Source organism: Alnus glutinosa, chromosome 7 (genome assembly GCF_958979055.1).
Source record: "Alnus glutinosa chromosome 7, dhAlnGlut1.1, whole genome shotgun sequence".
NCBI classification, from domain to species: Eukaryota; Viridiplantae; Streptophyta; class Magnoliopsida; order Fagales; family Betulaceae; genus Alnus; species Alnus glutinosa.
The window spans coordinates 3,378,525-3,520,815 of record NC_084892.1 but is presented as its reverse complement, the minus strand read 5'-3'; the positions used below and the strand labels follow the sequence as shown (position 1 = coordinate 3,520,815).

The 142,291-nt window shown below is 35.4% G+C and overlaps 13 protein-coding genes and 1 long non-coding RNA gene across 24 annotated transcripts in view; 7 read left to right on the top strand and 7 right to left on the bottom strand.

The window, feature by feature from the left end:
- LOC133874123 (uncharacterized) overlaps positions 1-4,360 on the top strand; it is a 7,236-nt gene extending 2,876 nt beyond the window's left edge. Inside the window, exons 6-10 of one of the 2 annotated variants that reach the window (XR_009901214.1) lie at positions 147-302; positions 2,999-3,158; positions 3,253-3,332; positions 3,582-3,631; positions 4,083-4,172. Coding sequence is in view for 1 of the 2 variants with exons in the window: in XM_062311956.1 (XP_062167940.1) it covers positions 147-302; positions 2,999-3,154; positions 3,253-3,332; positions 3,582-3,631; positions 4,083-4,219 (579 nt within the window). In the remaining variant the exon portion in view is untranslated. Of the gene's footprint in view, positions 1-146; positions 303-2,998; positions 3,159-3,252; positions 3,333-3,581; positions 3,632-4,082 lie in introns of both variants that reach the window. The other variant, XM_062311956.1, reaches the window with a different exon arrangement.
- A 9,337-nt stretch (positions 4,361-13,697) lies between these two features.
- LOC133874324 (B3 domain-containing protein At2g36080-like) lies at positions 13,698-17,280 on the top strand. Its single transcript, XM_062312218.1, has 3 exons — positions 13,698-14,584; positions 14,972-15,177; positions 16,510-17,280. The coding sequence occupies exons 1-3, from the start codon at positions 13,831-13,833 to the stop codon at positions 16,561-16,563; spliced, it is 1,014 nt and encodes a 337-aa protein (XP_062168202.1). The 5' UTR covers positions 13,698-13,830; the 3' UTR covers positions 16,564-17,280.
- On the bottom strand, positions 17,175-20,424 carry LOC133874325 (uncharacterized). Of its 3 annotated transcripts, XR_009901243.1 has the most exons (6): positions 20,374-20,424; positions 20,213-20,267; positions 19,757-19,797; positions 19,165-19,638; positions 18,557-18,931; positions 17,175-17,456 (listed from the first exon to the last, which is right to left on the bottom strand). It is a non-coding gene; the product is annotated as an uncharacterized LOC133874325 (long non-coding RNA). The 3 variants fall into 3 exon arrangements; XR_009901241.1 differs by lacking the exon at positions 17,175-17,456 and having other exon boundaries at positions 17,760-18,931; XR_009901242.1 differs by lacking the exon at positions 17,175-17,456 and having other exon boundaries at positions 17,760-18,856.
- Positions 20,425-23,135: 2,711 nt separating this feature from the next.
- On the top strand, positions 23,136-27,391 carry LOC133874323 (protein trichome birefringence-like 9). The gene is made up of 4 exons (XM_062312217.1): positions 23,136-23,626; positions 25,156-25,545; positions 25,686-25,844; positions 26,909-27,391. Exons 1-4 carry the CDS (start codon positions 23,241-23,243, stop codon positions 27,234-27,236), a joined length of 1,263 nt encoding a protein of 420 aa, XP_062168201.1. The 5' UTR covers positions 23,136-23,240; the 3' UTR covers positions 27,237-27,391.
- On the bottom strand, positions 27,007-42,488 carry LOC133874321 (uncharacterized). Of its 2 annotated transcripts, none has more exons than XM_062312215.1 (18): positions 42,240-42,488; positions 40,636-41,128; positions 40,246-40,337; positions 39,442-39,606; positions 38,954-39,347; positions 37,441-37,559; positions 37,266-37,338; positions 36,962-37,182; positions 36,830-36,874; positions 36,487-36,583; positions 34,962-35,153; positions 34,162-34,265; positions 33,937-34,024; positions 29,640-29,804; positions 28,591-28,716; positions 28,091-28,261; positions 27,550-27,609; positions 27,007-27,465 (listed from the first exon to the last, which is right to left on the bottom strand). In XM_062312215.1, the coding sequence occupies exons 1-18, from the start codon at positions 42,278-42,280 to the stop codon at positions 27,352-27,354; spliced, it is 2,760 nt and encodes a 919-aa protein (XP_062168199.1). In that variant the 5' UTR covers positions 42,281-42,488; the 3' UTR covers positions 27,007-27,351. The 2 variants fall into 2 exon arrangements, with proteins under 2 accessions (XP_062168199.1, XP_062168200.1); XM_062312216.1 differs by lacking the exon at positions 42,240-42,488 and adding an exon at positions 42,065-42,155.
- Positions 42,489-59,793: 17,305 nt separating this feature from the next.
- Positions 59,794-60,943, top strand: LOC133874335 (probable F-box protein At2g36090). The gene has a single exon (XM_062312231.1). The coding sequence runs from the start codon at positions 59,864-59,866 to the stop codon at positions 60,905-60,907; it is 1,044 nt and encodes a 347-aa protein (XP_062168215.1). The 5' UTR covers positions 59,794-59,863; the 3' UTR covers positions 60,908-60,943.
- A 1,647-nt stretch (positions 60,944-62,590) lies between these two features.
- On the bottom strand, positions 62,591-64,858 carry LOC133873704 (small RNA-binding protein 11, chloroplastic-like). Of its 2 annotated transcripts, XM_062311448.1 has the most exons (4): positions 64,726-64,858; positions 63,411-63,479; positions 63,200-63,306; positions 62,591-63,121 (listed from the first exon to the last, which is right to left on the bottom strand). In XM_062311448.1, exons 1-4 carry the CDS (start codon positions 64,838-64,840, stop codon positions 63,014-63,016), a joined length of 399 nt encoding a protein of 132 aa, XP_062167432.1. In that variant the 5' UTR covers positions 64,841-64,858; the 3' UTR covers positions 62,591-63,013. The 2 variants fall into 2 exon arrangements, with proteins under 2 accessions (XP_062167432.1, XP_062167433.1); XM_062311449.1 differs by lacking the exon at positions 63,411-63,479.
- A 2,296-nt stretch (positions 64,859-67,154) lies between these two features.
- On the bottom strand, positions 67,155-72,259 carry LOC133874028 (mRNA-decapping enzyme-like protein). The gene is made up of 8 exons (XM_062311856.1): positions 71,955-72,259; positions 71,662-71,702; positions 71,423-71,472; positions 70,718-70,862; positions 69,355-69,411; positions 68,952-69,066; positions 68,006-68,491; positions 67,155-67,655 (listed from the first exon to the last, which is right to left on the bottom strand). The coding sequence occupies exons 1-8, from the start codon at positions 72,111-72,113 to the stop codon at positions 67,596-67,598; spliced, it is 1,113 nt and encodes a 370-aa protein (XP_062167840.1). The 5' UTR covers positions 72,114-72,259; the 3' UTR covers positions 67,155-67,595.
- Positions 72,260-73,377: 1,118 nt separating this feature from the next.
- LOC133873577 (casparian strip membrane protein 1-like) lies at positions 73,378-74,584 on the bottom strand. Its single transcript, XM_062311307.1, has 3 exons — positions 74,214-74,584; positions 73,841-73,964; positions 73,378-73,760 (listed from the first exon to the last, which is right to left on the bottom strand). Exons 1-3 carry the CDS (start codon positions 74,474-74,476, stop codon positions 73,545-73,547), a joined length of 603 nt encoding a protein of 200 aa, XP_062167291.1. The 5' UTR covers positions 74,477-74,584; the 3' UTR covers positions 73,378-73,544.
- A 1,686-nt stretch (positions 74,585-76,270) lies between these two features.
- On the bottom strand, positions 76,271-80,379 carry LOC133873102 (mitochondrial fission protein ELM1-like). 2 transcript variants are annotated; one of them, XR_009901106.1, is made up of 11 exons: positions 80,103-80,373; positions 79,663-79,825; positions 79,461-79,527; positions 78,875-78,971; positions 78,356-78,505; positions 78,102-78,228; positions 77,704-77,816; positions 77,564-77,627; positions 77,399-77,460; positions 77,150-77,258; positions 76,271-76,756 (listed from the first exon to the last, which is right to left on the bottom strand). XR_009901106.1 is itself a non-coding variant. In XM_062310825.1 (11 exons), the coding sequence occupies exons 1-11, from the start codon at positions 80,283-80,285 to the stop codon at positions 76,655-76,657; spliced, it is 1,269 nt and encodes a 422-aa protein (XP_062166809.1). In that variant the 5' UTR covers positions 80,286-80,379; the 3' UTR covers positions 76,271-76,654. The 2 variants fall into 2 exon arrangements, 1 of the variants encoding a protein (XP_062166809.1); XM_062310825.1 differs by having other exon boundaries at positions 77,367-77,460; positions 80,103-80,379.
- Positions 80,380-81,441: 1,062 nt separating this feature from the next.
- Positions 81,442-85,617, top strand: LOC133873615 (peptidyl-prolyl cis-trans isomerase CYP18-2). The gene is made up of 6 exons (XM_062311345.1): positions 81,442-81,600; positions 81,799-81,894; positions 82,034-82,095; positions 82,555-82,688; positions 83,939-84,023; positions 85,238-85,617. The coding sequence occupies exons 1-6, from the start codon at positions 81,529-81,531 to the stop codon at positions 85,281-85,283; spliced, it is 495 nt and encodes a 164-aa protein (XP_062167329.1). The 5' UTR covers positions 81,442-81,528; the 3' UTR covers positions 85,284-85,617.
- Positions 85,618-87,119: 1,502 nt separating this feature from the next.
- Positions 87,120-104,515, bottom strand: LOC133872542 (probable UDP-N-acetylglucosamine--peptide N-acetylglucosaminyltransferase SPINDLY). Of its 5 annotated transcripts, none has more exons than XM_062310087.1 (18): positions 104,272-104,515; positions 103,367-103,886; positions 100,190-100,351; positions 99,923-100,098; positions 99,695-99,770; positions 98,002-98,130; positions 97,753-97,872; positions 97,557-97,625; positions 97,391-97,472; positions 96,450-96,544; positions 94,973-95,037; positions 93,236-93,434; positions 91,416-91,610; positions 90,778-90,872; positions 90,532-90,667; positions 90,185-90,402; positions 88,558-88,685; positions 87,120-87,945 (listed from the first exon to the last, which is right to left on the bottom strand). In XM_062310087.1, exons 2-18 carry the CDS (start codon positions 103,775-103,777, stop codon positions 87,515-87,517), a joined length of 2,787 nt encoding a protein of 928 aa, XP_062166071.1. In that variant the 5' UTR covers positions 103,778-103,886; positions 104,272-104,515; the 3' UTR covers positions 87,120-87,514. The 5 variants fall into 5 exon arrangements, with proteins under 5 accessions (XP_062166071.1, XP_062166073.1, XP_062166072.1 ...); XM_062310089.1 differs by having other exon boundaries at positions 103,367-103,803; XM_062310088.1 differs by having other exon boundaries at positions 104,297-104,515.
- Positions 104,516-121,546: 17,031 nt separating this feature from the next.
- On the top strand, positions 121,547-124,614 carry LOC133872225 (WD repeat-containing protein LWD1-like). Its single transcript, XM_062309672.1, has 2 exons — positions 121,547-121,698; positions 123,494-124,614. The coding sequence occupies exon 2, from the start codon at positions 123,531-123,533 to the stop codon at positions 124,539-124,541; it is 1,011 nt and encodes a 336-aa protein (XP_062165656.1). The 5' UTR covers positions 121,547-121,698; positions 123,494-123,530; the 3' UTR covers positions 124,542-124,614.
- A 2,479-nt stretch (positions 124,615-127,093) lies between these two features.
- On the top strand, positions 127,094-138,736 carry LOC133873152 (vacuolar protein sorting-associated protein 55 homolog). The gene is made up of 4 exons (XM_062310883.1): positions 127,094-127,192; positions 137,485-137,524; positions 137,610-137,694; positions 138,343-138,736. Exons 1-4 carry the CDS (start codon positions 127,160-127,162, stop codon positions 138,524-138,526), a joined length of 342 nt encoding a protein of 113 aa, XP_062166867.1. The 5' UTR covers positions 127,094-127,159; the 3' UTR covers positions 138,527-138,736.
- Positions 138,737-142,291: the final 3,555 nt, after the last annotated feature.

Below are 142,291 nucleotides of genomic sequence, written 5' to 3'. Positions count from 1 at the left end.
TATTAGATTATAAATTCTTTGAAACCAATATAGAAGAATTTTTTTTTTCATAAAAAAAAAAATAATAATAATTTCTTTAGTTTCTTGGAGGAGTATAATAGTCGTTAAGACACTTTTGACCTTATTGTGTTGTGTGGGCGGTCCAGATGTGCAAGGCGATTGATAATCCAACGACTGGAAATGACACATTCGCAAAGTTGTACGGTGCAGCTAACGTCTATTATAACCACAGTGGAACTGCCACATGCTTCAATCTGGCCGATGATTCCGATCCTCATGACCTCAGTGGATGGAGTTGGCAGGTACAGCATATACATTCCTCTTTCTTTTTTCTTTTTTTGCTGTGAATTCCGTTGCACGAGCATCCACGTCAATCTTAACCGTTCGATGCGTTTAGCGGTTTAGGAACAAAAATTAGGTGACAACGAAATCGTAGAGAATCCGGATCCGCTAATTTATGCCTTCAAATCTGTCCTGCAGACCCACACTCCATTCTTATATGGGAAAAATGTAAAATCATTGCCCGTAGATTACCTAATTTACGATTAGTTCTTCGTGTATTAAAATAAATTCAAAGATTATTAAGGTACGTCAAAAAAATAAATTTACTTTCTATAGTCATATTTTGTCCATTGAAATAACAGATTCCCGATAGTATAACATGTCATAACCAATAAAATTATGACATGTGTGATATTTAAATCGGAGTGACACTAATGAATCTATTAAATTAGTGGACGAAATATAACTGTAGGGAGTAAATTGTTTCCCTAGTATACCTCAGAGACCTTTGAGCTCGTTTTGATATCATAATGAACTATTTCTAAATCAGATAAACCACACTTACTTATTTTGCATTTTTTTCCTTCTATTATTATTTTTTTATTATTTTTTGTTTTCCAGACTAGGACTAATCACCTAACCAACGATTCCACGGGGGAAAAAAATTAGAAGATAAAATTTTGACTTTCTTTATAATAATGGAAAATAGGAGTGGGTTACTCTTCATTTAGATATCTCAAGAGTCAACACCTAATTGAAAACAAATAATAATAATAAAATAATAAATATTTTGGGATTATCCTGCCTAAAATACGTCGTTGATATTGGATAAATTCATATAAAATCAGCATAAGATCTAATAAATGAGCTCTTCACAAGGTCCAAATGAAATTTCATATGTTAAATAATTCCGAATTTTTTTTTTCTTTCTAAAGTTTAAAAAGGTGTCTAAATATTCCGTAATTGTGTTATAGCCCAATGATGTAAATAATTAATAATACCCATCTGTTTTGTTTTTTAAAAAAATTATAAAAACTTTTCAAAGATTCAGACATGAGTATTTTTACAAATTCTTTTAAATTCTAATAAACACTTAAATCCTCGCAATTTTTTTTTTTTTTTTATTCCTAAAAAAACGGAGGAGTATTTTGAAAATTTTGGCAGGATTTAACGAAAAATTCTAACGGATGGTTAAAATTAGAAAAAATGAAAAGTTGGATACTCTAAATTGACACTTTTTAAAGTTTTGGTACCTTATTTTAAAAGTGAAGAAAGATCAGGGTTATAGCAAAGTTTTTCCTAAAATAAATAAAATTTTAACCTTTTTTTTTTTTTTTTGGGGGGGGGGGGGGGGGGGGGGGGGGCTTTTGAATAGAGAGGCATCACTTAAATTATAAAGAATAAACAATGTATTTTCTCGTTCTTAATAAGTATAATTACAAAGCTAACTACATGAATAGATCCACGAGCCTGGCCTCTGAAAAGGAAGATGTTTGATCCACAACCCACTAAAGGGGAAGCACTTTCGTAAGTTTGAATCAAAAGATCTTCACACTCCTAATAAAGAGATCATGTAAGAGTATCCAAGAAAACCATGTGCCTCACATGCAAAAGTTTAGCTTTACATTAATCATTAATAATTAATCATCACCATTATTATCTCTTTGGAGCCTATAATTGCTTGCATACAAATCCCTTTTCCCACAACCATTCTTATCCTCACCCATCTCTTCTCTTATCCCACTTTAAGAAATCACGTTTTTCTCAAGCATTTCATAATTCTTTTTTATTTTTATTTTTTTAAAAAAAATTGAATATATTTGATTTAATCAAAACTAGAATTTTAGGAGTGAGGGGAGCAAAACTAAGAAGAAAATTTCTAAAGGGTAAAAATTTGAGTTTAAAAAGATTATATAATATTTTTTTTTAATAAATATGGAGCCCCAAACCTCAACATAGTTCTGGTTAAAAGAGTATGAGTTTCGTTTGAGTGGAGGAAGCATGCATCTATGCTGGGTTAGGAGGTGAGACGCAGAAGCCTTCTTTCCCGAAATGGGCCGGGTCCAAATGATTTAAAAAAATCACGGAATAAAAAAATAGCCCAGGAAGAGCCCAACACTAAAGTAAGACTAAGAAAAAAAAATAAAAGGGGTCAGTTTAAATGACAAAATTAAAAGGATAAAGTTTTGCTTTAAACTTGGTTGGAATAAATTTATCTAATTCAATCTATTAAATTAACATTTTTTTTTTAGAATATGTGATTCTTATATGCATTTTTAATAAGATTAACATAGCATATGATATCTTTCTTTAAAGCACGTGATTCTCACCTATATTTTTAGAATGCACGTGAGAATTACATGCATGTTCTAAGAACAAATGTCAATTTTTTCAACCTAGTTTAGATGAAAATTTTGTACAAATCAAAATGTGACATATTTTTTAGAAAGAGTAATCATAGAAACCGCACTTTTATTCCTCTACAATCTCGATCATATTGTTGATGTAGCAGTGTCAATCAGCTCTTAGATTTCCTTTTATATTTTTTTTAATAAGGACTAATCCAAAGGTGGATTGACATTGCCATGTCCGTAGGGTGAGGCAATAGTAAAATAAAAATGTGATTTGTAACTTTAGAAAAATTAAATAAGTTGGTCCAATTTGAAGTACCCCACTAATTACCTAGGGATATATATATATATATATATTTGGGCAGGCGTGTACAGAGATGATAATGCCAACAGATGGAAACAATAAGGAGAGCATATTCCCAGCTTCAGAGTGGCACTATGAAGATCGGGTCGCTTACTGCAAATTTCACTTTGACATTGAGCCCCGACCCAATTGGATCACTACCGAGTTTGGTGGGCATGTGGGTAAAATATCATTCACCATGTAACATGTTGTGCCAGTGCCATCATTCATCATCTTCCATGCATGCCTGAAACATTGTCTCTCTATTTCGAACAGGATATCCACATGGTTTTGAAAAGCTTCGGGAGCAACATTATCTTCTTTAATGGCTTAAGGGACCCTTGGAGTGGTGGAGGGTATCATATCTCTCTCTCTCTCTCTCTCAATTCCTACCTCCCTCTATCATTCTGACCTCGATTCACTATAATTTTTGCTATAATCTTTTTATAAATTCACGTGATAGTTCACATTTTATAGAAATTACGTATCACGTGAGCTGTTAATAGCAGTCAACATTTTAATTGTTAGGCTGATGCGATAAGTGTTATATAAACTGTCACGTCAATTTATAAGAATTTCTTTGAATTTCTTTGGTGTTTTGTTAGGGTGCTGAAGAATATATCCAAAAGCATAGTTGCTATTGTCGCAAAAGAAGGTTAGTTGAAAGTTTGATTGTAAAGCAACATTAATATTAAAATTGATATAAATTGAAATTGAATAAATAAATTATATTTTCAAATTAATATGACCTTGTTACGATATTAATTTTTTTTTTTTATCTGCTTAAACTTTTAAGATATGAGGTAATTTAACATGAAATTATAACTGAAATCTTAAATTCGAATATTGCTTCTAAAATTTACCTTTCATTTCAATTAAATATTGTACGTGTTGTTAAAATATTTGTTAAATGATTAAATTTATCATTTTAATTTAAACTTTGAATGATTACTTTTTGTTTGATTGAAAAGAAAAAGGCCATCAAGTTTGGTCTCAATTTCAAAAGAGTTTCTATCACACTTATGAGCATCCCTCTCTCTCTCTCTCTCTCTCACTCACTCATATGTTCTCCATTGCTGGCTTTTTATTGGATTTTCTGTTAACAGGGGCTCACCACGTGGATTTAAGGTTCTCAAGTAAGGAAGATCCACAATGGCTTAAAGATGTGAGGAAGCAAGAAGTGAAAATCATCGCAAAGTGGATCTCACAATATTACTACGACTTGGCCCATTTCTCTGCCTAGAGAGAGCTCAAGACTCAAGACCACTGCACTTTCCTACAATTTGAAGATCAACCATTTGTAACCACCATTTATTTGGCGTTACTAAGTTATTCTAATACTATTTATAACGACAAAAAAAAAGAGATAGTTGCATCTGCGTTATTACTTGAAAATGACCAATCAAATTACAATAAAAACGATCTCTAAAAATTATTCATACCGCCTTGGGAAGTATTCGTTGGGCTTGTCCAAGCCTTTGCTACTATCGACTATTGTTATGAAATAGGTTTGTTGCAACGGTGTTTGAGTTGTAGCGTCGATCTTTTATTTATTTAAAAAAAGAGAAAAATATATTTTACACGCCCGACGCATTACCATTTTGGCGGACCTTTACAAACTACCTTACCGTGACATTTAATACTATCGATTAGTTTTTTCCGTCTTTTGAACGAAATTTACGTCGCATGAGCTGCACGTGACATTTGTGTCCTTAATTGCCCGAAAATGCCCCGAGATAAAGTGTATTTTTTTCTTTAAAAAAAAAAGGAAAAAAGAAAACCAAAAAGTCACACAGTCAAGTTGACTAGTGTCATATCAGAGTTTACTTTGGCATTTTGAGAAAAGCAGCTTTATATTGGTGATGACTCGTAATGTTACTATTTACACTTATTTTATATTGGCCGCATAAATGGCACCCTTTCAGACTCAGCCTCATGCCGGTAAGGGCTCAACATCAAGCTGTTGAGGCCTATCATGATCCTCCCTCCTGATCTTAAAGTCCATCATCTCCCAATAACCCAGAATGGCTAATCTCATTTCACAAATGGGCCATTTATCCATTCAAATGGCCCACATAGTCCAGATGACCCAGTCCATGGCCCAAACCATGACTCAATCAATGGCCCAGACTATAACCCAAGCAATTGCCTAGGTGTTAGCCCCTTGGTCAATGGGTCTGCTATTATCATGCACTTCAAATACATCTTGTCAATCGGAATTGGTGTAAAGAATAACATTACTCAATATTGCTGATTAATTTTCTTTCGCTATATATTAAAATCTTCACTAGCTGCCTAAAAGGACTTTGGAATTTTTTTTTTTTTAGATGAATAAAAGCCCTTTATTTTTTTTTTAATATAGATAGATGAATAAAAGCTTTTATATATCAACAAACACTACACTCTCCAGTGTACACTGGAAAAGGACTTTGGAAATTAAAAGGAAAAGAAATTGTAAAGCAAAGTGTTGGAACAATAGGAGGCATGTCTTGATCTCTGATCCATAGTTAGGATGAGACCAGATTTGGGACACACGGACTAGTCCTTCAGTTTGCTTTCCAGTTCAAAGTTAGGCCTCGATTAAGACAGGTCGGTCCATTTTTTTCAAACTTCGGCAAAGTGGGTTTCCTATTTGATCACCCAAGTCAATTTTAAAGCACAACTTTGTGACCAAAAAAAAAAAAAAAAAAAATCAAAAAACAAAACAAAGGTTGTCCTTAAGGAAAAGAAAAACCCCTCTACAAATCAGAAAGTACTTATCTCAATCCGTCTTATTGAAGGTGATGCTTCCATTTGAAGTCACTTCCTCAATATCCATCACCGTAATTGTTCATAGTCAGCAAAATTTTCAATTATACTTATAATTTTGAGTGTCGTTATAAAAAGAGGATTACCATTTTTACTATAAATTTTTTATAAACTGACATAATAGTTTATAGAGCGCTTACCTTATCACCGATTAGACTCATAGTATTAACGATGCAATGAGCTTAAATGTATCTAGGTTTTAGATTACTTTTATGTAGTAATTTGCTTGAAAATTATACTGAGAATGGAGATTCTTTGTTATTAAGCTGCCTAAATTTCATAACGGAAATTCCAAGTTCTAGCCCTTCTTGTAGGGTTGGTGGTTGTCTTTAGACAAACAACACACAAGGTCGGACTAGGGGGCCAAGAGAATTCTCATTGGGCTAGCCTTGTAGTAAAAATGGGCAAAAAAGCAACCCCATTCGTCTAGTCATTTTAGCTAAAATAAAATGGCTAGCTACGGTCCTTAGCTTAAGATAGAACAGTAAAAGTAGACAGATAAAATATCAAGTGAGATGTAAATATTTTGAAAAAAAATAAGTAGTTAAATAGAAAAAAATATGGGTCCCGTTTGGCAAACCTCTCATCTCCTCCCCTCCCTCCCTCTTTTTTTTTTTTTTTTTTTTTTTCTTTTTTATTTATCACTTCTCTAAAAAAAAAATTAACTTCAAAACATTTTAATTTTTTTCACTTAAATTTTTTTTTTTATATCACATCAATCATTTTTATTACTATTCAAATAAAAAAACCCACTTCATAACAAATCCTTTTCGCTTTCTCATAAAAAATTTCGAACTTCTTTCTACTTTATATATTTATATCACATCAATCACATTTTATTATTATTAAAAAAAAAAAAAAAAAAAAAAAACTCCCACAATGTTTACCTCCCCCCATGATTCTCTAACTAAAATTTACTGGGTCGGATATGTATGCCCTAAAGAAATAGAGAATCGTTACACATCTATCTCTTTTATAAATTTATCATTAAATTATGTGGGTCTTACAGATTTAGTGTTAAATTTGTCCATCACTTATATAGACATAGACAAGAAAATAAGCTAGTACAGGATGAGAGAAAAGCATGCCTAGCTAAAGATTTGGGTTAAAGTTGTTGAACGCATGGCTTTAGACACCCCACAAAAAGAAATGTCCTTTGAAGGGGAAGTCAATATGGTTCCTTTATACAACAAAGTCCATCTTCATCCACCCTTTAGCAGATGGGGGGTGATTGGCTCAACGGGACCATACCCACGAGGGCCACGACCCTCAATGTTGATGGTCCAGCACCTAAGGGCTAAGAGCCCTAAGCCAACCACCTCCTCCCCTAGACCACAATTCCTCTACACCCATCACATGCCACGTGCCAATAACCCAATTGCACCACCAATTGCACCATCTCTCATGCTTCTTTCTTTGTTAATATTAGGGGAAGCAGATATGCTGATATGCACCAAGTGAGCAACACCAAAGATGGACAAAAAGATGGGGGGTTTTTTGGGTCATTTGCTCTTGTGGACCCACTTCCCTAAAGCAAAAATATTGATATCGTGGGCCCCAAAAGTGGTAAGAGCCCTCGCATGCCTTCCGATGATGGGATTTGATTTCATGTGCCATTTACGGCCAGGCCAGACAGCCAGAAAAAAGAGGAGACGTGGCCTCTTCTATATATATATATATATATATATATATATATATATATATATATATATATATATATATATTTATTTATTTATTTTTTCTATTGATTAATGGTTTAAAGTCCATGAAAGTTAGCCAGTTGGCAGTTGCTGTGAATGAGATGGTTGCTTCTGATGGACATGTCTTGGGAAACTGTTACTTTTGTTTGCTTTTTTAATGAATTAATTAATAGTTTTTTTCTTTTCTTTGTTTCTTATTCTGGAGTTAGCCAGTGCCACAAAGGGAGAAAGAGCTGTAGGGAAACTTTGGTGTTTGGATTCCTGGAATATTAAATTATGTGACTTGCACTTCCAGACCAATTAATAATTTCTTGGGCAAATTCATTCTGTCTTATATGCAAGATATTTTGCTGAGTTTTGGTATATCATGATTGCTAAGTGATTAATATGGAATTTTTTATTTCTTTTTTTTTTTAAAAAAAAAAAAAGTGTTTTTGATGTGACATAATAGTTTTTTTTAAAACAAAATGTTATTGTTTTTATTTTAAGACGAGAAAACAAAAATCAAACAGGCTAATATTTCAGTAAATATATATATATATATATATATATATATATATATATAAGAAGAGCTCAACATTTAAAAAAAAAAAAAAAAACTATTTTAGTTATTGAAATAACATCCCAACTGCAAAATATTAAAGCACTAGTGACTCCTTTTCTTTTATCAAATTATTCAAAATATTATTTAAATGTTATTTTTATGATTAGTCCCATGCCTCTGATGCTGCATGAGGTAGTTCACCATCTCCCCCGATGGCAGTCAAGTTTAACATGTTTCTCAGGGACCACATTTTCAGATTTAATCAGACTGTTGGATGAACTCCAGTTTGGTGAAAATAATATACCCTGCAATTTCAAATTCAATTATAAACTACTTAAACTACGCCTAGGATTCTTTTTCTCCTTCTTTCTTTCTTCTCTTCCTAAATTTTCAGTGTGCAAGCTGGTTTTGGTTGCTTTAAGCCAGAACGGGAATTTTCGGCAATTTTTTTGATGTGAGAAAGTTTTTATAGGGCCTAATACTTGTCCGAACAAGTCTCAGTCAGCCCATCCACCTACTTAGAGAGGTGGGTCGCAAAAAGACATTCTCACATCTAGATCGACAACAAATTATTGAAAATTGATGCGGATCTTTATAAGGATCTTGAGTTGTTTTCACAGCCATCAAAGCCAACATTCCATGATTATTAACGAAAATCCTTAATGTAACACATACTCGATTAGTATTATGATGAGTTTGCATGCGTAGGCTATGCGGTTCGGTCTTGGGTCCAGTTTCAGTTGGAGTTGGATATGTTAAAATTGAGACACGTGTTTCATAACAAGATATAAAGAAACATGTGTCAAAATGCTTATCTAATACCCATGTATTGCAATCTTTTTTCTTTTCTTTTTTATGTAGGTCATGTATTGCAATCTAATTTAGTCTAGATCTCCTTATCATGCTAATCAATTAATCATGAAAAGTTAGGCTTAGGAGGTGTCATTGGAGTGCAAAGGAAATGAAAAAGGGTGCTGCAAATCAGCTCCACCAAGTAAGAAGTCCAAGATAGCGGCTCCATAAATTTGTATGCCTGACTTTATCACATTGTATGGTCCAATATTTCAAGACATCCGACCTCTATGAAAGGCCTCAAGGTCATCACTTTATATATAGCGTTGAAAACAAATGTGTCTAAAGACAGTTTTGCTTGATTTTAGCAAATCTTGTTGATTGAAACGGCATTTTGCACCCTCTTGTACATTGAAGGGAGGGCAGGCACCAAAATGATGCACCGACCTTTTGATGCATTTTGGTTAATGCTGCTGAGATTGCATCATTGAATTGTGATTTTATTACTTTAACACTGAATCTGGCCCATAAGCGCCCCCCCCCCCCCCCCCCCCCTTTTTTTTTTGTCTTTTGAAAATAAGCATTAAATGCCTTCCATTGTATAGTCAAGAAACCTGACTAAATTGCTCAAGCAAAATAACATTCCGAATATAAATAGGAATTTCTTCCAACCAAACATGATTAATGATGGACTTAACGGCAGCCTTAGCTAATCCATATGCTGCAGTGTTTGGAACTTATTTTGCTAATATAATTGATCTTCCAACTAGTAAACGAATTAAAGATCGTGCGAATGTCCTCCACCAGTTAATCAAATCTATTCTAGTTTTGCTCTATATCATTCACCGCTTTAACCACCTAAAGCACATCACCTTCCAAAATAGCATTGTGAAAGCCTATTTCTTTGCAAAAGACAAGTGCTTGAAATTAATGCTGCTAACACCTTTGCTGCAACCGGTTCTTAGGCCATCTCCAGCAGAGTGGCTAGTTTAGCTGAAATAGGTGAATTTAACTTTTTTTTGCTCTTTTCTCATCTCCAGCAGAATGGCCAAAATAAACATTTTCATCTAACATTGAACAGTGACTATTCAGAGTTGCCTATTAACTGTTCACCCAAGTTACAATTTTTTATTACTATTTTTTCTCTCCCCCCTCTTCCTCTTCGTCCCATTGTCCCTCGACTCCCTCTCCAGCGATCTCTCTCCGTCATCCCCATCTCCCGGCAATCAGAGATCTAGATAGACTTCTTGCCGAGGTAGGAGCTTCTTGCGGAAGCAGCGGAAAACGGCGGCGTCAAGGACGTCGATGTTGTCAGGGGGAGGCGAGCGGCGCATCTGGGCGTTGGCCAGGTGGAGCACCAGGTGCTCCCGCTGGTTCCGCACGGCTCCGATTCCGATGGGTATGATCTTGTACGGCTCCGATTCCGCCAGTGCGGTCCGCGGCTGGGCCGGAGAAGGCCGCTGCCGGTGGCTCATGGCATAGGGGAGATCTGAAATACAATGGGGTTGGCCGGTTGAGGGGGTTGGCCGGTTGATGGGGTTGGCCAGGTGGAGCACCAGGTGCTCCCGCTGGTTCCGCACGGCTCCGATTCCGCCAGTGCGGTCCGCGGCTGGGTCGGAGAAGGCTGCTGCCGGTGGCTCATGGCATAGGGGAGATCTGAAAAATGATGGGGTTGGCCGGTTGATGGGCATGGGGACGGATTCGACGGAAGAGAGAGAAAGAAAATAAAACAATTAAAAAATATGACAAAATAATATTTTAAGGAAATGAAGAGTAGAATAAAGTGTATTGTTGAAGTGTTTTTAACTGTTGGAGTAGCTAAAATAAATATTTGTAGTTTTTGAATAGCTACTTTAACTCTTCTTGCTGGAGATGGCCTTATAAGTTAATAAGAAACGATAAATTTAATTATTTAATTAATATTTTAATGCCCCGATAAAGAAGATACATGGATTAATTGAAACAGTGAAAAACTGTACATTAAACTACGTACGAAGTGAACCAAGAAAAGAGAGTCGTGGACTTTAGTGAGGAAGTATGAGGGATTGGTCTTACAAGCCAGGTAGGCAGGGTTTTACTGGGAAATTGAGGAATTCCAAAAGTGGAAATATTAAACTCCTTTTCTGCGACAATATCGTCCTTCAATTCATCGGTCACTAGACTTTCCTTAGATATCTCACGGACCTGTCTAGCTCCTGCCCAGTCTCTGAATAATCTACAAGATTTTCCAGATTTCGGATTTCGAATTGCATGACAGATTCCTCACCCAACTTGCAGATTTCTTAATGGCCAAGGATTCCTGCACTTGGCCAGGCAACATGCATCTTTGAGAGAGAGTTGCAGAAAAATTTCAGGTTTCCCCCCACTAAAAACATATAATAATACTCTCATCATTTGCAACTTTTTCTTCAAAACTTTATATATATCAAATAGTTTCCAAAAGTTTAAATTTTACTGTTACCAAATAGATCAGTCCACTCACCTTTAATTTGGTTAAAATTTTAACGGTATTATTACGTCATATCCGATCAAAAAGTGATACGAGTTTCTTGGATGAAAATATATATATATAAAAAAAAATATATATATATATATATAACATAAGAGATAGTCGAACCACTTTCAATTGACATGAACACCAATAAAAATTTAGAGATAAGGGGGTGGAACGATGCATTTGACGTTCAACTTTGAGGGAGTAAATTGATAAAATTCAAACCTTAATTAAGGGGCGATTTGGCAGAATAAAATACCCCTTAAGGCGGACAGCTAAAACATAATTTCCTTGTATTTTACTACGTACATATTGTTTTGATTTTCCACAAACGATAATGTTTGGTAGGGGATTGGGACCATCCCATTGAAGACCGCGACTTGTCATTACTGAGACCATTTGCACGATGCAGATTGTATAATAGGATGACAAAGATGACACAAACATGTTGTTTGTATTAGAGAATGAAAGTAACACAGCCACAGCCCCCACAACAAACCTCTATAAAATTAATTATATTTATATATACGTGTTTCCAACATGTACTTAATATTACAACAATCAGTCCTCCCACCTTTTGTAGGGTTGAAAAGGGTGTCTGAATCTACCTGGAAATTGAGGTGGGTTTTGTCTGAAACTCATAGAAAAGACATAATCTAACTAGAAAAGTAATCATGCATACAATACAAATATTAGCATTTGAGAGAGAGAGAGAGAGAGAGAGAGAGAGATTGTGATTTATATTATATGTGTGTGAGAGAGAGATGGCCAGGAGTGTGAGGAAAGGATTCAAACACGACTGCCAAAAGAAAGGGGGCCTTCTCTCCAACTGGACAAATCTTATCTCATCTCTCTGCTTATTGGAAAGCTAGGGAAGGGATCTGTAGATTTATTTCAGGCTCTTTTTTAAGAGTAGGAATGGCCAAACACCAATAATGCTGTCATGCACGTGACAAATATACTCTTATCTCATTCATGGGTGACCAAAAATCACTCAAATATCCTTCAACAATTAATACCCAGCATTTTGTTCACAAATTACCATGTTTTAGACAAAATTTGGCTCTGTCTTCGGCCAAAAAAAAATGTTATATATATACAACACCAACATTTTACTCTTATCTTACAATACTGACGTGATAGGGTGTAGCAGTTTTTGAATCAGTCATTATTAAAAATACATATATTCAATAACTATACTCTAAAATGAGATAAATGTGTGGAGTATAACATAACAAGTTAAAAAAAAATATAAAAATTACTGTAGATCAAACAGTGGAGATTGTATCTAGTAAAAAAATAAGTACAATTACTTTATAATCTTAAAATTTTCACTTTTTGTTTTTGACCCGAGATGTTTATGGTAAATTTTTTATTGGAAGCATGCTAAACTATTGAATTCAGGAAATGAAAGAGGATATATTATAAAAATGGGTTCAACTTTGCGACAAAAATAGAGTCTATATACAGTTGTATTTAATTCAAGAGATTTTGTTACTTTGGAGTAGAAACATGGAACCATTTGAGATCCAGCCCCCAAGGACCATCCTTAATTCAATAGGGAGATCCCACGAGCCCCCCATGGATAAGGGTCTGGAAAAACCAAGTGCTAGCTAGACGGGCCGATTGATGGAACCAGATGACTGCCTACGTCAGGATGGTCCCACCATTTGATTTGTTTGCCAATGTAGTAACATGGGCTGTTTCTATTTACACAAATATTATTCACCGGCCTCTATAATTTTTATTTTATTTTATTTTCTTCTTTTTCTCAAGACTCATGCCGATGCATGCATGTTCTGCCCGATTCAGTAATTTTTGTTAGAGTAATATATACTATATTTATTTTAACTTTTTTATAATTTTCAGCACGTAATTGGGTTAAAAAAGGAAAAAGATAAATACTCTTTAATCATGTTCTAACACGTGTCAATAAGTTATACTTTTTCTCTACCTATTATATATGATATTCTTGCATCATTCTTCACAAAAAAAAAAAAAAAAAAAAAAGAAGTAATTATTAGTCATTAGGGTTAATTTGCTTGATAATATTTTATTTTTCTTTCTTTTATTTTTCCTTTTTAAAATAAAAATATTAATAAAATAACTTAAATCACAAAACATTCAAAATTATATTTATCTTCTTACCAGGTCAGAACATTGTTTCAAATAAAAAACAAAAAGCACGTCCTAAGAGCATTAACAAATATTTCTGAATACAAATTCCTAAGGTGTAAAAAAAAAAAACACCAAAATTAAAGAAGAAGAAGAAAAAAAATATCAAAATTACACTGAAAAATAATGATTGAGTTTTTTTCATCACGCAAAACCTTAAAGTACTCTCGTACTTACATTTTCCCTTCTTCTCTCTCTCTCACTCTCTCTCTCATTGTCATATCTTTGCTGCTACATCAAATAGTTCCCACAGTTTCCACATCAAACCCATAATCATCACGCCTCTCCAGGACCCCTTGTCTCTCTCTCTCTCTCTCTCTCTCTCTCTCTCTCTCTCAAAAATGTCCATAAACCACCTCTCTTCGGAGCTTCCAGAAACACTCTGGTGGACTCAACTACAACAAAAACAACAACACCACCCGATCATGGAGCCAATCGCAAATCTCCCTTCTTCTTCTTCTTCCTCTTCAAGACCCGACCTTTCTTGGACCCCGCAACTCTACTACCAACACCAAGCCTGGCTCAACTCCCAGAATTTCCAAGAACTCGACGATCAAACCCCCGAAAACCCGACCCACCAGGAAGAACATCAAGACCAACAACAAGAAGAAGCCGATGAAACCGAAAAAGAACCCATGTTCGAGAAGCCATTGACCCCCAGCGACGTCGGCAAGCTCAACCGCCTCGTCATCCCCAAACAACACGCCGAGAAGTACTTCCCGCTCGGCGGCGACTCCGGCCTCTTGCTCAACTTCGAGGACGAGTCCGGCAAGTGCTGGCGCTTCCGCTACTCCTATTGGAACAGTAGCCAGAGCTACGTCCTCACCAAAGGCTGGAGCCGCTACGTCAAGGAGAAGCGCCTCGACGCCGGCGACGTCGTTTTGTTCGAGCGCCACCGGACCGACGCCGAGCGCTTGTTCATTGGGTGGAGGCGCCGTGGGGCCGCGGCGCACGATAGCGGTTCTGGTGGGCACATCGTGGTGGCACCGCATGGTAATAGCAATAGTGGCCCCGGGTGGACCAGAGTGTTCTATTCTGCGCAACCTTATCCTACGCATCATCCCCTGCCATACCAACCTGACTGTCTTCATGCAGGTGCTATGTCTTTCAGACTTTATTCTAACCCTATCTCTTGCTCTCACAAATAACCCGGAAATCCATTTTTTTTTTCTTTTTTTAAAATAAATTGCTGTATATATACATATATATAAGAAAAAAGATAATTATACGAGCACATGAAAGTGCGTGAAGGACACCTTCCAATTACTTGGGAGGAATGTGGTCGTGTGGGTTTGGTTTCAGGTTACATTGGAGGATGTGTTCATTCATCGAGTAGCAATCTGGTCTACTTCTTACCAAGCGTGTTATTCACGCGTTACAATTACAGGGAAATTATTTTTCTGATAAAAAAAAAACGCTAATTGAGTCTGTTTGAGAGAGAAATTGAGGCATTACATGCACGTGTGGTTTATACTTCCACAGGGTCCCCTAATCAGAGCCAAACGACGACGCCGGTGGGGAGCTCAAAGATACTGAGGTTGTTCGGGGTGAACTTGGAGTGCCAGCCTGCAGAAGAGTCGTCGTCCGAGCCATTCACACCCGATGGCTCGTCTTTGTCGAGCCAGGGACCAGCCGACCAGCACTATTATCATCAACCTACTTATTCTTCGGATCATCACAATCACATGGTACGCTAAACTCTACATTTTTTAGTGAAAAGCTTTCTAAAAAATAATGTGGTTGTTTCCTCCAATCAGACAGATTAATGCCGGCCAGTTGGAATATGAGACCTCCCAATTAACTCGTTTGGTTCGAATAATACATTAGCTTTTGCTGCAAGTCAATAATTAATAGATTGATTAAGCATTTTCATTTTTTTACTCCTCTCACATCGGCTCAAGCATTTTCCTAATAAACAATATGCTTTGGTTCAAACCCCGGCCCTTTGGGTGTTTGACACTTGTTCTTCAGCACATGTGAGCTTCAAATTACCAGTTTGCATGAAATTAATTAATTTAGTTGATGAATTTGTTAACTTTTTGAGAAGCATTATCTGATGGCTAGCTAGGTCATATATATAGAACAAGGTCTCTCATCTTTCCGACAATATTGTCATTGATCTTTAGTTTATTTATAAATCTGTACGTTTTGGTGCTGGGTGTGGATCTATATATAAATCTGTACGTTTAAGGGCCATGTAAAATAATGAGACTTTGTGACTGCTTGAATAGTGATTAATCTAGGATCACAATATATAATATTAGTCCTAATGGGCTTCATTTGTTGTGGGCCATAACCCAAAAAATACAACAACTTTTATTATAACTTTCTTACAAACTCACGTGACACTATACCTGAGTGGTACGACATATATTGTCTTGTTAGTTTATAACGAACTTGTAGTAAAAAATTGTAATATTCCTAATAATACTCAGCATAATAAAAGAACATTCTTTCTATCATAAAGTTGAAAGCATAGAGATCGGTGTTTGGTTAATTTGGTTTGCGGCTGGTTCCCATTTGGAAAGTTGAAAGTGCTAATTCAGGCTTCTAATCATAGGCTTTTTTATCTAGAAAAAAAAGCAAAAAAAAATCTAGAAAAATCATAGGCTTTTTTAATTGGAGAAGGAAAAACCTCTAGTGTTTCCTTTCTAACCAAATAATTGTTGGCCAATTAGAAGGGCATTTGGATCCTAAATGAACCGAAGAGCAAGAGCATCCCGATAGTTTTATTTGAAGGGTAAAATTATTTACAAAAATGTAAAAAGACAATTTTACACTTTCAAATGAAACTATTTGGATAATCTCCCATTCAAATGGATCCTTGTCCAAGAGGCCAGTCATGATAGCTTGGCATATTATATATGCCAATCTATGCACTACACTTTTTAATCCGTCCAAACTGTTTGGTAATAACGAGATAAAAATAGAATAAAAGTGTGATTTATAGTGTTTCTCTTCTTCTTCTTCTTCTTTTTCTGTTAAGTGTAATAATTGGAATATGTGTGGGATTGTAACAGGATATCACTCTCTCCGGAGATGTGAACAAGATGATGAGAAATCGCCGAGGATGAAGATCTGTGGATGTGATGTTGCCCGCAATGAGATATATCTAACCTACTCGAAAGGGCCCCGAAAAAATGGCAAAAAAAAAATATATATATATATATATATATATAATAAAAAAAAAAAAATCCCAGATTTTCAGGCCGGCCTAGCTAGTTCCAAAGCCGAAGGGTAAGGGAACCAAAGGAAGGAAGATTGGTGGGGAAAAGAAACTGCAGATAGGGAAGGAGGGGGATGGGGGAGTTTGGGACCCACAGAAAAAAGCTGGGGGGCTGACGTCACCCATGCCAAATGGGAAATTTGGGTCGTTGAAAATCAGGAATGAGGAATCTATTTGCTACTGTTGAGATTCTCCCTGAAGATTTTTCCCAAGGCTTCATCATAATAATGGAAGGGGTATGGTGCAGATAATGGTGGGTTTTGGTGGGTGGGTGAGTGGGTGGACTTGAATAGATTGGTGACAGTCCAGTAGTACTAGCCCACTCCCCCCCCCCCCCTCTCTCTCTCTCTCTCTCTCTCTCTCTCTCTCTCTCTCTCTCTCTCTCTACCTATATATTAAATGTAGCTAAGCTGTCTTGGGTGCTCTCCTGGAATTCCCATATAGTGACTAGTGAGAAGCTGAAAAGGAGAGCACATTTTTTCTTATTGAAAATTTTTGTAGCTACTTGCAAGTCAGAAGGCTAAAAATCTTTCTAAATACTACACGGGGCATGATGTTGATGGGAGTTTGGTATTCTTCATTGTCATGATCATTCAAATATGTGGATGAAAAAGGGATGAGATGGAAATGATAAGAAACAAATCATGTAATGCATATCAAAGTGCATGAAAATTTGAGTAGGCACATGCCAATTGCCCGTGGTCCCCCTGGAAATTGCATTGGCTTCTGCTGATTGTTTCACTGTAAAACATCATGAAGAAATCAACTAATCCATCTTGATGCTAATAAGGACAAACAAGCACCAGAAAACTACCATATCCACCATGTGACAACATATATAGCATTACCAAGAGGGCAAAGATTATATGAATCAAAATTGGAAAGCAGAACCAACATAAATACGGGAAAGAGTAATGATACTCTTCACACCCATTTCGTATCGGCTAATATGATGTGTTTGTTTTAAGTGGCTTTTCATGAAAAATTTGATGTTAAAACAGGCTGGAAACTATGTCAAAAAGTATAATGAGAACAACCCAATAATAAAGAAAGACCACTAATGTTATTGGATTTGTACCTCACTATTCTGGAAACAACAAGAGAAAAAGTATCGTTAGCCAATAAGGTCACATTCCTGACATGCAAATGAAGGAACCCGATAGTTTTGACAATTGGTCATCAAGGAAGCACAGATATCTGCTTGATAAGTACAAATATATCTTATTAGATTAGGATATTTAGAAGGCCAATTGGAGAATGAGGATTCTGAAAAATACTATCGAAGTTGGATTCCAGTATAACGGATAATAATAACAGGTGGGAATTTGCATGCTCGGGCCTGTCCATATTTCTTTCATCTACTTGGTGTGTAATTCGACAGGGCATACTGATCCTCCAAAAATCCATTGGATATGATTCTTCTCATGAAAACACCTCTTCATCCCAGATTTCTTAGTTACCTTGAATTTGGCTGAACTAAACTGGTTCAGGGACTGTTTAGGCATATGCTGTTTAAACACCACTGGCTCCAGGATGGTAAATGTTACAGATAGCAAATAACGAACTAGAGATGATTGAATATGATAGCCGCAAATGACAACTTGGGTATCTGGCCAATCAAAGATGCAACACATCTTGGTTTGATCAATTACGCAGGGTGCTAATTAGGTAGTTTTCAGCAGTTAAAGTACCAATAAACAGATTGTGTATATGTGCTCTGATTCATCAAGCGAACATGTCAGGCATATGATTAAGCAACAAAGTGCAGGATACTTGTTTGAATAATCAATAACTGTGTCTTGTGATGATCAGGGCCCATAAGATTCGGACAAGAGAGATACCAATTGACCTCGGCCGGTGAAGGTGTCCAATCTTTAGTGGCTCTAAGGCTCTGCAAGTGGGAGGGTCCCCAGATATGTGTTGTTATCATTGGCCTACAGGCAATGGCCAATCAAAGGAATGAAGGGATTCTTCCTGTATGGGTTTGTCCAGCCGGAATAATTCAATCATGCATGACTCAGTACAGTACAAGTATGGAAACACCATGTGAGTAATTCTTCATTCCACTTAGCTTTTTCCTCTTCTCATGCTTTATTGCTTTTGGACTCTTGGGTCAACATCGCTTCCACCTCCCTTTGTAACTACAATAGGAAAAGGGAGCATCCTTTTGTGACTTAAACCCCCAAGGAAATAAAAACAAGCAATGGTGTTGATATCTGCATTGAAACCATTAATAATCTCAAGAAAGCACAAACTGTGCAAAAGAAGCTTAAATTTCTTAGAAGGAACTAAATTAACCATTGAAGAAACCAAAGAACCTTTATAATTTTGGAAAACTCCGTACCTATGGTTTAATTACAGAAGAACTACTCAGATATTTGCATATTTTCGGAAAAGGGATCCGTCTAACAGTAGGAGAAATATTTGTAAACAAAATAAGTCTTTGTACCTGCTGCCCAAGGCTCCATCACTGATTTGCAAAAGATATAGGCTATTGCTCATGGATTACGAATATCCATATCATGTTCGTGAGAAGACTTAAAGCAAGAGCCATGTGCTTGAAAAGACTTGAAGCATAACCTAGTCAGGAGGCAGGAAGGAGCTGATAAGTGGCCACCCCACCAACCACATCACTTAACAGAGAAGCCCACAAAACAGTCCCTCAGTGACGACTCTTCCCTGACAGAAAAATAAATTGCTACCCAAAAATAATCTCTAGGGTTCATTGATGGGTTAAGAAGGGCTACCATGCACTGCAGAGCAAGCAGCTTAATAGCCAAAAGCAGGAGGAAATTTCTAATTGTGGGCCTTGATCTTCATTTCAATCATTCCATATCATGCGAAGTCATTTTCAGTCTTCTCTACCTCCACAATGCAGCATGCATAAAAGTATTCACCCTCGCATCTCATGGCCCCGATTTGTCTGCCACATACATTCTTCCTAAAGTCAAAATGGGTGTCCCACTGCATTGTTCAATCCTAAACAGAGTTTTACCATTCATACAAAATAAAAATAAAAAATAAAATAAACAGAGTTTTACCGAGAATTCAGCCCACCAATTCTAAAGGATCCCATGTAAGGCTGAAAATGATCCCCACAGAAGCAGCAGCAACCAAAAAAAAAAAAAAAAGGGTTAGAAATCATCCTCACTGAAGCAAGATTTCTACCCTCAATCCAACGAAAACATGCATACAACACAGAAGCACAAATTATTTCATCTGATGCATGCTAATGTCATGCATTTCTCAAATAATATGCATATACTAAATAAGCATGAATAATCTTATTGAATCATTTGATTGAGGGTTTCTGTTGTTTATTATAATTAATATTTTACTTTGGTGGGGGATGTAGAGAACGACCATCTCTTCATTCACAATAATAACAATAAAAAAAAAAAAATCCCTTCCACTCTTCCATTAGTTAGCAAAAGTAGCAATCAATAATTAGAATAATAAGAAGAAGATGAGAAGAAGGGTAAAAAATTTGTTCTCACACAAGTAGCGCTTGAATCTGGAAGACAACTGAGAGTTTTGAACGAGCAGATCATTCTGCACCCAACATGTGACCAAGGAACTTTAGCCAGCAGCATTTATCAGACATTACTTTGCTTGCACTTCATATAAGTATCAAATAATGCAGTTTCATACTAGATACCTTTGCGGTGCATAATACTTGTATAAGCAGATAAGGCCACAAACATTCGGCTGGCGAAAAAAAAAAACTTAACAAGTATGAGGCATAAAGAAATCATAAAACCAATTAACGTGGAAATCAAGTGGCAAAATTACTTTCAGCTACCAATGGATAAGTATTTCAAAGAAATTAGCAATACAAAAGATTGTCCAGTATTTATAGCTCTCAAGTTTTGCTTTACATTAACGGGATGAATTGTGCTAGTAGTCTCCTACGATCTGAGCTGTAGAAAGCCCTACAAGTTGTATGAATACTCCAAGTGCGGGAGAACAGTAAATATATATTGCCTCCTACAAAAGGTCAATGTGAATTTTTGGGTGCATTAGCTTCTTGTTGAGAATTAGAATCCTGATTCTTCTCCGTGACCTGTTGGATGCCTTCTTGATACCGTTCTATAAAACTTTTGAGAGCATCTATAGGCAGAAGCTCCTGTCATGTACACCCGTTGCAAAGCAGGCCTTAGTGCCTCCATTCCCCCTCTGGCATCCATTGAAATTAATTATTCCCAAGTGAAAGATAGGGGCACAATCAGAATTTAACTCACTAAACTACAAATGGAAGAAAAGCTATTACAAGAAAAGTGTCCAAAAACTTTATATTCAACTAATAAAAGGAATATTGATAAAGAGAAAAGGGGTTCTTCTTGCATTATGCTAGTCAAAGCAGAGCAAGCTGAACCCACAATTTGGTGGCAATATAGCAGCAAGGTTAGAGGCGCAACTAGAAGAGTTGGCCCATATTTATATTATTTCTTTTTCCCAGGAAAAAAATAAGCATCAACCCAAACTCTTCGTTCTCTATTGCTATCATATAAAACCCCACATTTCCAACCTCTTCGACACAAAACTCAGAAATAGAGACAACCTCAATCCTTGGAACCGTAATGAATCCATGATAACCATAGGGGCTTCCTTCTGTACTCTAAACTCGCAAATCCCGGTATGGCCAAAAAAATCATAACATTGATCTGAAAACCGAGCCATGAGAAAGAAATTAATGAAATTCTTGCCATAGTCCTGCTTTTTGCTCCAGTACTGGGCTTTCCCTCACCCTCTTCATCCTTCTTATAATCATTTGGCCGAAGCTCCGGATCGATATCACGTACCCAACTCGCAGCATAAAGCCTAGAAGCTTCCTTCAACACCTGCACAACAAAATAGGCAGAAATAAATATTTAGCAAGCAACTTTATAGCAATACAGTGAAGAGTCCTAATAAATGCTAGCCAAAGAAAATGCATGTTTACAGAATTCTAAACATGCCCAGTTAATTAGCGTAAGACCAAATCAAATTACTCGTGGTGAGCTTCAAATTATCACAATTGACCAATATCCGAATCCATGTGCTGAGAAAACCATTAAGAATGAGGCGACGCCCACCATCAAGAACCAGTCAAAATCACATCAAACAAAACCCAACCAAAAGAACATCAAAGAACCCGCCAAATTCAAGCCACGACCCACGATGCCAAAAAAATGAAAGACAAATGTAAGCATAGTTGACACGCACCACTGTTGCAAGCGCCGTTCAATCCTTCCACATTTTCGGGTTTAGCCAACAACCCACAGATCAGCACCCCGGGCCTGGCCCCATGCAGAGATTTCGACCTTTATGGGCTCATTCCCGGCAGAGGGATGTAGGGGAAAGAGAAGGGCGTAGTGAGCCTAGACTCGTGGGTCCTTATTTCTCCTCATTATCGTTTTATTTTATTTTTTATTTTTTGGTAGATTACCTCATTATCAGTTAATTTTGTCATTTTTGTTGCCAATTTTAACAGAGAGAGTTTATTACAATAATTAATAAGTATTAAGACTGTAAAGCAAAATAAAAATAAAAATTAAGATAATCTTTTGACAAATGCCTTACAAATCACATGTGGCTTATTTTAGCTTGCAAAAATCTTGTTTTAACAACCACCCGTATTTTTCCTCCTGGTACACGTTTATTTATTGTACATAAATGTTTTAGAAATGATTGTTGTACAAATCTTAACATAAATTTTGTACAATTTTAATAATTTTTTTTCTTCAAACTAACCATTAGATCTGTTTTCCTACACGTGAGTTGTACAGAAGTTATAAACCTATCGTATCTCTATATTTTTTTTGTACATATTTAGAAGAAAAAGGATAGATGGTTAGGATTGAAAAAAACAAGTTTTGCTACGACATTTAATAATAAACTGATTGTAGAATATTAAAATATTAATTAAATAATTAAATTTGTATTTTTTTTATTAACAACTTTTCAAAATAATTGATTATTTTATATAGTATTAAACGATTCGATGGACTTTTGGTACAAAAATGGCGTGTCAAGTGGAAGCAGAACTATAACTCTAATCTGTTTGTTAAAACTTTTACTTTCTGCCTTTTTGCTTTATCTTCTCTAAACAAAAACATTAATAAACAAACCACATAATACAAAATAGTCTTTAAAACACAACAACATTTTTCACATTTATATCACGTGATAATACTTTAAAAAAGAAAGACCCCTAAAATACATTAACAAATTAACATGTATACTCATGAATGATTGGCATGTTAATTACAGAAAACAATTCAAAGCATGCAGCGCACGTCTCATAATATATAGCGAGAGGCCTACGTGCTTGACGTTTCCAAACAAAAAGCTGTCCAGTCTAATTTTTCTTTACAATATAATAGTGGGTTCATATATATCATAATCAGCTATAAATCACGTCTAACGTCGGTGTACGCACCATAATTAGGGAGAAAATTAAACCTACATCGATCTCTTTCTCTCTCTCTCTCTCTCTCTCTCTCTCTCTCTAATGACCTCTTCAACCCCCTTCTTCCTCTTATTATGGATCTTCAACCCTCTCAAGAACCCATAGCGGAAAGGCTCCAACTTCTTCCCCTCCCCATCCTAATCAAAAGAGAATTGAAACATGCACTATTTTTCCTCCTCCTCCTGATTTCTTCCATTGTCGTTTTCATTCTTGTCATCCCTTTTGACTCTCGGCCAATCTTTCATACTGGCTTCTTATCGCAAATCATATCCGATCAAGAACTAGGAGTTTGTGATTACTCTAAAGGCAGATGGGTTCGGGACGAAAGCGGTCGCTCGCCTCAATCGTACACGGAGAACTGCCCGTTTCTTGATCCCGGCTTTCGGTGCAGTCAGAATGGACGTACAGATGAGGGTTACCGTAAATGGCGATGGCAACCGGAGGGCTGTGATCTTCCAAGGTATGTATATATGGTATGAATATGAAGATTCAGATTTCGGAATATAATTCACACCTGTTCATGCATGCCACATGCAAGGACGGACAACGTCGGTTAATTAAACTTCTTTCTTTTGTACGACTTCGAAGTACTATTTCTTAGCTCAAATTCGACTATAAACTTAGAACTAGCTAGCATGAAAGAAGCAAGATTTGGAGAACCCTTTTGTATAAGGTTTGAATTAAGGAGCAAGAATTCAAGAACCATATAAATTTAGTGTGTTGGAGTCTTGGAGAGATGTTCTGTCTGGCTGTCTCGTCTTGTATTCAAGAAGAAGCAAAGAATCAGATCCATGGCAACAAAAACCCTAGCCTTATACTTTCTTATGACCTAATTTAATTCTCTTGATAAAAACCTGAAGGGCTTATGGTGGAGCTTTTAATTGAGGATGGAAAGAAATGAAACTATGGATTGGATTGAACCGAAAACCAATTGGATTTGAAGTTGACTCACTCCAATTGGGGTGGCCGGCGGGATTCATGTGATTGGCTGTAGGGTTTCTAAATATATGGCCATAATACCATAATAGAGAATTGACTATTGATCCGGCCACCATTACGTTTGCATTACATGCTGTTTGGAAATTTCCTTGGTTCCTCTATGTTGACCTATATGTATTTCCCTACACCTTAATTAAAATTGCCGGCCTAATTAAGATATATATATATATATATATATATATATATATCGATTATAATATTATATATGTAATTGTGACTGCTTAATAGTTGACGAGCTCTTTTTTTTTTTTTTTGATATTGATATTGCTAGGTTATACAAGAAAACTTTGACTATGTGATAATCGTGTTATGATTATTTTTTTAATGCTACTTTTTGGGTTTGATTATGACCAATTGTAAAATTTGGATACAAAATATTCCTCCAAAGAAAAAGAGGAAATGAATAGGTTTTATTTGGTTATTGATGACAAATAAAGAAAATAAATCAAATAGTATAAACTTTATTGGGAAATGAATGAAGAAAACATGATTTATATGTAGTTTGCCTCTTCCCTCTCATTTTTGTTTAATTTTTAAACAATTTTATATCAAATAGCCTTAGGCACTTCAAAAGGAAAATATATGATATTTTGGGAAGAATAAAAATAAATTTTAGAGGATACTTAGGAGTAAACCAAACACGAGAATTTCGTATTTTCGAAAATCCTACCAGATTCTAATAACTCTCAAACGTGAGTTTAGTCACATTTTTTAGAATTTAAATTCTTAGGCGTCACATTCTCAGGAATGTAAATGTTGAAAAAACGTTATATTTTTCGAACCAAACGTCACGTTATAGTTTTGTTAAAATACAAGACAACCATTAACATATATGGATCATGCATATTAAGAAAATAGTAATCACCCGTTTTTAATTATTATTATTATTATTTTATTTTTGGCCTATATATGGCTCCTACCACGGTACCAAAGTTCATTTAGGTAAAAATGAAAGAGTTTAATTAATTTGCTTCCATTTTCTAATGTCAGATTCAATGCAAGCGAGCTCTTGGAAAGAAGCCGAAATGGACGTATAGTGTTTGCCGGCGATTCTATTGGGAGAAACCAGTGGGAGTCTCTGCTATGCATGCTTGCACAAGGTGTCTCCAATCAGTCCAGAATATATGAAGTAAATGGAAACCCCATAACCAAACACAAGGGCTTCCTCTCCATGCGGTTCCATGATTACAACCTCACAGTTGAGTATTACAGGGCACCTTTTTTAGTTATCATCGGCCGGCCACCCCGGAACTCATCAAATCAAGTCCGAACCACCATTAGGGTCGATGAGTTGCACTGGTACTCCAAACACTGGTTAGGAGCAGATGTTCTGGTCTTCAATGCCGGGCATTGGTGGAACGAAGACAAAACAGTTAAGATGTACGTAAGAGCTTCCATTATCTGCTCATCCCTATCATGATCATGAACTATTGACATTCAAAACTAATTTATCATATTTAATTAGGAAGAAAAAAAAAAAAAAAAACTAATTTCTCTTGTAATCTAATTCTGTGCTTCAGGGGCTGCCATTTCCAGGAAGGAGGCCAAATAAATATGACAATGGATGTGATGGAAGCATTCCGGAGATCTCTACAAACATGGAAGTCTTGGGCACTACAAAATTTCGATCCCGAAAGGAATTTTATATTCTTTCGTAGCTACTCCCCAGTGCATTTCAGGCAAGTCTAAGTACTAATCAAGTTACAATTAACGCTTCTTAAAATCACTTATAAAGTTTAATATCATCTAGTAAGGAACTCATATAAGACTTAACACACATTAGCTCATTTATAATCCACATACTCTATGTGAATAATTCATCTTCTCAATGTGAGACTTAACTTTTTGGAGTGTCACAATCTCTCCCACTCAAACTCCTAACGTCCAAGTCATGGCCCTCATCATACAGTGCTTCAGCACCACATAGTCTTACTAGGTTGTTTATAATTAGGGGTCAAAATGCGGATACGAATTCGGATATTAGCAATATCCGCATCGACATTATGTGCTTGCTATCTACATTCACACGATTATTGCGGTAATTAAATGCGATTATTATCCGCTATCCGCATATGAGGTAATAGACATTTTGAATTATTATTTAAATCTATATGCAACATTAAATAATGCGGTTATTATTATATGCAAGCTTAAATAAATTAAGATTTTACTTGTTACACAAATCACAATTAATAGAGGGTCATTGTCTCATAGAATAATTAAGATTTGAATTCCGCATTTTCACCCCTACTTATAGTGTCAGCCATATATGTGTTATAACTTAAAAAAGACTAGTCAAGTTATAATTGAAGCTCTTTAGAATCACTTACCTAGTCTCACATTGTAAAGAACCAAGGTAAGACTTGACATCTATAAGCTATTTTATAATTCAACAACACTGTATGAACAATTCGTCTTCCCAATGTGGAACTAATTTTTTTTGGAGTGTCACAATTTGGACGTAGAATCGATTGAATCAGTATACATACGACACGTATTTGGAAAACTCTTTACCTACCCCATAATAATCCATTTTTTTTAAAGGGAGAGGAGTTTCCAACGGTAGCTTTTTCTTCTCATTTACATGCTCAAACTCGATGCATTTATTTTCTGTAGTTCAGAAAAAGGGGTACTCGTGTAATCAGTCAGTACTCATAAGACTAGCAAAAACAGCTAGCTAGCCCGAAGGCCTTGATTATGGATTATGAACTCTGACTCGAGCTTTTCACATGTAAAATTGCAGGAATGGCACGTGGGATAGAGGGGGTTTCTGCAATTCTAGTACGGAACCAGAAACAAACTACACAAAGTTGGAAACCGAACCATTGAACAATGTACTCATTTCCAATGTAATCAAAGAGATGGATTATGGAAACAGGAAGATCCAGTTTTTAAACATCACATATCTAACAGAGTTTAGGAAAGATGGTCACCCTTCAAAGAATCGTGAGCCAGGCACTCCAGCTCTAGCTCCACAAGACTGCAGCCATTGGTGCCTACCTGGAGTGCCGGATACATGGAATGAACTTCTGTATGCTCATCTATTGTCAAAAGGATTCAGAACCAAGTGAAATTAACATCGAAAAGGGAAAGACAAAAAAAAAAAAAAAAAAATCATGTGACCTTGTAATTGATAATATTATTTCAACTTTGACAGCTGTACAAAAAATTTGCATTGGCTACTAGTCAGGCTAGTTCATCCACATTTTCATTTGGATTTTCTTCATCAGTTTCCATCTCCTTGACTTTCTCAAGTTGCCTCAAGAGATCCAATCTTTCAGATCCATATGTAGATGGTATCTGCCAAAAACATATCAGTTGATCAGGAAAGATACTCTCAATAATTTTTTTTAACAAAAAGGCTGTTAGAGAAAAGCTACACACCATAGCTGGTACATATCTCTGAATAGCGGCCAACATGGCTGCATGCCCAACTGCAGTAACCTATACAACATCATCGTTCTCTACATTAGGTTAGAAATGAACCGATAGCCAAGAGAAACGTATCATAACAACAATGTTTTCTCTGGTAATGTTAACTGTGATTATGCATAATGTAGATTCCTACACAAGTTGTTGTATGACATATACAAGTTGTATGACTACTTTCGCAATAACATGAACAAGAACTATTTTCTCAGGACTGTATAGTCTCTCCCCAACTAGATAATGTGGCAACACTACTAAAATTTGTTGGACAATAATGGTCCAACTGTTCCGAAATGAAAGGATAAAAATAAAAAGATGAGCAGCGTCAGCCAAGATAAGAGTTGAGATGAGGAGCTAAAATTTACAACACGTCCTGAGTCAATATAATAACTAAGAAAGATATAAGGACGAAGAACCAGAAAGTGAAAATGGAGAATGCAATGTTGAATAAAAAAAGAACGCAATATTGATAGAACTATTTCATTTTCAAACTCACAGGAAGAAGCATTAAAACGCCAATTGGAACAACTGATGCCAAGTCAGTCATTGTTCTTTTGAAAGCTTTCTTTTCTTTTTCCGTCAGCTCATCTCCTATTAGGACCCGTCTGAGCAACACCATAGAAGCAGCAACATCAATAGCTAGAAGCTGGGTTCCTTGCCAGACATCCTGCTCAGTAAAAAGTGTGATAATTAAGTAGTAAAGTTGAGATAATCTCATATAACCGTCGAGGCAAAGAAATATTTGAGCTCTTAAATTATAAATACCACTACTTTGGAATACATTGAGTGGCCTTGGCTCAGGTAGCAACAGGGAATGGAGGGTTTTGCTAGGTCTAGGCTATCAAAGTATCAAAAACATCAAAATCAACTTTCAGGGATTCTTCAAAACAGCAAGCATGTATGCAGAATGCGGATGGCTTAAAATAGGAGTAATGATATATCCTAGTTAGACAATGGATCATATTTTGACTGACGGAAAACAATAGATATCCATACCGTGCTAGCTTCTTTTAGCTTGACAAATGATTTTTCAATGATACCATCTTTCTTCTGAACCTGGACCAATTGAGAACCTCTAGCATCACCCTGATAATTATCACCATCATCTGTAACTTTAAACTCCTGAAAAAAAAAAATCATAATAACTGATTAGGAACCGATAGCCTCAAACAAGGCCAATGGCAAGTAAAGGAAATTTTCATGATAATGTTCTGACACGAATGGACATAAGTATCAAGTAAAGTCTACAGAAGCACATCTACCTCTCTCTATTTTGCCCACCCACCCATACCACACACATGCACATGCGAATACGCACGCCGGCACGCGCACACACACATAGAAATAGACTTGATATGTATTAGGTGACTGCTTGGGTCACCAATACAAAGCTAGCAAAGCCACTTCTCATAGTGTCATAGATAAATATTCATGTTCATCACATGTAAGCAAAGCAAAGGACCACAGTTAGCCAAAACTTTGTAATATCTTCTGTAGGCAATGAAGATCAGAACCAAATGCTGGCCAGCCTTAAAATATTCCAACACATGGTCCCACCAAATTTCATATTATTTGCAAATTTTTTGGGAGAAGGCAAGCCAAGATCTTTAATTGAAACCTTTTAGAATGTACAACAAGAGGAATAGCCCAGTATGCTATCAAATATTAAATCTTGACACTATTCATAGGCATCGTGTGTAGAACTACAAACCACTTGAGATTTTGTAAGATATTAACTGCTATAAATGGAAATTGCTTCTTGATGGCTTCATATTTAAAACTTTTGAGAAATTTCAGAAAGTTTCATTTTAAGTGAAAATTCCCAGCTATTAAAATATGTAGTGAAGTTTTAGGCATCAACTGTTACTAGAGCATGGCCCAAATGCCATAAGGATTTCAAAAAGTCAACAGAACTGGCTGGGACTTCAGGTATCTTTAACCTAGGCCCCATCCAACATCCAACCAACCTTTGAACTCCACCTCCTAATGGCAGATTTGGATATATTTCATTTTATATATAAGCAGCTTAAGACCTTGAGATGTACCTCCTCATTTTCTGATTGATCAGCACTTCTTTGGACCCGTTTTTCAAGTTCTATTAGCTCATTTCTCAAAAGTTCAAATCGTCGAATTTCGTTTGACTCTGAGTCTGCAACCACTGAGTCTGCAACATCTGTGTTTGAAGTATTCTGCTCCACACATTCATTTTCCTGCACATAAGAAAAAAAAAAAAAATAGATTACTTTCATTTCAACAAAGCATACAAGCTTCTAATGTCTTAATAAGGCATTTTTCAGAGACGAAGTAATTTGATTGTCAAAGCAAGAATGCCTTAAGTGTTCTCTTTTACTCTCTTCTTCTCTATGGCACATTGTTACTGTTCACACAGTCCCTCAAGATCAATGAGAATCCCTCTTTTATTATCTCGTTGCAACCCCGAATCTAATCCTTTCCTTAATCATATCAGAACCCCACAGCCCTATATACTTTCCCCTAAACAATAGCCATTAAACAGCCTTCCAGTCCAGCCCTAGGGAACCATCCTTGCTATCTTCCAGAATCTCCAGCACCCTTGTTCTCAATTCCTGCAATTTCGCAGAGACCAAGATATAATCCTTCTAAACCCTAATTCAATCTACAATCCCAAAAGCCTTTTCTTCACTATAACAAACCCCAAGATCATAACTCTTTCAAACCACCATATGCAAACATAGACAAATTACTCAAATCCGTCCCACATCAGAATAGCTTGACTAGATTGTGATTATAGAGCAGCAAAAGGAGCACTCCTGAACTGCCTCCATTATAATAGTAAAACTTTCTATTCACTCATTCAGTTGCTTTTTAATTCATATGTTGTTGCTCAATGCTCATAGACTCCTCTTGAACCAAAGTTGGGAATTGGCACTCTAAACACCACAAGTGGACATACTTGGAATAAAATGGAGCTTTTGGCTTCCTAGAAAAGCAATGTCTGATTAACTGGTGTTCCAAACAAGCCAAACCAAGCCCTTGACAACAGCCTACACCCTAAGAATATATGATATTTTATCCTATTGACAGCCTAAACCAAGCCCTTGTTAATCTTAAACAATCAAACCAATCCACAAAAACAAACTTGGTTTTCAGAACAAGCCAAAGATTTAAATGCACCAACAAAGTATTAACTCTATCTGGCCATAGCCTTAGCCTTGTAGCTCCCCTTCCAAATTTTCAGAACGAAATTATAAAACCTTGTAACATCTAAGAATCTACCAGCCAGATGAAAATCACACAAACCACAACAATAATGGACGTATTACAAAAAGAAATTCCAATGCCAGCTGGAAGAACTTCAAGTGCAGCCTAATGAAGCGCTGTTTTTACGGGAAAAAAGGCCCAAACGGTGACAAGGCTCCAGGCCTGGATGGTTTTTCGATGGCTTTCTTTCAAGCTTCCTGGGATGTGATCAAAACATGCATTATGTGATGCAATCAAATAATAAAAAGGAACAAAAGAAAAGATATGGGCTACTTCGAGAGAGCCGTGATCTCCAATGGCTACTTCGAGAGAGCCTTGATCTCCAAAACAACCAAAAAGGTCTAGGTTTTCAAAATATTCAACATGCTTATTCCTTGGGTAGGATTACACTTAAATAGATGACGGCTAGGTCATAAGACATAACCATTAGGTCTAGCCGTCATAACACAATGTAGGAAAATAAACTAAGAAGAAAATAACTAATGGAAAATACATTCCTTATTAAACTAAATACTTAAGGAAATAATATATGGAGAATTAAACTCCTTATTCCAGCCGGCTTGGGGTTGCTTGGTGGCTACGGTAGTGCCACCTAGCCCTAGGAAAATCTGAACGTATCATTATGGGGGTGTTTCATGACTTTCATGCTTGTAGTAGGTTTGAAAGAAGCCTCAATGCCACATCATTGCTCTCATCTGGAAGAAATCTGGGGGCTATTGATCTTAAGGACTTCCGACCTGTTAGTCTTTTAAGTGAAATTTATAAGATCATTGCCAAAGTCCTTACAAATAGATCGAGAAGGGTAGTAGAGAAGAGTAGTTCGAAGTCCCAGTATGCCTTTGTTAAAGGTAGGCAAATCCTTAATTCAATGCTTATAGTAAATGAATATCTGGATAGTAAGATAAGATCTAGTGAACCAAGGATGCTTTGCAAGTTGGATATTGAGAATGCCTATGATCATGTCGACTGGGAGTCCTTACTATATTTGTTGAGAAGGTGTGGATTCAGGGAGAAATGGTGCTCTTAGATATCGCATTGCATCTCTTTGATGCGCTTCTCCGTCTTGGTGAATGACAATCCGTTCGGTTTCTTCTGTAGTTCCCGCGGGTTGAGATAGGGAGACCTTTTGTCTCTTTTCCTGTTCGTTATTGTTACGGAGGTTCTTAGCAAAATGATTACTGCAACTATTGATGGGGGTCTTCTCTCAGGCTTCTCTATAGGGTCTAGGCACTCTTGTGTGGTTAGTATATCCCACCTGTTGTTCGCGGACGATAACTTGGTTTTTTGTGGGGCCAATCCTGATCACCTTCAATATCTGCGGGCTTTATTCTTATATTTTGAGGTTGTCTCCAATTCGAAGGTTAACTTGGATAAGTTAGAATTGGTTCTTGTGGGTAATGTGGATAATGTAGATGGGCTGACTGGCATTTTGGGTTGTGGGGTTTCCTCTTTGTCCTCTGAAGTATCTTGGTCTTCTGCTAGAAGCCTCTTACGAGGCCAAGTCTAATTGGGATAGTGTAGTAGAAAAGATTAAGCGTCTATTAGTTAGTTGGAAAATGATGTATTTGTCAAATGGAAGGGTTACCCCTTATAAAGAGAACCCTTTCCAATTTACCTACGTACTTCATGTCTCTTTCCCCCTTCCGGCTAGTGTGACAAATTGCATAGAGAAGCTCCATCGAGATTTCTTATGGAGCAGGATAGGTGAAGAGTTCAAATATCATCCGATTAGTTGGTCCAAGGTTTGCTCTCCAATTTATGAGGTAGGGTTGGGAGTTCGAAACTTGAGAATGTTCAATCGCGCTCTATTAAGGAAATAGTTGTGGCGCTATGTGCATGAGAGAGCGGCATGGTGAAGAGTCGTTGTGGATTCTAGATTTGGTAGTTCTTGGGGTGGGTGGCGTTCTATTGATCTCCCAAGGTCGTACGGGGTGAGGCTATGGAAGAATATTAAGAGGGGGTGGAGGATGTTTTCTAGTCATACCAGATTTGAGCCGGGAGATGGCTCCAATATCAGATTCTGAGATGATATGTGGTGTGGGGAGATGGCCATTAAAGAAGCATTCTCGAAGTTGCATAGCATTGCTTGTGTTAAGGATGTTTTGTTGCAATTCATTTGGATCTCTCTAGTGGTTCCCTTCAGTGGAATGTAAGCCTTATTAGAGCGGCTCATGATTGGAAGGTGGAAGATAAGCTTTGGTGGCCCCTTCAAACAAAGGGATGTTCGAGGTTAGCTCCTTTTACAAGGTTCTTGCTTGTACTGATGGCATTCCTTTTCCTTTGAAGAGTATTTGGCGGACCAAGGTGCCTCTAAGAGCGGCTTTTTTGGCTTGGTCGGCGGACCTAAGAAAGATCTTAAGAAGCAACATGTTATTGCGGTTGATTGGCGCTACATATGCAAGAGGAATGGGGAGTCCATAGACTATCTTCTTCTCCATTGTAAGATTACTTGTGCCTTATGGAATGCTTTCTTTAGTCAGTTTGGGCTGCCCTAAGTTATATCTAGCCGGGTGGCTGTAACCATCAACCTTCAAACAACCATAACCATCAACCTTCAACCAACAAAATCTATTCATATTGGTGGTAATGTGGTAATCCAATCATCTAAATACCAATAATTCATGCAAAACTCATTAGTTGATTTGAGACCGAAGTCTATACATCTAGGTAGATATCTAAAGATTTTGAGACATATACTAAGGAGGGAGGTGGTAACACCTAAAGTGCTGGCTTTTGAGTTTAATATGAAAGGGCATGTGAAAAATGAAAGACACATTCCTAACAAATGATAAATGCATAAATACATACATGCAGTAATGAGAGCACCCAAACACATGATAGGATGACTGTGGCATACAATTTTATTTTACCTAAAGACATACAACCTTGCCCTGACCAGACAGAATGATATATCAGATCAATGTCATTGTTATTTGGTTTTGGTCAAACAGATCTACATTTGAGCCAGACAGCAATCTATTGCTTACATGTACAAGAATTCCTAAAATGTAAATAATGCATTTGGCTATGACTCCATGCACTATTAGGTAATAAATGCGCAAGTAATTAATGTAGTATAGTCATGGTAAAAGAAGGGCGTACAGATCCATCTGTAATTGACTCTGGACCAGGCTTCCTGGCTGGAGGGCGCATAAAGAAACTCCACAATCCACGAGATTTGTTGACAACTCTGGAAAGAAATCCTTTTTTGAATAAGAGAACCCCAATAAAAAAAAATGCAGGTCACTGTGGAAATATCAAAGATGAGCATTAAATATTTAGCTTGCAGCAAGTGAAAGAGCTAAAACTACTGTATCAGCCCCATACCTGTCGCTCCTGTCCAGCAATACATTAGCACTCTTCCTGTTTTTCCCTTTCAAGTACTGCTGCTGCCCACTGATTCTTGATTTGGAATGACCATCACCATCTCCCTGGATGATCAATACAGAAATACCAGCACTAAATGAGAAAATATACATATTTCAACAATTTGGAAATGTCCACTCTTCTTTTTTATAAGTAATCGAAAATTCATTAAAAATGGCAAAGACGCAACCCAAGTTCACAGGAAGTATACAAGAGATACACCTAATCAGAAAAAGAAAACAGATCAAGAAAATCATGAAAAGCTAGAAATGTGACCCTAACTGATTGAGCATGAAACTGAAGAGATCAAAAAGAAAGGATTTACACTGCACTTTTTGTTTGAAGAAAGCAACCACGTCAGCTCGGCAAGGGAGTAAGTACCACACTTTGAACATGCAAAGAAGGGCACATGTTGAATTGGTCGTTTTCAATGCATAATTAGATTTTCTACAAAGGTGCAGTTTTCTAATTAGAGGCTATTAATTTTACATCTTTATCACCAAAATTTGCATATCAACAGATCCCTTAGTTAGTAATAAGACTTAAAATAACACAAAATAAGATTAAAATAAAGCAAATTATTGCATGTTGCTTCCCTTAAAAAAACTTATAGTCTGAAAAAGAAAAAAGGCAAGGCTCACAACACTTATTGAGTTCTTCAAGATAGTGAGAAAGTCAAGTGGAGTGCAGTCACTGATAGTCAACATGTTATGAGGTCCAAACTATCCTTAAATAAAATATTAGAAGAAGAAGAAATATACCTGTTGAAGGGAATCTGCTTTTGCTCTGAAAGAAGCCCCCAAAAATTCGGCCTCTTTCTTTAGCTTCCTTATTTTCTCAAGGTCAGAACAAGCAGCTTTTAGATGCTCTTTTCCAGAACCAGAACTTGATAAATGCAACTCTTGAAGCAACTTTTCTAGTCTTATAAGAGCTTCTTCCACGCTCTCCAATGCCTGACACGATATGTCAATTTCACCATATCAAAAAAGCTTTCAACCAATTCCAAATAAAAGGACATACCATAGGACTTTTCAAACTGGGACAACAATGGTGTTTAGAAACCCATTCATTGGGGTCATCAACAGAATGATGAAACACCAAGGATCATATTAAAGAAGTGTATTTTGTGAATTTACCATAATGCAAAGATAGAGGACGCCATTAACCTAGAATTAAATGAAATTGATGGAAATAATTAAATGCCAAAGTGTGAGCATATGCACATTCTTACATATAAAGGGCTTTTAAGGATTGTGTTAAGCATCAAATTTTTTTATGCTGTTGTGTGGAATAGATGAATGCAGTGGCACATGTAGTGAACTTTCTGATTGTTATATTATATATTATAACTCAAATAGAGTTCAATTTTTTTTTTTCCTAATGCATTTTTTTATGCTATCCAATTTTTTCCTGATTTCTTTTGATTTTCATATACCAGAATGGTGTATAGGATATTAACTGATACTAAGTCAGAATTTCAATACATGGTTAAACAAGGTCCACTGGCACAATGAGACTCATAATCATAACTGTAAAACCTACTGTGCACTTAACTTCAGACATTTATAGGGAATAATATCTTGAAACAATTCAATTAAAAGCAACAACACTGGAAAAATGAAAAGCAACACAAAAAAATGCAGATTAAGCAATGAAGTCCCTGATGAGACATTAGTGAATCATGTCCATTAAATCCTTATGCATGTCCACCAATATTAATCAGTGCAGGAAATGCCGTAATCAACACACAAGCATCCATACCCAGTAAGGGTCTTTTCGGTATTCTTTGAATTTACTGGACTTACAGGTAGAAATCATAGTCCCCACATTTCTTATACAAAATACTTTTAGTCCACTGCTTCTAAATGACACAAAAGCTTCTGCCATGAGTTCTGAGACATGGTTCACTGCTCAGAAATAGTCGACCCAGTCCTAATAGCTCTTTTAAATCGAAAATGAGAAGCCTTCAATTCTTTCCATTCCATGCATTTGTTCAAAACTACAAAATTTATTACTAGGTACTAGGGTATTCACATACCATTTTATGTCTGATTGCTGCAAGAACTGGAGGTTTGATAATCCTGGTTTTTGTTTAGATCAAGAACGAGATGGTGGCTTTAAGAATCTATCTAAAGCACACATAAAATAAATACAGGACCCTTGTGACTAAGGTTTTCTTGTTTACCTGCCAAGTCATATCGGCCACTTGTGACTTCAACATTAAGATGAAGCCATTAAGTATAGAAAACTATGAAACGCACTTGATTTAAATGGAAGGAAGCCAACCTTGTCAAAAGAATCCAACTCTTTCTCAGTTGGTGAATAAGTCTTAGATCCAGTCCTCCCAACAGAATTTTTATTGTTGCTTTCCACCATATCGTTCCTGCATTACATATTTTGAAGAAGCATAATCTGCAATTACTAGTTGATTTTTAAACAAAGTGCCATGGTCCAGATGCACAAACCATACCATATTTTAAAGGTTCATTTTCTAATTTTTGAAACAAGGAGTATACACGTGCACTTGTGTTGTGTGTGTGTGTGTGTGCGCGCGCGGGCGGGCGCGCGCGTGTGTGTGAGAGAGAGAGAGAGAGAGAGAGAGAGAGAGGCTTGGCCTTCATTTGCTTACTTCAATATCCCCAATTCTTCCATGCACTCTGATAACTTATTGTGCCTAAAAAAGTAAAAAACATGTTGTAATTGCAGAAATCACGTGCATTACTTAATTGTTCAACTATTACTGCACCATGAGTTAAATTACCCTCTAGACAGGAATTTTGCAGCCTTAACATTAGAAGGTTTCTCTAGCCATTTACTGTATTTAATGAAGCTCTGCATCCAATGAGAGCAAGCATCTATAACTTGGGGGATAGCTTCAGCATCGGGAGGACCTTCTCTTTTACTTCTATGGCCATGTAACTGTTTCTGGGTGACAAAGTTGCCTGGATAAAAAGGAAGCCAATCCAACTCTTCGCAGACAACCTATGGAATTCAAAAGTATGATTAATTGCTGTAACTGAACCATGAAACATATTTGTAAGATCGTAATGACCATACATGCTAACCTCAACATACAATTGATAAGAACTTATTGATGAAAGCTGAGGATAGTATAAAACACTGCCCCCAATAAGGTACCTGCAAGAAAAACAGGACAATTAAATAGCCAACCAAATCATAGAAGCAATATCAAACTTAAGGAAAGAGAAAAGACAAGGAATAAAAAATCAGAAGCTATACCTAATGTAGCCATCAATAGGATCATCAATAACATCAAAACCACTAGCAGATAGAAAAGACTTTGTGCTTCTGCCCAAGGCAACAAAGAATCCAAATATAGCCAAATCCCTCTCCAAAACCTGTAGTAAATTAATACTGACTTTTATTAACAGCTTCTACATGATTAGAACAATGCAGTTAAACATGCACAAAGTGTATAGGCCTCTAACATACTTTAACTCTTTTTTTTAAAAAGAAAAAGAAAAAAAAAAAAAAAAAAGAAGTAAAAAACATTTATTAGAAAAATAAAGCCTCTTTTTTTGGATAAGGTAATGTAACAGCCCGGTCCCATATTGGGAAGATGAGTAACCTAAATAGAGTGGGTGGTTTATTAAGATAGTCATGAATGCTAAGTCACATTGCTTAGTTACTAGGTGAAACTTGTTTTATAAGGAATTCTAGGGAAGATGTGGCTAGCATTTTTACCTAGGTTGTACAAGTAATTTAATTTTTTGGGATTACTTAGGTTGTACAGGTAATTTAATTTTTTGGGATAAGGATAAAGCCCTTGTCAATGTTAATAATTTCTTTTTGCTACCCATTAATGATGGATGGGGAGATTTGACAAGAGTCTTTTATTAAGTTTATTTTCTAATACACTCGGTTACCTTAAACTTTCTCAAGTAGAAACATGTGATTAGAATATTTGGCTAATTCCCAAGTATTTGTAGAAGATTTCTAAAATAGTTTACTTTGACAGACCTACCAAAACACAGCAACTCATACAAATACCTATCAAAAGTATATCTTTATATGATATTCAATGGATATATCTTCAAATATATTATGCGTATGCTGCAACACAAACCAATTGCTAGACAGAAATAGTAGGTAAGGAGGAACTCAGAACTCCCTCATTTCCCTGTCATTCTTCTTTCCTATACTTCTTCTACATATCCTATACTATATATGTTTTCTACCAAACCAATATGCAGATTGGTTATTACTTGAATTCTCTACAAATACATTGCTATTATAAATAAGGTCAAAATACAATTTTGATCCGTGAATTATGGATCAAATTCCAATTCTATGCTTGAATTATCAATTGTTTCAATTTAGTCCTTAAAATTTGAAGAACGTTCAATGTTTCTCTTACTCTACTTCACTGTTGCTATGCAAATAGCACTTTCTGATGTCACATACAAAAACATTTGCAAATGTCACAAACATTTTTTTGTACATTAGTACATATGTCCTTATAGCGTTGACGTCGGGCTACTAGATAATCTCATAAAATTAGATCATATGGAGACAGGAGAATTTAATATTTTAAAGAAAAGTAACATAAAAAGAAAACAACCTAGGAATATCGTATTAATACTTAAAGTCTTACTTCAAAATGATGCCTTTTAGCCACTAAGTTCATAAGCTTCAACTGACTTAAATTAAAACTTGTCAATCAATAAGCGGCTGTTTAGAGGGGTGAAAGGCAACATGTTTTCTCTAAAGCTACAGATAACTTAGCACTAACCTCAATACTTTCAGATGTTGTTAACCGCGACCATATTTTCTCCCTATCTATAGCTTGTTGCAGCTGCTTCTGTACAAGATTTACCCAGAAAACAACCTCTTCTGCACCCCAATCATTATTCACTCTACATGCTGCAGCTCGAGGACCAAAATGAACAAGAAATTCTCTGAGTAGACCCATATCCTTCATGGAATGATAAGCCTGGTGTATAGGAATAAAATCGACCAGCATGTCCATCAATCTACCGGTTATTTCTGGAATCATGGAAAAGAATTGCTGACAAGAAACTTTTGCTGGACCAAGTTTTGTAATTGCTGCAATGCAAGTAAGTGCAAGCATGAGGACTGATACGTCACTTGCATTCCCCGATCCCAACGACATACCTTTTCCAAACCTAGAAGCAAATTAAACACTACATCATTTCTACACTAACTTCAAAATCATCGTGCAAAATCTCAACATGCAGTAACTTGAAGGTGACAACATACACAGCAGTGGCAGCACTAAAGCGTCCATCCCCTTCAAAATAATTAACAAAGGACATGACCACCTCTGGAACTTGCTCAGACCAAAACCATTCAAAAGCTTCAGGTTGCTTGGATGATAATTTATCCCTGATTAAGCTCTCTAATGGAGCAGATTGCCGTAATAAACTGCATAACAAAAATTAGACACATCAAAAGCCTAGACAAAATGAAAAGCAATAAATAGCTAAAAGAACTGGAAAACAGACGGAATAGGCAGGTTAGTGATATGGACAAAGAAAATACGAAAACATAAGTCAAAACTATATAAAACATATAGTCAAAAATCTAAAAGTTTACCATTACAGATCCTGCCTCCAAAATGAAAGCAAAATATAGGTTTCTCAATTTGACTTGATGTAAGAACTAAACCCAAGAGTTATTATAAAAATTAAAAAAAAAAAAATTAAAAAAAAAAAACTATGTCAAAAAGTGGCCAGTTATTAAAAAAGGAAAAGCAACTAAAGCTTATCTTTGAAAAGACTTCACATTTGGTTTTGAAATTGGCTGTGCACGACCAACAATCAACGCATGCCATTGATAAGTTGAATGCAATAAAGTAAATGCCATCACAATCCAAAGATATGAAGAAATTTTAGATCCTTAACTCTCACAAGAAACACTATTTTCATCAATAAAGTGGACATTTATATCCAGGACATATAGGCTTTAACCTGACAACAAAAAGCTGATTTGACAAGCGTCTGAAAATTCATAGCTACTTAGCAACATAAGAACTGATAACATGAAATATAAGCAACCTACTACCTCCTTTGAACAACAAGATTTATATCCCTGTCTCTACCATCACCTCGGGATGAGATCTCGATCGCAGCTTGCAATAAGCAATACACAGAAGCCTGAGAAAATTCATTAATATTCAGATAGCCTGGATATTATATGATTTTAAATTAAGTAAGAACTGACTAGTCAAACCCCTAGCATAAAGACTCACAAATCTACTGAAGGATACAGGAAACTCAAAATTGCATATGGAAAAAACACTAGTTCTGATATGTATGGATAACAATTTATTAAGCAATAAAATATATCTATCAGGCCAGTGCAAGAGTATACATTTGTACAATGAAGCATTTATCGATGCATAACTTCCGAAGAATGTTACAAAAACTTTTGAAGAAAGTTTCATGGCAATACCTGATAAGACACAGTTTTCAACCATGCATTTGTGTCTATACCAAGCCAGGCAGTTGAAAACCAAGATATTTTTGACAATGAGCCCTGTTCTTTGATTGCCAACTCAAAAATCCTGGCAGCCTCATGCAAAGACTGGACAAGTCCATCGCTATAATCTTCCCCTTGGAGTGATTGATTTAGTTTGACCCTCATTCCCTCCACATCACCACTGGTACTTACTTGGGGAATCCCATTGACTGTTACACCCTCATCACCAGATGCAAAGGGACGGAGGTGTCCCATTCTTCTTGATTTACGAAAGGTTAAATAGTTTTTCCTATATCCCACCAAGCAATGGTTAAGACCATGATTATTCCTCTCTAATAAAGCAAGCCTTATAACGCATCTCTTCCTCAAATTACGCCAGTTTATTAGGTCGTGATCCAAGTTTGCCACTTGCTTGCAGGAAAGGCGGGTTCTAATTGGCTTCCCTGATACCCATGGATCTGAAGAGCTGCAATACAAAACACAACAATAAGATGCAAGCACAAAATTTTCACGCCAATAGCCGACTTTGAAGGGTTATCATGGGATGTAAAACCAAAGTTCCAATGGCCAGTGTGACAAGGACATAGCTTTTCAAAATGCAAGAAGTTGCAGCTACTTTAAGAATTGCCCTTGGTCTGCTTCTCAAAATTCACCAAAAAAAAACAGAAACCATTTCACAAAATCGACAAAAAACTAGAGCAGCATTTGGTTTACCGTCGGAACTGCGGGGCAGCTTGTGCTTCCTAAGAGCTGAAGACTCCTAAAGAAGCCACGAAAATCCCCACCAAACAGTAACTATGTCTGCTACACTCAAATCTCATGCTTTCAAACAAGTATTTTAAAATGTTACAACTATTATGGCTCCAAATCTATCCTCCGTCGAACTGCGGGGCAGCTTGTGCTTCCTAAGAGCTGAAGACTCCTAAAGAAGCCACGAAAATCCCCACCAAACAGTAACTATGTCTGCTACACTCAAATCTCATGCTTTCAAACAAGCATTTTAAAATGTTACAACTATTATGGCTCCAAATCTATCCTACAAAACAAGGAGCATCTCCTAGTTTCATGTATATAAAGCAATAGGTGACTCATGCTCCTCAAATATTTTTGTAAGTGTCAAAAATTGCAATAACGTCCATTTCAAATACAACATTTTTTCTTCGTAATTCCTCATTCAATCTGGCCACTCAAACTAACATATAATTGCTCAAAGGTCCACAAAGTATCGCAAATGATAACAACAAACAATGTCCATAAAGTAACATGAAAAATCAAGCATTAAATACACAGATTATCTCGTTTCATCCGACTTTAATCTCTGTTTAACTGCCAAGATATAGGTACAAACTTAAGAAGAAGAAAAAATCAGCCAACTAATGCGCAATAACTTAATTGGACTCACTAGCTGGTTCAAGAGGATTAGAAACAAATGGACAATAGGATGTTCGATTTTCCTTCTTTTTCTCATTCACTTTCCCGCAGTTTCTCGGCAAACAAACAATGAAAATTGCCTTAAATTTCTGAGTCCGAAAATAATAATAATAATAATTCGGTGAGTCGGAGAAAAAATAGAGCACCTTGAATAGAAGAAACTGTTGCGTTGCAATTTAATGGCCATAAATGGGCGAGAGAAAAATCAAAGGGAAAATCTGCTTCGATGCGCATGAGAAATTGGAGCGTTTCAGGCTTTGGGTGACGCTGTCTTTGGTACAGAAGGGGAGGGTGACGTGGCAAAAAGGCTCTATCCGTGTACGTGGAGAAGCGAATGATCACAGAAGTCTATGGCTTTCCTGCGGTAATGGGAGTTAGGGGCTCCAACGGCGACAATTCCTTATTATATCACCTGTTACGGGAGGTGACGAAATTCTAAAGAATACCCGCCGTCCAAAGTTTCTTTTCAATTTGAATTAAAGAAAATTATTTCAATTTAATTTATTAAAATATACCAATAAGTCTCTCCAAAAAACTTATTAGAAACAAAGTTTCTTTTCAATTTGAATTAAAGAAAATTATTTCAATTTAATTTATTAAAATATACCTATAACTCTCTCCAAATAACTTATTGGAAACAAAGTTTCTTTTCCGCCGTCTCTAATTTTTCATTTAAGCTTCTCCTCCTCAAATCGAAAGTTGTCAAAAGTTGGTCGTTTTTCGGCATCGCTCATTTTCTGTTTAAACCAAACGCCAAAAAATATTTTACGTCGAAACAAACAGAATCTACATAGAAAATAAGTGCACCATTGATCAAACAACTTCAACCTCCCACGTAACAAGTATTTATATGTCATATCCAGGAGCTTCTTACAATAAAAATAGCCACTTTCCCCAAAAATAAGGCAGAGGCTCATATATGATCTCTCTCACACAAAACTTTTTTCATTCAAATTGTTCAGATATTGTTTTTAAATAATATATCGACTCAAGCATCGGATTGTTCACGGTTTTCCGGAGACCGATGAATTACTGGTGATCATTTTTTTGCAAGTGGCTCGTTGCCGGTCTGGACGTCAAAAAAAAAATGCTTTAATAATTGGTACAAATTTATAAACCCACACCCGGATTCAAGTTGAATAAAACCCATGGGTCACTTGAATAAAGTTTGAATAGTTTGAATAAACCCATCATATATTTTTTTTAATTATTTTTTACCATACCAATCATTATACACAACTTTTCATACAATCCAATCATTTCCAATTATTTTATACTATTATAAAACACTTTTTTAAAACCCATCATATATTTTTTATTATTATTTTTTACCATACCAATCATTATACAAAACTTTTCATACAATCCAATCATTTCCAATCAATCTTCCAAATTCAACATCCAAACACATATTCAAAAGAATCTAAATTATATTCAACATCCAAACACATTTTCATTGCCTTGAAATCCATGATCAGATTCTGAATATTATTCATATTCGAAATATTCGATACCCAAATGCACCATTAGTATTTCATTTTTCGTTAACACTGTTATATATGGGCCAACTATCCTTGTTAGTGTACATATCCACATTCTATGCATATTGAGTGTAAATATGTTTTTTGTAATATAATGTATATATTTTAGAGATCGATCCAAGGTTTGGGCCAAATCGTGCCTCTGGCCATGAAACTATGGAGACCCATGATATGAGTCTCCTTTATCAGTGTTGTAGTACGTTGGTTTTTTTTTTTTTTTTTTTTTTTTTTTTTTTTTTTTTTTTTTACGTAAAAACCTTCTTCATTACCGGAACAACATACCCCAAAGGGTTACAAAGACCTGAACCAAATACACAATCCAGAGTATCGAAGGCAATTACAACGCCCGTAGGCAAAACTAAACAAAGCCCAAAGGCTAAGGTAGCGACTAGAGGTAAAGAACCTCTACCCACTAAGCCAGAAAAATCCTAGCTTAAAGTAGCTACTGAAAACGGTAGGCTGTGATTAGGGGTGTGCATGGGGCGGGGCAGTGCGGGTTTCCGCCTTTTTTGGCCCCGCCCCGCACCTTTGCGGGTTGGAAATTTCCAACCCGCAAACCGCACTTGATAAAGACTAACCGTGCGGGGTGGATCACTGCGGGGCGGGAATTGCGAGGCGGGGCGGGTATTTTGAGTGGCATTTATGTAATTTTGATTTTATTTTGTAAAAAATAAAAATTCGAAAAAATACTGGTTTTTTTAATAAAAAAATTAAATTCATATTAATTTTTCACAGAATCATATGAATGCAAAGTCAAATTTTTAGGAAATCAATTTTGTTTCATTAAAGAAAAAAATTATAATTTCAAAGCTCCTTAAATTTAGTCCTTCGACATGTTGACACATATCTTTCAATCGTTCCTATTTCCATACAAGAACATTTTCCATGGAATTAGCTTTGTAAACTAAACTAAAAATCCTATTAATTATAGATAAAATTCTAAGAAACATGATTTTTATTTTTATTTTTATTTTTTTCTCCTTTGTGCGGTGCAGGGCGAGGCCGGGCGGGGACCCGCATTTTTTAAAAGGCTAAACCCGCAACCTGCCCCGCCCCACATAAATTTCTCAAATTAAGACCCTACCCCCCAAAAAAACTTGAAAACCCGGTCCTCTACGGGGCGGGGTGAGGATTGCGGGTTTTGCACACCCCTAGCTATGATACAAGGTAAGAATATACATCAAACAACCAGAAAACCCAGGAATACAAGCACCGGAAAAAACAATCGGAAAAACCAGCGCGTGCAGAACACCCGCCTTCTCGAGGAACCCCCCCATCGACAGACGACCTTCAGAAGTCCAGATCGGCACCTTACAAAGCCGGAAAAGCAAGCCATAACCCGCACACACGAGGACAGGAAGGAAGACCCCCGGCCTGTGCTGGTCACGCGCCGAATAGGAGCGAGCTACACGGTCCCACCGGGTGACCATCGTGACCGGAGAGGGCTGAAGACCGCAACAGGAAGGTTCTTATCGAAGAAAAACCAACTGAGGTTAATAGATCTAGCTTTGAACAACATCTCCACCGGCAATCCTCCAACACCCGCCTTTCTCCACGAGCCAGAAACCTGAAGTCCTCTGCTTGCACCAACAAAGACAAAGCAAAACAAAGAAAAAGAAAACAACAGCCTCCACCAGTGATACACTGGGAGCAAGAACTCCAACAGCTCTAAAGGCTTGGAGAAAACAGCCACCACTGGAAAACGAGCCAGGGGGACACAAAAACCTTAGTCCTAACGGTCAAGGGGAACAAAAAAACTAAAGCAAAGCCGGGAGGAGGAGGCGTGAGGCCTCCCCCCCCGGTAAACAAGATTCACCCTTTCCTCTCTCTCTCTAGAAAACTCTCTGACGTTCTCTCTCTAAAATGGTAGTTTTCACCTGAAATTGTGGTAGTATGTTGGTTGTGGTTGAAAGTGGCGAGGTTTCAAAATAAAAGAAATCTAAATTGTTAATTTGATTAGTTAATAATTGATGTGGTAAGCATTATGTGAACTACTACATTAATTTATAAGGAGATGTAGTGAAATTTGTAGTACTCCAAATATTCTCCTTCTAACAATGCATATTAGTCTTCTTGGACGCGGTCATGCGTTTAGCATTTTTTTTCTTCTTTTAAATATAATCTAGAGATGTATTTTTATTTATTTTTTTAATAAAATCTAGAGATGTAAGTGAGAGGAGAAAATACCATCAAGAGAAAGAGCAAAAATGATTAAAAAAATAATTTGTTTGTTAATGTGTTTTGGATGGTATTTTTGTTTTTAGTTTGAAAAAACGTTATAACATAAGGTAAAGGTGAAAATAATTTTAAATTTTTTTATTACCATTTTTATTTTGAAAACACAAAACAAAACGAGGAAGGAGTTACGAGTCAATTTTTTTTTTTTTTTTTAAAAAAAGGCATATAAATATTGGACGCGAACCTCAGTCGAGGGCACATCGCAATCAACGCTCATGAGTCCATAGCTCTAGCCCAATATTGGGAGGCCCTAAGATATTCATGGATTGATCTTTTACGAACCACCTAATTGCCACTTTACTGAAAAATTTGTAAGGAGATGTGGTGAAATTGTATATAAAAATGATGAACTATTTCATTCCACAGAAATGGGAAATGAATAGGTTTTACTTGGTCATAGATAAAAAATTATAAAAAAATAAAAAATAAAATAAATCAAACAGTGTAGACAATTTATGTTAAAAAATGAAAGAAAAACTACAGTTTATAATATGATTTTTTTTTGGATAAACTTCCATTACCCTAATGGCTTTAATTGGGGGAACATTGACAAATTTTGGTAATTTAGAGAGAGTATGTGTACTTTTTTCATTTTAATTGTTTAGTAGTTGATATGATAAGTACCACGTGAAATGTCATGTCAGTTTGTAAGAGACTTGAAGTAAAATTCATAGTACTCCGAAATCCTAACAACATTTAAGAACTATGACCTTATAAAGGTTAAGTGGACTAGGTAGGGTGTAATTTTATTAAGAGAAATATTAAAAATCATATTTTAATTTCACAATGCGGATATGACAATATCAACAAATTCTCAATTTTTTTTTTTTAAATAATAAAAATTGATCTAAGAATTAGTTGCTAGGGCTACTACATCAACATTATGAATAATTATGACAAAAGATGACTTCTCTACTGGATAGCCCCATTACTTAGGGCATGTTTGGGTAATTCATATTTTTTTTGTTTTTGGAAAACAGGTTTGGTTTGATTTTTGAAATCAAAATTCTACTCAAGTTTTATCTAAATTTTTTTAATGTTGTTTCATGTTCTATAAACCATCCAAACATAATTTTTAAAAACAAATTTTCTCAATATTCACAATTTTAAATATAGTAAATACCAACAAAAAAAGAAAAGAAAAAAATTAAACACACAAACGAGCCCTTATCATCCTGCAAATGACTACTATTTAAGGATTGAATTTTTGGTGAACCTTGCCAGTTCAACATTTTTTTTATTTATGTTTTATATATGAATCACCTTGCCGTTTCATTGAAATTCTCCCCCCACGCCACCCAAAAAAAAAAAAAAATAAATAAAATAATTCAGGAAAGTTTGTCCTAAAAAGGGTCAAAACAGCATTTAATTTTATTAAATATTTTGGTGTGCCATTGGTAGTCAAATTTGCAAAAGACGACTTTCCACTCAACCTTATCAAAAGCCACCTAAATTCATAAGTTTGGCTCATCATCCCTGTGAATGTCTATCTTCAAGGTAGCCCAATCGATTGAAGATCATATCTCATAAAGTGGAGTTCTTAATCGAATTTCCTCTCCCCTTATTGTGTAAACTTGTCCACACACATAAAAAAAAAAAAAAAAAAAAAAAAAAAAAAAAAAAAAAAAAAAAAAAAAAAAATCTCTGCAAATGATTGTTACAGAATAAAGAGAACTAGTACTCGACGCCTCCGGTTGGGATAGCCACGGTCTAATCAATCTTATTCGAGTAATTTATAATTATTTGTTTAAATTTAAGAGAATTTATAAGTGTTTGCAAAAAATTACTTATAAAATTTACTTGACAAAATAAAAATTAGGTTGTCCAACTAAATATCTAATCAAAAAAATTTCATAAATAGTCACTCATAATTACCTGTTCTAATTCTTTCAAATCTAATCAAATAATTATAAACGATCTTAATCCACCGAGCAAGCTTTTGGGTTAGCCACGGTCTAAACTTTGCCTAACTTTTTTTTTTATTATTTTTTGGAAAAACTTTGCCTACTTGAGCTTAGGGGTTAGCCACGGTTCATAGACTCATAAGTTGGAAGCAACAGATTGTTTTTCTTTTTCCTTAATTATCCTCTTTCAAGTATTAATTTAAGGTAGTTGTAAAATATTGACATTATCTATATAAAAAAAATAAAATATTGACATTATTTTTTGTTTCTCCGTTGGGTGGAGGAGGCTGTGATAGACTGAGAGGGCTGTACAAATTAAGAGTACAACATGAACAAATAAAAAAATGCCCATTATATATTAAGGGACTATTTCGATGAGGGATATTCTACCATATAGGACACCATTAAACCTTCAAAATTTGGGCATCTTTGTAATGTGAAACTCAAAGCCTATAAGAAAAGCTTTATTTTTAGGCTTATCTCAAATTGCAGTTTTGGGCTTTTTAGAATAAAAAAAAGTTTTTTTTTTTTTTTAAAAAAAAAAAAAATGCTTTTTAAATTTTTTACCAAATAGATTATTTTTTACTTGGCATAACTTTTTATCTACTAAAAAGACTTTTAAGCTCGTTATCTAAAACAAATTCTCAATTTTTTTACACTAAAATGTCTATCCCCAATTGTATTTTTAATCATAAAATCCTGTAGATTTCTTTACCCCCCAACATATAAAGAGTGTCAGTCTCTAATTGTTTATCTTATTTTTGGGAAATATGGGCAATATATATATACTGATTTGGCTAAAATATGTGGCACACGAGACATGCGTTACAATTTTTATTATTTTAAGCGGGTGACTTGGATTTACGTCTAAAAATTAGACGAAATTTGAACAAGAATATTAAATAGGTATTTCGATTAACGACAAGTATCATTTTAAAAAAAAAATAAATAAATAAATTGAAGCAACCATTTGATAATGACCATTATTGTATGTTACAAAAGGCATTTAACCCTTTATTTTAGGGTTAAATATCCTATTAATACTTGAGTTTTAAGTCATTTTAAATTTAGTACCTGAGTTTTATTTTGTATCACATGTAGTACCTAAGTTAGAGGTAAAAACCCAGTTGGTACTTTTGTTAGATTTTTCGTCTAAAATTTAACGGTCTGTCACGTGTCAACCGCTGAGATTGACACGTGGCACAATATAAAAAAATAAAAAATTAATTAAAATTAAAAAAATAATAATAATAATTTTTTTTTTTTAAAAAAAAAAAAAAAGGAAGAAGAGGGGTGGCAGCCACCCCCTTGGCCAGTCTAGGGGGGTGGTTCAGCCACCCCATGACAAAAATAAAATAAAACAATAAAAAATTGTTGGATTTTGGCCCTTGGGGGTGGTTGAACCACTCCCAAGAGCCAAAACCCAACACACACACACACAAGCAGCAAGGAAGGAGAAGAGGAAAAATACATGAAAAAATTAAGGATTACATTGTTGCTAATTACATGCTTGATTACAAAGTAGTCTAATATATAGATTTAATAACAGGGTAAAGACCATGGTACAAAGAAATAAATTAAAGGTTAATAACATGGTCGTATGAGTTGAGGAATGGCTTGACCAGATGGATGGCTAGGTATGGCTTGCTGTGATTTGTGGTGTTCTGCTTAGATGTCTTTTTTGCTGGGACTTGTGTTTTGCTGATGACTTCTTGCATTCTTTAATAAGTACCAATTGAGTTTTTACCTCTAACTCAAATATTACATGTGATAGAAAATAAAATTTAATCGGCTTAAAAGACAAGTACTTATGGGTTATTTTATCATTTATTTTAAGCATTTCCCAACTTTTTCTGACTAGCATGCTATCGTTGACTTTTTCTAAAAGTCGAAACTGTAGGAAACTAGGAATCTCTGTCATAGCTAGGGCGAGGGTGCATCATCTATCCTCTTAGACTTCAAGAAAATGAGAATTGATTAACAGTCTTCTCTCCCCTTTTAATATAAAAAAATTAATTTTAAAAATAAAAATATAATTTTTTGTTGTTGTTGTTGTTTTTTTTTTTTTTTTTTATTGAAATTAATTTTTTTATATTAAAAAGGAGAAGATGAACGGTTAAACGTCTCCTCTCTATCAATTCTCTGAGAGAATTCATTGTCACGATTTTCTTACTTTGTAATTTATCTGGCCAACAACCAACGGTTCAGCAATTAATTATTGATATGAATAAAAGGCATTAATTAGCACTTGGAAAATGTTTATGTTCAAACAAAAATATGTCATATATTTCGACGAGCTTGGCTTGCTTTCCGTACAAAAAAAAAAATTAAAAAAAAAAAAATACTATTAAAGATCTTTATGTGCAAAACTTAAAGGTGAAGCTAGTGTTTTTTGTAAAAAAAATAAATGAAGGACCATTCATTAATCATTTAATTTATATTTTAATAATTTGATGTTACAGTACCTATTCATTTTTTATTTTTTAATTTTTAACTACGATTGATCCAAGATGGCATTGTTAAATCATCGTAATGAATGTAATGAGATTGTAGTATTTAACATTTTGCATATTACAATCTTCACTAATAATTTTAGTGCGAATAATGTTATACACCATACTTTTATTTCACGTTTATCCCAATGTCGCAGGATCTAGTGGCCTTTTTTTTTATTTTATTTTATTTTTTATACAAGGGTTATTAGACCTTGTCACATTAGCATCCTAGAATAAAATTAAACTGGGATAAATGTGTTGTATATAATATTTCTCTTTTTGAGGAAAAAAAAAAAAAACTCTAATAGTTTTTTCACTAAAAGCAAGCCAAAATCATTCCATACGTAATTAAGCAAAAAGAAACCATCATGCAACATACGATAAAAGATGTTCTTTTTGTCAACGATTTTAGATTTTTTTTTTTGTTTTTTTTAAACACCTTATTGATACCTATAATTTGACAACTTCATTTTTTGTTCTATGTACTTTCATTTATATCATAGATAGTATTTGTGCTATGAAAAAAAGGCGGAAATAGTACCTCCGTCAATTTTTCCGTACAAAACTAACGTCTGGCTATGTCATTGAACATGTGTCGATGTAATAATGTGACACTTGTTCCCAAATGCAACGTCAGCGCCACGTCAGCGTTGATGTGGCTACCTTTTTTTTTTAAGGATTTTTTTTTAAAAAAAAAATAAAATAAAATTTGTAGGGCGGCCCCCAACGGCTAAAGTCAAAAATAAAAAATAAATAATAAAAAAGAAGAAGAGGTTTTGGCCCTCGAATGTGGCTCGGCCACCCCCAAAACTAGCATTGGGAGTGGCTGGGGTTGGCCAAAATGGGGGTGGCCATTGTGGCCCTCTGCCACCCCCAAAACTGGCATTGGGGGTGGCTGGGGTTGACCAAAATGGGGGTGGCCACTGTGGCCCTCAGCCACCCTTACAATTTTTTATTTTATTTTTTTTAAATCCTTCAAAATAAAATTTTTAAATCCTTCAAAATAAAAACAAAATATGGTAGCCACGTCAGCGCTAACGTTGCATTTGGGGACAGGTGTCACATTATTACATCGACACCTGTTTGATGACACGACTAGATGTTAGTTTTGGACAAAAAAAATGGACGGAGGTACCATCTCCATCTTTTTCTATAGCACATGTACCATTTGTGATACAAATAAAAGCACAGGGAGCAAAAAATAAAGTTGCCAAACCACAGATACCAATAAGATGTTTAATCTTTTTTTCTTTTGTGTGAAATGGTTTTATGATGTAATATACAAGTAAAAGTTGTTTTATGTGACATAAGAATGAAAGTAATTTTGATTGTTTTGATTAGTTGTTTGTTAATATTTTTATTTTTAAAAAATAAAATAAGATAGAGCTAAAAAGAAAAAAAAAAAAAAATATATATATATATATATATATATCATTCAGCAAATGTGAATGCATATCTTTCTATGTATGGATACATATACGCGGTTGCAGATTATAAGCTTCCCAATGGCAATTCCGAATTCCGATCCCCACCTGATCAGTCAGACTCCGAGAGACATCCTCTATCAATTATCGTCATTGCCGGCCTTACTGACAGTGACATGCAGCTGCTACCAGATAAACTAGAGCTTTAGGTATAATATATGTTACCGTTGTGGAAGGGTAGGGGAGAAAACTAGGGCTTAGGTGGAGTGGATATGGACCATCAGATCGAGGATGCTGTCAATTAGCTAGAGTGGCCCTTGTAATTGATGGGCTAGCTGTTGCAAGAACAGATCGAGGCTCAACCAATGTAATTAGTTTCCCACTTGCACTTGTCTATATAATTATCTATAAAGACTACTCAACTTGCATCACCGGCCATTATCCGCATGCAGTTCACGAAATATATTTATTATTCTAATGGTGACACAAAAAGTTAAAGAGATTAGTGGAAAGTAGGTGTAAAAGATCGATCGAGTTGACTTCAGACTTTAGTGCATGCACTCGGAGGCATGCATGTATATATATATATAGTCCAAGTCCAAAACCTCCAACAGCTCGATCAGGAAATTAAAAAACCTCAAAAAAAAAAAAAAAAAAAAAACATGCAAGCTATGCGTTTCTTTAGACCAGTCTACCATGTAAGGATAACAAAATACCAAGAACCCTATGAGAGTTCACCATATAGAGAAGTTGTGTTAATTCGTCGACTATATATATATGATACTACTGTTGAGGAGATTGATATCTTAGAGAGTTTTTAAATGGTACCATAATATAATATACTATGACACTACTGATCAACCCATAAGGACTACAAAAAGAAGGACACCATTATATATGCCCAATTATGTTATATTAATCCTCATTTGTATGATATATATGTTTGAGTGTTTTCAATGTCGGACTTAATTATTTTTCACTTATGTGTGTACTACTCAACACTATGATATTTCTAGAGTTTTGAAGTGTATATTTCGTAGATCGAGAGACAGAGTTTTCCTCTAAATTGAGTTGAAATAAATTTCTCTAATTCAATATATTAAATTGACATACGTTTTTTAGAGTATGTGATTCCCATTACATTTTTAATAAGCATGTAATTGTCACATACGTTTTTAAAAATATTTGCGAAAATGATGATAAATTAATGTCAATATTAAAATATAATAGCCTGTATTAATAGAATTTCTTATAATCCAAGTAAGAGAGAGAGAGAGAGAGAGTGAGAACCATAATGACATGCTTTTTAAATGGTTATGTTATATTCATAGAGATCTTTGACTAGACATTAAGACAGATCTCTAGCTATAACTAAATCTTAATTTGTACACGTACGTCTATCGATGATCATGACGGATATATATAGAAAGCTCATTTTCAAAGAATGCACAGAACACCCAAAAAAAAAAAATAAAGAGAAAGCGATCGAGCATGTTTATATTATTTATGATTTAAACTCTATAATTAAGTTCTAGCTATCTATATATACCATCCAATTATCTTTTTACACATTATATTTGCAAGAATTAAAGAATTTGTTCCTTCAAACCACATAATTCTGATGATCACATGGGTTAGTGTTCGATAAATTTATACAAACATATGATCTTTTTTTTTTCCTTCTTTTTTTCTAATTATACAAACATATGATCTAACTGTATATAATTAAGGATGATTCATTAGATGGGTTGAGTAAATTGATATAGAAACAAATAACTAAGGCCTCGTTTGGTTCGCGGAATGGGTATTCCATTAGATAAATGAATAGTTATTACTGGGAATGAGAAATAAATGGAATGGAATAATTATTCTAATTCTTTAGTTTAGTGACAACATATATACTACAATTAGAATTGACCCAGAATTACTAAAAAATTCACATAATTTTTTTTTTTAAAAAAAAAACTCAAATCTTTTAAAAAAAATTAAATAAATATTGGACATTAGATTTGTGGGTGATAGATCTAAACTAAATTCTTTTTTTTTTGAATTATTTTTTTTAAGTTTAGTTTGAAAAAATTAAAGAAAAATTTGTTTTTGTTTTTTTTGTTTGTTTGTTTTTTTAAAATGTTGTCTATTTCGATAGGAATAGCTATTTTTCTAAAAAATGAGAGAAATAGTTACTTCTATTCGTTAAGGGAATAGTTATTACCACGTAATAGCTATTCCAAAGAATAGGTCTCTATCAAATAAAGAAATAGTTATTCCAATGGAATAATCATTCCATTCTAAGAACTTAATTATTTCGCGAACCAAACGAAGCCTAAAAGTCTACTTAACCTTTCAATCGATCATCCAAACAAGCATCAATATTGACCGCCGACCGGATTACGTATTATTTGTGAATAAACACACTGCAGGCAGTTGTAGAGTCATCTTTCACAGTTGAATGCCCACCAAACAAGGAATATGATTCCATCGCATGTTTTGACTTTAAATATATATACATACACAATTAACAACTAAATCTAAAGGCATGCGGCATGCATACACATGTACTAAATTTACATAAGCAATAAAATAAGATATATTCAAATGAAAAGAATTTTGTTGACATGCAGCTGATGAATATATATATATATCTAGCATGTATTTTATTTTCCAGATATAATTATATATTGAGATTTTTCGTATCTTGAAAGTCTGTTGCCACCAAAGATTAGCTAGCTAGATAAATAGAGGGGTAAATCTTGCAAGGTTGACTGAAATTTTTTAATTAATTTGCTGGGAAATTGTGAGGGAATTGAAGGCTCTTCTCCATCCAGACAAACATACAAGCATATATATATATATATATATATATATATCGCATGGTTTAATCTTAGCATAATCATCAAGTGAACAGTGTGTTAGTGAACGATTCAATTTTCATTACAACTTTGTCAAGAAAAGTATTGATTAAATTAGCTGGCATTTGGAAATTACTTAATTATAAAGACTCGCATTTTCTACATTGCCATGGTTATTACACCATATAATTTATCTATAAATTAATATCACACAATGTAATAAATGCAATCATATGCAATTCAATACAATAAATATATACTCCGCTAGACTATTAATTAAATGTTAAATCACCTTATTTTAAAAGATAAGTTATTGGAATAAACGATGGTTTAACTTTAACATAGTGTTTTTTTTTTTTTGGATAAATAGCATGTGCTATCATTAATTCTGCAAACAGCGCAAATGCTTACAACTTGAAGTAAGGGACAAGACCCTCCAACTCTCTAAGCCAAAAGGATCTGGCTTAATAAAACAACTGCCTGAGCAAAAATACAAATTTTACAAGAATGACACTTGAGCCTATCTTATAATAACGCTCACTCTCTAAAGAAAGAGGGCTGATCTTGCAATTAGTTAACAAATATTCCCGTAAAATTTGATTCAAATACAAGTAGACTATGATCGGAGAAAAAGAAGATAATAACACAAACACAAAAACAAGTTACCGACAGTAGAGAAGGAGGCCAAAGACGCCGGACGGCGGCGTGTGTAGGACACGCGCCGTCACAGGAACCACCCAGACTAAGATCCGATGCCGTAGAACAGGTTGTCATCATGCACTGCTTGAAAAAGGTGGAGCGTCGCCCTCACGCGCGTGTCAATCAGAAGTCGGTGGAGAAGTGTAGTTTTGGCTTCCAAAAATCAAAGAAAAAAAGGTGAAAAAACCGGCAAAAAATCATTCCGTCAACGACACGTTGGCTCGGCCACTCCCCCATAGAAGACATCTTGAGATGAACAATCTTGCCAAAACGAAAGAAATAACAAAGAGAAGCAAATAACAAGCCACTATAACCCAAAAAGGCTAGGGAAGGTCAACCACCATCGGATTTAGCTAGGGGAACAAAAAACACTTTAACTCACGAGGAGCCAGAGAGAAATCACCACCGGGAGGGGGAGGCGTGAGGCCACCCCCTCTCGGTAAAAACCATGCTCACAAGGGAGGGGCTCTAGAGAAGAGAAGAGAGAAGAAGAAGTAGTGTCACATTAATTGGTTTAACATAGTATATACTATGTTAGTTAATTCGAACTTTGTATTTGTTATTCACCTCTAATTTCGATCAATTAAATATTAAATATACATGTATTGGCCTCACTTATTAAGAGAAAGTTTAAGCCCCGGCCCCACACGAAGAAGAGTATTAAATTATCAATTATTAAATTAAACTTAAGCATTTTATATTTTACATAAATAAATTATTTGCCTCTCCTGATTTTACAATTTTTCCTTATTTACGACGTACATGTACAGTTGAGATTTATGGATTATCGTATTAATTAAAGTCTGTGCTTCAAATGGTTGAAGCAAAGCTAATAATGATCTATTGCTTAGGTCAGTGAAAACTGGACCCGATCGCTATTATGAATTATCAGAAGGGTTTAATCAGGTCGTTGTCAAATGCACCGGCGCCATTTCACATATATCTATATCCACTGTACATATATATCAAATGAATCATTAACAAGATATGGACAAACCTATTAATCCAATATAAAACTCTCGGGGGATAATGCTTGGTTATTAAATATATATATAAATCTCTTATGCCATGTTTGATCCCCTTTTTTGGATATGAATCCTCCACTCTCATACCCTGTAAAATTTTTCTGCAAATAATCTCAAACGACTCGTTTATTAGGAATTAGGGGCCTTTAGGCCTTTAGGCCTCATTTGAATATATATATATATATATATATATATATATATATTTTATTTTTAAAAAAAAGTGATAAATAATTCAAAACACAAAAATCTTTTTAAATGTGAACCCATTTAAAAAAAAAAAAAAATTGCTTCTAAACTTTATTTCACATCAAAAACACATTTTAATTCAATTGAAAACCAAAAACGCGTTTTATTTATGCCATTGCGTACCATTTTTTTTTCTTGGATAATATTTGGATATACTCACGTGATAGTCTATACGTAATGAAAATAAGTGTTATGTGACCCGCTATGTAGCGATCTATATTTTAGTAGTTGACGTGATAATTAAGTGCTACTTGTTAATATATATTATGCAAATTATCACATTAATTTGTAGTAAAAATTATAATATTTTTAGCCCTACTCTTTCATCTATACCATTACAATTTACATGCATAAATACACGCGGTGATTTACTACGTTACTACATCGGTCGGTTTTCATTTTTGAAAGTTCCTTTGACCCTAAATCGAGCAAGTATTCAAATGGCTTATAATTTTTTTTTTCTTAGAAAAAAAAAAAAAAAAATACAAGTACTCAAATGTCAAATTGCTAACTAATTATAGTGGACTTGTTCTAGAAGCCAGAGAAAATGACGTAATAATTAATAAAATAGCTATTAATTAGCTAGAGAAAGTAACATCACAGAAAAATCCATTTTAGAAGACAAATTACTCCCCGACATCAACTGGGTGAAAAATTATTCAAGCAGGCTGAAAACGATCTCTTTCTTTACATATATTAGTTTATGAATGTATTATGCAACTACATGCATTAAATAATGACTAATTTCTTGAATATAAATATATAATGCAATATTATAAGATTAAAGTAGGAAACACACCAAAAACACTATATTAAACAATAAAATGTTATTGTAGACAACCGAATATTTGAAGACGAAAATATTAAATAAATATGAAGTTTTCGACCAGCATGCCACGCTAAACAAAATGAGTAACGCTGACCATATATATGTTCATTTTACGTAGGAGCGGGTAATATGCACAGTCACATTAGCTTTTTCTTTTCCTTTCTTTTTTGTCTTTTTCTTTTTTTAATGAGATTCTATCGGTGACGGGACATCTAATTTCATGGATGGCCGACCACCCCTTTCTAGAGAAGAGCGAGGGTGGCCACACGACTCACATCATTTTTTAGAATTCTTATCAAATCAAATCTAGTATTGATACGTACACCCTCTATGTTTGGCTGGTCCTAACAACCATGCTTGTTTGATGATTTTGTGAATAATATTTTTTTTATTATTATTGGTTAATAATAAGTAAAACGTACATAAATAATATTATTCAAATATATAGCTAACAATTTTGACACGACTCACAAACTCGATATGGATTTAATATAAAATTAAAAAATTAAAATTAAAAAAAAAAATTAATCTATTTAATTAAATTGACGAAAGTAAGAGTCTTACCCTGACATAATCAATGTATATTTAGTAACCGGCGAAGGGCGTAGTTTCCCTCTCACTGGCTTGGATCTGCGACTGCCTTGAAAGCTACCTTGCGCTTAAAGCGACGTAGCAATCAAACTTTACAATAATATCCGTACGCGTACCGTTTACAGGATTAAGCCTTTCCCCAATATCATGTTGATGTAGTGCAAAAAATAAGAATTTATGTTCTTCGTGCATGTGGATTTTATGGGAAGGAAATTATTTATATATTTTTGAATAATGTTATAAATTAAATTTTTATCTCATAATATTGATATAGCAATTTCAACATACCCTTGTACTGGTTATTGTTAAAAAACAAATTAAATCAATAGTTAATTGGAATTACTACATCAACATTGTAGGATAATTATGAAATGCAAATGTTGTTTTTAACATTTCTCTTTATTATTATAAATAATATTAAATAATGTTCTTGAAATGATTATTAGGTATCGATATGTATCATATATAGTAGTATTGCTACTTTTTCATACTAATTTATCACACTCATTTTATACCGGCTCCAGTGACGTATTTTAAGTGGCAGCTTCTGATGTTAGCCACTAAGAAAAAAAAAAAAAAAAAAAAAAGTCACTGAAAATACACTACATCAATTTGTATGAAATGAGTGTGATAAATGAGTGTCAATATATGGTATTCTGCAAATATGATTTAAGGCATCCTTGTATTAATTATAGATATTGTGAAAAACAATAAAAATTGGAAATGCTACTTTGTATTCTCTTATTCTTCTCATGTGACATTGTCAATTCAACATTGATTTTTTTTTTTTTTTTTTTAATTAAGATTGATTTAAGAGATGTGCTATACATCATCTCCTGTTATTTTTTCATCCTCCCACTTTTAAAAATCACTATTAGATATGTGGAGCACATTTGAAGGACTCCCATGGACCCTACAGATCTAATGATGATTTTCAAAAGCGAGAGAATGACAAGAAGAGAAAATTAATCATTTCTCTTAATTTAGATGTGGATTGATAATGTCATGTTAATAGAGAATAATAAGATAATGACAAAAAAATAGTAAATAGCATATCTCATAAAAAATAGTTTGACAACTATTTTCAAAAACGGTTTTTTCATGTACAAAACCAAAAACACAACTCAAAAATTATTATTCAAACAAGTTTAAGATATAGCCCCCCGCGCAAAAAAATAGTTTTCATAGTGGTTTTTAAATAAATAATAAAAAAAAAAAACACAATGTCACATGTAGTCATTGCGTGGTCGGTCACTAGAACAATTTGGTGGTGACAGGAATATGATAGCCGAATTTATTTAGGTGGCTACTGTGTGACCGTTGGATCTACCAAGCCACCGATGCTAGATCTGTCCAATGGCCGTCGGATCTGTCCTCATAGCGCAGTGGCTACCAGATTTGTCTTGGCATAGTGGCCGTTGACCGTTGTCAAGGTGCGATGGACATTAAACTTGTTCTAGCAACTGCTGTTCTGTGATTGTACTAGTTCTAGCAGCCATCGTCACCCGCGGAGGCTAGCCTCAATCAATCCAGCTTTTTTAATATTTTTTAAAACTTCATTTGGGTAACTAATTATTTGTGAAAATTGTTTTTTTAAAAACATTTTAAAAATAAAATAAAAACCCATTTTTTCAAAGTAGTGAGTAGTGACCAACCAAACATGTAATAAAAAGTTTCCCATATTAAACTTAAGGAATAAAGGATGTCCAAATTCCAATTGCACGGTCAATTTGCGAGTGGCAAAGAACTCAAAAGCAAAATGGCATCCTCGTGATTCATGACAATTTGTGGGGCATTTAGTTAACAACAAAACCCGACTCTGACTCGACGTTTCCTATTTAAACCTTCGACTGCAACTACAAACCCCTCTCAAAAGACTGAAAAGAGCACCAAACTTGTGTGTAGAGAAAGAAAGGCACAATCTTGTACATGGCTCCCTCCACACCAACGTCACAACTACCCACCACCGCAGTCGATGAAGGCGAGGCCACCACGATCTCCGCCGTCCATCCGGACATCATCCGAGCTCATATCCTAACCCGCCTCGATGGGCCCACCTTAGCCACCACCGCCTGCACAACCTCTCAACTCTACACCCTCTCTACACAAGAAGACCTTTGGACAAACGTTTGCCACTGCACGTGGCCCTCTACCAACACGCCACGTCTCCGACACGTCATCACCACGTTTCCGACAGGGCCCCGCTCCTTCTTCTCCGACTCGTTCCCGCTCCTCACCACCATTTCGGACCCCACGGCCGCGAATTCTGCGCGGAATCCTGACCGTCCGTCCGAGCTAATCTCGGCCGTCGATGTGTACTACAAAGGAAAGCCCATTTTCTGCAAGGTCATCGAGACCGAGACCGTGACTGCGTGGTTCCGGTGCTCGCCGTTTCGGCTCGACCTTCTGGACCCGAAAGACGTGGTTCCCACGAGTATCAAATATCCGGAGGGCGACGACATGTGTCGGGAGCTGGAGGAAGACCTGACGCTGAGCTGGATCCTGATCGACCCGATCGGACGGCGGGCCGTGAACCTCTCGAGCCAGTCGCCGGTGTCCGTACAAAGACACTGGCTGAGCGGGGAGGTGCACGTGCGGTTCGCGACGATCCTGGAAGGCGGCGAGAGAGGGTCATCGTCGGAGTCGGCGCACTGCGGGGTGGTGGTAACGTGCGGTGGGTCCCAGGGAGGGGAGCTGGTGGTGAGGGAGGTGAGCTTGCAGGTGGAGGACATGGATGGGATGCACTTGAATGGGAAGGACAGTTTGGGGATTTTGCAGAGGGCGTTGGAGGGCAGAATGGGAAGAAGGGGAAGGAGGGAAGAGGAAGGTAGGAAGAGGTACCAAGAGTATTTGGAGAGGAAGAGGGAAAGGAAAGAGAGAAAGCTGAGGACAGAAGGGACATTGGATATGTTGTTCATGGCATTTGGGGTCTTGGTCTTTGCCAGTTTTTGGTTGATTGTTTTGTGCAGATAGAAATAAAAAAGAAAAATACATGGTTGTTACTTGTTACCTTTATACTTTTTTTTTTTCTTTTTTTCTTTTTTTATTTTTTTATTTTTTTTATTTTTTTATTTTTTTTTTATTTCTCTGAGCAATACAAGGGAGGGGAAATAATTTTTTCTCTTTCTAATAATGATGAAATATGAAATATAAAGAAAGAAAAAAGAGTTTCTCTGACTTTTCTCTGAGGTTGCAAAATTGTGAAAATCATTGTAAACACACTTTGAAAAGAGTTTGTATTAATATACATTTTGGGGTTTCAACTCTCAAGTCCAGCACAGGAAGAAAAAAAAAAAAAAAAAAAGGTGTAACGAGACTTTATATGAGATATTTGTGTGATAAAAATGTGAGATAAGATAATTGTTTAGTGACAATCGGTTCATTGGTTCAAAAGAGAAAATTTCTTTATCTTAGTCTATTAAACTGATAACTGTTCTTAGAGCATATGAGAATCGCGTTTCATTTTTAAAAATGCATATAAGAACTCTATATTTTATTAAAAATGTATGTGAAAATTAATATATTATATATATAACATGCTTTAAGAACATGTGTGTAAAAATTATATGCATTAAGAACAGTTATCAATTTTATAGACTAAGTTAGAGTTTAAAAATGCAATATAATTCTCATATGCTCTAAGATAGATGACAATTTAATAAATTATAGTAAAAAATACACATAATCCCACTAACTATAAGGCAATTTGTAATGTTTTTCCCAAACTTTCAATTGAGCAATATTTCCCGCAATAGAGAAAAATACCGTTGATAATATTTTTTTTTTTAAAGAAAATGAAAAAAACAAGATTTTTTTATCCCTTTTTTTCTTCTAAATTTTTATTTTATCATTTGTTGTACGGAAATGATACATTGTAAATTGCATGATAGTTAAAGTGGGCTATTTGTACTTTGTCCTAAATTATATTAAAAGAATTCTTTGGACGGTACAAAATCATAGTACTCTAATGTAATCTACAATTTAGGGGGTTTTATATTTATAGGGTGGAGATACTAAATTGTAGTTAGATATAGTCGTGATAGCACGTATTTAAGCAGGCTGGGATATTGTCAAAATTATATTATGATTTCATTAGGTTAGGTTACAAATAAAATAAAATAATCTCAATGGAAATTCATGTTAGGTACGATATTGAGGAAATTTACACCCCCTTCTTTTGTCCCATTCAGCCTAAAACTGATTATCAGTTCCAATTAAGTAGGCTGTCTATGTCATGACTCACGGTCACGGGCTGTTAGAATAGGGCCGCCAGCTTAGTTTGATGCAAAGCAAAAAGGAAAAATGCTAAAAAGACAAGTTTAGCACAATTAGCACACGATTCTAATGCATATTGGGATGGAGAGCCACCCGACCACCTGCCGCCACCCCTTTTCCTTCAGGTTTTTTTTTTTTTTTTTTAATATATTAATTTTAATATTTTTTATTAATTACTGTAGAGGGTATTTTAGTCTTTAAATCAAAATTAACGGTAAAAAATGGTATATTCCATCCAAGTTAATGGAATTCCTGACGGAATGGGGCAAAGTGTGTAAAAATGGTAGTTTGATGTTCTCTTTTGATCGAAGTGGTAGTTCGTGGGGGCAAAATGACATAGGCCGATAGTTCATGGGAGAAAAAGTAATTACCCCTAAAAAATAACTAGAATTCTTTCCCAATCTTGCAATCTCTACCGTTTACTTTTTACACAGAATCACTGGATGCACGCCAAACTCAACAATGACAATAAACAACATCGGACCATCAACAGCCACTACTCCTTCAACAGGCTAACTATCAATAAACCCCACTTCAGCATTACTATAAATTATCTTTTCCCAACCAATTAACGTTACAAGAAATGGAAAGGAACAGAAAACTGTTTTGGTGTGAATTTCCTACAGTCTCATCCACTGTCTTCAAAGAATGTTCGATTCTGACCTGAAATAGTATCAACTCTAGCTTCTAGTGCTGACTGGCGCTTCAGTTGTTGCATACATCTCCAATTGTCACAAAAATATTGATTATAAGCAAGAATAAGCTGATAAAAGTTCTGCACAAATAACATCCTCGTATAAGTATTCACTTGTTAGCAGTCGGTTCTGGAGGCCCTCTGGCTTCTGCCATTCCACCTCCGAAACTGGTTTTGAGCTTTGCATAATCCACAAAAATAACACGGCCATTCAGAGCCTGCCATCAATTACCTTTTAGTTTGGAATTTAGAAGCTTAAATGAATCAAATGGAGAAGTGAGAACGGGGGGGCTTACCTTTCCATTCATCTCAGCAATGGCTTTCTCTGCTTCATCTTCTGATGCAAAGGTCACAAATCCAAATCCTTTTGATCTGTCTGAGACCCTGTCCATTGCAATTTTTGCTGGCAAAAAAAGAAAAGTTCAAGCTCGATCTAATTGATTGAATCTTGCTACTGGCCTAGAAGAGGATACTCAATGCCATTGCATATAAATAGCCCACAGTCACCTTCAACAACTTGACCATATTGAGAAAATGCTTCTGATAATCTTTGCTCTGTGGTGTAAGAGGACAATCCTAACAAAAATTGAAATACCATCCAATAAAAGTTGATGATTCAGGAAATATGAGTAAAATAATACACAGTTAAACAAGGCCTTTTGTCCCCATCAAAGAATATACAAACCTTTGGATGCATGATAACAAAGCAAGCGATAAAGAGCTGAGATTCAAAACACATATAAGTAGGAATTTCTATCTATATAAAAAAAAAAAAAAAAAATCTCTCCAATTTATAAAACGGTTTCAGCGCTCTTTTTATTAATCCTACTCGAGGCAAGTCATGCTTAGCGTGCACGGTAGAATCATAATGGAGAAGAAGTATTGGCGCTTTGCCCTATGGTACTAACTTTAGTGTCCATATATTGTATAGGGGAAAAGGCGCTCAGCTGCGTTTACAGTCTTATTACTTTATCCTACCAGAAGACTCGAGAGGCCTTTTGGCACCAGAGCCATAGCAAGACCACAGCACTCTTCCAGAGTTTTCGAGGAGCTTCAGGACCAAAACAAGAGTAGACGGCTTAGCTGGTCGAACCCATCTAGCGGTCTAAACTAGGATCCCCTATTCTGAAAGTAATACCAGCAGTATGTATAACACGTTAATATACTGATAAGGATTAAGCATAATGTTAAGGGTTGGATAACTAGAGGCATGCACAAGTGCAAAAACAATCTCACAGATTCCAAATAAATAAAATTTTGAATTCTAAATCGAAATCCCGTATAGAAACAAAAGCTGAATCAGAATTTCGTGCGTTTTGTGAGCCGGTCAATTTCATGCGAACTGCCTAACTATATGTTCATGCAGGTAATCCATAATTAACAAAGCCCTAATAAGAGTATTTTAGAACTCCACACCAGGATTTGAATCATCCCCCGCGGATCAAATTCTTGGCCCCATTACCGGTCTTAATTTCGGCATCCCAATTGGTGTATATGATAGATGTTTAAGAAGAGCAGACGAATCACTTGCCAATACAAAGTAAATACATACTAATAATCAGAGCAGTTGGAATTAGGAAAAGAGTTAAGGATCAAGTTTAAACATTATCTGACTTGAAAAGGAAGAAAGAAATGCCAAGTTTCATATGAACATTATGTCGAACAGGTTATGGTGTTATTTCGAATATTGTTCTTGTTCTGGGTCAGGCATATATAGTGGATCAATATCAACGGAAAGCAAAGAAAAACAAAAAAAAATGCATGAGAGAGAGAGAGAGAGAGAGAGAGAGAGAGAGAGAGAGAGAGAGAGAGAGAGAGGTACCTCCGACGAAAAGTCTGGAGGCAATTCCTCTGCAGCAAATGAGAAAATTTGGAGGAAGAAGAGAAGTGTATGATAAACTAGGATTAGGCCCAACCAGCCTTCTAAGCGCCGCCATTCGATATCAGAGAGAGAGAGAGAGGAAAGAGGGTATGCAGAAGAAAATAGAAAACTTAAACTTTCTTTCTCTTTAGGGAAAATTGCACCATTGGTCTATGTGGTATGCCATAATTATTTTTTACTTCCTACGGTTTAAAAAGCTCATTGGAGGTCCTCGTGGTATGCAATAATTACAAATCAATCACTGGTGTCAAATTCTATTAAAATTTTTAACAGATTCCGTCAAATGCCACGTGTCGCCATAAGATGGCGACACGTGTCCATCTCAATAAAAAAATATAAATTTATTAAATAAATAAATAAAAATACTTATTTTTTTAAAAAAAATAAAAAAAAATTCCAAAAAAAAAAGCTAAAGGGGTGGCCTAAGGGTGGCTTGGCCACCCCCAAGCCACAGGGGGTGGCCTTCGGGCCACCCTTGAAGATCCAAGGGTGGCCGCACGCCACCCCCAGACAACTCTGGGGTGGCGCGCGGCCACTCCCAGCCACCCCTTCAGCTTTTTTTTTTTTTAAAAAAAAAATAAGTATTTTTATTTTATTTTAAATAATTTTATATCTTTTTATTAATATGGACACGTGTCGCCATCTTATTGGCGACACGTACTGAAGGTTTTATAATGTTTTTTTGGACATATTACCCCGTTTGTTTAGAGTAATGCAATAAGATAATTTATATAACTTTTTTAATTTTTAATTTTTTTTTTAATTTTTAATTTTATAAAAATGTTGTATACTACATCATTATCCCACTTGATTGATATCACAGTGCTCATAATCCATTATTTAAAAAAGAATAAAAAAAAAAAATCAATGATTGATAAACACTATCATATCAGCCCAATAAAATAGAGATTTACTACGCAGTATTACTATTTTTTTAACGAGAGCTACTACACCCTACTACGTGTAGGATAAAAGTGAAATATTAATGTTGTAAATAGAATTTCTCAAAAAATCTTAAAGCATTCATATTGTACTATTTAAAATAGCTAAAAAGCTATTTTTAATAGCCCTATAACAAAAAATACTAAAAAAGTGCTCCACACCGAGCTCAACAAAATGGCTTAATGGTGCGTTTGGGTGTTGAATATTTCGAATATGAATAATATTTTGAATCTGATTGCGAATTTCAAGACAATGAAAATGTGTTTGGATGTTGAATATAATTCAGACTCTTTTTGAATATGTGTTTGAGTGTTGAATAAAAACCCAATTCGAATATTGAATATTCATTCAAACCAAATGCACCATAAAGATTTTATAGCTCAATAGTCTATAATTTATACTAATAAAAAACCCAATACAATTTTCTCTCTTCATTGGGAATAAATTTTTTTTTTTTTTAAAAAAAGAAAAAGGTAGATAAAGAAAGAATATTTTAAATAAAAAAGTAGGAAGTAAATAGCTAAAATGTTAAGCCGGATGTCTTGCTTTAAAAAAGTTGATAAATAAAATAATAATAATAAAAATATTATTTAGCTAAATATTTGTTAACCCGAACGTGGGTACTGTTCGTCTTGTTTCCTTGGTCTGAACTCTAACTAAAGAGTCCAGTCCATTCCATAATAAATTGACATGTCATTTTAGTCTCATTCTGGAGGGTCAAAGTCGGGCAGGCATGATTGCTCTAATAAATACTTCAGCTGGTTCTTTTCTTTCAAATTCAATCTCCAATGGAAGTATAACAGTATTCATCTATATATAAAAACAAAAACCTCTAATAAGATGGTAGAAAACTTTACCACTTACACATACGGCCATTTCTTTGCCTTTCTACAACTTCGATTCGCACTTTTGACATGGTTTTTTTTTTTCTTCTGTATTTTCGTAAATTTACACTTCAAAGGAAAAGAACTCAGCCCATTAGCTTATCATTCTCTAAAACAAGTAAAAGAAACACAAACTCAACCTACTCCCAGTTTTTAAAAACAATTTTCGCTTAAATGCCACGTAATTTTTTTATTTTTTTTTTTTTTTAGTAAAGATTATCCTTTTTTTTTTTTTTTTGGTAAGTGCAGAGACTTCCTTGTTCCACCAAAAAAACATAAAAATAACAATAAAGGCTTGCATGGTGGCTGCTGATGGGCCACCGTCTATCGGCCGTGCATTGGACGCTAGGACAGTGACCGCCGTCTGGTGGCCCACGATGTCTTCCACATAAGATCTTATTCCCGGTCTCACCCCTGAGGCAAAGCCAGATATGGCTTGTGTAAAGAACTAAAGCAGTAAATTCATTATTTTACTTTCAGCGTACCCATGAAAATATAAGGAAGAAGTATGAAAAAGAAATGTGTGCACCATAAAAAGCGACATTTGGAGAATGGCTAAGCTTCCACTAAAATCTTAACAGAGGTTTGGACACCAGCAGTACAACCCACAACAATCTAAAGAACCGGCGTCAATCAAATAAAGCTTTAATTGCCCAAAAAACTAAAATACTAAAAATAAAACTTTTGAAATGAAAATAAATCTCTATTTCATGTTACAAACATTCTATTTCAAGGAAGATTTTGACGTAAACAGAAGCAAACAAGAGAGCGCCACCCTTCCAACCTCCAAGAAAGTAACTTCTCAAAGTTGACAAGCTTCCAGAAGGCTGGCTGGGGTTTAAATGATGTTAAACCAGAAAGAAATTTATGCTGCCATTATTTCTGGGACCAGAGAAAAAAGAGCTATGTACACAACTGATTTTACAGAGACTTTTGGATCAGGAAAATCTTCAGAAAGAAAGCTCACTAGTTCTCTAAAGGTACTCATGGATGGTGGTGCACCTTCACCAAAGCTTTGTAAAACATGTCAATAAATTGATCATCCTAGCAAAAGAACAGTTCCATCAGTCAACCAGTAATTTATAAATTTTAATCTTAGGCTGGGAATGTTGGAGCCCAAAAATCAATATTCAAGAACAGGAAAGCATCCACCTAATCATGGACTAAATTTCAGTTACAGTAAAAACACTAGACAATTTAGCATAAATCAAAGAGCCTCACTGCACGAGCACAGTGATGCCTTAACGCAATCATAGATACAAATTATACAATGGTTCACTACAATTCCTTTCAAAGTGGTTTTCCATACCAGACATATGAGAAAAATTATTCAGTACTCACAAGAACAAACAAGATAATCATGGAAAAATGAAAAAGAGAAAAGACGGAAGTACCTGAACAAGCACCAGAAGTGCATCACGTACTCTGTCTCTGCTAATAAGCAGTCCATCAAACGGAGGAGCAGAACTAGGAGTAAGAGACGGTGGTGGAGTAGGTGGTGGAAAGGGTTGAAGCATTGGAGTGCCATATGGGCGTTGCAAATTCAGGGGAGGATGAAGAGCAGGAGTACTTGATACAGATGAAGAAATAGGTGGCATTATCAGTGCAGACGAGGAAGGGGGTGCAAAGAATGAAGAGGGCTTCAGAAGATTAGAGCCCCGGTTGCTGCTGCTGATTGGATCAAGAGTGTCTTGGAGGGGGTTTGGATTAGATGAAGCCAAAAGAGAGAGTGATGGTATTTGTGGAGTTGGTGCAGGAGAGGAAACAACACTGGGTGAATGAGAAGATAAAGGGATAGCTGCAGAAGAAGGATGGGCGGGCTGTGCTGACTGTCTTGAGTTCGCTAGATTTGAACCACTGTTTCCAATACTAGTAGCTGCCTGCAATAATGGAATTGAAAAAACTTGTTAGGAAATGGGAGAGAAGGAATATATAACATTCACCAAAGTTAAAAAGGTAAGAATGGCAGACTTAAGGGCATCTTTTGTCAGCACGCAAGCAATATATACTCTGCTTTCATCTCAGGATGAAAGCGACGTGTTTTTAAGGCTCAAGTAAAATCTGTTATTCCAGATCTTCTGACCCTGAGAAATTAATACTACGCCTTATTGATGAGAAATCATTGCACGTTTTTGTAGCAAGTTTAATATTCAACCTTGGAATTAACAGTATCAAGAAGAAAGTTTCACGATTCATAATGAAGTAACCATATAGACTACAATTTGAGAACACAGAAAAATCATGTCACTACCATATCCACAGGAAAACCGCTCAAAATTCACGTAATCTCAGATATTGAAGAGAAAATCTTAAAAATCAGTGTTACAATAGACGACTTACTCCAAAAAAATTTCGAAAGGAAGAATCTTCAGGAGCATCAGTGGCAGATGATGATGGCTCCAGAGGGCCTTCCATCACTGACATGGTTGAGACTGCTTCAAGTTCCTCAAACTCACTGAGTGTAGGTAAATATTACCGGGACAAAAAACAAGAAAGAAAGTAAATTAGTCACGATGTTATGGCACAGTTTGCAATCAATATGAACAATTTATGCTAGCAGCAAATATTACTATAATACTATATCACACAACACAATGTAATGCAAATTTTGTGAATACCCAAGCACTAACCTGGAAATCATAAATATATTAGAAGCACAATCGTTTTGAAACAAAATCATTATCAATATTACAGTTATTACAGTAATAAGTATTATTGTTAGTTTTATTATTTTTATAGTTACCTTTTGCTTGAAGATACTTTCAACTTTGAAGGAACTTTTGAATACGCATTAAGAATCCTGTAGAAAGAAAACATAAAAATGCAATATATAAGGTATCTACTAATTATACATCTTGATCACATTTGCAGAATTATAATGTAATTCCTTTATACAACATAAGCATAGAATCCAAGTTTGGTTAAAAATACAAACATACAACAAAAACATGCATTAACATAAATGAGAAATTGGTATATGGAGTACAAAGAATTTCAAATATATGCATCTAATTATTTTTCAACACAACTCTCGCTCTCTATGTACTATTACATACTTTATATAAAAACACATGTAAATATAAAAAAATACACATGATGTTTTACAGATACATGCAAGCATGCATCTTGAGGCTCAAGACTTTTTTAAACTTCCAATTATTTGCTCCTGCCCCCACTACAGGCTATAGTTACTGATTAGCCATCATCCTCTTAACTTTTTTATTTCTTTGGGATAAGTGTCCGTCCTACTCAACTATGTTGGTAACATCCTCTTGAACTTTTACCTCCTTATAGATAATCCATAACAGGACCATCAGTTTTCATTATTTCTACTATTTAGTCCTAGACAGTAAAGTCAAATCCCATAGACATTGTGTTAGCCTCCTCATACCATAACCTTAAGATTCTAAAGCATCTCATAAATATAACCCAAGAGTAGCCCACCCTACAGTTCTGTCAACTCAAATTACATCTCTAGACACCATGTAACATCTCCCTAAATATCCCTCATAGTTCATTAATAATTATTGCAACTACTTCATGGCTACATTTCAATCTCCAATCAAGCTTATTATTATTGGTAATTCATTTGCCTATTGCCCTAATTTTCTAATGCCCATTACCACTTCTTTTACATGTTCTAAATTGGTCAATAAACACTACTAAGACCCACAACATTTGAAACCAAAGAACTAAAATGTTTCTTTTAGGGTCAAACTGGTAGCACAACGCACATTTGTAGGAAATATTCAAAATATATCCTGTGTCTTTTTACGAGGGTAGTAGACCATTATTCCTGTTTACCTCGCATCTTTTTCTCCCTTTTGGTATTAACTATGTATTCAGCTACTACTACAAGACAGCTCAAACAACTTGTAGCCTGTACAAGGAATATTATTTGTCTCTTCCCCCCCCCCAAAAAAAAAGAAAAGAAAAGAAAAGAAAAGTGTTCTCTTAACTACAGATACATCTTTTTCTTCTAAAGATAAGTCCCTCATGTAGTTATCCACATTGCTATGTCCATCAATATGCAATACAAACTGGGATGTTTAAACAAGGAGTTAATAACCAAAAATTCAAGTAATTGGGCTAGATAAGGAAAATACCTAGTAAATAGGTTTCCAACATCCTTACACTCCTGTGGATTGTAAAACCAAATACCATTAACCTCTTGGGAAGCATTCCGGTACAACAGATATGGAACTTGAAGTTCATACTCAAAATCTCCCAAAAGATTCTCCACTAGGTTATCTGTTAACAGAAAAGGTTTAAATGAAAACAGAGATAAGACAAAGAGATGCCAAGACCCAGCTAACATCTATGCAGGTATTCCCAAGGAGTAAAACAAGGAAACTAAATGAGTGTAGCATTATTTCTGGCAGGCATCCAAGTGCTGGTGGATTTGAACTCTCAAATCAAGCTACCAGCTTGGAGGATACACTGCTTAATAATCATGTTATTACATGGTTCTTTCCGGCAACTTCCTTGGTTTGTTTGCTATGGTTATACTAAGTGAGGTACAGCCAGTAAGGGACTAAAGAGTCTTCTTGTAGATGGATAATGGAAAATACATAGTCGTCCTTAATCACTGTATTGAAGAAAATCAAATAATCCACCACGCTCCACTTGATATCAAATGGGCCTTTGATTTTTCTACTCTATGAAAGAACTACCAAGGTTCACCAAACATTGGGACAAAAAAAAAATCATGTATCTGCAATCAATATTGATTGACATAATTCATATCCATTTAAGCAGCATAAATATCATCGCCTTTAACACAATAAAAGCGTAAAATTAAAAATCTGAACCTGTGTTACGCCGATTCATTACAATGAATTGGAACCGAGGTTGAGTATTCCTAAAAACAATTACAAAAACAGAAAACAACAGCATTAGCATTAGCATTAGCATTAGCCAGCCAATTTACGAATATCACCACATGAACTCTTAACACAACAAATGAACTAAAAATCAAGAATCAAAAAATCAAAACTACATAAACAGCATAACGCACACAATGAAAATAAATGAAAGCAAAAATTAATACCTTTTAACGACAAAAAGAGATCCTTCTACGTCTTTGCGACTCTGCAACCGCCCAATTTTATTTTTAGAAATAATAATTAAACAACAGAGAAAAATAAAACACTTCGTATTCAATTGCTTTCCTAAATGGCATAAGTAAGCCAAATGATTGTATCAGGCACAGTTCAGTTAAGGTTTGTTACTTGTTAGATCACCAAATACGAGAAACCTAAGATTCAAAAATCCTACCGTTCTGCTTTCCTACAATTTCTTAGCAACCAAACGGGGAGCAAAAATAAAAAATGAGAAACGAACCCATTGGCTGCTCTCGATGTTGAACGCATAGAACGTAACGTGCGCCGCGGTGATGAGAATCTCTTCGATGAAGGGGTCCATTCTCTGGAGCACGGTGAGATTGAGCATTTTGGTGCTCTGCTGGTCGAGATTGGGCATCAATTTTCCGGTCTGAGACATACTCTCCCTGCACAGGGAAAAACCCTAAATCTGATTTTTCTTTTCTTTCTGGATTTTCCTTTCGATTCACTTTCCCGGGAAAGTTATTGGAGAGAGAGAGAGAGAGTAGCACGTGAGTTCCTCTGGAGACGCACGTAGATTTCAATTACTTCGTAGCCGGCCGAGTTAATTACCAATATAACCTTGTTCGATTTTTATAGTTACCAAAAAAGTAAAAGGCTAGTCGGCTGACTTAAGTACCAAAATAACCTTGTTCTATCTTTCTATTTACCAAATTAAGTAGAAATCAGCCTTCGAATAAAAAAAGTACGTAAAAAAAAATTAATAATTAATTTTTACTACCACATTATTCTATAACCATCTACAAAATATCTATAAAAAAATAAATCTGCCTTCTACATCTTAAAATAATACGATGTCATGATTGGTGATAGATTATTGTTTTGGGGTTTTTTTTACTTAGAGTTAATTAGTTTATGAAAATAAAATTAATTATCATTTAAAATAAATGATAATTATTACCTGTTGATTTAAATACTTGAAGACTGAAATTAAAGGTTTATGATCTTATCCACTTCATCGATAATCTATTTTATGGTTCTATTTTACATATTTATTAATGTACTTTTTTTTAGATGAATCAAAATTTTTATAGAACAAGAACAACACCAATACAACCCAAAAAGACTGGACCACGTCCAAAAAATAAAAAACAGGACCCACAATAACTGCAACTAAGCATAAGCCTAACAAAAAATTAATGTAATACTACGTAAATGATGAATATATTGTTACATCATTTAAGGAAGAAAAAAAATTACGTGAATTGAAGTCATGTATACCGTTAAATATAACAAAATAAAATATTAACGGTAAAATAAATCTTCTCCATTTCACTTAAAATAGAGAGAATAATGTTACAAAATTAAAACATTAATTATAATATAAAAAGAGCTGTTATTTATTAGTTAATGATATACATATAAGAGAAAAAATTTGTAACAATATATGACGAGTCTATAAAAATATGTAGATTGATTTTTAATTATGAAATATATATAAAAATATTCTTATGATGTGAATAGTTTTCAACCATTTTTTTTTTTTTTTTTGTGGGTTCTTCAAATATTTATTTATTTATTTGAGCAAATCTTCATTTTCGTCCTAATGAGTTGATCATCATCCATATTGTAAGGATTGGGAGGTAGGATCAGACATGCATGAAAGCAAAAACCAAAAGCATATATGGGCTGGAAAGCAACAATTGGACTGGAAATAGTCAAATAATTTTCAATACAACACTTGGCATACGTGATACAAACTCACACAACGAGGAGTAGTTGAAAGAAACATCCAATTAAATAACTTCATAAACAACAATACAACACTAGATTTATTTGAAAAGCTGCTGCTGGCGGTCATTGATCTTGATCAAGGCTTTCGGATGGCCAAAGCAGACAGCAGAATCAGGAACATGAACACAACCACCGAAATGAAGGACGCCACCACAGCCCCGCTCACTGCCTGGCAGAAATCACCAAATTGCTGGCAGATGGCAAGCCAGTTCGTGTTGGAATTGCCATTGTGAGCCAAGTAGACTATTGCCGCAGCCGCAGCAGCAGCAGAAGTGTTTAGAGTAAGCGCCACCTGAAAGCATTTTCTTGTCAGATTTAATGAAGAACGTGATGGGGATATATATATATAAATGGTTAGAGAGGTTTTATTACTGTGTCGAAAATGAGTAGGAGCAGTCTTGGTCCGACTGCATGGGGGCGAACGATGGATACTATGGAGAAGGGAAGGGAAAGGACTAGGTAGCCACCGACTATCGCCATTGCAATCACGAAAAACCTGCATATTTTCAAGTCTTAAAACATTTGTAGCAGTGGAAAAAATTTAGCTAAATTAACCAAAAGGGTTGGCTCGAGTGGAAACAATTCTTTGGTGTCACGCCCATATGCTAAAGTTTGAGTTTTAGCTGAGTCGTGTTGAGGGAGCACTTTGCACGGTATCCAAGAAATTAATCGGACATGTACCCGGTTATTAAAATAAAAATACAAATAGAGCTAGATAGAGAGAAAGAGAATGAAAATCACATACTGGAAAGTGGGCAAATCATCATAACTGGCTTGGAACTGGAAGAACTGGGTGAAGAAGGGAAGGGTTTCCTGACTAGTACCCATGGTGGACGCGGCGGCTAGAGCAGCTGTTATAGCCCCTATCCTAAGAAGGAAGTCGAATATGGAAACTCCCCTTTTCCATCCACCCTTCTGCTTGGAAACAACAGCCACAAGAGGTGTTTTTCCTTTATAAGCTGCGCTTGACTCTGGAACATCAATTGTGGTTGAATCACCGCTCCTCATTTTTCTGTAGAAACAGAGAGAGAGATAGAGACTGAGAACTAAAAGCTTGTGATGAGAATAGCTAGCTGAAAGAGAAAGACTCAGAAGCTGCTGCTGATGAGAATGGCTTAGCGAATGAAGCTTATATAGAGAGACTCATGACAAAGGAGCCAGGGGGAAGTAGGGAAGTTGCTAACCATTTCCACTTTATCGAATTCACTTTTTGATCACAAAGCAAGTAGAGATGCATGACAGGGAGATGGACATAAATTTAGTTGCTCCAACTTCAATAATCAAGTCAACCATTTCCAACATATTCATAAGATAATTTTATGGTTGAGTGCTTATACGGCTACTACAACTTTTATCATAAAGTGATCATTTATAAACTAATATGTACTTTATAATTAGTAAAGAGCAATGCTACATATATATACTACACTTACATCTCACTAATGTAACAGTACCCATTAGCCATTGTTAAAAGAAAAAAAAAAAAAAAAAATCAAAGTGTTGATGGCACTGCCATATCAACAGAGTGGAATGATCATAAGGGTGTAGTATTTAATATTTCTCATTGGTGCAATATTAAGCAAAAAAGCCTAACTACTATGGGCGGAACTAAAATTTGTTTGGGTGTAGGGAGCAAAACTTAAAAATAAAAAAAAAAATAAAAAAAAACTTTATGAAGGCAACAAATTAATTTTAGAATAATTTATATAGGTTTTTTTTAAAAAATAAAATAAAATATGGGACCAGTTAGAACTTGGGAATGCTATTGCCCCCCAAAGACCACTCAGCTTAATTAATTAGTTGATGGTTGAGTTGTTAACTATATACTATTAATCATTTAATCAATTATGTATTGTCACCTCAATTTATAAGAAAATTGTAGTAAAAACTATAATATTTGAAACATTTTTCTTTTATCATTATATTTTGTCAGAGTCACAGGTTGGATATGATAGAAATTTCGTAAAATCATGGTCCAGATGGAGATGATGGAGTAGTGAGTGATTGTAGTTAGTCTGTTCTTTGTCATTTTTAGTATGTCATACTATTGCTTTTTCGTAGAACCATATAGTGGAGAAGAGAGAAAGTGAGAATCTGAGGTGGGGTCTTAATATAATTTAAGTTAAAATGCCCACCTGCTATAATTAACAAAAAGTTTTGTTATTCTCCTAATCAGTCAACTAAACCACGTAGCCTCGCTAATCCAACAGTGAATATTGCACGGTCCCTTCCCACCCCACTTCAAAGTCGTTTCCCTTTATCCTTATTTTTTAGTTAAAGCCACATTATTAAAAGAAAAGAAACAATATATGCATTCTTTTAAGGTTATGACTGCAGGAGCATTAATCGGGTGATTTTTATATTCTTAATTTCTCTTTTATATGGTCAACCATTGTTTAATCACCAATTATTCTAAAAGATTAAAATTCACATGTGAGCTTAAAATTATCCTTGACAAGTAATTTCCCATGAGTGAAATATATTTAATTGAAATAATGAGCAAACGGTAGAATTAGGGTTCGAATTCAGACATTTACTTTAATATCATGTTAAATCATTAATTATCCCAAAAGCTTAAGCTTAAACTTTAACAATAATACCTCTCTTTGGTGAAAACGTAATTAACCTCATGAAATAGGGCAAAGTTTTCCAACTAGTTTTTTTCTCAAACTGATTAGAGGAATTAAATTGACATCTGTCTTTAGGACATCATATTCTCATTTTTTCATGAAAATGCATCAAGATAATTTGAACACTAGGAGGCCTTGGAATCCATTCGCTATATAAGCAAAGAGCATAAACTTTGATCAGCTTAAGACAAAATAAATTACACATCGTCATACACATCTTTTCTGTTGAACAAGTAGTATAATTCACTTTTTCTAATGTACAAAACAGGCTGCTCTGCTACTTTTCATTGCAATGCTCCCAAACAATTCAAAATCCCTTTTTGTATGGAACAACAAACAAGGTGTGCCAGAATCAATTAAAAGTACACTAACACAGTGAGCAACCAAAATTGGTCAATCTGGTAAGAGTTAACAGCTTTTCTCAATCGGTAAACCAGGTGAGATACCGCTTCTAGGTGTCGATTAGTAAAAACCACGTAGAACGCCGGTTCTGGTTGGCGGCAGTTCCGACCTCTGGAACACTACTGGGCTCAGTGACCAAACGTTAGAAAACCTATTATGTGCATATACTCCATCCACGCTCAGCAAGCGCCAAATTCACATGACTAGCAGCCTCTGTGGTATCATTAAGCGGAGGATAGCTCCAGCTCTCCGATATCTGTAAATCAAATGACATATTGTAAATGAATGTTAATTTTATTGAACATGTGATTGGTGCGACGTAGTCCTAGGCACATATGCATTTACTTGTGCAGCAGCAGTGTTGTTCTATCCTATAAGAGCTGATTACACTAATGTTTCTCATTTGTCCACATGCTTGTTGATTTACTTTCTGATTTTTAAAGAATAATATAAAGTTAAGTTCATCGAACTGGAAAATGAACTAACTTGAGAGCCATACTGAACATTGAGAGAAAACAAGAAGCTAAAATTAGATTCAAAACAGCTGTTGTGAGATAATTCTCTTCACGCAGACCAACTTTTGGATAAATAAGGTATGTAACAATACTGAGGTAAAACGCAACATTTCAGCAGAAAACTGGCAACTTACATCCTCTTTACCAGTGAACGGTCGAACAACTCCTCGCTCTTGAAGAGACTTCTGGAAGTCAGCAAACTTCCATGTACACAGCTCAGCACCAATTACGTAAACAGGCTTCCTATTGCCAAAATAAAACATTATTAAAACACATGAGCTTCAGTTCAAAAGAATAACTTAACCAACAACTGTCAAGAGGCTAATCCTCATCATCATACTATAAACATACCCAGTACTGCAAGCCTCACTCAACATACTTACTGAATCAGCTGTGATGACAAAAGCATCAGCCCAAGCTAGATGCCCCATATGTGGATTTGGACCTAAGCAGCATTACATAAATACATGTCAACTAATCTTCCTTCTAAGGAAATATACTTAAAAAAATAATTAATAATTCTATCTACAGCTGTAGCAGCTTAGTACCTTCACCATCCCAAATGAAAACCTTAGGATTAGTACTAAATTCTCGTACTAGAATTTTGGACACCTGTTAATAACAGAACCGAGAATAAGTGCATAACAATCGATAAGATCTTCAAAAGAAATTGTTAAGGCATATATACCTTCTCAGGAGTTCTTCTAGAGAAAGATATCCCGATGCTTCCACAACTCCAAAGTACATTCTGCAGCATAGCTGCTAAATTCTTTGCAAGATCTATGCCATATGCACAGTTTCCTAGGAAAAATATTAAGGATATGTGATATGGCAATATTTAAAATAGAAGGTACACCGGGAACAGTGTAAAAAGAAGAGGGGTTCAAGAGTAATTTTTTTGAAACAAATTAGTAATTCTTGCAGGCATACTATATCATTGACATAACCAGAGTTCCTGATGTAGAAAACCAGTCTAAAAACGATCCCAGTACTCAATGCATGGGAATTAGATTCCTCTAACTTCAATCAAATTGGAATTTGATATGAGCAAAAATTTTTGACAGGTTTTAGGTGCAAGAAAATTACTTGTAGGCCCTCCAACATTGACCACAAGCAAGGGCTTTGGAAGCGGTGCCAATTCATCATGCCAGGCTGAAGCAGCACTTCTAAGAGCAGCAGAATCAGCCTGATGAAGAGCTCCCACGGTGAGAACCTGAAATTCAATTTCAAAAACCTGTGAGCTTCATAAGTCACTGCAGCAACTAACCACAAGTAGCAAATAATGTCTAATGACCATCAAAGATCATCCATTTGAGCAAGTATTCTGCAACCCAACCTACCACATTTTTGCCAGGAGGTTCACGTGGAGTTATCCACCTGCGGAGAAACCAAGGAATTTGCTTCTGTGCATGAGGAGTCAACGGGTAGTAATCATGATGAGGAGTAATTACCATGTCAAACCTATTCAAATGCGACCTTGGATGTTGTATCTGAAATATTTTTTCAAAGACAACTGTAAGAACCAGCCATCATAGTGTTTGCATGCATCAACACATTAAAAAAGAAAGTAAATGTGTTTCAAAGTGATACCCTGTGTCGCTAGTAAACATCAAGCACGACACCTTCATTCATCTTTCTACTGAAAGGAAAACTAGCTAACAATTCAAGTTACATTTTTTCAAAAAAGCGCCCAAGTTTCTTATGTAACGCCAAGCTAAATCATTATGAAATGGAAGTTTAAACAAATTTGTACAAAACAAAAACTGCATCACATTTGATATCAATATCATGTAAAAACTACCACGTTTTCATTACAATTAAACAAAGATTTTGTTTTTGAAAAACGGATAAAGGTTAACCTGAACAACAAAGACATTATCTGGAGCTAAACATTTTATTGAGCTCGCAATAGAGATGGTATCCCGGCCAGATGCAACCACCAATAATGGGCCATCTCTGACAAAAAAGAAAACCAAAATTGCATTATGTAAAAAAAAAAAAAAAAAAAGCACCAAAATGAGTAATTAACACTCCATTTTGCAAATATATATGTGTGTGTAGCTGACTTATCAAGTAAACTAGAGCATGCAAAACTTTCAGTCTACACAGAAAGCACTGGCGAAATTGTTACTAATGTGAGTGGTCTTTGGATATTTTGGATAAGTTAATACATCAAAATCGAACTACATTCCGTTATATGAGGCACCATGGAAAATGGATGATGAAGCACACTTATAAGTATGACTCTATTTAATGAAATAGGATCCTCAATTTTATGGTTCAGATTAGAATACGATGCCATGTTATTTAAAAAAATTTAAATAACACCATATACATTGTTAAAAGCAAAAAAACAAAATCTTAACCGTAAAATAGGAGGATCCTGATCTTCTTGAAAAATGAAAGAAAGAAATAAAAAAAAAAAAAACAAAAAACAAAGCATACTTCTCAAACGTTTCACGAGCCATTTTCGCAATGTGCTTTGCATCAGCTTCTAGAACATCATAGAGACCTATTGCAACCACCATTGTCAGCAGAAAAGACTATCAGTTTTTAATATAATCAATTTAAGATCAAAATCAAATTCACCATATCCATCATAATCAACTGCATAATTTGAGAGTGAACTATGCTAAGTATGTAGTACCACTTGTTTCAACAGAAAGAGGCATCACTTTTTGCCCTTTCACTATGACTTCAAATCTCGACTCGCCACAAATTCGCCGCATGAGAAACTCTAATTTTTTGTGCAGAGAAACTGGAAGCCAATGAAGCCAGTCATTGATTCCTCCTCTTGGCCTTGTAACACGCTGCATTATATTTGTCATGATGCCAATAAGAAATCCAAATGCACAAACATAGATTCATATATGCTTATAAGTATTGCTTATCCCTTGCATTTTAAAAAACTCAGTGCAATGAGGTTCTGATATTATATACACCAAAAAGCCATCACATTTTCTTACTTTTTCTCAACAACTAAACAGAGCCCGTAAATTCACAGACAATCAAAAATTGAATATTTGAAGAAAAAAAAATGAAACGAATAAAGAAAAAGAAAAAGGGAAATCAGTAAGACGTGCTTACGCATAAGGATTGGCGACCAGAGAGACCGAGAGCACGGACCAAACCAATGCTCTGATTCTCCGCGCCCGCGAAACCGTTTCCGATCACAACCGCCCGTCTGATTGTGCCGTAGACTCCACCTTTGAAGATCTCAGGCACGCCCGAGAACCCGCCAGGCGGTTCGGGAAGCCTGATTGGTCTCATCTGACGGTCCCGCACGCTAAAGTACCCGCCTACGTTTCAGAGGATCCGATCCATCCCGGTTCGCGTTTCAATGTTTCGGTCCTTTCGGGTTTGGAAGTCTTTCGCAATTACAGGCGTTTTCAGTTATTTCTTTTGGGTGGAGGCAAAGTGGGCTGGGCCAACATCGACTTGGCCCATCAGGATTCCCTAGCGCTTCGTACTTTTTTTCAATTCTCAACAATTATTCTTAAGATTAAATCCAAAATTGGTCCATTCATTTTGATATTTATCAATTACTTTTTAAGTTTTTGAAAATGATAAAATTGGTTCTTAAGTTTTTGATGCTATAAAATTATTCATTTGGTTTAATGCCATTAGTAACGGAATATGATCATCTCCATTTCATTTCAGTTCCTTATTTTAAGAAGAGTAAAATTGTCATTTTATTTTTTTCCGACAATTTTACCTGTCTTAAATAAGAAACTGACTCATCTTCATTTCAAATGAAATGGAGAAGATCATTATCCGTCGATAACATCAATGAATGGAAGATGTACATGTTGTAAATGGGTTACTAACAACAATGGATAGAATGAGTAATTTTATACAATGAAAAAGCTTAATGACTAATTTTATCATTTTTAAAAAATCATATGGATCAATTTTTTATTTAATAGAGTGACAATTTTTTACACAACCTACGAACCAAATACGAAATTAATAGATTAGGGTTGAAGGTTTGACTTGTTTAACCTATATAGTCTTATATACATGTCTCGACACGATCTAAATTCGATACCCAATATTTATAGCTGACAATTTTTTACACGACCCACTAACTTGACACGAATTCAACACGAAATTATTAGGTTAAAGTTTAAGGGTCTGACCATTTTAATTAAATTGATCGAATTAGAATTAATCTATATAATCTTATATCCATGTTATGAAACGATCTTAACCCGAATTATCATTCTTAATATTTAACCCTTATTTTTAAATTAAATTATTAAATTTTTATCACAACAGTCAAGTTAACATTTATCATATAAGAAAAGAATAAGAGACGGTGTTGATTGTTACATTTAAAAAAAAAAAGAAAAAAGAAAATGGTGTTGATTATTGAATTTGGGCCAAACTGAGACCATTTCCGAAGCCCAGCTCACATATTTCTTTCTCTAATCTTTCTTGTTTGCGATTCTTTTGCCTCAGACAAAGTCGAGCTCTTGAAATCGAGTCTTCGTTCTCTTTCTCTCTCGCGAAGATGTGGGCCAGTGCGGAAGGAGGGCCTCCGGAGGTCACGCTCGAGACCTCAATGGGTCCTTTCACAGTTGAGGTACTTTCTTCTGTTTGGTTGCTCAGAAAGCGATAGAAAGTGAAAGAAAATATCATGGATAGTTTTTTTTTTTTTTTTTTTCGTATTCTATTTTGCTTTGCTAAGTCTGAATGTGAGCTAAGCTTGGTCATACTCTACTGAATAAATGTAGTCAATTTATTTTATTTTTCACACTATTTTCTTGTACTGTAATCACAGCTATACTACAAGCACGCGCCGAGAACTTGCAGGAACTTCCTTGAACTCTCTCGCAGAAACTACTACGACAATGTTAAATTCCACAGAATCATCAAGGTCTCTCTCTCTCTTTGTCTCTCTATATATGCACTCACGCACATACAAATTTTTCTCTCTATCGCACATGTCTTCTTTTTCTCTCTCTCTCTCTTGAATAGTTTATTGTTTACATGGAGATTTGTTTATTTTGGAGTAGGATTTTATGGTGCAAGGTGGGGATCCCACAGGGACAGGAAGGGGTGGAGAATCCATATATGGGTATGCTTTAATTTTTATTTTTATTTTGTCATTTACAACACATGTATCTGGAAAGTTATTCTTCTAGCAGGTTCTAGAATCAACTGCATAGCTTAAATAGGATCAGATCATCTAGATTTTCTAGGGTAAGTCCATGGTGGGTTTTTTAGAATCCAACCATTATCTTTAAATGCCATCTCAGCAGTTATCACATTTAGAAGATTATTATTTGTAGTTTAGTTCATTGCATCTAACGGTGATAAATGTTAATGTTGCAAAATCTTAACGTATCATAGACTATTTTTCAATTCCTTTTTGTTTTCTTTTATCCAATCTGTTCCCTGTTTGTTTAGACCATAGTTTGATTCCGACACTGCTGGGGTGCATTGAACCACTGAGAACCGTGGGTGAATATAATGTCATTTCTATTTGATTTATGAGAGATGCGTTATATGATTTTTTTTTTATGATGCATTGCAGGCTGAAGTTCGACGATGAGATTAGAACAGAGTTAAAGCATACCGGGGCAGGTATTTTGTCCATGGCAAATGCTGGTCCGAATACAAATGGAAGTCAGTTCTTCATCACCCTCGCGCCATGCCCATCACTGGACGGTAATCATATGAACCTGCCCAGTTAAAATTTAAACTTGTTCTATCATTCTCTTTGAAAATTTGTTCAAGCGTGTGGATTTTGTCGTATGCAATATGTGGTAGTGTATTACTTTAATGATTAAGTTGCAGAGAAACAATGCTCGACAGTAAATGAGACTTCTCTACATACTCGAGATACAGGGTGGTTGGGGCCACTTTAAGTTTTGATGGTCTGATTAAACTTATGGTCTTTCTTATTATGTTTGTATCTTGCATGATACGTTGGGTCGCAACTGCTGCAATTATTTAGAATCCAATGACAGTCTTAACAATTACAAATTTGTGTTGTGAAATTGCTAATCAACGATTCTACGCTGCTGGCATACTTGCAACATGAGGTCGGTATCATATTGCATTTTTTGTCAGGGAGAAGTAACATCTGGTGATGGATAAGTTGATTTATCATTACATCTCTGCATAAAAACAAAGTTACTTCTTTTGTTCCTTCTTACAAAGGGAATTGGCTTCCCTTAATTCTTTTTGTTTGTTTTATCTTTCAATTTTGTTTTGCTTTCTCTGGGAGGAGGGGTTTTGGAGCCTCCCTGAGTCCACCTTGTCCAAATGACTGAGTGGTTGACCTGTTCTGAGAAGTCATATTCCCTTTGCCGAGCAGATTGAGTGGAAAGAGTTGACATGTTTTTCCATCTCCTAATTCATTGAGTAAGTTTTAGAATTTGAAAATTTTATGCTCAGTTATTTAAGCAAATGACTCCCATTGATGACAGCTCATAGGAGATAGATTTGTAGGTCAAGAGTATTTACTCAAACCAATTCAGAGTAAATTTCCTTCCTGAATTGACTTTGAAGCTGCTGACATATCTGCAGTGAGAAAAGGAAAGGCTTCAAAACTTATTCAAGAATGGACCACTAGAAGTAATTTTGCCTTTGTTTAGGGCTTTTCTTCCTTGCTTTGAAATGTATCTTTAAGCTGTTAGTTATATGATGTATCTCTCATTCCTTGAAGACCAAAATCACTTTCAAACTACAAAGAGTCATAAGAGGCCTATGTAGAATATCATCTTTTGAGTAGGTGATATTTCTGTTTTATTTTCTATTGTGCTATTTGTTTTGGATTGTCTCGAATGATATTTTTAGTACGAGTGTTCTGTTGGAAATGCTAACCATGGCTGTTACTTTTCTTTTCTGATTGTTATATCAAAAAGTTATTTTCATGTGCTAATTATGCTAACTGATGTTTCTGTACTGTCCAGGAAAACATACAATATTTGGAAGAGTTTGTCGGGGAATGGAGATAATCAAAAGGCTTGGCAGTGTCCAAACAGATAATAATGATAGGTATGTCTTTCTTTGACGTGTTGTTGATCTTTAAGGGCCTTGATTTGGAACACATGGGCCACGTCAGCCTGTCACATTCTTATCTGGATATGATTTCGTATATTGTTTCAATGCTTACTAAGCGTTAGATGGAAAACAAAACTTGGATAATCTACAATCATCTTAGGGCACCTGCGTTCTAAAACTCAATAAGTAACTGGCAAAATGTGGCTGGCTCACCTGGATTAATCCAAAAAGCTCGTTGCTGCTATACTAGCCTTGGCTTATTACTTATCAAAACAAAAAAAGATGTTGGTGTTTTGAAAAGATTGTCAGAAACATTGTTTGATCGTCACATAACACATTCATTATAAGAGTTGAAGGGAAATTCACAGTCAATCTTAAATAGGTAATTTCTTGGCTTGAGTGCTCTATTAAAAAAAAAATACACAATTGCTCTGGATAGGTTGGGGAGCCAAAGTTGTGATATTTTTTTTCTTTTGATAAGTGGTAATAATTTCACTAAGAAAAAGCAAATACAAGAGGTATGATCTAAAACTAAGAAGAGCACTATATACTGCCTAAAGCAATCATCCAACCTTAAAAACTTTATTTAACGGGATAAGGGAGCTAAACAATATTGAAGTTATGATTATTCCGTTTTCTCCATATAGTCCATGTAGCGCAAAGGAAACTTTTAATAAATTGTTTGTCATTAGCACAAGGCTTGTGATAATTTGGAATCTAAAAATAGGGGGAAAACTTGCTGAACAATGACATTCAAGTGCTTTGTTCTCAAAAGATTTATGTGAAGATGGAACTGCTCTATCGGAGAGGACTAATTATACGCTATGGAATCAAGTTGAATGCTGGAAAAATTATCATGTCTTCAGTTAAGTACAGTTTAGTAATTAAAGTGAGACTGCTTATATATTTAGCCAATCATTTCTAGTGCAGATATGCTTAGTCTGCAGAAGCGACTATCGCCGAAAGCTTGCGAGTTGACAAGCATTGAAGATTCTTGGTTTTAATAGATTATATCACATCTTGATATAATTAGGAGATATATTCCTCCATGCATGGCTAGATTTATAAAATAATTCAATCAATGTGCATAGGCTTCACCCAAATATACTTTTTGTAACTCTTTTTCTGGTGATTGATCTCTTCTGTACACTTTCAGAGACTTCACTTGTTGTAACTCCCATACTTACTGTTGCTTACTGTTTTTACAGACCCGTCCATGATGTGAAGATTCTACGGACATCTGTCAAGGATTAATGTCAATAAGCTATTACCGATGCGAACGATCTGGTTCCAGAATGGTCAAGACTCTGGCAGTGGGTTTCTTGAATATCTTGTATCATTCGATAGTGCGATGAACTATTTATTTGGAAGACTTATTTAACAGAGAGGCAGAAATTTTGTAAAAGGAAAACAAAAGAAAAGCAAATTATCTGTCTGGATTTGTATTTTCCTTCACCTCATTTTTTTTTTTTTTTTTTTTTTTAGATTTCAATTAAGCTTCTTTAGTTTTGGCTTGGTCTCCCTAACATAAGCTTTTTGTAACCAAAGTTTCAAGTTCATTTTTTCAATTTCCATGTGTTTTGTCCCATCGAGAATTTCTAGATAAGCAAAGCAAGGATACGCGAGTATTCAGAATGAAGCATGCAGCTCTTAGTGCTTCTGGGAAGAGTTGCATGCTCTAATAGAAATACATGCATTTTTGGTACCTGGGTTTAATAGATTAGGGTTGGAGAAAATTTATCCAACTCGGTTTAGAAGAAGACTTTATCCTTATTCTTTTCTCTTTTTTTTCAAGCATATCGATGAGGAATGAGATACCCAATTACAGCCAAAGTTTGTAATGGGTTGGACGCCCATATAATTGTGAACATGACCAAGCATCTTGGACGATATTAATGCTCGGTAATGCTCTTATTTTGAGAATTCTATACACAATGCCCATTAATTCATTTCTGGTTACTCCAAAAGTCAAGTTTGTCTTTGATATGCAATTAGACAATATTTTTCAAATATTAAATTGACATTTGTCCCTATCCCTCGAGAATGACATGAGAATCACATTCTATATTAAAAATGTATGCGAAAATTAAAAATGCTCTAAGAACATATGGGTTGAAAATTTTTCCATTTACTCCAATTTTTGGAGAAAAACTGTGTCCTATTCAAGATCTGTATCAAAGTTGGCATAAATCATTTGCACAACAGCACAAGCCTAAACGGATTACACTGAGGAATTTGGCTTGTATCTTGTTATTCAATGACAGGACATCATCGTCTGTTATTGAATACGGACGATGAAGAGTAAAACTCTATTTTTGGCTCAAATCCACATAATACTGCTTGGAGATTCCCTACCGGTCCATATTCAATAATGAGCAATGATTCACTACCACCTAAATATACAACTTTTCACCACCTTGTCTATGTGGCAAGGTGGTCCCCCACTTTAATTTATTGTTAAAAAATAAAAAAACTCAAAAAGTAGTGGGGAACCACTTTGCCACATATGCAAGGTGGTAAAAAGTTGTATATTTAGGTGGCATTGAATCATTATTCTTCAATAATAGATGTCATGTTCTTGAATAATAGGATGCAAGTTGCAAGTCAAATATATACTGCAGCATATGGTGGCCAAAGGTATAGATTGGGATGAGCAGTAAACTCGACATCTTGAGTTCGATTCCGCACTAAAAGTTTCTCTGAATTGCTTGATACAGTTCTGGCGGGTGGAGTTATGTGCCCGGAGTTTACTCCCGAGGAGTGAGTCTAACGGGCCCTGCCTTGTATGATTCCACGTCATTTAAAAAAAAAAATGCAAGCCAGATGTATTACATAGGGAATATAGAGGTTAGGAAATTTTTGATCATCAAACCTCCATTGGCACCTTGACTATCAATCAGATCTGCATCAAAAGGCAACCAGTTCTAATGGAGGTTAAGATTGACATGGCCATTTCCTGCCAAGTAATTAAACCATCTAATTCTCAAAATTAGCAGCTGCATTTGATTATGGTCAAGAAGGTGAGCTCAAGAGTTTGACATTGTCACCCACTTAATGAACAGCTCAATTCGTAATCAGATAAACAAGCCATGACAAAGAAAAACTCAAAACTTTCCTATTAATTTACAAGCCACAACTAATTTCTATCATTCAGACATTTTTTTTTTAAAAAAAAAAAAAAATTGCAATACAGCTACATAAAAGTAGCAGCTAATATAGCATCACCGCCTCTTTCCTTTCCTCTATATCTATTTCTTGAACAGAAAAAGAAAAAGAAAAAAAACAAAATTAAATAAAATTACCAGCTACTGCCAGCATTCTTTCCCCAAAGAATTTGATACTATGCAAGGTTACCCCTGGTTTGCCGCCATAGTTACCACCAGCTTCAGTTTCTTCAGGTGTTTAACCTCAAGAAAGGTAATACAGCTCTGGATCAAACCAAGCTTGGCAAACGCCACAGATGAACCAGTCAGATAAGTTCAAGTTCAGCTCAGCTTGCCTGAGTTAATATTTTGATTCAATTGAACCCCATTTTCTTCACAAGTGGACACATTCAGCATTGATGGTGCAAGTGGACCGAATCCATTGATCTTGATGGATCCTGGAGGGCTTCCTCTTGAATTTGTACTCCTTGCTGGTTCCAAAATTTTAATAGTTGGTTCGTCAGTAACCAACGGCTGTTGTAGCATTTCCACATGCCTTAATGATGGCACGTCGCCTTTGCAGTACCTGTTCCACATGTTTCGGTATGTTGACTCAAGACCACGAGCGAAGTTTGTTCCATCACAGACGGGGGACTTGGACATAAGGTCACGAAGAGACATCCTCAAATTTGAGAGCGCAGTTATGTCAGAGGCCAACTGCAGTGCCAATTGGACATATTCTTCTTCATTTTTGGCAACGAGACGTCCCAAACCTACATAGCATCAGCCAGAAGTCCACCTTAATTAAGAGGTTGGGACAAAAACATACCGACAGAAACTATAAATACATTCTACCACTCTTCGTGTAATAACAAAAGGCTGAAAACCTGAATCACAAAACCTGCCCCATTATTCCTCTGTATGTCCCATTTGATCTTGATCTTTACCGGATCAGAGATTTGTTAACTTACATTACAAGTATTTGTTCCCAAATAAAGATTTGAACAGTTGACAAATGGCATTTTGGTGCTTCGGGCTACTAGGTTTTAATTTTCAGAAAAGACCTACATTTAAAATCTTAGGGAATTATTATAAGGGATAAACATGCAATGTCATCTTCTTAGTGCTCTCCTTCCCTACTCATCCAACGTGATCACAGATGTCTGAAGCTTGCAAGACAATACTTTATTCTCAGCCATGTACAAGATACAGGATAGGACCTTTTTATTCTTCACTTTCTGGTGCTCATGGTGATGAAGGCACAGGAACCACCAAACACGTGAAAAACAAATGCAACTAGGCATATCTCAGCAGTTTTGACAACGATGCAAAAGACAGACACCAGATGGACATTAATCAAAAAGGGAGAAAGGAAGGTCCCTCACCGACTTTGCTGAGAAGACTCACGCCAACATTGTGAGCATGTACTGAACCACCCATAGTAACACATGGGACTCCCATGTACAAAGATTCACATGTTGTGGTGGTTCCAGCATACGGGAAAGTATCCAAACTACATAAAAAGAACAAAGGTAAGAATCTCTAAACAATATGCTTATGAGAAGGCCATAAGAACTAACAGAAAACATGTCACCCTCCAAAAAAAGATGAACACCACAAAGTGTAGGTAAGGTTGTTTGATTTCAAGTTCATATATGTGGCTTACAGTCCAATTGGCATCTTATACTACCATTGTAAGGATGAAAGAATCTTAAAGGTTATCTCCCTACATACATGACAAGCATTGAGAAATGATGAAACTACAATAAATAGACAGGAACTTCTAATTAGTAGTTTAGAGATATTTTAGTGGACACTATTGTCGCTGATTTCAACAAAACCATTTCATGTGACAGAGAAAACACATTAATTCCAATCCCAGCACATATCACACACAAGAGGTAGAATAAAGAGTTTCTTTTTACTCCTGTCTACATATAGGTTAGGAGATTAAAATGAAATAACATATAGCCCTGTGTAATTACAATATATGCCTCATAAACTCATACAAGTATGTCCGCCATTGGTATGCATGTGTAGAAAAAGAAGACAGCATAAAAGCAGGTATGCATGCCTGGCATAGGTGTGCAATCATAGAAAATGAGGACTTCTTGTCAGACACTGGTACGTTACTCATGATTCATTAGTATAAATAATAATAATTTTGATTTTTTTTTTTTGAACAAGCCATGCAAAAACACAGTTCAATTCTGTACGCAAAGAACTTCTGGGGGATCATATTTTCTACTCTCCGAAAAAGGTCATTGGGTATGTTATATGTTAGCTATCATCCACCCATCATAAACCCCAGTTGTTCAGGCACACAATTTTGTTTTGTAAGTGCCACGAAAGATGAGTTCAGGGAAACAAAAACACATTAGATTAGAAACTGATAAGTGGATCACTTTTTAGGGCCAACTGGTGTTTTCTGAGCACATATAATCATTATGGGAGCTTGGGTGGGTTGGGTTGTGAGTGTTTTTGCTGTTTCTTGAGTTTTGGGCTTCTGGGAACTCCTTGTGTATACGGCCTGTGTACTAGCCTTACGCTTACTATAAAGTTTTACATTACTTATCAAAAAAAAATATAATCATTATGGGAGTGAACTGAAAATTCAGAACTCATTTTCATTCTATCAAAATCATTCTATTTAATGCTTACTTCGCCTTCGACTTGCTCAGAAAAGTTCCCATTTAAGATGTCCTAGAAAGGCACTCTTGCCAAATCCTAGTAGTAATGGATGTAGGCACTAAGATAACCAATTAAAGCGAATATATGCCAAAAAAAGGGGTAGAGGGTAAGGTCACAGGGTCTAACCCCCACAGAAACATGAGTTGTATTGACATACTGGGAAAAAAAACTAAGCAATGTTAATTAGTAATGAGAGAAAAATTATGAACATTAGACCACAATGTATGGACCAATATCCAGTTTCTACAGACAACACAATGTGAAAAATAAGAATCAGCTTTTTTCGCAACACACTAGCTTAAGGATACAAATGGAAATTACCTAATGTCCATAAGAGAATACGCTTGCAAATGATCGTGGTTAAGAAGAATCAGTGGCAGAAGATCAACACGTAGAGGTTCTAACCCCAGTTGCTCCAATGTTGAAAGAAATCTCTCTCTAACACTATCACAGCAAAAAGGCTTACATTTTACCACAAGACGAGAATTTGGAACAGCACATAGAATCTTTGCCCAAACTTGCAACACCTTAGGCGTAATCTGGTGAAGGACAAACAAATTGAAAGGAAGACAAAGCATAAAGTCAAAAGAAACCAGGATAAAATTGGTCGGACTCTAATAAATACACAATTAACAAGGAATCAGTTATGATTACAATTTAACCAATACCTTAGCTAGATTATTAAAGCTACCAAATGTAATAAAGCCATTGGAAAGAGCAGGAGTTGGAGCGATTGGCCCAGCCTCAGCAGAAGGTGTATAACAAAGGAAGCATTCAGGTAATCGAACTAACTCCTCAACATGCCTGCCATTTAATAATAGTTTCATACAAAGAGAAAAGTGCAATACAATACATCACTAAGATCAACTTTTGCACATAAGTTATGGATGGAAATGTGCAAAAAGGAGACCTACATCTGCTTTGTATCAGGAGGGTCTGCGAGTGAATCAGTGATTCTATAGTCAATTGTAGGCAAACCGGTTGTATTTGGGTAGCCAATCCAAGTAACCTACAATTTTTCAGCAACAACAGTTAGTTATTTTAAATATATAAAGACCAGCCTATCAAACGATGCAAATATGCATAACACATCATTCCACTCCATAAAGATACAAAAATTCTGAACTTAGATATAAAGGACACAACACCACGGGCCATCAATGTCTACTATTCTCTGAAGTGATAAAACATAAATAATTAGATGAAAACAGTATGAAGCAATCATCCCATACAATATGCACAAAATAAACTGATTATTGTCTAAGATAGCATGTCCCTATGTTTAGAGTTAAATCATATTTGGGTTTAGAAGATAATATAAAACAAGAACTAGTTTTTCATAAGACATTCATACTCTCATCAATTCTGAACCTAGGTATTTTCATTGCACTCCTTAAATACAATAAACAGCAATAAAAAAATAAAAAATAAAATAAAAATACAGAAAGCTTAAATTTAAAACACCACATGGTATAATAAGGAAATCTTATCAGCCAAAAACATCCAGGTAAAATTCACAAAAAATGGATAAAGAGAATAGCCTCCAACATACCTGGACAGGTGCAGGTCGGCAAGCCATCATTCCTAACTTATTGTTAGCAGTATGACCAGTAAGTTCTACCAGGATGTCAACTTTATCTTCTCTAACCATGCTTGCCACCTTCTTTTCATCAATCCCATATATATCTCTCCATATCCCACCCTTTTTTATGACTCTCTCCTTAAACCTAATAGTTTTTGCATCTGCCTGTAACATCATTTAAAAATCAAATCTAGACTGAGGAAAATGTAAAAATAAAATTATGGAAAGCAGCATGTATACACATTCAAGAATCCACTCAATTTAGAAAAATGTATACACATGCATACTCTCATATAAAGTCAAATTAACATTATATTACATTAAAATTATTGTAATTTAATCCTAAAAATAAATAACCGGGAAATTACTAAGCTGCTGTTAAAATAAAATATTCCAAGAAAAATGGAGGTCATTTCTTTTGGGCGGTGAGTCATGGCCAGTGGTGCAGAGGCATTGCAGTGTCAACCGTTGTAATGATAGATGCAGCACTGATGGCAGTGGTGATAACTGCAATACAGATGGCAGCAGTGCCACTTACTGTTGCCTCACATTAGTTGTTGTGGTGAACTTGAAAGTGCTACAAACAATATTGAGAAGCGATTGCAGCCATCTTAGAGATAGTAGCAGTGCCTCTGGTATAATGGATATGTCATAATGATGCTAGTTGTGTGGGGGCAATACTGGTCATTTTAGAATAAGGGTAGATATAGAAACCATAGTGGTCTCATGCAACAGTGGTGGTAGCCAAGACAGTGGCAACATTACTGGCAGCAATAGCAGTTAAACAGAAACAGACGACGACCACGAATATAACTGTCAAAGGTGAAGCCAACAGTGGTAGTTCTGGTGTTTTTCCAAGAATCAAAACATGAAACTTAGAGCAAGCTCCCATTGGGAATAAACACACCAAAAAAAAAAAAAAAAAGAAGAAGAAGCAATCAAATTCATAGAAACCACAGGAGAGAGGAAAACATTAAATAGATGTAGAGAAATAGAACAAGATTACCAAGGTTTGGCAAACAGCCTAATATCAATAGTATGGACAGGGAACAAAAACAACTGAACTGCAATTTGACGCAAGTTTACAGCTCCTAACACTGGAAAACATGCAAACTTAGACTGATGCCAAAATACTTCTGAAATATGGTGTAAACTATCCATCATTCTTAATGAAGCCACCAAAATATAATAAACTCAACAGCAGAGGCCATCATAGCTATTACATGATGTTTAATTATGTTCTAAGTCTAGAAAACCAGAAATGGAAAATCAACCCATACTATTTATGCCTCATTACTAATCTAGTGATAGTGTACCATCTACAGGCCCAGCAACTAATTGAATGCATAATGAAACCCGTGTTAAATATTCTAGCTTCTTTCTTAAACAATGGATGAAATGTTAATTTCAATGAATCCATCCTCATAATTACAATAAGTAAACAAAACCTCACTTCAGATACAGGACAAGCAAGCATTTTGAATAAGAAATGAATCAACAATTCTCAAAGCAATATATGGCAACAGAATGCCCGTCCAAGTCTTCTTTGGGCTTCTAGGTGGGAACAGGAATTTTTTTTTTTTTTTTTTTTTTTTTAAGTAAGAGAAAGGTGGGAACAGGAATTGAAACAAAAGGTAGCTTAATTTCAAGCTTGCAAACAAATATGGTGAATACAAAGGTAAATATCACAATAGAAAGCATATGGCTACGAAAAACACAAACTCCTGGACTTCCTAGGCAACATGAGCAATTTGTACAAATATTTGTTGTTTTATGTCTGAAGAAATTACCTTCACAACTGCTGAATAAACAACCACCTTGAAATTTGCATAGTCATGATAGATGAGGGGGGCTTCTATAAAATATGATACAGAATGAGTAAAAAAATCAGGAGATACATATCCAATCACAAGTGGTCGTTCTGGGTCCTTTGGATTCTCCCATGATGTGTACTGTTGAAATAACCGCATAAAGCGCTTACCCCAATCCCTGCACATAGACATTTCAATTTAGATGAAACAGGACAAAGCTAAAAACTTTCTAAATTTGTCCAGGCTACTCAGACAACTGTAAATTATCAAACAGAACATAGATGACGGACTATGTACAACATGCCTACAATCTAGTATTAAACACATGCAATTAGGGATGAGAACTGACTCCCTCGGGTCGGTACTTAGCCCATACTGACGGCCAAACCGAAGGCCATTGGTAGTTGATTTAAATACCGACTGAACGACACCCTCCACAGTGGTTGGGCGATTCAACAATGACGGAAATGGAGAGAGAGAGAGAGAGAGAGAGAGAGAGAGAGAGAGGGCAGAGGAGAGAGAGCGGCAAGGAAGGTTTTTTGTCCTAACTCAGATGGTGTCAGCCCTTAATAACTTCCAACTGGAATTTTCATTTAGGGTGAATAATCCCATCTTGCACAGTACATTTCCTCAATGTAAGTCCAAACAGATGCATTCAAGACAAAAGAGATTCAAAGTTAACATAGTGTTGAAAATTGGAAATTCAAACCAGGCATCTGGTTAAAAACTAAAATTAGAAAAAATTAATAAAAAGGTGAGTTTAGGATTGTTAAAGTTGATAGTGAGTTTTGTGTGCCACTTATCTTCTTGCATGTCTAATACAGCACAAATAAAATGAATGAGTTGCTGCTTTATGCATGCAGCAACATGTAATGACAGTCCAGAAATACAAAACCCTTTAAAGAAACAATATTTGAATTCTAGAACATGGCTGGTGAGATTATTCTCATAATTAGATTCTATGCCAGGGCCAGAAGGCCTCTCTACATCAGCTCCTAATGTAAAAACTATTTTGGAAAGAGAAAAGGGAGGTACTAGAGGACCATAAAAGTACAGAAATTGCAGCAAAAAGGTAGAATCAAACACAGGGATCTAGAGAAGTATTTTCAGTCATTAGAGATCTGCATGGCCTACTAAAACTTAACACAGCCTATATGCAAACCAAACACTTATCTCTCTGCCTAATAGCAAAAGAAAGGAGTACAAAGCTCTATAAACCTGAGGAGCAATATGCATCAAGCAACCAGAGAAAATGCACAGTTATACTCTTCTTGAACAAGTAGGTCGCATCTTATCAAGGACTGTACCCTAGAAAGAATTCTTTGCATATTTCAGAACAATTTGACCATTGAACAGGAAAATAGCTAGAAAAAACTTCATAAGTAAAATGAGCAACAAAACTTCATATGGCAAACACAAGCAGAACAACATATTACTTGCCCATCCTAGTAAAATGGGTGATTCCACTCCCCAACCAAAAAAAAACATAAGAGCCAAAAAAAATAATAATAATAGAAGTTACTCAAATATTGTAGCGAAGGATGATGATATATAAACTGGTACAAGAACATTTCTGGCAATGAAGGAATTAAAAATCTTACTGTGCTTCTGAAAAAAATAATTAGTACAGTACATTTATAATACATAATATAAGTTCATATTAATCATCATAGAATGAAGAACAAATGCATGAATTTGATCAGAGATAGCTGAAACCTGTGAGCCTCAAAAAGTTTATCATCATGTCCTTCATTTATGTAATTCATCGCAAGCAATCGATTCTGCAAAATGAGGTCATTCAAACACAGATAAGAACAAGATGGCTCAAAGAAGACTATCTAACAAATTTTATTTTTTTTTTTTTTTTTTAAAAAAAAAAAAGGACATTAGCAAAGAATCAACACACAGGCATCTTGTCTTTCAAATAATATTAACATCAAACGAAATAATTGAGATGTTTAAACCATTAAAAGCACTTGTTGATATATGAAGAAAGCAATCCTATTTTTAAAACTGTCAGCTACAAAATATTATTAACTCCCTGATTTAGCTAACACTACAAAACAAAAGCACGAGACGATAATTCCAATAAAATTCAGGAGCAGCTCCGACCATAGGTAGCTAAGCCTAGTTACAAAAACACGCATCCCCAGCACTACTAACGAGCTTGAATGCCATTTTCCCTCCGTAAATAACCACAAAAGCACATCAGTATTGTACATTAATATGGAAGTCCATAAATTTTATTCACCAAAAAAGCATTTCAACAAGAAAAAGAAAAAAAATCATGACTCTTAATCAAGGCACAATATTAATTTTTTTCTTTTTTTATAGGTAAATTTAGTCTTACTGAAAGCGTAAGGCCCCCCAAAGTACACTGGAAGTATGACAAAAAAAAAACACCTAACTAGGAATAGAAAAACGAACAAGAAAATCAGCAAAATTAATCAACAATGGGGACAAAAAAACCACTGTCCAAAGATACAGAGTATGAAAGAACGAAGCTAAAATATCTTCCATAGAACTCTCCAAATCCTCGAAACACTTAAGATTTTTTTCCTTCTAAACACACCAAAAAATGCAGCTTGGCACCATCTTTCAAATCGCAGCACTACTCAGGCTTCCAGACTTCTACCAACAGGCAAGGCACAGTATTAATATGCTAAATAATATTCTATCACCCTCAAAGATACTCCAAGGCCCTCACAGGTTTCCCAAAGATTTCCTCAAAAGGCTTTCTAAAAGTATTACTAGCAATTACCACCAACTATAGTTACACAGACAGCCATATCCTACATTTTTCCACAATGAATTCATCAACATTGCGACATTGGGGGCGAAAAAGGTGCAAATTGTTATGTTGTAATAATTTACCAAAAAATCACAGTTCGTCATTCATCGAATCAGCATGCTCTTGAGAAAAAACATTTCAACGGTAATCATCTATCCCATTATTCACATCAAGCCCCATTCATTAATGATCTGTTTCATGATCACAAATCAAGCCCCAGTCCAGATATCATGATATCACTTAAAACATATTCTGAAAGGCAATCAAGCCTGCAATGGAACAAACCACTGCAAATGACCACTTTTGGGGATGACAACGTTTTAAGGCATACAATCACAATTACTGACAACACTCAACAAGCACCTAATATGCCCAGGAGTTGATTTGCAAGAATGACTTTACCTGGCCTGCATTTCGGGAGTCAGGATCTATCTTAAGGCATTGCTCATAAGCATCAATAGCGAGAGATATATTGCCAGCATCTCTATAAAGAACCCCTACACAGAAGGAAATGGAGGAATGAATTTAGCACATAAGTACTTAACAAAGAGAATTTATAGCAGAAGCTTCCAAGTGATAATAATAAAAAGAAGATCAGCAAATCATGCCCTGCAAAAAATTCTGGAAGAAAGCATAGGAAGCCCAAGAAAAACCAACTTGCAAGTGACAGGTTACCCTGAACCACAGTAATGGATCAATCTAAACACTCCAAAATTCTAAAAGTCAACATGACAAGATTTGGTTTTTGTGAATTCACAATGAGCTTGTAAGCAGCTCTTAGGTCCATCCTCCTACACTGAAGTCCTTGCCCCCCAGATTCTCCAGTTTTCAGTAAGCACCCATCTTTTCTTCTTACTTATCAAAAAAAAAAGTAAGCACCCATCTTTTCATTATAACCTTCTCCATTTACATAGAAACATCAGGATTTACTACAGTAATACTTGATGGTAGAAGGCCATTGCCCAGTTTTTTTTTTTTTTTTCAGTGGCTTTGTTGATGGGTTAAGGTAGGTGAACCAGCATAGACTCTTATTTCCTTGTTGAAGGTGATTCTTATGTACAATCAGTTAAGCTAAAAAAGACTACCACTGACCAAAGATATATTCTACAGAGTAATATAGTTCAGATCAGACCTAAAGAAGTCATTTCTTCCCGCGCGTAGAAACCTAATACTGACAACATTTCCAACATTAACCAACTTAAACTGAATAAATGCACTTTCACATCATATGAAAATGAATTTTACCAAATCATGCACATTGTCCAGTAAATGATGTAAATGAAAGGAATTCAGAAATAAAATTGTCAGGCAGACAGAAGACAGACAGATAGAAAAAGAGAGACCTAAGTTATTATATGCCTCCGCATATGTAGGATTTGCAATGATAGCTTTCTCGATCAAGCTTGCAGCGGTATCCATTTTACCCTATCAATAGAAAGAAGGCAGTGTGACTGTCTTAGACTATGGGCATTTCACATATCAGTCATCAGGAAAAACTCAGTACCAAACCTGGACAGTGTAAACAACACCAAGATTGTTCAAAGATTGTGAGAAGTTTGGTTTGATCGACAGGGCCAACTGCAAATGATCATAAATAATGAGGATAATCTTCAGGATAGTGATGATGATAAGGACACAAGGAAGGGGAGAGGGGGGGGGGGGGATAAAAAATAAAGAGGTATCTTGCATAAGTGTTGAAAATTGCCTGGTAACATTCTACAGCTTTATCAAGGTTGTCTCGATCTTTGTATATTACTCCTAGATTGTTGCATGCCTCCGCACATTGGGGATTGAAGTGGAATGCGAGTTCATAGAAAACAATAGCCTATAAAAGAAAAAACTGATTATAGGATCTCCAGTTTTTCAACAACCGCAATGTAAACAACAAAAAACTCAGACAAACATGCTGTGTAGAGAGCAAGTGAAAACAGTTTACCCCCCAAGAATCACTTACCATGTCAAACTTAAGCATCTCACCATAAGCAACCCCTAGATTATACATAGCATCAGCATAGTGCCAATTGTAATACAGAGCCTTCTTGTAATATGCCACACCTTGATTGATGTCTCCCTCCAATTTCACCTAAAAAGACATGCTGAATTCAATGACATACAGAACAACTGAACAGTTGCTAAAAAAACGAAAACAGAAATCTACAAACAAAAATTAAGGGACAGATAACCTCTTAGGATGTCTAGATAAAACGAAAAAAAACTGGAATCTACAATCAAAACTTCACAGGAGGATAACATGTTAGGATATTTAGCTAACGCATTAGGGAAAAAGAATAACACAAACTCAGAAGCAGACACAGCAACCATTGCAAGTGCTTAGCCATCAGATTTACCATTATGGTCCAAATTAAACAGGACAACCATGTTTCATCAGGAAAAAGGCAAATGCTATTGATTAAAGTGCAAAATGCAACTTTAAAGTGAAGAAATTTGAAATGACTCTGTGATGAAAGAGCTTTCAGAGTCTAGTAAGTTGTTGATCTCTTTCAATAGTGACAAATAACTGCACCAAAGGAATCAATCCACAACTTATAGTGCTTATTCTTATGAGACATTATAAAGCCATAAGAAACAAATGTCATGCATTTTCTAGGTTATCATCAGATTAGAGTGAAAGGCAATTTTCTTCCATTTTATGTAAAGGTTATTTCAGATTTTAGTTCTTTAAGTTACACAGGATTACAACCTATTTCAGGATTTCATGCAACACCCAGAATGCTATGTCCCTTGGCACAATAAGCAAAAATTGGCTTTTTTCAGCCAATCAATAACCATAAACTCAAGCAACGTAAAGAGGTATTAACAATAATATCCCAGCCAAAATGGAAAGAAAATAACAACTTGACCTTTGGGATTGATAGTTTTCAACATGGTATCAAAGCCCCATTTATTTAAAAGGTCCGTTGTTCAAGTCTTGGTAACAGCCATTCTATTGGTTTCTTCTATTCTGTACATGTAAGCCCACTATTGGTTCAGCATTATTGGATATGCCTACAGTGAGGAGTATTAGTGTATCTGTGAACTTAATGCACACTAATGGTGCACTTTGTGACAGCTTAAGCTCTTAGACAGTTGCTAACCAAGGACATAAAATGAAAATTTGAAATTGGTTGTGTATTAGGAGATGATATCTATATGAGCCCACGATGCATTGCCATTAGAAATCAAGATATTGAGATTGGACTTGTCAATCAATTCATAACCTTTCAAACACAAACAATATCTATTCAAACCCCCTTTGCTTGTAGGAGTACATCTTGGATCTGTCGATTATGTTATGGCCGAAGTCCTACTCATGGCGACCTGGTTGAATTGGTAGAAGCTGTAGGTATTATTGCGGGTCAATCTATTGGAGAACCAGGCACTCAACTAACATAAGAACTTTTCATACTGGCAGAGTATTCACCGGGGGTACTGCAGAACATGTACGAGCCTCTTCTAATGGAAAAATAAGATTCAATGAGGATTTAGTTCATCCCACACGTACATGTCATGGGAATCCCACTTTTCAATGTTATATAGACTTGTATGTAACTATTGAGAGTGAAGATATTATACACAACGTGACTATTCCACCAAATATATGGTTACAAGAAGATAAATTGATCAATAACAAATGGACGAGAAACCACCTTTGTTCCTAAATCTGTCAGGGCTATTGCCATATTATTCTTTGCAATCTCAAAGTTTGGTGAAACAGCTAGACACCTGCCACAAGGCAACAAAGCACACATATCATCAGCACTGGTAAACCCATGAAAAGAAATGCATAGAAATCAAGTGCAGGGCCCAGCTCAGGTCCAAAAAGAAAAAATTAAGGGCCAGCAAGCAGTGAGGCACACAGTTTATTAGCAGATTACCTCTCATAACAAGCAATTGCTGACTCCAAGTCACTACGGTTTTTGTAAATGACACCCATGTTGCAATATGCTTCAGCATACATTGGCCTCTCAAATGCAGCCTTCTCGTAGCAATTAAGGGCCATGTCAAATTGCATCATCTCAGAATAAACAACACCGAGATTATAATATGCAGGCTGCATGTATCAACGTGCATAAGAATAAAATTTTGGAGGAAGTGCCAAAAAGAATGGCAGAAAGTATGAATAAGTAACAATATGAAATTACAGCATAGTGTGGATCTATCTTGAGTGCTTCATAATACTTCTGAATTCCCTCCTGAACGCTCCCAGCAAGCTTTAAGCTGGTTCCAAGATCTGTTAAGACAATGGCTAGGCATTCCGCAGCTGGTTTGTATGAGGGGTCTGCTCTCAGAGCCTTCTGATATGACTGCACCAAATCAAATTGATTAACTCTAGTAAAAACATTCAATAAATGGCTAGTAGTATAACATTGTAAATCAATTACTCAAAGCACATGCAAATCCAGTTCACAATAAAATGACTACCGATACTTTCTTTTCTTCTTTCCGTAGGTGAACACACCTCACGCACTCATACAGGATTAAACCTGTGGCCCTACCCTCCACCCATTACTTATAGGGCCATTGGCGTGACTGCTAATACTTTGTAGAAGGACATGAATAGTCAATTACATGAAAAGCTGATAAATACGTCAAACTGGGGCAAGCTGATGATGACTTGAGCTCAGCTAGAATCATGACACCTAAAAACAAACTCGGAAAAAGCCCTTTTCAGCCCAAGTCAATCCCCTCATACATAACAGAGATCAAGCAGACTCCGGACTGGCCAAAATTCAAAAACTCCTGAAAATAATATCTTCACCATAATGAACTACGAAAATAGATTTTAAAAAAAAAACAAAAACAAAACAAAACCAAAGTCATTTAGTTGTACAATAAGTCAGCTGCACTAATCATTTGATGATAAAGGACAACATATACATAGACGTATATGTAATACACCCATATATGAAAACATACATATATGTACAACTTAGTTTAAAATATATGTCTGCAAAGGCTGGGCTGGGCCTCAATATCTATGCCTATATGTACCAGGTTAGGAGAAATTTCAGCTCACATGGCAGCAGATAGGGCTACATCATGTGCGCAATAGCCATCTACCTCAACTATGGATTATGGGCAGCAGTGGATGTCAATGGCCTATTGGATTTGATTTTAACAATGAATAAGACTTGGAAAGATAAAGAAACAAAGATGCATGTCAAGAGAACTTTAGACCCAGAGAAGCGGGACAGAAGAACAAAGACCCTGTAATGGAGACAAAGGGAAAATAGTGGGTTCGTGATCCACCTCAGGAAAACTTGGAATATCTAAGGAGGCGACTTATGCAAGCATCACTCTATTTGTTGGGTGGTATAACACACAACCAGGGGCTCACAGAGGACGGAACATGGAAGAATCATCAATGCAACACAAGGAACGCACAGTCAGGTTATTGTAGTGGTGAAGGGCCTAAGTTTTTAGTGTTGAGCATGGAGGAAGTAAGACATAAGTAGGTCCTATGGTAGATTAGAAACAAAAGTAGATGGATCATGGGTTCCTTAAAAGAAATTATAAATATTTTGCATTGACAGCATGTGGTGGAATGTATAGGCAAGATGATTTAGTTCTCCACGTCAACGAGCTTCATGCATCTTACGAATCATATAATAGTGACAGAGAGCTTCCCCAGCATAGCAACACAAGAGGAGCTTGTAGCAATGGTAGAGAGGCAGCAAATGTTTGATGACTGGCTGTCCTCAATGTCAACTTAGATAAATGAAAATGAGGACTAGTGCAGACGACGAATCAGGTAAAAAAATAATAATTCCCATGCCTTGGAGGTGATGGCGAGCAGACTAAGCCTCTGCAAACCATAACCACGACAATGAAAGACATGGCAGGGGTGCCAGGGACTATCATGGGAGGACTAGGTGAAACCATTGGAACCATGCAGGCATGGAAGCTACTGAGACCTTCATCAAAGACTCAGAGCAAGATGCTACTACGTTTCAGTAGTAACATGAGCTTTTGGGGAAGTAAAAAAGCCAACTCAAAGAAAATGTGGACAGAAATCTATGTTAAGCAAGAATCCAAAGACAAAAACCATGGCAGTCTTGCACAACAAGGGAGACAGCACACTAAGCAACAAGGATGGCATAATGATGGCAGCAATATAGCTTACCGAGTGAGGGTTGGACACCAAGCATTATATGTCAGTGTTGCCCACTTTAGTTTCCTGGCTGTACTATTAGGCCAACTTAGGCCTCACCAACTGGTAGCAAGTTCTAAACACCTAAACACCAGACAAGCACAGCTAGAGAAAGCCAGGCCCCTTGAACCAAGCTCATCCTAAAGGAAATTAGGCATGGCATAAACTGCTTAGCTTTCAAGCTGAATGAGATATGTACAGATATGAATTCTTCAAGGTACTTTTCTTTCATTTATTATATATGGTCATCCTTTCTTTCTTTCTTTTCTTTCTTTTTTTTATAAGTAAATGAATCTCAATGAAAAGCACAAAAGGCGCAAACCAAGTACACAAGATGTATACAAGAGAAACACCTAACTATAAAAGGAGAAGATTAAGAAAATCACGAAAACTAAGCACATTAAGATTTAAACAGTTGTCCAATGGAAAAGAGTTTTAAAAAAGAAAAGACTTTAGTTCCACAACCGTCCTCTCGCGATCTTCAAAACTTATATCCTTTAATTCCCTCCAAAGACACTACAAAAGACAGTACAAAGCCATCTTCCACACAGCTACGCCTGAAGACTACCGCACCCCCTTCTCCAACAAGCAATAAGATCTACTACTCTTTTAGGCATAACCCAACCCAATACGGCTGAAAATATCATTCCATAAGGAAAATTTAAATATAAGCTTCTAACACATACTAGACTTGACGAAAACTATATTTAATAGGAAACAACCTCCTTGTTGATGTGGAACTCAAAAAGGAACACCATATATCTGGTATTGGATATGTTAATCAAGCACCAAAACCAGTGGGCCCAAGAAATTGAAGAGTATTAGAACGTTATAAGTGAAATCAACTACTGTAAATTCAAAATTCCAAAGTAGATCATTACTTGGTTTCTTACCGAGTTAACGAAAGTACTAATAAGAACATCAACTACTTACAAATAACCATCATAATAGTAACAATGCAAAACATAATTGGTTGTGTGCTGCAAGATACTTCAAGTGAGATAATAAAAATATGTAGCCATATGTTGCATGCCACACTCAATCATGTTGAATAGTAATCCTGCAAATATTTCACCCCCCCCCCCCAAAAAAAAAAAATATAATAAAAATAAAACAATACAGTCCATCATTTGCCATGATAGAAGTGACTTAACTGTCAAAAGCATACCTCAGCAGCCTCCACTAGGCAACCCTCATCTTTGTACAAAATGCCACAATATGTGAGGGCACAAGCATTCTGTGGATCCAATCTGATCGCCTCAGAAAAACTCTCAAATGCAACCTTTGGCCTATTCTGCATTTGCAGGCATATCCCTTTGCCAATGTGAGCTTCCACATTACCACTGTCTTTCTCCAAGACACTCTCGTAAAGAGCAAGAGCCTCAACAAACTTGTTCCTCGAACGAAGAATGTTAGCATAAGAAATGGCGTCTTTCCCTTCAAACCTCTTGTGCACCGGAGCGACACCCACAAGAGAGCTGCTAGTACTAGGAGACGACTGTAATCCGTTCAAGAAACCATTATCTCGAATTGGGTCCCTCTCTCTCCCATTACCAACAACTTTCTCCGACCACGCCATCCGGTCACAGCTACAACCTCACTTTCCTGGACCGAAACCATCATATATAAACATATTCATTCACCCCAAATACCACTACTTTCAATTCAAACCACATATGCAACGTTGCCTGATAGCACATTTGAAAAAATGTCATCTTTCATCAAATAAACCAAGTAATAATAAACTAAAGCCCGGAACTTTTAGGCTAACAAGTTCATTGAAACTCAATTCAGTACGATCAAACAATAATACGCAGAAACCCTAAAGTTGAAAAACCCTAAGCTCTAGCAGGATCACCGTAGCCACTCTGTTAAGCTAGTTATATTCTTTAATTCTCCAACAAATACTGATAACAAGTAATTAAAAATTTTAAAAAAATAAAAAATAGTGAATGAATCAACTTAAGAAATGGCATTAAAAGCAAGGTAGTACATTAGTATAGTGGGTCAAAGATTAGGGATTCTATAAGAAATTGGCTTCAATTAGAGCAAAGGGAAAGTGAGAAATCGAACCTAAGATTAGGGATTTGGCTCTTACACTCAAGGTCGATGAGCTTCTTCTTCGAGTACTAGAGGCGCATGGCAAGAGCCGGAGCAGAGTTCAAGCTCCTCCTTTTCGGCTCAGAGAGACAGTGACAGAGACAGAGAGAGAGCGAGAGACTAACCCTCTCTCCGACAGTCGTTCGATGTCTCCCAAAAACCCAGAGAGGCCCTGATGTTCCGTCCGTTAATTCCACCGTTTGTCGAATGGAAGGGGCAGCCTTTTTTTTCCTTTTTTTTTAACACTGGTTTCCATCGATATTTGCTTTTTATGCCACTCACTCTGCAAAGGCTGCGTAGCCGCGTAAGTGACCGCGGTGTCCCATTTCGGGGGCGGGGGCATTGTCGCCATTTGCCGGTATCCTGCGCAATGGGAAAATGATGACCTGGCGGCTAACGTGCTCCGTCTCGATGGAATTTTCATTTTTCAGAGGGATCGTCGCTTTCGAAGTCAGCCTGAACATAACTTTTTAAGCTTATAAAATTCACGAAAATTATAGAGTTTAAATATGTTTTTCTAAATTAAATTTTTCAAAAATCAATTGCTTAAATTATGAGGTTAATTACAAAATTTCTAGCGTTTCCTGCATAATCTCAAATAATATCAATAATGGTACATAAATTAAATGATATAATGCAAGCAAAAGTTCTAGAGTCATAGAGTTTTTAAACTTGTTATACTTCAACTTAAAATTCACATATTTATCATGTTGTTAGATGATCATATGTTTGTTATTTTCTTTGTCTTGGAGTAATAAATTTGTAGAAATTATGATTAAATATAATAGCTATAGCTATAGTAAACAAACAAAAAAAAAAAAATCACTTTTGATATTGTAACTATTAATTTAGAGATTGGTTACTTATATCTATATTTTAAAGTCAAAAAATAATAATATGTTGACTTTTTTTTTCTTTTTTTTCTTAATGGCATGCAGCAATGGAAGTCAAGGCACTTAATTCCATTAAAATTTATATATAACTTGTCGAACTTCAAACCTCCCCTAAAAATTGGGGAATAATATACTATATAGCTTTATCCAATGAAACTTTTATTCTTCTAATTCTTTTAGGGTTACGAAGTTTTTGTTCTTCTAATTCTTTTAAGGCTATGGAGCTTTTATTCTCCTAGTTCTTATAGGGCTCTGGAGCTTTGGGTTTCATAGTCATTCTAGGGCTACGGAGCTTTGTGTTTTTTTCTTGTTTTTTGTTTCTTCAGGTAGGAAGGCTAACACAAGAAGTCTCGTAGGGAAGAGGCATCTCCGTCGCCGGCGAAAGTTTGGATAAGTTTTTTTCTTCTACGTCTACTTTTGAGGTCAGATCTATATTTTTCAGCCGGTTCCTGCAAGACACGCGTAGTTTCTCTTTCAAAGTCAGCTTGTATTGGGTGCTTTCTATAGTTTTTTTTTTTTTTTTTGTCTTTTTTATAGTAGATTTTGAAAGTCTGTTTGTTAAATTTGTAGATTTTACTAAACTTTTTATGACTTGTTAGCTAAATCAGCATTTTTTTTTTTTGTTAAGGGTACTTTATTGTTAAAGAGTGGCTCAAACATCTATTATTGTAATATTTGTTTATTTATATGCAATACCCAAGTCAATTTTTTCAGATTAATACATGGTAGCTCCAGCTATTTTGTTCAAAAATAAAAAATAAAAAAAAATAAAAAAATAAAAAAATGATGGAACTAAACAAGTTCACGGGGCTATGACCTCCTCCCCAGGCTTTGAATATAAATATTCGACTTAAAAATTGACTTGATCTCTCATTAATAGTTTTAACACTTCAGTCCCTCCTTATAAGAAATTTTAGTTTTGTCCTTATCTTGTATGGTACGTATCACATTATTTATAATTTTTAAATTATGTTTTTTTGCAAACATGCTATTATTTAAAACTTTTTGAAGTTTTTAAAAACCTTATTTATTTATTTATTTATCATTTTCTCTTAGAAGAACACTTTGTGAATTCTCAATTTCCTATTTTCAAAATCTTCAAAAATTTTAAAAATTTTAAAAAAAAACTCTTAAATTAACCTTTTGACCTTCTAGTTAGGGGAAATGATCAAGATTGACCCATTCTGACCTTCTTCTGACTAGTTTCTAAGTCACTAAAGCCTGAAACTCATCGGTCTTAAACGTGCTATTAACTAACTTTGATCGAATTGGCACTAATTACCACTTGGGCCCATGACTTAAATAGATGGATTATTCATGAGTTTATGAACTTCTTTGTTAAGGAAATTCTTACTAGCACTGTTAAAAAATAGAGAAGAAAATAATTAATTAATAAATAATTTAAGGCTGACTGACAGGTCTAAGAATGGTAAAGTAATTAACGGGGATAAAGACAAAGACAAATTTCAAAGTCGACGTCACCCAATCCATGGTTAACCAGTCATCATAACAAATTTGGCATCAACATTCTTAATGAACTTTATGAGATTCAATGAAATCAACAGCATGATGCATGATTCTACATAAAAATAACAATAGAAAAACAATGTCACATGCTTCCCGAGATGCAAAAACTTATTCAGCTTTGAAGTTAATTCCTACAAGAACAATTAGAAGATTATTTGTCACTACTGCTCCGTTTGTTTCAGCGTAAAATGATTTCGGCATTTTACGGTGTTTGGTAAGGGCGAAAATGATGGTCAACGAAAATCATTTTCAGTTTGACCATAAAAGCTTCTTTAATTTTCGGAAAACAAAACCGTAAATCGGTTTCCGAAATTAAACTATTTGTTCTTACACGCACATTTGATATCTGATTATCAAAATTTAGCAATTGTCAATCGTTGGAATCCAACCGGCGTCGGAGTCCGACAACATCCGGTTGTCGGTATCCTGCCGGCGACGGAATCCGGCCACCGGCACCAGACGCCGGCCAAGCCAACCAAATCTGAATCCAGCCGGATATGACCGGGTCCTGCCATTAATCGGGCTGGATCTAGAAGTTTCCGTCCGGAATCCGGGCATTTTGGCCGGATCCGTTCAAACTTTTTTGCCAGAATCCGACAACGGCTACCAGACGTTGCCAGATTCCGGCGACATTTGCCAAACTCTAATTTTTGCATTTTGTAATTTTTTTCGTGCGAGCTAAACACCGAAAAATATTTTCGAGAAAATCATTTTTTCTGAAAATGATTTCGTCAAAATTATTTTACGACGGAAATCATTTTACGTCGAAACAAACGGAGCATATATTTATAATAAAAAATAAAACAAAAAATTAGCTGAAACGATTTCATTAAAAATTGAAAATATGCATATTTTCTCTAACATGTTTTAAATTTTATCTACGTCTATCTATTTTATTTATTTATTTAAAAAATAATAATTAAATACAACTGACTACGGCATGTCGTCGTTGCTGAATGTGACAATCAACAGCGACATGTGTTCATTGCTAAATGTGGCAATTAGCAATAATCGTTAATTTATCATAATTAGCAACAGTATGTTGTTTTCAACAGTGAGTTTTGAACTTTTTAGGGACCACAATTGTCGTTGCTAAAACGAGACTTTTAGCGACAATTTTCAGTGTTGTTGTTGTTAAAAGTGCTTTTAGCAACGACTTTGATTCGTTGTCGATGCTCACCGATATACCACTTAATTTGTAATGTTTTCTCAATATTTAAATTTTGTTAACGTGCCTTACCAAATTACAATTGGAGTTGCGTCGTCTATTTTTTTGCCCCAAAAAATGCGAAAAAAAAAGAAAAAAAAAAACTAACCCAATGCATCGTCGTTGGATATTATTATTATCATTATTATAAATTTGTTTTGTCTTTTTTTAAAAAAAAAAAATATATATATATATATATATATATATATATATATATATATATATATATATATATATATATATATATTAGGAGTATTTGTGTCTTTGTAGAATACAAATGCTCTGTTTGTTTGGAGGTAAAATATTTTTTGAATTTTTTGGTATTTGGTGCAACAGAAAATAATGAACAACAGAAATCATTTTCAATTTGACCGCAAAAGCCTCTCTAATTTTTAGAAAGAGATTTACGATTTTAAAATCCGCAAATCGTTTTCATAATTTAAACTCTTCATTCTTGCAGCACGTTTATGGAAATTCACCACCGCCGGGCATTGGAATTTGTTGGTAGCCCGAATCTACTACTTAATGTCCCGAATTTTGGTATCTGAACGCTGGATTAAACAGTCTGGAATCTGGCACTGGTCTGCCGGAATCCGACGACCACATTCCAGCAAAATTGGTAGGAATTTGACCAGTACGACCGGCCGGTACAAATAGCCAGATTCCGGCCACCTTCAAATCTGATTGTATTGTGTCGGATTCAGGCCAGTTGCCAGAATCCTGCCGGCTAGCGACAAAATCTTGTTATCGATGATTTTTCGTCGTTTGTGATTTTTTTCGTGCGAACTAAATACTGAAAATTATTTTTAGGAAAATTATTATTTTTTGAAAAATAATTTCATTGAAAATATTTTACGACGAAAAATATTTTACATCGAAACAAACAGAGCAAAAAATGAGATATTGTCGTCAAGATGATAGATTAGTAGGGTAAATTAACCAAATTAAAAAATTAGACAAACATTGTAACAAAGATAGATAATAGATTGAAAGGGTGAATGTAATTTCCCTTAAAAACTTTAAACAGCTATTATGGTTGCTACAAGTCAATTTTGTTGTAATAATTATAGCTACATATACGAGATCCTAAAATTCATCACTGAGAAAAATAAATAAATCATCGCTGAAAAAAAAAAAAAAACTGAATTCCACTACTAAATATCTTCTTTTTTTTTTTTTAAAAAAAAAAAAAAAAAAAAAAAAAAAACTATTTGCTATGATGTATCCAAATTCCACTATGAGTCCCTACACGTAAGATCAAGAATCCTTCGCACCTGGCTAATGGTTGGGCTTTGATGTTTTTTTGTCATGGGCCACTTTTCACTTTTCAAGAGGTTCGTTTTGATTTTGGTTTTGATTTTTTTTTTAAAAAAAATCATAATTTAATTGTCATTTTTACGGTCGACAGATTTTCATGGTTCTCTTTTGATGAATGATTACCTTAAGTTGTATTATTGGATAAATATTAACTTCTTCGTTCTTTGTATAAATTGAATATTTTGGACAGAAAACTGAACAAAATTTTCCTTATTTTCACATGCATTTTTATTTTATTTTTTTAAAAATGCAACAGATAATTATGTTGCTCATTTGTTTTGGATCCGTAAAGGAGAAGGTGTTTATTCCCCTCCTGCTATGGGATTGAGAAAGGTGTTATCTGCATTTGTTTTGTGTTTTGTGTTTTTTTGGTTTTTTTGGTTTTTTTTTTTCTCTTTTTGTTGTTTATTTTCCGTTGTATACCGTTCTGGAACGATTGATTTCATAGTCCTGGGTGAAAATCGTTTCTGGAGGCTAAGACTGATTTGTGGTTTCTGTTCAAGTGGCCGCGACTTTAGTCGTGAATGAGAGGTCTGCCTGACCGATGCTCATAGATCAGAGGTTGGGTATTTTTTTTTATTTTTTTTTTTGGTAAGTAAGTATCGCAATCCTTCTATGGTGGGATGGCGTGTCGGCTAGAGGTGGAAATCGAACAAATCAGCGATCCGAGATTAGGGTGGTTACTCCGTGCGTGCTCGTGGAGCGTCGGCGGGATTTCCGAACCAGTTTTTACATTTGATTTGAGGGCAAAAAACCGTCAACGGTTTCTTCGTGGGAGAGAGATTTTTGGCAAAAAAAATGGAGAATTTTTTCGGTCAGAAAACTGTGGAATCTCATGCTGATCATTTGTAAATTCTATTTGGATATTGTAATGTAGGAATTGTAGGTGTTTGGCTATATTTTTTTCCGGGTTTCCGGAAAATGTAATCTCAGAGTCTTGGACTATGGTCCTGTAGAGCATTTTGGCTCTATTGGTTTTAATGAATGAAATTGATCTATTTTTTTAAAAAATAATAATAATAATTATGTTGCTCATTCGTTGTACATCTCCATACATTTTTTTTTATAAATCAATCATTAGATTTGTCGGATTCACATATACAGCAGAATGGCATGTAACATTTATCTTTAAAAAGTGTATATAATTCTTACATATATTTTAAACATACTTAAGAAATTATTCCAATTCGATTAAAAAAAAAAAACTATTCCAATTCAATTTGAAGAAAAATGGTTAACTACATTTAACCCCTTCTAACTACCAATATTTTTAAAAGTCTCCCAAATGTTTAATTCAATCTTCTATTAGGGTTACAATATTGGACAGGGATTCTCCGCAATTTTCTGCCAGGATTGCTGGGTTTCAGATCCTAGGTTGTCCCAATTTCACGATCCAAAATGATTAAAATATCATCTATAAGACAAAAAATGACTTATATTTTTCTAAATTTTTTATCGAATGAAGAGTACTTTTGTTATTTTAGGTCACAAAATAAAGACATTGAAATCTTAACGGTAGATTAAGGGGAAACATTGCAAAAATGACAAAAATTTCTTATAAACTAAGTTGTAGAAAAATTCCACATATTATTTTAGGTCTATAAAAGTGTCATGTGTCCATTTGATTGCGAGAACCACATATTTTTTTTAATAATATGTGATTCTCACGTGTTTTTTTTAATAACATAAATAAAATAATAAAAAAAAAAAGTTTCTCACATGCTTAAAAAATACATAACACTTATAAAGACAATATTTGAGAAATTCGTACAATTCAATTTATAAGAGCAATAACATCAACTTCCCTGAAAACCAAGAAAATCAAAAGTGCTACTATAAATATAGAATAACACTTTTGCTTTCATTAACATTATTTTAATATAAAATGAATTTTTATTTATTCTATTTCCTCTACTATATATTTGAAAGAATATTTATAATGGTATATGCAAATGTTAATGAAAGTTATTAAAGAATTTAGTTAAATAAAAAAAATAAAAAATAGTTTAGTTTCATAAATTTATGAAAAATATAAAGAAGCCACTCATAGCTAGTGCCTTAAAAGAATTTATATCTGAACAAAAATTAAAACATGGGATATTGCCCAAAAAAAAAGAGAAAAAAGGTTAGAAAGGCTAAATATGATTTCTTAAAAATAAAAATAAAAAGAAAGAAAGTAAAAGGCTTTCTTCCCAAATTTTTTTGCTCACAATAATTTTCCCAGTCGTGGACCGGCAGTTGGCGTTGGTGGTTCTTTTACCACTATTAACAGGACCAACTGCCAATTGTTTGGCCTGCACGTGTTTTCAGCGTTCCCAGCAGTCGATTAACATCGCATCAAGTTATTTTCTGGATCTTCCGAAGATGATTGGCATGTTTCTATCTCACCAACCAAGCACGATTTGATCGTTGACTCTGAACGACCGCAAACTGCGGTTTGCCGACAAAATTAAGGGATGCCAGATATGCTGCAACGTTGACGACAAGCAAGTAGAACGTGGGTCAGTTGATTCGTTTACCGTAAACAAATGTTAATACATATTCTCACTCTTATACAGGGGTGGAGCCAGCCCCCCAAGTTGGGGGGCCAAATTAAAAAAAAAAAATATTTGAGGGTGCTAAAATTAGAAAAAATAATAAATTTTGGGGTAAAATTTTAATTTTTTTTTAATTTTTTTTTTTCGGGGGAGAACCCCAAAAGGTGGCTCCGATCCTGACTCTACTAGTCCTACCCTCTTTAACGTTATTAAACTCAAGATAAATTATTATGAAGGCAGTTGTGATTTTTACTATTACGTTAAAGTAACAACAACCTTTATGTGTTTACCATATATATATATATATATATATATGGAACTCGGATCCTTTCCGGTCCATTATAATTGGAGAGGAGTTGGTTCATGGTTGAGATCTATTTAAAGAGATCCAAGCCTTAAAAATAAGACACGTCATTAAAAAAAATAAAAACAAAACAAAAAATCAACTTTGTTTCTATTTTTCTCTTCCCTAAAATCGGTCGGCTGTTCTTTTCTTCCGGCCATTCCTCTCTTCCACTGGCGCCGTCTCTCTCTTCTGCCGGCCGTCTCTCTCCCGTTCTTCTTCTCTCCGGCTAGCCGACCTTCATGGTGAATGAAGGAAAAAGGTGAAACACGGATTCTTTGAAAGAAAAACAATTGAAATATATATGTAGCAAAAAAACGAAGTGAATGGAAACCATAAAAATAGAAGAAAACCCACAGAAAATTGAAGCGCTAGATCAGAGAAATTCAAGAGCTGGATCAGAGAAAAACCCACGAAAACTGAAAATTGAACCCACTGAAAAACTGCGAAGCGCTATCATCGTGTGGAACAATAAAAATATATGTTAATTTAAAACACTAGCAAAAACCTTTTTTTTTTTTTTAATTTTTTTTACATGTCCACATAAGAGTGGGGGGAGGATTCGGACTAGTGACCTCCGCTTTATGAGACGTGGTCCGCAACCGATTGAACTATCTCTTGAGGACATCAGCTTTCTTTTTATTTTCATTAAATTTTTTTAAAAAAATAAAAAATTACTTTTTGATTTCCTATCCAAATATGTTCCATAATAACTTATATTATCTTTTTTTTTTATATCATTAAAATATTGGTTATTTACAAAATTCAAATACTCTACTTACCCTTAATATATGTGAGTAGAGTATTTGGTAAGATAATATAAAAACAATTAAATTTGGTAAGATCGATATAAAACTTTTAAAATTGCGCATTTTTTCTCACGGTTTCAAAACGTGTAGTTTTTATTTTTTTCACATTTTTTAATCTGCTATTTTTCAAACGCACTGGATGTAGAATAGAGTCTGAGTTGAAGGGGAATTATATTTGGAAGTCAAACAAACCCCATGAATGGCATGAAAGCCTGTCAAAGAAGATGAATCAACAAGCAAAGAGTGAGTCTCGATCACTGTTTTCTCTTAAAATATTCGCCCAACTTGTTATAGATGGAGTCTGGAGACAGGGTTCTAAACTCTATGCTCTTTATTTCTGTGCGTCAGTATTATTGCTCATTGAAAAATGTTATACTTTCTATATTTATTTTTTAAGAAATTAGTTTTCAAATGATGATACAATTTTTTAAAATAATAAATCTCATTTATAATTTACATATTATTTAAAAATTAACTTAAAAAATAATAATAATAATAATAATAAACGGTGATTATAACACTTCTTTTGCTTGTTTGCTTGGTTTAATCAAAAGTACTACGAATTAATCCGCTGTAAATGATTTTTAGAAGCGTGCGCTTCAGGAATTTGCGGCTTTTCATGCAAACTGGCATGGCTCAAGAATTTTGGACGAACTATCAGCTGCGGGGAGTGATCCTTACACTTACAATGCACAACAATGACACAACACCAAGGCATAATGGAGTGGAGTCTATATGTGGGTTCCACTCTATTGTATTTTGGTGTTGTGTCATTATTGTATAGTGTAAATCAGCCGCCGCCCGCCTGGCCTGCCCACGTTGGTTGGAAATTAACACTAGCATAATTGAAGAGAAGTGCGCATAAGCGCATTAGCATCGCTCTCAACTGGAGGGAACCTGTGCAGAATTATAATTTCACATTATATAAAATTATATTTCTACTCTTGTATATAAAAGAACGGCTCCTTTTTCGTTAAAAGCAACTGAAGATGATTATGAAGTGCGGCTTATTGCATGGTACAACAAGACTAACAACAATTTTTATTTTTATTTTTTACGATTACTTTTTAAATATAGGAAATTAAGTATACTTGATATTCAAATAAACTTCATAGTATTTTTTTTTATTTTTTTCTTATATTATTTAAATATTCTTTAAATTAAATGTTATGAGAAAGATATAATCTTCTTTAAATTAAATCATAGGAGAAAAAGAAAAAATAAAAATTATTTAATATTGTTTCAAATAAATGTCAGAAGAAATAGAAAGCTTGTTTATAACAAAATAATGTTAAGACAACCACTTTTGTTTCTCTGAATTTATGGTACAACTTTTGATTTCCTTAGAAAATTAGCAGCAAATACTCAACAATTTTTCTTAAATTTAGGAAACAAAATTACTTTTTACTTCATTATATATATATATATATATTTCACAATAGATTCTAATATTTTCCCTATATCAATTAAATATTATTTTTTTACTATTTTTTTTTTCTCACTTTCTTATTTTTGTCATTTTAGAGCAATAGCAGTAGATATTCAACCATTTTCCCTAATTTAGGGAAGAAAAAAAAATACTTTTTGATTTCCTATAAAAAAAATATTTCACAATAGATTCTCTTATATTTTCTTATATCAATTAAATACTCTTTCTTTATTCTTATTTTTTTTCAAATAAATGTCAGAATAAATAGAAAGCTTGTTTATAACAAAATAATGTTAATAATTTATAGTACAACTTTTGATTTCCTTAGGTAATTAACAACAGACACTCAACCATTTTTCTTAAATTTAGAAAACAAAATTACTTTTTGCTTCATTATAAAATATAATATATATATATATATATATATATATATATATATATATATATTTCACAATATATTTCATTATTTTCCCTATATCAATTAAATATTATTTATTTACTCTTTTTTGTTTTTTTATCACTTTCTTATTTTTGTCATATTATAGCAATAACAGTAGATACCCAACTATTTTCCCTAAATTTAAGGAAAAAAAAAATACTTGTTGCTTCCCTATAAAAAAAAAAAAAAAAAAATCACAACGGATTCCCTTTTATTTCCCTATATCAATTAAATACTCTTTATTTATTCTTCTTCTTTTTTTCAAATAAATGTCAGAATAAATAGAAAGCTTGTTTATAACAAAATAATGTTAAGGGAACCATTTTTGTTTCTTTGAATTTATGATACAACTTTTGGTTTACTGAGCATTCCTAGTAGCCTCATCAAATTTTACTCACCAAAGTAGCTAAAAATCACTTTTCTCCATTCTGGTCCGTCACTTTTTTTAAAAAAATTCAACAGCCTCACCATTTTAATTATTCACCATCACTATTCCATAAAATGAGGATATCATCGTGCGAAAGAGATGGAAGATGTGATAAGAAAATGAGAGAAAAAATGAAAGAAGTATGCTGATCATGTGAGAGAGAAAATATAAATAAAATTGGTGAGTGAGTTGATGAGTGAAAAGTAATTCCACTCATCAAAACTTTTTAGTTAAAAATAAAATGGTAAGGCTGCTGAGAGTGGTTTTTTAGTGTTTTCATTAAATTGGCTCATCAAAATAGTTAAAAAGCTATTTTGATGAGGCTAAATGGAATTAGCAGCAGATACTTAACCATTTTTTTAAAATTTATGAAACAAAATTACTTTTTGCATTATTTTTAAAATAAATAAATAAATAAAATACACTTCACAATAGATTCCCTGATTTTCCCTATATCAATTAGATATTATTTCTTTACTTTTTTTTTTTTTCTCACTTTCTTACTTTTGTCATATTAGAACAATAGCAGTAAATACCTAACAATTTTCCCTAAATTTAGGGGAAAAAAATTACTTTTTGCTTCCCTATAAAAAAAATTATTTCACAATAAATTCTCTTATATTTATCTATATTAATTAAATACTATTTCTTTATTCTTATTTTTTGTCAAATTACTGTTAGAAGAAATTGAAAGCTTGTTTATAACAAAATAATGTTAAGGGGACCATTTTTGTTTCTCTGAATTTATGGTACAACTTTTGATTTCCTTATGAAATTAGGAGCAGACACTCAACCATTTTTCTTAAATTTAGGAAACAAAATTACTTTTTGCTTAATTATTAAAAAAAAAACAAAAAAACACTTCACAATAGATTTCATTATTTTCCCTATATCAATTAAATATTATTTATTTACTCTTTTTTTTTTCTCTCACTTTCTTATTTTTGTCATATTAGAGCAATAGCAGTAAATACCCAACCATTTTCCCTAAATTTAGTGAAAAAGAAAAAACTTTTTGCTTTCCTATAAACAAAAATATTTCACAATAAATTCCCTTATATTTCCTTATATCAATTAAATACTCTTTCTTTATTCTTATTTTATTCTTTTTCTTATTTTCATACTTTTCATCATTTTTATCATTATGTAATTCATTGGATAACACTATAGCTACCCAAAGGTTTAGGGAAAATATAGAAAAACTGATTTGGGTGATTTTTTGTAACTTCTTTTCAAATTTTCCTTATATTTATGGAAGGGAAGTTAGGGAACCACCTATAGGGTATATGTTACTAGTGTTCCTACTGTTTAGAGCACTAGCAGTAGACACCCAACTATTTCCTCTAAATTTAGGGAACGAAATTACTTTTTGTTTTCTTTATAAAAAAATAAATCATAATAGATTCCCTTTAATTTCCTTAAATCAATTAAATATTATTTCTTTATTATTTTTTCACTTTCCTATTTTTGTCATATTATTGTTTCAGTCGATTTGTTAACACCTGAGAGTAGACACGTGGACAACCGTTAGTTTTTGGATGGAGGTATCATCTCTGTATTTTTCCATAACTCAGGTATCATCTGTGATATGAATTGACGCACAGATAGCAAAAAATAAAAACCTTAAACCACGTATACCAATACCATATTTAACCCCTAGATAAATGTGTCATTCATTAATCAAATAATGCACCACACTCGTTCTTAAGAGTTATAGATGATGAATTGCAAATAATGATGCATATACACTACTTACTTCCCCTCAACAACTCAAAGGGGATGTGTAATCACCCCTCGATCCGTCAATGGTTGGTTGGCCACCCTTATTAACAATTTGGAGGCACCTTCCCTTGACAACTAAGAGGGAAAGTGTAATCATCCTCCGATATGTTAAGGGTCCAATAGCTGTATTTGGATCATCTTCAGTTCAAATGAACTAAATAAGATTTAGTTAGTGTTTTTTTAGGGGTATAATTGTCATTTTAATGTAAAAAGACAATTACACCCCAAACAAACACTAACCGAATCCCCTTCAATTCATTTGAACTAGAGATGATCATTTTCCCAGATGACTAGTGTATCCCTAATAACTTTTTCTTTAAGGGTGATTGGCCATTTTTTTTTTCCTTTTTTTTCACTTTTAATTTTTAATTTTTTTTCCACTTTTAATTTTAACTTTTTGAAAGATGTGACAATAGTGACATTATCCTGATTATTTATTACAAATTAATGGTTAGGATATATGGTACTGTAAGGAATCCTGACCTATTATAATTAAGTACTGGAAACAGATATATGTCTTTCAAAATAAGGCGTTATTTTCCATATATTGATTTATAGGTCCTGAACTTTATAAAAGCACCCGTACCCCGGTACGCGTATGTCATTATTGTGAATAAATAAAGAAATAAAACCAATATTTTCACCTCATAGTTGGAAAAAAAAAAAAATTTAACCAGGGGTTATCAACAAATTTGTAATAGAATTATCTTAAAATGGAAATGTGTCATTTTATGATTAATGTTTTATTTTATTAAATTTTAACGATGTATATAGTCTCGCATGGGGAATATATTGACACGTCATTTAAAACTTTTAAATGTTATGACATCGTATATACTGTCAAATGCAACAAAATAAAATTTTCACATAATATGACTCATCTCAATTTCACTTAAACGGATGCATAATTATAGAATTTATTGAGGAATTTAAAATTGCCATTGATAGGCCGCATGCTGAAAGTGAGGGTTCTTAATCTATTCAAAAGTGGAAAGCATTTTTAATTAGTCATGTGAAGGTTAATTGGGATGTAACGATAAATAAGATTGGAGCCAAGATGGGCATTGGGGTATGTGATTTGTGAGAGATCATGAGATAGAGGTTTTGGCGACTTCGACAATATATCATTGACTTTGTTACAACTAAAGCTACGGTGGCTCTAAGGGCATAAATTTTTGCTAGGGAGTTTGGACATCAATAGGCAGTACTAAGTACTACAAAAAAAAAAAAACCAAAAAAAAAAAAGCTAATGGGCATTTAGTGACGTGTCAAAGGGCATAACACGCCACTAAATTTTAGTGACGTGTGAATAGTGGCGTGTTTCCCATGTTATTGATAAGTTTACCACTAATTGAGATTTAGTGACATGCCAAAAAATTGACACGTGGCTAAATTGCTCAATACCGGAAAAGCTATAGAGTAACATATAGCAGAGTATTCCAAATGCTAATTTTTAAATATTCTAAATATCAGAATCTTCTAATACCTCATCCAACAGGATCAGGATCTCCTCAAATTTCCTTTGACAATTTGAGATATCAAATTGTTAAATCTCAGCGCTTATTTGGATCTGACAGCCCATACTGTGCCAACTGTCAACATGAAATAAATGCGAAATAAATGTTAAAGGAATTAAAAAAAAAAAAACTCATAAATATAGAGACTAAAATGCTATTCACCATTAAAATTTCAAAAACAGCCGGATCCCCTACCAGGACGGTCAGATTTTCGCTGGCTGGCCGGGATATGGTCGTTCCGGTCGTTCCCCGGCCAGAACGACTGGATCCCAGCCGGTTGGCCGGGATATGGCCTTTCCCCGTCTAGAATGACCCGATTCCGACCGGCTGGCCGGGATCTAGCTGTTATCCGGCTAGAACGGCTAGATCTCGGCCTATCCCTTCCCCGGCTGGATTCCAGCAGGCTAGCCGGGGAAGGGGTCGCTAAGGTTACATAGTCGCTGTGGCAATCACTGTTGACGTCGCAGTAGGGGGCCTTGGAGAAGGCATATTTGTCTATATTTTCATGAGTTTTTTTGAATTTATTTAGCATTTATTTTATGTTAACAACTGACACAATATAAGTTGTTAGATGCAAAGAATGACTAAAATTTAATAATTTAAGATCTTAAATTGTCGAAGAGAATTTAAGAGAATCTTGACCCCGCGTCATGAGGGTTTTGTTTCATCTAATAAGTCCTCGATGTGGGGCGCATCATATGCATTCCCTTTGCAAGGCTGGCATTCTTCACTTGCACCAAGATTCCCTCTCGTGGGAGCATGTTTTCCATCATCAAGCAGTGAAAAAAACAAAAGGCAGCACTAAATAAGAGGCAAAATATCAGGAGAACCACAACACTTTTAGAAGTTCAATATTTTGGCCAACGCAAAACACAAAAAAAATGAAAAAAAAATGTAAACTTTAGACAAAAAAAAAAAAGAAGAAGAAAAGTACTTTGAAGGCTTTAACTCAGGTTGAAGATAGATAGGATGGCGCATAAAATATAGGAAAAGAAGGAAAATGCTAGCCTGAAATGTTCTCTCCGATCATTGGCTCCTCAACTGCACGTTATAAAAAAAATGAAGAAAATAAATACAAAAAATAAAATAAAATAATAATTATGCAACTATTTGTTGGGTGAAAAAACAAAGAAAAAATTGAAGTTGGAGAAGAAGACCTAGACTGGATTTCTATTAGTGCTTGGAACTGGTTAATCGGTTCCTGAGAAACGATCCCCATTTCTTTTATTTGCCCAAATGCACACCCGAAATTCACAAACTTTTAAGCTTCTCTCTCTCTCTTTTTCTTTTGTCTACTTGGTCTTCACCAAAGCTTCTCTCTCTGGTCTCAGTTAGGTTGGACAGAAGGAAAAGGAAGACAAGAAATGAGAAAGAAAAACCAGGGGAGAAGAGAAAAAAGAGGGAAGAAGAAAAGGGGCGTACGCAGGAGGAGGAAGAAAAAAAAGGGAGATAAAAGGAAAAAATTAATTAGTTACTTGTTAAATTTAGCCACGATTCTAATAATTTAAATTTTAAAATATTCTTTTTAAATATTATATTGACTTAAAATCATTTTTTAAATATTATATATTGACTTAAAATTTACTAAAATGTAAAAATAATTAATGATGCGTCACTTATTACCACGTCATTAATTCACTTATTGCCACGTCATTAATTAGTGATGTGGCAAATATTTTATTATTGTAGACACGTCGGTAAATGCACTGTGTTGTTTGTAGTGAAGGAGATGCATTAATTCCGATTTGTGCAAGATCTGAGTAAAGCATGGAAGAATTTGTGTAGATGTGGAATCATTGATAATAATCGAATTATGCTTAATAGTTTGCAGTTGTGGAGGGTGAACCATGTTAGGAATGAGGCAAATGGAATATCTTACAGGCTAGTCAAGAAAGCCATTTATTTTATGGATGAACAAGTTCATACGAAATAAAACCCTCTTTAATCTTTATATTTTTGACATTGTAATTACGAAGCATAATAATTTTTAAATTATACATTGAAATTATTTAAACATTGGAAATTGATTAATGCTCCGTTTGTTTCGGCGTAAAATGATTTCGGCATTTTACGGTGTTTGGTAAGGGAGAAAATAATGGTCAACGAAAATCATTTTCGGTTTGACCGTAAAACATTTTTTTAATTTTTGGAAAACGATTTACGATTTTAAAAACCGTAAATCGTTTTCCGAAATTAAACTCTTCGTCCTTGCACACACGTTTGATATTCGATTGCCAGAATCCGGCAATGGTCGGTCGTTGGAATTCAGTGGCACCGGAATCCGGCAACATCCGGCCGCCAAAATATTGCCTACACCGGAATCCGACGACATCTGGCCACCGTCGTCGGATGCCGGCGGACCAGATTCTGGCCGGAATCCAGCCATGGTCAGAAGTCAATCGGATCTAGCCAAAATGGCCGGAATTTGACCAAATCTGACTGGATCCTGCCATTGATCTGGCCAAAATGGCCGGGATCAAGGTGGATCTGTATGGATCAGGCCACTGATCCGGCCAGATCTATCCAAAATGGCCAGGATCCGGCCTGATTTGGATGGATCCGGCCGGATTTGGCCAAAATGGCCGGGATCTAACCGGATTCGGAGGAGTCTGGTCGGAATCCGGCAATTTTGGCCGGATCCGGCCAAACATGCTCGCCGAAATCAGGCAACGGCGACTGGACATTGCCGGATTCAGGCGACAGTTGCATTTTCTCATTTCGTAATTTTTTCATGCGAACCAAACGCCAAAAAATACTTTCGAGAAAATTATTTTTTCTTTTTTAAATGATTTCGTCGAAAATATTTTACGACGAAAATCATTTTAAATCGAAACAAACGGAGCATAAATGACAATTATTTAACGGATTTGCAACCTGCGAATAGAATGATAGATACACGTGTCGTTTGAGTCAAATAAGGAATTCGAAATTAAACCAACTCTTCCGTACTCGTGCGCATTGACCATCAGCTCCCACCTTCCCTTCCCTGATTCTGGGCTCTGCTGGTCTCCCATTGATATTTATTGCCTCAACTTCACACAGCTAGCTGGTCGTCCTTAGCACCCGGCCACCACCATCGCTCTGCAGTACTAGTCTCTTCCTTCCTCTCTGTTCTTGATGACATGTTTTCGTACGTATGACCTAAACTCCTAAAGGGAGCCATTTTGACAAATGTAAGTCTCTCTCAAAGTTTTCCTTCCATCTTCTGTCTCCAGTTTTTCTTAGATTCTGCAATCCCTCCCTCTCTCTCTCTCTCTCTCTCTCTCTCTCTATATATATATATATATATATATATATGAAAAATAAACACTGTCAAGTATTTCACAACTGTCACCAGCACACGGGGCGGCGTGGCCATCCTTGCTGACCATATATATATATATATATATATATATATATATATATATATATATATATATTTTAAAAAAAGAATGATAATTTTGATCTTTAGAAAAGTAGTTATTTTAATTTGTCAAAATATTGTTTTGAAAAATATAAAATATATTTTATGTTTTGAAGAATGTATTTTAAATTCCGAAAATAAAAAATGAAAATTTTATGAAACATATATATACCGTAGCGCTAGCTTACATTGATGGCCTGTACGTATACCTGCATATTAATAAAAACAATTATTACACAATTTCCTACTTTAATTTCCCGCTTTATTATCAATAAACATGTGGCACATAATCTTACTCACCTGTTTGTTTGGTACGTGGCACATAATTTCCCGCTGCTTCATCAATATTTTGAATTGACCTTTTGTATGAAATTGTTAATAGCATGTATAGTCTCATAGATATTATTCTCTATAATTTCTTGTATAATTTATGGGGTCATCTGGACCATAAGTTCCTTAATTTATTTGTTTTATCATTCATACTCTTCGGATTTCTACATATCAAATCCATACTGATTATTATAATTAAAATCGAAATAAGTTGTTATAAAAATAAATTAATTTTAAGAAAATTCATGCACTGGATGGACATCATCACGATCTCAAGTAATATTAACCTAATAAAAAATTAAGAGTTAATTTTTACTTTATGTCATCCACTTGTATAACAATATACATGAATATATCAAATAATATATATATATAAAGCAATAGTTACCTCAAAGTGTTGAGGCCCAAAAGGACGACTTCACTAAGTGACCTTAATTAAATATACTGTGGGGGCCACCCCTTGTGAATGGGTGTAGTACATTTGTTGTACACTTGGTGTACAACTATCATTATTCTTAAATATAAGTACTTTGTTGTCATTCGACTGTCGGACATGTGGCATGCAACCAGCCACTGGATTCAGACGAGTTATGATACCATATGGTTTTGCAAACAATTTTGTAAAGATCAGATTTGTATAGTCACTAATAAAATTTATACTCTTAACTACTTCGTCAAATTGATTCATGTGTTCTTTGAAATACCATATGGTTTTTATTATAAATTGATTTAGCTGTTCGTATAATATATATTTTATTATTTATTTATTTGTTGCTTATATTATGCCTCGTGATAATTTCTATGAACTGTTACGAACATTTGTAACTTGTAAGGGGTTGGAGTAAATATGTCAACATTTTTCTTAGAACATAAAAGTTTATTTAGGTTTGTAATTTGAAAAAATGTGATTTATAAATAGCAATTTTAAAATGTAAGATTTGAAAAATTGATATTTAAAAACTTGTTTGGCAAAATCGCAATTTGGCCTTTAAAATCACATATTAGCCTTTTAAAATTCCGTTTTTACAAAAAAAAATCACATTACTTGTGATTTGAAAAAAATAATTTTCTACGTTTTTAAATCTCAATTTTTACAAATACAATTTTTAAATAGTTCATTTTTTGACAATTTAATTTTAAATCACACTTTTTTCTTTATAAAATGGCAATTCCTAACGCAACGAAAGTATGAACAAACTAAGACATTTTACAAGCCATATTTGCTGAAATTTCAGACCATCTAATCGATCCAGCTGTCCATTTCAACTCACCATGCAAAGCCCGGCAGAGAAAAAACCAGGCGTTTGCACCTACCTTGCTCAATGGCCAATTTACTCGCTAGCTTGGTCAGTCCGCCACGACAAGAATTCTCGCCTCGCCATAGGAAGCTTCCTTGAAGACTATAGCAACAAGGTGGAGCTCCTCCAATTCAACCACGAAACGTCTGATTTTGCCACCGACAGCCGCCTAGTCTTTGACCACCCTTATGCACCCACCAAGCTCATGTTCTTCCCCTCCGAGGACGCCATGAACCCCGACCTCATAGCCACCTCCGGCGACTATCTCCGACTGTGGGAAATCCACGACGACCGGATTGAGCTGAAGGCCCTTCTCAACGGCAACAAGAGCAGCGAATTCAACTCTTCCATTACTTCTTTTGATTGGATGGAATGTGACACGCGGCGAGTGGCGACGGCCAGCGTGGACACCACTTGTGTGATTTGGGACATAGAGAGGGAAATCGTCGACACCCAGTTGGTAGCACATGACAAAGAAGTGTATGATATTTCATGGGGGGGCTTCAATGTTTTTGCTTCAGTCTCCGGCGATGGTTCCCTGAGGGTTTTCGATTTAAGAGACAAAGAAAGATCGACCATAATATATGAAAATCCAGTCAGAGATACTCCGTTGTTGAGGTTAGAGTGGAACAAGGCTGATCCGAGGTTCATGGCGACAGTTGGGATGGACAGCAACAAGGTGGTTGTACTGGACATTAGGTTCCCTACAACCCCGTTGATGGAACTTGCCAAGCATAAGGGGAGTGTAAATGCTGTGTCATGGGCCCCGCGTATCGGACGGCAACTGTGCTCGGGTGGAGATGATTCAAGGGCGTTGATATGGGAGGTGGTGGAGATGGGTTTTCGATCAGAAATTAACGGTGATGTGGAGCCAGAAATGTGGTATGGGTCAACGGCTGAGATCAATCAAGTACGTTGGTCGCCGATGGAGTTGGATTGGATTGGTATTGCTTTCTTAAATAAGCTGCAGATCTTGAAGGTTTAGAGAAATTTCAATATTATTGTCTACTACTTACAAAATAAAATAAAATAAAATAAAAAATTTAGATTATCTAATATTTGGTACGATTTTTTTTTTTTAAAAAAATGGGACATAAAATAAGAGAGAAGTGCAGATTTCAAGTGCTGGAATAAGTTATTGAGATTGTCCAATCGATTGTCTAAATATAATTTATTTTGCCTCGATGAATAAATATCTGGAATGAGTAATGCAGCTTTCCTTTTCTTTAAAAAAAAAAAAAATACAAAAAAGACTTATAGTACAAAGTGTGTACATCAAGCATTACCAAATTTGGAGCTTTTTGTTTGCATCTAACAGACGAATTCATGGAGCTTCCGGGAAGATATATATAAACGTCGGGAACAAACATTCAATTAGATATGATAAATCTAGAAATATTCCTTTTGTAGTTGTAGAAGATATTTTAAAATAATAATCAATAACTCTTTGGATCTTTCTTAACCTGATTAAAATCGCATATAACGTTGCCCAGGCTTCTGCCATAAAAGGATCCAAAGTAATAATTTGAGTAGTACGGCTGCAACCACTCATCCATATACATATATATATATCGCTCTTAATTTGAATGGAAGATAAAAAAGAAAAAATAACTAAAAATGCTTCCATATTTTATAATGTTATATGCACTATGCTACCATCAAGAATGGACTTGTTATATTTTATAACCACTATTGTCAAGACATCTTGGATGCAGTTAGTTCTTTCATTTGATGGCAGAATAGGCCAATTTTTTATTGATAAGCAGCACTGAGTGCTTTCACTTTCAGTGATTTTTTTTTTTTTTTTTTTTCGCATTTTTTCAACTATTTAATAAACAATTCTTAAAACGGATATTATAAAATGTGGTACCTATTACATACACGCATCGTCTCTCCCATATTGGGAGATGATACACTCACAACCCCCACCCAACTCCCACACAATTCCCACTCACATGTGTGTGGGTCTTACACACTTGTCATTTAAACATGTGAGAAACACATATTTTTTTATTAATGCTATTAAAAAAATATGTAAGAAGCACATGCTATTTAAATAACATGTGCTTCTCACATGCCAATAGACACATGTCAACCTTATATGTGAATTGTAAAAAATTTATTACAAATCGATTTGTAGAAAATTTAAGGAAGGGAAATATCACACTTGACTAGCATGCTTGTGTGCCAGAGTTGCCTGCTTTGTATGGAAACTCACCATTTTAGTGATGATCATGATAAAGAAAAATGATGAGAGGGGTTGCGTGACAACTCGTCTCTCTCTCTATTTATATATATATATATATATATACATAAATTATCACCATCAATAAAAGTCTAAAATAATGTATTTCCATATAAAAAAAAAAAAAGGCAAATTAGTTATGCAAAAACAAGTCAAGTACATGTGCTAGTCATGTGTGATGTTTTCCATCCAAACTAGCAAACAAATCTCATACAAGGATAACTATAAATATTTTGATAATTTGTAATTTCAAGTTTTATTTTTCGAACAAAAATATCTCTTATGTAAATCCTCAAAAAACTGAGATAAAAAAGTAGGATTGGGGGCAAAGTATAATTTATTATTTTTATATTTATGTCAAAAAGCTACATGCGAGTGATTATTTTAATTTCATCTATTTAATTTGTTATTTTTTTGATAAGTATAATTCAAAACTATATATAAAGTAGTTATTGGTTATTATGACAATGGTATATAGTGGCCAAAATAATCATTTAAATTTTTTAAAATGAACATAAAAGTTTATATGAGAAAAAAAATTTCAAACAAACAACTGAAAACATAAAAATTATATGAGTAATGTTATACATCATTCTTTTTTTTTTTTTTATTCTTTTAAAATTGATATGATTCTTAAAATTATTATTAAATCAAAATTTAAAAATAATATATAAAAAATTTAATAATAATTTTAAGAGCCACGCCAATTTTAAATATAAAAATAAGACAAGAAAATGACGACGAATGAATGAATGATGCTTATCATTACTCAAATTATACATTACTGGCGGTGAAAGTCGCCCGACAACTGAAAAGGTCCGAGAACCCTTTTACTGCTGTCGCATTTCTCTTCGCCGAACAAGCACGAGAGCTTTCCTCGTCCGTCAATGGCGATGACCGTGGAAGGTACGGTTCCGGCTTCGATTCTCTCTCTTGCCTCGTATCTCGATCCTGCACAAATTCGTTTGTACCTCTTTTTTTACTTTTCAATTTGTAAAATTTTGGCTAATTATTCCGGTTCTGGGCTCAGCCAAATTAGGGTTTAAAGCACTAATTTTTTCTAATAATATCTGGGATCTGGAAACGTGACAGCACAAGAGACTAATGTAGACAAGTTAATCAATTTGATCATCTGTGCAAGTGATTAATCCAATAGTTACTAGTATTTATTTTGGTACTAATAATTTTTTGTTGTGTGCATGGATGTGCTGGAATTCCCGAATGGTTCTTGTTCTATGCAGTGTAAGTTTGAATTTTTTTAATTATGTGATTTTGGGCCTGTGTGTAGCTTAATTAAAATAAAATTGTAATTTTCCATTTTTTCTTTCTTCTCGTGTAGGCTTGCCGGGCTTGCCTTTATGTTTTCAGCTAGCATCTTGCTACAGATCCTGGTATGTTTTCATAACTGACTGGTTGTAAGATTGTGGTGGTCCTATGTTGTTGTTGATCATATGAATAATGGTTTTATTATCTTGTATAGTTTGACGATGTTCAAAGAATGTTAGCCCTATGATGGTCTTCTTTTGAACTTCCTTTTTTGGTTTGTTTGTTTTGTTTGTTTTGTTTAGCTGTGGAACATTTTGGAATTATAAATCTTCGATATCTTCAAAGTGTAATAAAAAAATCATAGGAATTGAGTTAATATCCATTTCCCATCTCTTGTTTGCGGACAATACTATGTGTTTTGTGGGGCAAATCTAGATCATCTTTGCAATTTGCATTGTTTATTCCTATGCTTTGAAGCGATTTCAGGGCTGAGAATTAATCTGGCTAAATCAGAGTTGGTACCCATTGGCAACGTCAACAATGTGGAAGGTTTGGCTAACATTTTGGGTTGTACGGTCTCTTCTCTACCTTTGAAGTATCTAGGCCTTCCCCTAGGAGATTTGTTTAAGGCCAAATCTATTTGGGATGACATTATTGAGAAGATAGAGCGTCATTTGGCAGGATGGAAGATGATGTATTTATCAAAGGGTGGGAGGGTGACCTTGATAAAAAGTACTTTATCTAATTTGCCTTTTTACTTAATGTCTCTTTTTCCCTTCTCGGTTGGTGTTACCAACCTGATAGAGAAGTTGCAATGAGAAGTTTTATGGGGTGGTATTGATGATGAGTTCAAATTTTCTTTGGTTCGCTGGTGCTCTCCGATTTCTAAAGGAGGGTTGGGGGTCCATAATTTACTTTCATTCAACCGAGTGGACTTGGGGAAGTGGCTTTGGCGTTATGTTCGTGAGAGAGAGGCTTTTTGGAAGGTGGTTGTGGATTCTAAATATGGCAGCATGGGTTGAGTGGTGTTCTAATGAGGGTCATGGGGCGTATGGGGTGGGGCTTGGAAGAATATCAGGAGGGTTTGGGGGGAGTTTTATAGTTACACTAGATTTGAGGTTGGTGGTGGGTCTAGAATTAAATTCTGTTATGATGTGTGGTGTAGGGATTAGGCCCTAAAGGTAGCTTCTCTAAATTTGTTCAGTTTGGCCCGTTATAAGGATGCTTCAGTGGCATGTCTTTTGGATTTTTATAGTGACTCTCATCAATGGAATGTTAGCTTTCTTAGAGCAGCTCACGACTTGGAGGTGGATCTCTTTACGTCATTCTTCAATTTGTTATAGTCTCTTAGATTGAAATGGGATGGCGAGTACAAGCTTTGTTGGGTAACTTGTAAGAGAGAGTTGTTTGATGTTAAATCATATTACAATGTTCATGTTCCTTGAAAAAGCACTCATTTCCCTTAGAGGAGTATTTGGTGGAATAAGACTCCACTGAGAGTGGTTTTTTTTTAGTTGGTTGCCTTAGGGAAGATTTTAACCATGGCGGCATGTCATTGTGGTTGATTGATGCTGTTTTTGTAAGAAGAGTGGAGAGTCAGCAGATCACCTTTGACTACATTGTGAGTAACTGATGCATTGTGGAATACCATCTTTAGCCTTGTAGGGTTGCCGTGGGTTATGCCTCGTCAAGTGGTAGATTTTTTTTCTTGTTAGATAGGGTTTTTTGGTAGAAGTCTGAACAATACTATATGGAAGATGGTTCCTTCTTGCCTTATGTGGTGTATTTGGAGGGAGAGAAATGGTTGGAGCTTTGAAACAGTGAATGGACTGTAGAGGAACTGAAAGATTTTTTTTTTAAGACTCTTTATCACTAGACAATTGCCGTGGACTTAAACATTTCTAGCTTTCATGTTTTTCTTGATTTTTTTCTTCTACTATCTAGGGGTTTCTCTTATATATTTCCTGTGTACTAGGGTTGCGCTTTATAATAAATTGCGTTTACTTATTAAAAATAAAATAAAATAAATTATCCAGGAGGTACTAAATGGACTTATTTTCTCTTGAGATACCTGGGGGTTGAATCCTGGTATGAATTCATGCACATTTGTGTGAAATGATATTCTTGGGTTCCTTAGAAATTTATGATGTGAATAAAGAATAGAGTGTATTCTCATCCCATGTAAAAAGCCTTCAATTCTGGACAAATGATCTTACTTTGGATAAGTTTGGTGCCTGTGCATGTTATTCGCAATTTTACTTTGAAGGGAGTAGTCCCTTGGAAATGGAAATTACTTGAAATTCAATTAAAAGACAACAAAGTTTGAGCCAAAGTGTGAAACTCTAAGAAAGCTTTAAACAAATCTTGACTAAATCTAAGATATACTGCACAGCCCACTAGATTTCCCACCAATATCAAGGAATCTTGTGAACACTTCAAACAGAACACTTGAAGGTATAAATTTTAAGCTTGATTAGGCTCTTGAACAGTTGACTTGTGCTTTGAATCATTGATCCTTCAAACTAGTTTAAATATATCACTTTAATGGTAACTGGATTAGAAATGCTAGCTGGTAGTTTATTGAAATTGCTAACTTGCATCAGTGAAGAAAATTTTGTTGGAATTGCTGCTAATTAACCATTGGATTCGGCTAATGCAAGCTATGTTTGGCTTGTGGATGAGTCTGGGATTGGCCGAAATATACATGGACTTAGCATTATGGCTCACAGAGCCTCTGGTCAAGCTTGCACTTGGGGTCCAAGTTTTATGGCATATGCTCTGGAAAGAAAGTGCTTATAAAAACTGAATGGGTGTTCTCTTGGTGACTGGTGTCAAATTGGATTGGGAGTAGCTGTAAAAATTATGACGAGTATGCTACAAAACTGAGTTTCTTGCCCTTCTCGCAGGAGTTGGGGTGGCCTCTAATTAGCATTATGAAACAATGTGATTTGTCTACAATAATTATTGATGTTAAATGGTAGCTCAAGATTATTGAAGTTATGGTCATTGCAACAAGATAGAGGGCGCTTTTATCCTTCTTAGAGCATCTCCAACAACTTAGTTAAAAGCTTAAGATTGTCTAAATTTAGCTAATATGAGATAAGGTTTACGTCCAACAGCTTATGTTCCGGTCATGTAAAACACACAATTTGGCAATTTGCTATGGTGGTCATCTACCTTTGAATAAACACTGTCGCAAAATGTTGCTTCTCTTCTCCCTTGTTTAATTGTTTCTAACTCATCTTTGTTCCTCACTTTTTTGTCTGAAACTCTCTCTCTCTCTCTCTCTCTCTCTCTCTCTCTCTCTCTCAAGCTTGTTCCTCCTTGTCTCTCAAAGAACTCTCTCTTCTCTCTGATTTCCATCTTTTTCTTTTTCATCTTTGCTGATTTGGCGGCTGAGATGCAAAGACATAAGGGGAGCTTTCTTTCTTGTCGCCCTATTCGGAACCCTTCATACCACACTCACCGTCAACACCATCAAAGGCTTAATCAGCTTTATCAACATCACTGGTATCAACCTTATGCCTCTCTATGTTTGGTTTTCCAAATCTTCCCTTGATTTTTATCTTGTTCATCCCCTTGTGAAAAAAAAAAAAAACCTGCTATATTTCATATCTGGGTGTTCTTCCCGTTCCTTTATTTCATTAATTTATTGGGTTTAATTAGCTGCAAACCAATCCCAAAAGTATTGTGGTAGTCACTTGAATCTAAATCTTGGAGAGACCCTAATTTCATTTTCAATAAAGTCAAGGTTTTATACATGTTTTGTTGAATCTCGACGGTATGTGTTTGACTTGGGCATAGCTTTATCAATTGCCTATACATATTGTAGTGGTCCATTGTGGCAAAATCTACCACAGTTTAGTAGGTTCTGGAAATTTTTGGGCATGGAAATACGACTGTTGGAAAAAAAGAAAGAAAGAAAAGATATTTGAAACAAAATTACCGTTAAAAAAGATCAATGTTTTGAAAATACGAGTCCTTGTAAGAATATAATTAAAAAAAAAAAAGAGAAATAATATTTAAAGAAAGTAGAGAAGAGAATAGAGAATCTGTTGGAAAGTGTATTTAGAAAGTAGTAGCTAAAATAGAGAATTATATTTTTTTTATTAGCTATTTTACATTATGCTGCTGGAGATGCTCTTAATTGATATTCTTGGCAGAGGGAGGGAAATATACCCTTTTGAGGTTATTCTGCATTCTTTTGTGATTTGGCACTGGGTTAGATTTGGTATTGCCTTTTTATTTTTATTATTTTTTTATGAATGAATGATTTCATAACCAAGACAAATAATACAACTAGACTCAACAAAACCACACGATCCCAACAAAGGGACCCAACCCAAAATCCAAGTACTAGAGCAGAAAACAAAGCTGCTAGCCGTGCAGGATATCTAACCCAATACCCCATTTTTCACAAAGAACAACATTAGAGGCAGACAGTATAAACCTCCCTTTACAATTAACTCTATGATTAATATCCCAAATTACATCATTTAAAATCTGCTCGTTAGATCTATGAGTACTTCCATGCCGGATAGCATTCCTCTGCAGCCTAATATGATAAACCACAGCAGCCAAGCTCAACTTACATTGAATTGCACTAAAGCTACCACCCCTCCAATTCCTAACATCAAGAGAAACAACCTCATCCCATTCAAGGATGATCTACCAAACAATTTTTCCACGAGGCATTTCCATAACCGAGAACTATATCCACAACCAAAAAATAATTTCGCTAAAGAGAAAAGAATTAAAGGATTTGAATAGTGTTTGTTCTTCGTCCTTGTCTTTACGACTGAACTATTTAAGATGTACAACTTCAAGTAAACGTTGAGGTCCCCAACACCACCTCTCCTCTCTCTCTCTATCGGTGGTGCATGAGAGTGTGTTCCGACACCCCTCCCTAGTCCCTTCTAGAATTTAGGATTGTCTTCTCTTATAATACATCAACTATGGAGAGGTGGTGTTGGGTGGAGGCTAAGTCATTTGTGTTTACGGTGGTAGAAGGAGCCTCATTGGTGAGATTGGAAGAAAGGAGGAGGAATTTTTCAGGGCTGGTACAAGTTGGTGCTCAAAGTGTTGGGTGGCTAGCTTCGACGATGGAGAGTTTGCTGTGGTTTCCGGGGGATAAAGATTTTGTTAGGTCTTTCAGGGAGGGGTCAAAGGTTCTCATTGTTAGACGAGGTGGTAATGTAGCTGGTAGATTCCTCGAAGTGGCAGTTTTTCGCTGTGGGTGGCCGGAGAGGGATTATTTACATTCCTGAAGGATACGAGGGGCGGGGTTGGAGCAAATTTGTTCTTGAGCTGGGTAAGGTTAGAGATTTTCTCAATTTCCCGGATGGGCATGGCATGGTTCGTTTTGCTTTAGTTCCAGAGAGGATTCGGAGAGCAGGTGATGATGATAATGAAGGTTCTGTCCCCTTTGTTCCTGTTGGTTCTCCCGGCAAAAACGGAGTGTCATCCTTCGTGGAAGTCTTGTGTAGAGGTGCCAAATGCCCGGTGGTGGAGAAGCTGTCGCATCCAGTGGCTCCGTTAGGTGAGAAGCGCTGTGATCACTTGGTTGAGGTGAAGGAGCTGTCCCGAACTGAGAAGCCACTGGATTAGGACCTTTGTGACCGTTGTGGCGTAGAGAACGTGAAGGATGGGATGGGTGTCAGTCGGTTGCCTATGAAGTCTGCTGCTCGAGGCAAGGATGGTAGCTTCTCTGGTGACTATTCTGCAGATTTTCAGCTGACAGGAGAAGAGCACACGTTTCCTCTCTTTTGTTGTGGAAAAGTCAGCTGGAGAAGTTGAAGGCTGACGTGGACCAAGCTCTTAGCAAGGTTTGTGAAGGGCTTATTTTGTTTGGGCCTGGCTCTAAGTCCAAGCGTTATGGGTGGAAGAAAAAAAATAAGAATAAGAAGAGGAGATTGCGTTGGGTTCCGAAAGCCCCGAAGCCCATCTCTTATGACCTATTAGCGGAATCGGTAGTGCTTCCTGAGGTGGGCTCGTCGCTGGCGTTGGACTACAGCAGGTCAGAGAATCCTCCGACAGTCTCTGAGCTTTCCGGTGGGTCGTGTCCTATGTCTCTAACGTCCGGTCTCTCTGCTCCGGAGAATCAGTCTTCCAGACCCGTGCAGGGCCCTCGGCCTGATTATGTCGCAGCGGCTATGGAGGATGGAGTGGGTCCGTCTGTGATGATGGGTACTTTTTCGGTGATTCCAGAGGTTTCCGGTGGGTCGTCTTCCTCCACTATTGTCCACGAATTGGCTAGTTTGGTCCCTCAATCGGAACCATATGTGTCTTCCGTTCTTGGTCTGGAGGCCAATCTTGCTTTGGTCGACTCTCCGATGAATACAAAAAGTGCGCTGGTGGTTGGGGCTGGTTCGGACCCTTCAGACACTTTGGTTGCTTCGGATTTTTCTCCCTCTGTTTCTTCGTTGGTATTTGGCCCTTTCTCCCATAAGTTATTTACTGGTTTGAGGTCTAAGAATGGGCTGGATTTTGTTTCGATCTCTGAGGGGGAGGGAGTTTCTTCTGCGGGCTTTCCTAGAGAGCAGGAGGGCTTAAAGGAGTTGTCCTCTTTCGTAGTCCAATTTGATTGCAGGTCTGATAATGTGGAGGGTAGTATAGGCGATGAGGTGGAGGGTTTGGTTAGATATGTAGAACAAGTGCAATGTTGGTGGGAGTCTTATGATTTTCAAGGTCTATCGAGTTATGTGCTGGCTCACAAGTTGAAAGCTTTAAAAGTGGACTTGAAGATATGGAATGCGGAGGTCTTCAGTGATGTGGGGAAGAAGAAGAAGGAATTATTGGAAGGTATTAAAGTGCTGGAGTGTTTTGAAGAAGCTCGAGGGCTAGTGGAGGAGGAGCGGGTTCAGAAGTCAGACATGATCAGGGAGCTGGAAAAAACACTCTTGTTTGAGGAGGTTAATTGGAGGCAAAAGTTTCGAGCTCTGTGGCTGAAGGAATGGGATAATAACACTAAATTCTTTCATAGGGTGGCCAATTCGCATCGGAGGGACAATCATGTGGGAGTTTTGAGGATCAATGGGGCTTTGTCTTTTGATCCGGTGGAAATTAAGGATCATATTGTAAATTATTATGACTCTCTGTACACCGAGCAGAGTTCGTGGCGGCCTAGGGTGGATGGAATTTCTTTCTCCTCCATTGATGCGGATGAGTGTCTTTGGTTAGAACGAGGCTTTGAGGAGCAGGAGGTGTGGGAGGTGGTGCGGGAGATAAACGGGGATAAGGCACTGGGTCCAGATGGTTTTTATATGGCTTTCTTTTAGAAATGTTGGGGGTTCTCAAAAAATATATTATGACGATTTTTTCAGAATTTCATAATAGTTGCCAATTTGAGAGGAGTTTGAATACAACTTTTGTTTCCCTAATTCCTAAGAAGGCTGATGCGATGGAGGTTAAGGACTTTAGGCCTATCTGTTTGGTGGGAGGGGTCTATAAAATTATTTCTAAGGTCCTTGCTAACAGGCTCAAATCAGTGTTGGGGAAAATTATTTCGAGCTCTCAAAATGCTTTCGTTGGTGGAAGGCAAATCTTGGATTCAGTTCTTATAGCCAATGAATGCGTGGATAGCCAAAGGCGGTCGGGGGAGGCCGGATTATTGTGCAAACTGGATTTGGAGAAAGCATATGATCACGTGAATTGGGATTTCCTCCTTTACATGCTTCAGAGGTGTGGGTTTGGGGAGAGGTGGAGGGAATGGATTAAATTTTGCGTTTCTACAGTAAAATTTTTCATTTTGGTTAATGGCGTCCCTTCTGGTTTCTTTCAGGGCTCGCGGGGGATTAGGCAAGGTGATCATCTTTCTCCTTTGTTGTTTGTAGTGGTTATGGAAGCGCTTAGCAGGATGTTGAATGCGTCTATGCTCCAAGGCTTGCTGTCAGGTTTCTCAGTGGGCTTCATGGGTAATGAAACTTTAGTGGTGAATCATTTACTGTTTGCGGGTGATACCTTAATTTTTTGTGGAGCACAGGCCGAGCATGTTCGAAATTTGAGGTGTACATTCTTATGTTTCAAAGCGGTGTCAGGGTTAAGGATCAATTTAGGCAAATCCGAATTGGTCCCTATTGGCTAGGTGGAAGATGTAGAGTCTTTGGCACATATCTGGGTTGTAGAATTGGGTCTCTGCCGATGACTTATTTAGGTATGTTGTTGGGGGCGTCGTTCAAATCTATTTCTATTTGGAATGGGGTTATTGAGAAGGTGGAACGAAGGTTGGCTAGTTGGAAGAAACTATATTTATCCAAGGGTGGTAGGGTGACATTGATTCATAGTACTCTTTCTAGCATTCCTACTTATTATTTATCTATGTTCCCTATTCCTGTGAGTGTAGCTATGAAACTGGAGCGGCTTCAAAGGGAGTTTCTGTGGAGTGGTTTGGGTGATGAGACTAAATTTCATTTAGTCAATTGGCATCGAGTTTGTACTCCTATCAAGGCTGGTGGACTGGGAATTTGTAATGTTATTAATTTTAATCAAGCCTTATTGGGGAAGTGGATTTGGAGGTTCTCTCAGGAGTGCAATGCTTTGTGGAGATCGATGATTGAGGTGAAGTATGGGAGTGTGAGGGGAGGTTGGTGTTCTTTACCGGTTTCGAGGCCTTATGGTGTCAGTGTTTGGAAGTTTATTCGAAGGGGGTGGGATAATGTTGCCAAGTATTTGCGTTTTGAGGTGGGTGATGAATCTCATATTCGCTTTTGGCATGATTTATGGTGTGGGTACAAGCCTCTCAAGCTCTGTTATCCAGCTTTGTACTGTATTGCGCGTTCTCCTGATGCTTGGGTGGTGGATAATTTGTCTGTGGTAGGAGGCGTGGTTCATTGGAATGTTCTCTTTACGCGCTATGCTCAGGATTTGGGAGGTGGATAATTTGTCTGTGGTAGGAGGCGTGGTTCATTGGAATGTTCTCTTTACGCGCTATGCTCAGGATTTGGGAGGTGGAGATAGTGATGTCCTTCTATGAACAGTTATACTCTACTCTGATTCGGCATGGGAGGTTGATAGGGTGGTGTGGAATCTTTCCAAGAGGATGAATTTTGAAGTGAAGACTTTCTACAAAGCATTAGTTTGTCACGATGCGGCTTCTTTTCCTTGGAAGGGTATATGGCGTGTTAAAACTCTGAAGCGGGTGGCGTTCTTTGTTTGGACAACGGCTTTAGGAAAGATTTTAACTCATGACAATTTACGTAGGCGTGTTATTGTGGTGGTAGAGTGGTATGTTATGTGTAAAAAGCATAGGGAATCCGTTGATCACCTTCTTCTTCATTGTGATGTGGCATCGGTTGTTTGGAGTTCTTTTTATAGCTTGTTCGGGGTGGAGTGGGTTATGCCTAGTAGTGTCTTGGATTTATTGAGTGGTTGGAGCACTTTGCTGGGTCGTGGTCCTGTTCTCCATATTTGGAAGCAGGTTCCTTCATGTGTTTTGTGGGGCTTGTGGCGTGAGAGAAATTTTAGGCTTTTTTAGGATATGAAGGTATCGGTTGGAGCTCTTTGTAGAAATGTGCTTAAAATGTTATATCTTTTAGTGTCGGCGCATAGCTCAGGTAGTATGCTGTTCGCTGATTTTTTACTTTCTTGTTCGTTTCTTTTCTCTGTTTAGGAGCTTTTTTATATACTTCCTGTGTATTAGGATTGCGCCCCTCTGCGCTTTTTAATGAAATTCTTACTTATAAAAAAATAAAATAAACGTTGAGGACATTACCTCTGTTCTCCTTAAAACATCGTTCTTACTGTGACAGTATTTCTAATGGTTCACTCAGTTCCCTTATTTTGTGATAGCAAACTGGAGAAGGGCTCATAAGTCATAACGATTCATTTATTTTGGAAAATGAACTTTGGATATTAGAAGGGCTTTCTTACTTTGGCATATTTCTGCCTAGGATATGTTTTGTAAGATGGAACCTCGCACGAGCTCTATATCCTTTTTTGGCCAATGAGTCTAGTTCAAATGAAACCTCCTCCCGCTATTTTTTTTTAATTAATTGAATATCATTAAAAGCACAAAGCGCAATCTAAATACACAAGAAAACCTCCTCCTGCTGTTAGAATAGGATGGAGATGGGTTCCAGGCCCATTAGGTGCGTAAAGCACTTTTCGTACTTCTGTTTTAAACTATATAAACTTCCCTATGTGATCAAATTTTATCAAATACAAGCACTTGCAGATTGGCATATATAGTATTGAGACACAAGTCGAAAAATCCCTTGTACGAATGTTGTATCAAAGCTGCATATGATCTAAATATTTTTGAAGGGGCTTTTTCTACCTTTTGCCACTTAGCACGTTTATTAACATTGATGTTAGTGGGCATATAACCAAATTGAAAAGCGAATGCTAAAATGAGAGAAAAGCATAGAGTCCTCCAATATATTTGCTGATTTATTGCTTGTCTTTTCTTCTCTGTTGATAGGCTTGTGCAGTATACAACAATTGGTGGCCCATGTTATCAGGTTAGTAAGGTATTGCAAGTTGATCATGTTCTGTGCTTTAGATCGCAATTTAAAGGTTCATGATGTCAACTCATTTTGCCTGCAGCTCTCATGTACGTGCTGGTGCCTATGCCTTGCTTATTTTTCGGAGGTGGTTCCACGCAGTTTCTGACAAGCAGAGATGGTGGGGGGTTAGTTTCTTTAAGCCCTCTGTAACACATATTCATGAAACTTGGATATACACATAAGGGGTGGTAATTCATGTTTGCGTGTCGGGTTTGGGTCGTGTTGAGGCATAGGTATAAGACTATATGAGTAATGTTTCTTACACAATTCTTACATAACTTTTGCACAATTCTAACTATTTTTTATTTTTATTTTTTTAATGATTAACCATTGGATTTGTTTTCCTATATGTGAGTCCTAAATATTCAATGGTTGATCTTAAATAAAGTTATTAGAGTTGTGCAAGAAACATTACTCAAGACTATAACCCGACTCATTTACGGCTAATTTTGTGTTGGATTTGCGAGTCGTGCATAAAAATTATCAGACCTGAATGTCGCGTTTAGGATACAGGTCGTGTTGAGGTATAGATATAAGACAATATAAGTTAACCATAATCTGACCCATTTAATTAAACATGCCAGATCCTTCAACCATAATTCGTTAATTTGGTATTGGGTTCGTGTCGAGTTTGTGAGTTGTGTAAAAAATTGTCATTCCTAATACACATTATTTTTAATACTCTCCATCTCTCTCTCTCTCTCTGATAACTTTCTGATCAAATCCATATTTTTTCAAAATTTTCTTTTCTATTTGTCAATTTTATAATGCAGTTGGATAGATGCTGCAAAATTTTTGACTGGAGCTTCAGCTGTGGGGAGCTTAGCCATTCCGATTATCCTAAGGCATGCTCATCTGATTCAGACAGGAGCCATGCTTATCGAGTTCACATCCTTCTTCATATTTGTTTGCACAGTCATGTGTTTCCACCGCGCCAGCCTTGAAGATGATTGGTGATAAACATCAAACATGCCAGTGATCACTTGGACCAGTTATGCTTTAACAAGTTTCATGATTATGATGCACATACATGGGCAAAGATGTAAACTCGGTTGAATAACTTGAATGTATATCTCTATTGGGCTGTTCAATCAACTCTCGTTTTTGCTGTATTACCCAGCAACTTTGGGTCCTTAACCTAAAAGTGAGAGTTGTTTGTGTTTGGTATACCTATCTTATTAGAACTAAGTTTTCCTTTTTTGTTAAATCCACAAGAGTAGTTTGTCTAGTATAATTTTTATGAAAAATATTACATCAATAACTCTTACAATTTGTTGACACATGTTAGAATGTGATTGACTCGATTGAGGGTGTTAATTTTTTTTTTCCTTTTTTTAGTAGTTGACGTGGTTCCAATCACGTTATAACACGTGTCAGCAAGTTGTACAAAAACTATAAATGTAGCATTACTCATTTTTACCAACTTGGTTTTCCGGTTTGAAAGTGCATTTAAAAAAAAAAATTGCAATTTGTATATTATATTGATGATTTGATCCGTAAAGTGAAGGGCATAGAAGGCCTCGTAACCTCGTTCCTGCTAGGCTTGGCAATTTTGACATGACCTGCGAATTCGACACGAACATGACACTAATATATAGGGTTTGGGTTTAGGCTATAACCTGTTTATGACTCGTTAACCCGTTTATGACATGTTTATGATTCGTTTATGACCCACGAACCTGTTTATGACCTATCAACCCGTTTATAACATATTTATGACGCGATAATTATATATTTTTTATCAAATTAGTTAAATGGGTTGACACGCTAACCCGATGGGTTGACACGCTAACCAAATGGGTTGACACGACAACCCGAATTGCTAAGCTTAGAACTTCCAGCATTGGGGGGGGGGGGGGGGGAGAGCATTTAGGGAGATGCCACTTTGGGCAAGCTAGAATTCTAATATTGGGTTAGGACATAGAGGCTAAGGGATATTTGAATTAGCAAAGGCAATGTGTCCTTGCATAATATGGATTCCAAACATTCATAATCTAGATGTGAAACAATTGAACTACTTCTTCTTCTTCTGTTATGAGTGTAGCAAATCTCCGGTATCTTTTATAGTACAAATATATGATATATATATATAAAAGTCTTAAGTTTCTTGCTGCACTCTTTTTGCGACGAGATTGTTTTAATATTTACCTTCTGGATTATATATGTTTAAGTTCACACCCTCTTATTTTTCCAAATTGGAGGGGCGTGATAGAAATTGTCATATTTTCAAACTATACACAAGTATGGGGTACTTTTTTCTTTTCTTTTTTTTTTTTTTCTTTTTTTCTTTTAAACCGACAATTGTAAATGTCGAATCCCAATTTTACGAAACGTTTAATTTTGTTTTTAAAAATAATGTTTTCATTAACTATATTTTGAGACTATTATTATTTTAAAAAAATTACATCTTGAAATCGCCAAACCAAAGAGACGTTTAGTCCAAATTGGGATCCTAAGACCTACAAGAGGTTATAGAAAAAACATGACGAAAAAAAGAAAGAAAGAAAGAAAGAAGAAGAATACAATGTGATATTGAGTTAACATATATATATATATATATATATATATATATATATACGAGATATGATTTTTTACCATTTAAATATATAATTTTTCATCATCTTATTTATGTGGCAAGATAGTCGTTCACTAATTTTAGAGTTTAAAATAAAATAAGATGAGGGATCATCTTGTCACATAGACAAAGTAATAAAAAATTGTATATTTAAGTGATGAAAAATCATTTTTATATATATATATCCCTTATGTTGGCCAGCTGTCCGGTAGCCAGAAATTTCTCCCGTTATTACGAGTAAACTCAGTTTTGTCTGTAGCTTAAATTAATAACCAAGTCTTTTTCCGCACGAGTCGTCAACAAGTCTTTTTTTTCTTTTTTGTAGGTATTAATTTGAAGCAAACACTAGGAAAAAAAGGAAGAAAGATAAAGGAAAAGACTTCATTAATTTGGTCCTAGAAAAACAGGCTTGTATTGATACCCAAATTAAAGCCACTGTGCTCGTGCTCTGACAATCTTCATCTTCGCGACAAATTCTTGTCCATTGCGAGGAAAAACGAGGGTCGAGGGTGTGAAAAGGACGAGAATTTCTCGGGTGATCGACCATTCTTAAGTCTAACCACACCTTTTTATTCTTTCTTTCTTCGACAAACCTAGCTACCTGCTAGGTCCCATGCGACTAATCCCGCCTTCCTAAGCAGGCAAATCATTCACATTTTACATTTCTCTATGCCCTGTACCTTAGACTGGGTGCCTCTCTTTTACCTCTTTTCGACCTCTATCTTTATTTATTTATAAGATAATTGTACCGTTGGTCTCTATAGTATGTTATAATTTTTTTTTATCCTCCATGATTTAAAAAGTGCATGGAAGGTCCTTGTGATATGCAATAATTACGTTTTACTCCCTGGGACGATTTTCCGTCCACCATTTTGACGTAATCTGTTAACCTTACACGTCAGCGTCACGTGTCGCCAATAAGATGGCGACACATGTCCATCTTCATAAAAAATATAAATTTATTAATAAATAAATAAATTTATTATTATTTTTTTAAAAAAAAAAAAAAAAGAAGAAAAAAAACTGGCAGGCAAGGGCCACCCCCTTGCCACCTTTTTCCTTTTTTTTTGTTTTGTTTTGTTTTTTTTTTTTGAATTTTAATTTTTTCAAAAAAATAAGCATTTTTATTTAATTGTTAATAAATTTATATTATTTTATTAAGATGGACATGTCAGCGCCACGTGTTGCCAATAAGATGTCGACACGTGGCGCTGACGTGGCATTTGACAGAATCTGTTAAATTTTTTAACGGAATTTAACTGTAGGGATCGATTTGTAATTATTGCATATTACAGGGACCTCCCATGCACTTTTTAAACAATAGGGAGTGAAAAATAATTATGACATACCACAGGGACTAACAGTACAATTATCCCTTTATTTATTTACAAAGAGGTTATTTTCGTTATTTCAGATAAAAAAAAAAATGTCACATGCATGAAGTTAATGATAGTTGGAATTTGCTAGAGCATCTTTTGGTGTTCTCCTAGCATGGCATAGATGTAATTAAAAAATTACATCTATGTCCTTTTGGATGGTATAGATGCAATTTTTGAATCAAAAAAATTACATTTATGCCATCCCAGGAGAACACTAAGAAAACACCAGAAGATGCTCTAGCATTCTTCAATTTTATTACATATATTTAAAATGGGTGTATTAAGAGTGGCAGCAACTTCTCTTACTTATCAAAAAAAAAAAAAAATAAAGAGTGATAGCAACTACTCCCGAACAGCTTTATAGGGGTGGCCAAACCACCCATTTGGCATTTAGATGGTTTGGCCACCCCCAACAACCACCAAAAGGCTGCTTTCATTTTCTTTCTTTTCTTTTTATATGGTTGTCAAGATTTGAACCATTATTTCAAAAATTTCATCTAGAAAAATGTAACTTATGAAGGGTTAGTTGTTAATTTTTATTTTTTAAAAAAAAAATGTAAAAACCCTAGACCACGTACAACGGTACAAGGGCATGAAAAACTCTGAGAATTATGTGTGAACAACTAGTGACGTTTATGTAAAACTTGACATATTCATACATGCATGCTTTTAATTCGAGTTTTTGTAGACACTCCAAAAACTTATAGTTTTTCTTTTTTCACTTTAGCCCCTCAAAAAAACATTTCAATACAAATCGACTCCCGTCAA

Coding starts and splice junctions, on each gene's coding strand:
- LOC133873152 (XM_062310883.1), top strand. CDS start 127,160: ATGTTTTCAGCTAGCATCTTGCTACAGATCCTG. Junction 127,193..137,484: donor GCATCTTGCTACAGATCCTG/GTATGTTTTCAT, acceptor CTCTGTTGATAG/GCTTGTGCAGTATACAACAA. Junction 137,525..137,609: donor TTGGTGGCCCATGTTATCAG/GTTAGTAAGGTA, acceptor TTTTGCCTGCAG/CTCTCATGTACGTGCTGGTG.
- LOC133874335 (XM_062312231.1), top strand. CDS start 59,864: ATGGCTCCCTCCACACCAACGTCACAACTACCCACCACCGCAGTCGAT.
- LOC133874028 (XM_062311856.1), bottom strand. CDS start 72,113: ATGTCTCAGACCGGAAAATTGATGCCCAATCTCGACCAGCAGAGCACC. Junction 71,703..71,954: donor ACATCGAGAGCAGCCAATGG/GTTCGTTTCTCA, acceptor GGGCGGTTGCAG/AGTCGCAAAGACGTAGAAGG. Junction 67,656..68,005: donor CACTTCTGGTGCTTGTTCAG/GTACTTCCGTCT, acceptor TTCTTTTGCTAG/GATGATCAATTTATTGACAT.
- LOC133874323 (XM_062312217.1), top strand. CDS start 23,241: ATGGATCTTCAACCCTCTCAAGAACCCATAGCGGAAAGGCTCCAACTT. Junction 25,546..25,685: donor GAAGACAAAACAGTTAAGAT/GTACGTAAGAGC, acceptor TCTGTGCTTCAG/GGGCTGCCATTTCCAGGAAG. Junction 25,845..26,908: donor TACTCCCCAGTGCATTTCAG/GCAAGTCTAAGT, acceptor GTAAAATTGCAG/GAATGGCACGTGGGATAGAG.
- LOC133872542 (XM_062310087.1), bottom strand. CDS start 103,777: ATGGCGTGGTCGGAGAAAGTTGTTGGTAATGGGAGAGAGAGGGACCCA. Junction 100,352..103,366: donor GCCTAGTGGAGGCTGCTGAG/GTATGCTTTTGA, acceptor GATTTGGTGCAG/TCATATCAGAAGGCTCTGAG. Junction 93,435..94,972: donor AAACTTTTTGAGGCTCACAG/GTTTCAGCTATC, acceptor GTCTATGTGCAG/GGATTGGGGTAAGCGCTTTA.
- LOC133873102 (XM_062310825.1), bottom strand. CDS start 80,285: ATGAGACCAATCAGGCTTCCCGAACCGCCTGGCGGGTTCTCGGGCGTG. Junction 79,528..79,662: donor TCTTTCTGTTGAAACAAGTG/GTACTACATACT, acceptor TGGTTGCAATAG/GTCTCTATGATGTTCTAGAA. Junction 77,461..77,563: donor TTTCATTTGGGATGGTGAAG/GTACTAAGCTGC, acceptor AATGCTGCTTAG/GTCCAAATCCACATATGGGG.
- LOC133874324 (XM_062312218.1), top strand. CDS start 13,831: ATGTCCATAAACCACCTCTCTTCGGAGCTTCCAGAAACACTCTGGTGG. Junction 14,585..14,971: donor ACCTGACTGTCTTCATGCAG/GTGCTATGTCTT, acceptor ATACTTCCACAG/GGTCCCCTAATCAGAGCCAA. Junction 15,178..16,509: donor CGGATCATCACAATCACATG/GTACGCTAAACT, acceptor GGATTGTAACAG/GATATCACTCTCTCCGGAGA.
- LOC133873704 (XM_062311448.1), bottom strand. CDS start 64,840: ATGGCGGCGCTTAGAAGGCTGGTTGGGCCTAATCCTAGTTTATCATAC. Junction 63,480..64,725: donor CTCCAGACTTTTCGTCGGAG/GTACCTCTCTCT, acceptor AATTTTTGTTAG/GATTGTCCTCTTACACCACA. Junction 63,307..63,410: donor ATATGGTCAAGTTGTTGAAG/GTGACTGTGGGC, acceptor TTTTTTTGCCAG/CAAAAATTGCAATGGACAGG.
- LOC133874321 (XM_062312215.1), bottom strand. CDS start 42,280: ATGGCCATTAAATTGCAACGCAACAGTTTCTTCTATTCAAG. Junction 39,348..39,441: donor TTTAGTGCTGCCACTGCTGT/GTATGTTGTCAC, acceptor ATTTGCTTCTAG/GTTTGGAAAAGGTATGTCGT. Junction 27,610..28,090: donor GCGTTTTAATGCTTCTTCCT/GTGAGTTTGAAA, acceptor GATGTTGTATAG/GTTACTGCAGTTGGGCATGC.
- LOC133873615 (XM_062311345.1), top strand. CDS start 81,529: ATGTGGGCCAGTGCGGAAGGAGGGCCTCCGGAGGTCACGCTCGAGACC. Junction 81,601..81,798: donor TGGGTCCTTTCACAGTTGAG/GTACTTTCTTCT, acceptor CTGTAATCACAG/CTATACTACAAGCACGCGCC. Junction 82,096..82,554: donor GGTGGAGAATCCATATATGG/GTATGCTTTAAT, acceptor GATGCATTGCAG/GCTGAAGTTCGACGATGAGA.
- LOC133872225 (XM_062309672.1), top strand. CDS start 123,531: ATGCAAAGCCCGGCAGAGAAAAAACCAGGCGTTTGCACCTACCTTGCT.
- LOC133873577 (XM_062311307.1), bottom strand. CDS start 74,476: ATGAGGAGCGGTGATTCAACCACAATTGATGTTCCAGAGTCAAGCGCA. Junction 73,965..74,213: donor GATGATTTGCCCACTTTCCA/GTATGTGATTTT, acceptor GAAAATATGCAG/GTTTTTCGTGATTGCAATGG. Junction 73,761..73,840: donor TCCTACTCATTTTCGACACA/GTAATAAAACCT, acceptor AAATGCTTTCAG/GTGGCGCTTACTCTAAACAC.